General features: G+C 42.8%; 2 protein-coding genes and 1 long non-coding RNA gene across 5 annotated transcripts; all 3 read right to left on the bottom strand.

Moving 5' to 3' along the window:
- Window positions 1-5,463: 5,463 nt before the first annotated feature.
- LOC130373630 (uncharacterized) lies at window positions 5,464-10,492 on the bottom strand. Its single transcript, XR_008893535.1, has 3 exons — window positions 10,232-10,492; window positions 5,837-5,917; window positions 5,464-5,693 (listed from the first exon to the last, which is right to left on the bottom strand). It is a non-coding gene; the product is annotated as an uncharacterized LOC130373630 (long non-coding RNA).
- Window positions 10,493-20,011: 9,519 nt separating this feature from the next.
- LOC130373629 (calcitonin gene-related peptide type 1 receptor-like) lies at window positions 20,012-73,204 on the bottom strand. Its single transcript, XM_056580251.1, has 13 exons — window positions 73,116-73,204; window positions 45,287-45,386; window positions 44,585-44,738; window positions 42,786-42,902; window positions 41,754-41,866; window positions 39,136-39,227; window positions 34,841-34,967; window positions 29,575-29,728; window positions 26,132-26,192; window positions 25,798-25,864; window positions 25,337-25,555; window positions 24,902-24,943; window positions 20,012-24,616 (listed from the first exon to the last, which is right to left on the bottom strand). Exons 2-13 carry the CDS (start codon window positions 45,356-45,358, stop codon window positions 24,506-24,508), a joined length of 1,329 nt encoding a protein of 442 aa, XP_056436226.1. The 5' UTR covers window positions 45,359-45,386; window positions 73,116-73,204; the 3' UTR covers window positions 20,012-24,505.
- A 266-nt stretch (window positions 73,205-73,470) lies between these two features.
- tfpia (tissue factor pathway inhibitor a) lies at window positions 73,471-121,809 on the bottom strand. Of its 3 annotated transcripts, none has more exons than XM_056579617.1 (7): window positions 121,647-121,809; window positions 101,326-101,529; window positions 84,182-84,358; window positions 79,867-79,956; window positions 79,467-79,520; window positions 76,107-76,292; window positions 73,471-75,268 (listed from the first exon to the last, which is right to left on the bottom strand). In XM_056579617.1, the coding sequence occupies exons 1-7, from the start codon at window positions 121,732-121,734 to the stop codon at window positions 75,204-75,206; spliced, it is 864 nt and encodes a 287-aa protein (XP_056435592.1). In that variant the 5' UTR covers window positions 121,735-121,809; the 3' UTR covers window positions 73,471-75,203. The 3 variants fall into 3 exon arrangements, with proteins under 3 accessions (XP_056435592.1, XP_056435591.1, XP_056435593.1); XM_056579616.1 differs by having other exon boundaries at window positions 73,472-75,268; window positions 76,107-76,295; window positions 121,647-121,807; XM_056579618.1 differs by having other exon boundaries at window positions 73,476-75,268; window positions 76,107-76,295; window positions 79,867-79,950; window positions 121,647-121,805.
- Between the last annotated feature and the right edge of the window lie 14,702 nt (window positions 121,810-136,511).

Below are 136,511 nucleotides of genomic sequence, written 5' to 3'. Positions count from 1 at the left end.
TCAATCATTCTGACTCATGCTGTAAAGTTGACTGTAATATTCGGCTCAAAGTCATACACGGACAATGCGATCTCTGAGCTCGAAATAAAACATGACATAACGGTCAATAACCGTTGAACTATACATACAAGCTTTTGACGCTCTCTAGTGGCCAACCGAAATCGCCAAATAAACAAACAGCAGCGATGGCTCAAGCGAAGGACACGCACAAATGTAAGTATTTTCAGCATTTTAATTACAGCTGACTGGTGCAATCATACTATTTGAGCGGTTTTTAATTGTGAAGTTAGTTTTGAATCACTAGTCAAGTTTGTTTTTATTCACTAGTCAAGTTAGTTTGGAATCACTAGTAGCCGATGCTAATGTGTTCCGCTATCGCTATTTGTTGAGATAGATATCCGATTACCCTTGACATGACATGTTAAGGTTTAAATTGAAATTTGTGTGCAGTGGATAGCATGCGGGCGTCTGCTCGCCAAGACAGGCTCTCGATATCATTGGCTAGGGTCAATTGGCTAGGGCTAGTGTCTCCCCTGGCTTCCGAATCCTATTACAGAGTTCTGAGTGGAGAAGACCCGGCTCAACACACTGTCCAAAATGCCTCCTCAGGGCCCCCACTAGGGCTGCATAGTCACGTTTGTCCTTTGGGCCAGGCAGCAGCAAACATGACAACGCCTTATCCAACAAACGCATTGAGTTGCAGCGCTTTTACCCCAACTGACAATCCGCCAGCAAAAGGTATTTAGGTCAAAAGTTGAAATTGAACGTGGACACTTTTCCATTCAGCCTTACATATCTTCGCATCTTGATGGAGACTGGGCTCTTTGCAAGACGGGCGCCCCCATGTCGGTCCCTGTCTAGTTACGGCTATGGGCAGTGCAAGCTACAGACTAAGCTGGAAACATCTACATTGTTTCCATCGGCAGCCTATTCCAGGTGGGCCCTTCCCCTCACTAGAGCCTCCTTTGCTACTCAACCTATCTCAATATACACTCGACAGGCCGCAGGGAACTTTATTGGTGTTGAGAAAAAAGTTACAAAAATAAAAACAACAAAAGGGAAGCCAGCAGTGATACCAACTTCAGCAAACTCGCCAAGCAGGAACATGAAAGTTTCACTTCTGACACAATGTAGCGATGCCGCCAGAGACAGGAATGTCCAGTCAGGAGTATGCAACACAAAGTTTAAATTGGTGAACACAAAAGTTAAAGTGTAATTCTTGCGCAAATTTTTGGCATGAAAACCAATCAAATAAGCCCTCGAGATACCTTTTTCATTGAAAATCGAGCATTAGAGTTTGCCCGGCGCAATGTTTGGCGTCCATGTTATTGGCTTGGGGCATTGAGTTTTGCTTCCAAATCGGCATTTTTGAACCACTAATTGCTAAAAAAAAAATAGCACCAAACCTCTGCAGTAGCATGACTAGGGTCCCTACACATAAAACGAAGCACAACTTAGTTTGCAAACCCGGAGTTTATTTAAAAATACAGTTTAACAAGCATTACCGGTAGGTCCGTGTTTACAGGAAGTCCACACAAGTCGATTGCCGAATGCGCCGGAGTTCAGTTCAAGGAGGAAAGTTTTGGAATTTATAATTGATATAATTTATATTTGTAAATAATATATTGCAAGTGTTTACACGTAAATTAAAGGACTTGCATATGTAAGTTACAGTTACAAAATATCTGTTCGCTATAATCAAGCATTGCATGTGTTGACAGAGGACGCACTGCACACCTGATTATCCATAGAGTGAAGGACAGCTGAAGCACCGGAGAAGACGACCCATCTACAGCTTGAAGTCAAGAGAGAGAGATGGTTGGTGTTTGTGTTTTCCCCGGCTTCGGAGAACAAATGAAAAGTTACACCCCAGAAACTTTCCATTGACTGCCATCGCGATACAATGACCGATCTCTGGTAGACTAGTGGCTGGAAAAACTCAGCTCTAGCAAGGGAGCGATTGCTTTGGTCGTCAAGGATAGCATACATCTTGACTGAGCGTTCCTTTTGTCCCTGTGGGAAAACTTGCACCAAGCATATCTTTGATCGTGCTGGGAGGCCTTCTCCACATACCTCAGTGCACCTTGAAGTTACCTCTGGAGGTTGGTTGTTTTGCGGCTCTATGTCTGGCTCAGTCGCAGTGACACTGCTGGTAAGAGGCTAGCGTCTGGATGCATGGCCGTGCAGTGTCAGTCACTCTCACACTCATTACATTTCAGCTCTACAGGACATTCTCTGGCCATGTGAGTAGCAGAGCAGCACCTAAAACATTGTCTGTGATCTTTCAGCAAATTTTTGCGGTCGGTCAGCGGCTTCATTTTAAAGGCTCTGCATTTTTCCAGAGGATGAGCTTTATTGGGAAGTGGACAGTATTTAGCTGGATCACCACTACTTTTCTTCTCCATCTCTGCTCTATACGTCGAGCTTGAGCCTGCTGTTACTGACACGTCTGTCTTATGGACAGATATAGCTGCCTTCACACCATCATGCTTTGCTGTGGGCCTTTCATTATGGTAATGTGTGCGGCTGCTGTTCATCAAGACAAAGCTGGGATCATTTCTGGCCTTTGCCTCACTGCTGACAAAGTCGGCAAAGAAAGAGAACGGGGGATAACAAACTCTGTGAGGTTCTTTATACCTTGACCCAGTAGACAGACATTTTTCTTGTAAGTTTGGTGGCAACTTTTCAACGATGGGGTTAATGCCCCGAGGTGTGCCAAGGTAACTGAGTCCAGGTAGGTACCCGTCTTCTTTAGCTGAGAGCAGCTCCATGAGCAGGTCACTAAGTTCTCTTAGTTTAATGTTCTCCTTTGAAGTGAGACGAGGAAAATTATTCAGCCGCTTAAATAGAGCACTCTCTATCACTTCAGGGGTTGCATAACACTCTCTGAGTCTTGTCCAAGACAGCCGAAGCGCGGCTTGAGGGTTGGTGATGTGTACTGCTCGAATTCTTTTAACATGTTCAGATGATTCCCTTCCCAGCCATTTTACCAGTAGATCTAACTCTTCACTAGCTGATAGGTCCAAGTCCTGAGTGGCGTTAAAGAAGGAGGACTGCCACGCTCTGAAGCTCTCAGGCTGATCATCAAATTTAGTAAGACCTGTTGTTATTAACTACCTGCGAGCCTGATATTTAGCAAAGTCTATCATGTTAGAAGATGGAGTAATAGCAGAGCGCTGTGCGCTGTGCGCTGTGCGTACCTAGGAGAATGGTCTGAATAATTTGCATGCCTGAATGGAGAGGAGGGCTGCTCCTGATAGGGCTTATAGGAGGAATGAGGGTGTGAGCTTGGGTACTCAGGCGGGTGTGTCTGGTGCACGGGTGTTGATACGTACTGTCTTGACGTTGTGGGCGAGCCATCATGGTGGGATGCGGGACTTGATTCAGGGACCTCCTGCCTTGTCAGTGGCTGTGTCTCTGTGATATGGGGAGGGGGCGGTGTGTCTGAGGCAGGTGTGTTAGGATTGAAGCTGACCTGAGCCCAAATATGCTGTTGAATTGACTGTGGTGAGACGTCACTCCTGACCACGCTGTGCATCTCCTCACATTCGTTTCTTGCTGCAGCCTCTAATACTTCAGCCTCTGCGTTGGCGGCAGCAGCTTCTTTTTCCAGTTCTAGTGCTTCTAGGTTTGCTTCTAGTGTAGCCTTTTCCAAATCTAACTTGGCTTTCTGTTTCTTCAATTCCAACTCTTTTTGTGCGAATGTGACTCTGGTCCGTGCGGCTTCAGCTGCAGCTCTGGCCTTAGCAGCGGCACTAGCCACTGAGCACTTGGAAGAAGATGTGCCCTTGGAGCTGGGCTCTGATGATGCTTTTTCATCCCTTTGTGTTGTCTGGGCTTCCATAACTGTGGCAGATGAATCCTTCTGACAGTATGACTTTTCACTGTACTGTTCTCTCTATGTGTTTTACTTCTAAAGTGTTGACATAGATAAACAGCCAGCCAAACTCCTTTTCAAGAGCAAGGAAGTGAGCATACATGCTCCTTTATTGACTTCTTAAACAGCAGGTAAGTCAGGATGACAGCATTGAATCGGAGTGAAACTAGAAAAGAAAGATACAAAAAATGCTTTGATGGACTGGTATGAAATAACAGGTAAGTATGATGGTACAGTTGTCTTACAGGCTCAAATACATTACGCTGCTACTTTTTTACAAACTTAGAAAAAATATCAGTAAACTCGTCAATATAAATCAATATAAATTGTTCAACATGTAAAGCATGTGTAACACTTACAGTCATTGCTTTCTGAGGGATACACACAAAGGATTACTCAAGGATTAACAGCCATGAGATGATGTTTACACTGTTACTTCCTGCTTCCTGTTACTAGGTTACTTTCAAAATAAAGGCTCCACAATACCTTTGCAATAATAAAACGTTTCAACAGTAACTTCAGTGTCTTTTAACATAAACAATATTCAGGGCAGAACAGTGACAATTCATCAACTTCACAGATCAAGATGGGTGCTTGTAATGAAGCCGCCGGCTACGATCGAAAACTTTCCAGTGGATGCAAGTCTGTTAGGACTATTTTATACTTTCTGTTGTAAGCGCCTCTCGGCATAGTACTCAGCCAATAATGCTCTTTGTATGATAGGAGGTCGATGAAAATCTTGGTCCAGACGTGGATGGGTCATCTGAAAGGACTGAGATGTGCTCAGCATCTCCAACATTATAGATAAAACTACAATTTGCAAAAACGGAGGGCTACGCAAATAGTCTGGAGTGAACTAAGGCCAGGTCCTCGATTGGTAGTGTTGGCTATGTAAGGCTGGAGAAGGCTATTTAAATATACTAAAGATTTGCGCGAGAATCGATATCTCTCCAGCAAAAAGATGCATATCATATCATCCGATATGACAAGATGCAAGCATAATTTGCGCTCCGATATCAACAGGCCACGCATCAAAAGGGCATGCCATTGTGAACACATGAAATCTGCGGTGAACGTGGGTTTAAATACTCAAAACCGGGTTATGTTCCAAACTTAACCTGCGCAAAACCTGCTCCGACCAGGTTTGATTCAGAGCATATGTTTCTATAGTAACTAACATACCATGTTCATTTTGGAACGGAAAACATAGGTTTAACGCAAACCCTGGGTTAATTTACCCGGTTATGTGATAAAACCGGATTTGTGGAATACCCCACTGATGTAGGCCTACTGAGGCTGAGCGTGAACTTGGGGAGCTATGGTCCCAGAGGGATTCATTTACCATCAGCTGAATTAAAGATCAATCATGGTAACTAACTGTTATGGAACAGAACGTGGGGACCCAAGTGCTGAACACAGGAAGGCAGAGACGGAGTAAAGGGAACAGGATTTATTGGTAGGCAGGCGGGCAGTCAGACAGGCAGGGTCCAGTAACAGGCAGGCAGTCAGGCAGGCAAGGACTCGACGACAGGTGGGTAGTCAGGCAGGCAGGGGTTCGGTGGCAGGGGGAGAACTAGAGAGGAGGAGAGATGGTTACCAAGGGGTCAGGCTCAAGTTATTCAAGAATTCTGGTAGGACCGATACTAACTGGGTAGACGTAACGACAAACTGGCACCGGCTGATGGGAGATCCCCGGCTGAAGTAGGGAATGGTGATTGGTGATTGTAGACTGGTGTGTCAGGAGAAGGACCACTGACGTCAAGTAGCCAGTAGATGGAGGTAGTGGACCGCGTAGCAGGACACGACGTGACAGTAACTGAATAAGTACCGGAGGGGTTGCAGCATCCATCATCATGTATTCATCAAAAACATTACACCACAAAGTCAGGGTTGTGCTTGGCAAAAAGACGGTTTTAATGAAGGAAAATAACAGTGTGCCAGTAAATCATACTAGCGTACCAGAGGTAGCACGCAATGCAGCTTGGTCTCTGCAGCGATTGCCCTTGCACACTCTCTTGCTCAAACTGGCCTTCCTTCCTACTGCAAGACAAAAGCAGGCACATAAATGCCCCATCTGCAGGCCAAACCCCACACTATTTTTTATAAATATCTGTTAATACACGTATTCTCTAAATAAATAATAATAATAATACATTTAATTTAGAGGCGCCTTTCAAGGCACCCAAGGTCACCTTAGAGAGCATAAAGTTATCATTATTGCAGTATTCTTCGAAGAAAATAGTCCAATCCCGGGTTGCTTTTAACTCACTTTATTTGTTATAAAGTAGGCATGTTTCGGTATGGTAAACTATGAAGCTTAAAGGCACCCAGTGCAACTTTCGAGGCTTAAAAATAAACATTCAATTTCTAGTCTTTTTTACACGTAGTAAGTTTCAATAACTCCATACCATTACATACCGACATTTAAGCAGCAAAGATGAGACGTCGTTGTGTGGTGAGAACTGATACAAAATCGATAACAACAATGCCGCCATTTTCTTTATTTTTTGTAACCTACAATAAATAAAGAAGGCTTCCAGTCAATGGAAAAATGGCTTCTCCCCACCGGCGATTGTTGTTGTTTACGATTTTCTATCAGTTCTCACCACACAACGGTATGGAGTTATTGGTGTAAAAAAGACTAGAAATTGAATGTTTATTTTTCATTGAATGTTTACATAAAGTTGCACTGGGTGCCTTTAAGGGAGGGAATTGTATCTAACGCGTGGAGAGGAAAATACCGTGATGGCTCTCTGCCGTCTACCTAATGATCCCTGGGCTCTTCACTTTGAATCATCTGAGAGAGGATGTCAAGTGGGCGTGGCCTATCCAGTGGGCGTGGCCGGGGTGACGTAATGGCTTCGGCTTCTTCACCTATCTAAAGGTGCTGCCTTCTGTGGACGGAGCAGCCTTCAATAAGGTCTTGCTCCCCTTGTGGCTATGTGAGGGTAATGCAGCTTCTTAAAATACTTAACAATCCCTCCTTGGTCATCTCAGATGACCACACAATAATATTTTAAATCATAAACACCATTTACCACACCGAAAACATAGTCAAAGTAGGATAAATCCTCAACACCACCAACCGAGTGGGAACAACTCCATATTAGAGTAAAAACCACCACACAATACCACCATACAAGTCATATTAACAATACAACAATGAACATATATCCTGGTTATCATACAATCATATGGTCAAACAGCACACAAACAAAAGTATCCATAGAAATCCTAAGCTAATACTTTATGGTTATGTGCAACAAGGTCATAACATTTTCAACATGTGCAAAAGTAAAGTACAAAATTAGTTGCATAATAAAAATGTAAAAAATTTCTTCGCGGAGGCAACCGTCCTCTGCTTCGCGTCGGACGGTTCACGCCTCCACGTCGTCCATTAATTCCTGATAATGGACACCTCGTCGGGCATTATCCCTTACATATTGGATGACCTAATCTTCATTTATTCTACCTATTGCTCGCATTTGATGTTGTCCACACTTTGATTCACTCCTATGTACATCGCATACCACATCAAACGTGCATACGCCTTATTCTCTGCACAACATCCTATTGCGCCACCTTTTGTATACCACATCAAACGTGCATATGTCTTAGCAAAGTGAAGTAAAGTAAAACCCAGTTTTATCTTTACTTATTTGTCCCGGACACGTCCATTACTATTTCCAAAACAGTTTTTTTAGCTACGCAGGTCCCAGACCTAACTATACCATTACATGAACAGTATTTATTATTATAATTATCTAGTTTTTTGTTGGTCAACATCAAATCGATACATTAATTCAACCTTCTGACTTACTGACTTACTTGATTTCTCCCTGTGTGAACCCGTGATTGACAACTCTCCCTGAGCCTCCCCATGAGCCCCACCGTCACCACTCCCCGTGTGAGCCCGTGATTGTCAACTCTCCCGGAGCCTCCCATTGAGCTCCACCGTCACCACTCCAGAACCCGCAGGAACGATTAGTCGGTTGACGCGTGGCTCGGAGGCTCCCAAGGAGTGCCACAATCCTACGTCTTGACACCTGGTGCAGTTGAAGTGTGGCTCGGGGGCTCCCAAGGAGTGCCACAATCCTATGTCTGACACCTGGTGAATTTTGAGCTAGGTCAATCAAAACCGTCTAAACTAGGTAAGAGTCATCCAAACTCACAACAATTATGCACATCTGGGTATTGAATATATGGTGATATTTTATAAACAAAACAAAAACTGAACCTGAAAGAAAAATTCAGAAGTTATCGGTTGCAACAAATGTTATTGTAATTGAACTACAGCAGTTGAGCTAACTCCCGCCTGTGCGCCGGTTAAAACCATGTGTATGATTTATTAATTAAACATATTATTTTAGCAGTCTATTTGAACCATCCTGGTTCTCTAATATCCATGTGCATGGCACAACCACTGTCTATTGCACTCCTGTTTTGATACACAAAACGCATGAAAACAGACAGAAGGGCCCAGCAACCTTGAAAAACATTAATGTCTGTGAGTGTTAGGCATTCGTTACTGCATATACTTTTTTCCTGAAGAGAGAGAGAGAGAATATTAAGATCAATGCACAGAGGTAAAATGATCAGCGTTGGGTGGTAATGTAAACAATTAAAATGATGAATGCCGGGCATCCATCACTGCTTGGGTTGAAAAGGCCTGAAGAGAAAGAACAAATTTAGTATAAATGTAAACATTTACAGATCGTTTAAACTATTAATGTTGGTGAATCAAAAAACATTGATTACAACCTACACAAATATTTGCGTGTTTTGCCGATATCAACGAGGGACTGGCTCCCTGTATTTCAGCACCCAGACACACAGACCCCCAAATATACACATGACTAGGTGTTAGGGGTGGGAGGGGGCAAGGGGGAGAAAGAACAATAAGATAATACTTCAATTTAACTGACAATAGGAAGGGGTTTAGCCTCCTTCTTTCAGCAATATGAACAAGGAAGTGAGGGGAAGAGAGTGTTTGAAGGTAGATCCACGAAGGGGGTGCGGAGGGGGGTGTTGAACGGGACCTTAAGAGGGAGATGAAAAGGTTTTAAGGGGAGGGAGGCGTTAGAGGGGTGGGGTGGGGGGGTACTTGTGTGTAGGCGGCCTGGAGGGGGGGCGGTGGGGACTTTACGAGCGTAGGGGGTCAGGGGGTCTTTTACCTTAATAATTCATCGTCTTTAATAACAAAATACCAACAGACTTGAATGTAAAATGTAAGCATGGGTGGTATTAGTTTAGCGGATCGGCAGATAAGATGGTATTCACTCCGAACGTCCGCTATGGAGCTACTGCTTAGGAACACAGATCGTGCCGGTGTTTCAGTTCAAGTCGTGACCGTGTTAACTGGTGACCCTCAGCCGAATGCTTCGCTTGTTGTCGTGGCTACGCCAGATGTTCGAAATCGGGACCAGACACGTAGCTGTCCTTGCAAATGCCTCTTTGATTTGTTATTCAATAAAAAGTCAAAAAGATTCTAATCTCATTCGTTTTTGTAGTGTAATTGGAAGAAACTTGTCACGTAGAACCGTTCTAAGCCGAAATAAATGGAAAATTAATGTTTAAAATATGATACATTACGGGATTCGAATTCATACCATACCAAAACGAGTAAACAACGTTTATTCAGATCAACAAAGCATACCAGATCGTCCAGGGGATGATAGGGCTATCTGCAGGTATGCTTCGGTGATCTGAATAAACGTTGTTTACTCGTTTTGGTATGGTATGAATTCGAATCCCGTAATGTATCATATTTTAAACATTAATTTTCCATTTATTTCGGCTTAGAACGGTTCTACGTGACAAGTTTCTTCCAAATACACTACAAAAACGAATGAGATTAAAATCTTTTTGACATTTTATTGAATAACAAATCAAAGAGGCATTTGCAAGGACAGCTACGTGTCTGGTCCCGATTTCGAACATCTGGCGTAGCCACGACAACAAGCGAAGCATTCGGCTGAGTGTCACCAGTTAACACGGTCACGACTTGAACTGAAACACCGGCCTCAGGAAAGGTCAGAAGAATCGGAGGAGTGAAAGATAACTCTCGTTAATATACTATTTTGGCCCGATCTATACAGAGACCGATAGTGGAGGACTTCACCTCTCAACCAGTACCAAAAACGATTTAACGACGAGTACTCAAAACAACTCAAGTGTAAAGAATGGGGGAGGGAGGGCCTTCAGAGTTCCTTGCAACCGTTGATCTACACGTGTTGTTATGCTAGGCCTCTGGAGCAGCACGATCGGACGGTGGCTAAAACAAACTTACAATTAATTGTTCTTATAACCAATCCTATTTCAGATTTAATCTTTAAGACAATGAGTTCTACTTACCTCAGACGTGTGTGGCCTGTTGAAGTTGTTTTAGCGTCGCGCCCGCCGGGATTCTTGGGACTTTCTTCCAAACGTCGTGGGTCACCAAATTATTGCAGTATTCTTGAAGAAAGTTGTCCAATCCCGGGTTGCTTTTAACTCACTTTATTTGTTATAAAGTAGGCATGTTTCTGTATGGTAACTATGAAGCTTAAGGGAGGGAATTGTATCTAACGCGTGGAGAGGAAAATACCGTGATCTACTTCAAGCCCCCAGGCTTAGGCCCGGTGGCTCTCCGCCGTCTACCTACCTATTGATCTCTGGGCTCTTCACTTCGAATCATCTGAGAGAGGACGTCAAGTGGGCGTGGCCTATGCAGTGGGCGTGGCCTATGCAGTGGGCGTGGCCGGGGTGACGTAATGGCTTCGTCTTCTTCACCTATCTAAAGGTGCTGCCTTCTGTGGACGGAGCAGCCTTCAATAAGGTATTGCTCCCCTTGTGGCTATGTAAGGGTAATGCAGCTTCTTAAAATACTGAACATCATAAATCGTTTTTTGTGGAATTGTGGAAAAAAATTATAATAAATAAATAAAACAAAAACAAGACAAAACAAACAAACAATCAAGACAGTGATCAGTTAGACGTTGTGTGCGAGTTTGAACAGGTGAGTTTTGAGTTGTGACTTTAAGGTTGTAATGGTGTCTGACTGTTTTATGTGTGGGGGGAGGGAGATCCAGGGTGCCTGGGTGCTGAAAAGCTGAATGACCGGGCACCCATTGTAATGAGTCGTGATGTGGGGATACATAGTAGTCCAGCAGAGGTTGAGCGGAGGGAGCGGGAGGGAGTGTATTCTTGGAGGAGGTCGCAGAGGTAACTGGGGGCTAGGTTGTGGAGAGCTTTGTAGGTGAGGAGTAGGGTTTTGTATTGGATGCGGTAGTGTACGGGGAGCCAGTGAAGTTGGATGAGGACAGGGGTGATGTGGTCAGATGATTTGGTGCGGGTGATGATCCGGGCGGCTGAGTTCTGAATGACTCAGTCTGTTGATGAGTTTGGTGGGGAGTCCGGTGAGGAGGGCATTGCAGTAGTCTATGCGTGATGTGTAGGGGTGTTACGATACATTCGGTTCACGAGAACGAGATGAGACGAGATTTTAAGAAAACTACAATGACAAATTATATGACTGGACTAACAGACTTTTATTTAACCGAGTTGCACATGCATTTTAAAATGGTTTATTATAACTCTTAACATTCATGAAATACTAATGTTCATGAAAAACTAACATTTATAAAAGTTGAAGTAAAATAAATGTAATTAAATAACTCTCTTTTTTGTTCAAGTGCAAACAATATTATGTGCAAAACCAAATCAAAGTTCTGCTCCATCAATACAGAGTGCAAATAGTGCAAACAGAGTCCGACCAAGTATTGTCCGTGTCTTATCAGTCACTCTACTGCCATTCATCCTTTCCGCCGGGTACCCAAAATGCTGCCAAACAAATCATTTAAAAGTGGAGCGGGCATCTTCCACGGTTATACGGGTATTTTCCGACGTCATTCTGGCTGCCTATGGCTGCTTCCCCTGCTTCCCCTCCTTCTCCTCCTCCTCTTCTTTTCCTTCTCCTTCGTTAGGTTCTGGCAGGCTTGACGTAGCAAAGGCGCATTACTGCCCCTACAGGCCACAAATAGAAGTTTGGATAGCTCACAAATCTCACGAGACCGTTTTTTAACGCGACGGGTAATATCGTCGAGTTTAATCTCGCGATATATCGTGGCACGAGATCTCGTCACACCCCTAATGATGTGACAAATGAGTGAACTAGCATTTCAGTGCTGGATTGGGTCAGTGATGGGCGGAGTCTGGCGATGTTGCGGAGGTGGAAGAATGCAGTCCGGGTGATGTTGTGAATATGGGATGCGAATGAGTGTGGGTGTTGTCCAGGATGACGCCGAGGCTCTTGACTTTGGAGGAGAAGGGTACTGGGAATCCATCGATGATTATGAGTGGAGCTTGGGTGTGTTGTGATTTGGTGAGGGTGGATTTGGAGCCGATGAGCAGGGCCTCGGTCTTTTTTCCATTGAGTTTCAGGAAGTTCCTGCTCAACCAGCTCCGGATCTCTTCCAGGCACGTGATGAGGGAGGTGGGGGGGATGGCAGCGGTGGGTTTGGCGGAGATGTAGACCTGTGTGTCGTCAGCGTAGCAGTGAAAGTGGACCCCATGGTGACGGAGGAGTGTGCCCAGCGGGAGGAGGTAAGCGGTGAACAGGAATGGACCCAAGACTGACCCCTGGGGGACACCCAGTGAGACACCTGAACACCCAGACTTGTGGTTGCTTAGTTGAACAAAGGATGAGGATGATGATGATGAGGATGAGTAATCCACAGTCGGCTACACGGAGGAGGTCGTTGGTGATGTCAGTGCTGTGTTTTGGACGGAAGCCAGATTGGAACGGTTAGTGTAGAGATTGTTTGTGTCAAGGTGGGACTGTAGTTGTGCGGCAACCACCCTTTCAAGTGTTTTGGAGATGAAAGGCAGATTGGAGATGGGCCGGTAATGGTTAAGGTCAGTTGGGTCAGCACCAGGTTTTTTCAGGATGGGAGTGATGGCAGCCAGCTTGAGAGTGGGGGGTACGGTACCAGTAGGGAGGGAGGAGTTAATTATGTTGGTGATCATGGGGGAGATGGACGGTAGACATGCTTTGACAAGGGAGGTGGGAAGAGGATCGAGCTGACAGGTTGAGGTTTTGGCTTTGCGGATGAGTTCTGAAACGGTCTGTTCTGCTACTGGGGTGAAGTCAGAGAGGGAGCTGATGAGAGGTTGGCCAGAGGTGATCATCCAGGGTGGGTCAACAGAGGGGGTGCGAGATGAGGCAAGTTGTTGGTGAATGGTGTTGATTTTAGAGCTGAAGAAGTCCAGGAACGCAGTGCATTGGGTGGTGGAAATGTCTGGAGGGAGGGTTTTAGGAGGCGTAAGGAGTAAGTGGCTAACTGTTGAGAAGAGGACTCTGCTGTTGCCTGTACCAGTGTTGATGAGGTTGGAGTAGTATGAGGTTTTGGCAGTGGTTAGGGCATTCTTGTAGTGATGGAGGTGGTCCGAATACATTTGGCGGTGCACAGTGAGTTGAGTCTTATTGTAGAGTCTCTCCAGTCGACGACCAGTGGCTTTGAGCTGGCGCAGATGAGGAGTGAACCAGGGAGCAGTGTGGGTGAATGAGACTGAGCGGGTTTTCAGGGGGGCCAGGGTGGTGCGGGGAAGAGGAGAGGCAGTTATTGTAGTGAGTCACCAGGTCAGTCAGGGAGGAAGCTGGGGAAGGGTTGGGGTAGGAGCTGATCAGGGTGGAGAGGTCTGTGGTGTTGATATGTTTGATGTTTCTGAAGGAGATGGTCCGTTGTTCTTTGGTTTTGTGTAGTTGGGTATGAATGTCAAAAAGTACAGCTTTGTGGTCGGAGATGGGGAAATCAATGACATCAAGGTTAGTGGGAGTGATGTCAGTGCAGCAGATTAAATCCAGAATGTGACCTTTGTTATGGGTTGGGAGGGTGACATGTTGTGTGATGCCAAGACAGTCCAGAAGGAATGTGAAGTCATTAGCAAAAGCACAGGATGGGTTGTCAATGTGGATGTTGAAATCACCAAGGAGGATAACAGTGGGGGACATTGCACATACAGATGTAAGTAGTGATGAGAATTCATTGAGGAAAACAGCAGAGGGTTTTGGTGGTCTGTAAATGGTGACAATGATAGTGGGTTTGGGGCCTGTGAGTTTTACAGCTAGACATTCAAAGGAGGAGTGATGGGGGACTGTGACAGTGGTGACTTTGATGTTATCACGGTGGAGGAGAGCGAGGCCACCCCCCCTCCCATTAACCCGGGGTTTACTAATAAAAGAAAAACCTGGTGGGACAGCCTCATTTAGATGGGAGAAGTAATTTGGTTGTTGCCAGGTCTCAGTGAGGCAGAGAATGTCTAGGCTCTGGTCAACAATAAAGTCATTTATCAAAAGGGCCTTATTACTGAGGGATCTGGTGTTCAGCAGACAGAGTTTCAGACAGGTGAGTGGAGTGTAGCAGGTTGCTTTGAGCAGAGGGGACAGTACACTGTGATTGACAGGACTGACCGTACGGGCTGTGCGAGGAGGGGGGCGGGGCCCAGTGGACCAGAAGGAGCGGATGTTTTTGTTGCTGTTGTGAGTGTACTGAAAATTCCATCCAGAGCCTCGGTGGATGTATTTTGGTCGTTTGAGAATGTCATGGTGGGATGCAAGCTGAGGTGGGGGGGTCCTTGAGAAGATCCGGAGACGTAACATCTCCGTTACCGAGTAAATACTTTTAACACACGCTCTGAAGAATATGGGTTGGTGTTTGGGAGGGGGTAGGCAGTAGGGGATGGGTTTGGGCTCCACGGAAATGTATGTTTAACAATTGATTCTGCTTACATGGGATGAATGGTTGAAGCCACTTAGTCCCAATCAGACTTGACCCCTGTCCTGTGTCGTGTTGACAGCAGGACTCTGCCAGAGCTTCACCTCCTATCCCCTTTGGCTCTACACATTTAAAAACAACGATTTGACTGTGTATATAAGTTAAGTTAAGTTATCCTTTATTGTCCCTTTGTGGGGGGAAATTCTTTCCTCTGCTTTTGACCCATCCGGGAGCCGTTGAACACATGCACACCGGCATGCATTATATACAGCAGTAGGCCTATATCATTTTGGACTTTGAGATCTTTCAAACGTATTGCAAATATTCTGCCTAGATTTTTCTGTACCTTGAAAGTTTTGGAAAACCTTGAAAAATTCTTTACAAACACCCAAATGTGTGGACCTTCCTCCAAAACCAAATTCAAATTGTACATTTCAGATTACTGTTGCAGGTGCCTAAACAGATTTTTTTAGAAAGAAGTCATTGGGCAAAAATTGCCTTCAAGACTATGAAGAGTTGGTCTACCCATAGAAAACAAAGCACACGTAAAGAAGGTCTCAATAAAGTTAAGTACCACTTTGACCACAGAGGACGTTTTAACTTACATTGACATACTCTAAAAGGTTCAGTTTATTAAGCAATTTCTAATCATAAGAGATGTTATTTATCCCTCATACTGAGTGAACTTGAATGAAATGTAATATCTGAAAATATCAGTTTGGTTTTGAGGTTGCATGCGCCATATCAGCCTTTTTTATTTATTAATTTTATTTTAGATTGCTTTGGAGTGATTCCTGGCTTATCAGGGCATCTCTAATAATTTGTTTGGGGACTCTTCTTCTTGTAAGTCACAGGTAAGTGAACTTCAAAATCTTTCCCTCCTCATCAAAAATGAAAGGTTAATATCTGCCATTGTGTCTCGGGATCTCACCAAGTTTTTTATCAACACGCTCTTATAAAATAATGTGTGAAAATGCTTAAGCAAGATCTTCTTTTAACTGCAAAGGAGAATAAAACCACAGATAGTGCTTAATGTCGAAGACCGAGTGCTGCGGGATCATCCACATTCAGAACCATCTGTATTCCCTCACTATGAAGTCAGGCGGACGTTGCTCCGAAAATAATTAGTAAAAATACAACATTTTATTTGTCATCCTCGCTTTGCTCTGAAGGATTACATGGTACTAAATGAGGATATCAATCTTTGGAGAACAACTCCCTTTGGAGAAATAGCTTGGGTCTTTTCTGCTGGAGGTATTTATTCTACAGTACAGTCACACCTGTACTATGTTCTTTCCCTTGAGAAATGGAAATACCAGGAAATATTGGCTATAAATCACAAGAGAGACCACAACACACTGGTTGTTATACAGTACTATTGAGAAACCATGATCAAAAACTGGTGATAATACAGTATTATATAAAGACCGGCACATACTTAGCACTCACTGGTTATAATACATCATATTGGAAATAACCATATAGCGAACAGCTATATCTTAACAGCGAACTGCACTTGCCCGGCAGGACAAAGTAGCCTAACCTACATTGTTATATAAGTGTTTTCTAAAGTATTAACTTAACAATATAATTGTTATATGGGATTGTCTCTGGTCATACTACATAAATTACTCACTGTATTGGCTAATTCGCAAAGCAAGTAACAATATTGGACATGTATGCAGCATATTGTGGAGATGGTACAGAACAAGTATAGAATTCTTATCCTGTACTCCTGCTGCGACATCCACATGTCCAGTTTGGTATTAAGGACATCTATTTGAGGGCACTGCTGCCGTTTCGAACCTCGGGGATGGGACCTTTCGGTGTCCAGTTAGTATGTTCTTCCCGTGTTCACATTGATTTCCTCTAGGTGCTCCGGCTTAACACTCTGCCCTGCCCATCGCCAGGGCAAGGGCTCTACATCTGGAGTTGGGTCCCAGGCCCTGTGGCATCCCACTGCTGCTTGCTCTTGGTTAGGATGGGTTAAAAAATGACCCAATCAGTGTTTTCACACGATTACAGAGACTATGATGGGGGACTCGCAATCCTCCAGGGGGGTTCGGGTGACTGTTGATGACACATTGTAAAGGGTCATACTAAATGAGGTTGAGGAGTTTTCCGAAAGCATCTAAGAAAGGATAAAAACAAAAATGAGTGAAACACAGTGCTGAGCCTTTAAACTATAATCATGTTGCTAACCTATAAATCCCTACATGGTTTAGGCCCAAAATATTTAACTGAGAGACTGTTGATCAGATCTTAAATACATTGCACTTTCAATTTTACTTACTAAAAAGCCTTTTTAACATTCAATTAAATTTTCTCTTAAATACATTGCACTTTCTTAAATACATTGCACTTTCAATTTTACTTACTAAAAAGCCTTTTTAACTTTAGAAAGATACATGATCTGATACCAGAGAGAAAGGATAAGGGTTACTAGAATCCGGGTTGGAGTCCCAGAGAAAGTACCAAGTTCCTTTAGGTCGGGTTGGAGTCCCGATGCGGATACCAGAGAGACTGTTGATCTGTTTGCACTTTCTATTTTACTCATTTCTTTGCATATGTTTTCTTTTACTTATCTATTATTTTATTTTATTGTATAACAATGTTTATATGTGAAGCACTTTGAGTCTGCCTTGTGTATGAAAAGTGCTATATAAATAAAGTTGCCTTGCCTTGATATGCTTCCACTACATAAGCCTTCTAGAACACTAAGATCTTCTGAATTATCCCCAGAGTAAACACGAAACATGGGAAAACAGGATTTAGCTACTATGCAACAAATAGCTGGAATAAACTCCCTGAGGATTTAAGACTTGCCCCAACTCTGAGAACCTTTAAAACAAGATTGAAGACTTTTATGTTTGCTTTAGCTTTCTGCTAAATCTTAAATACTTTGCCTTTATTTTACTAAAATGCCTTTTCAACTTACCCTTTATTTTCTATTTTTTAACTCTTTTGAGAAGAGGTGTATAAGGGTTAGAGTCCTGAGTTTGTATTTGTATAAGGGTTAGAGTCCTGAGTTTGTATTTGTATAAGGGTTAGAGTCCTGAGTTTGTATATGTATAAGGGTTAGAGTCCTGAGTTTGTATTTGTATAAGGGTTAGAGTCCTGAGTTTGTGTGTGGGTGGAATTCCAGAATAAGGCCTTTGGTCTGGGTTAGAGTCCTAGAATCTGGGTTAAAGTCCTTGAATAGGAATTGCATGTCATCCAGAGAGACTGTTGATCTGATCTTAAATACATTGCACTTTCAATTTTACTTACTAAAAAGCCTTTTTAACTTTAAATTTAATTTTCTATTTTTACCAGAAAGATACATGATCTGATACCAGAGAGAAAGGATAAGGGTTACTAGAATCCGGGTTGGAGTCCCAGAGAAAGTACCAAGTTCCTTTAGGTCGGGTTGGAGTCCCGACGCGGATACCAGAGAGACTGTTGATCTGTTTGCACTTTCTATTTTACTCATTTCTTTGCATATGTTTTCTTTTACTTATCTATTATTTTCTTTTATTGTATAACAATGTTTATATGTGAAGCACTTTGAGTCTGCTTTGTGTATGAAAAGTGCTATATAAATAAAGTTGCCTTGCCTTGCCTTGCCTTGATATGCTTCCACTACATAAGCCTTCTAGAACACTAAGATCTTCTGAATTATCCCCAGAGTAAACACGAAACATGGGAAAGCAGGATTTAGCTACTATGCAACAAATAGCTGGAATAAACTCCCTGAGGATTTAAGACTTTTTTTGCTTGTTTTAACCCAAACAAAGTAACACAGATATGTTGAGTTTGTCTTTTTATTTTTTGGGGGGATATTGAAACTGTCTTTCGTGTCCTTCTCAAGCTGCAGCCAAGCTTGCTTCCAGGGAAGTGCAAGGGAGTATAAAACAACAGATAGAGCTTTATGTCCAGGGACTAAAACCACAATGCGTCATCCACATTAAGAACCATCTGTATTCCATCACGATTTGGTCTAGCGGCTATTGCTCCCAAAATAATAAGAACAAATATAACCTTTTTTTCTTCATCCTTGCAATAAAACAATACTATAGAGAAACAGTGATCAAAAACTGCTGATAATACAGTACTATAGAAATACGAGCACACACTGGTTATATTACAGTAGATAGTCCAGCACACAGAAGAATGTACGTCTTTCTGTGTCTCTCTCAAGCCGAAGCCCAGCTTGACTCCAGGGAAAGCATCACTGGAGGAGCTCTCAGCGCAAGATGGAAGGAGCTTTTTTATTGAGTTGAAACCCTTCCTTCACCCTCATTTCCTCTGCTGTTACTGAGAGCTCGCAGGGTGGGGTTGATTAGATAGCAAGCTAAAAGCTAACTAATTGTTGGCGCCTTCTTGTCCTGTGGATGCTTTCAGACTGCTTGAACATCGGGGGTTTGTATGCCAAGCAATTAGCCGTGCATGATTTCATGCAATTAAAGTTTTACTCAAAGCAACTTATTCATTTACTATCTTAATTTATTTAAAAGACAGGGTCAGAGGCAGACAGTTTTCCTGTTGTTTTTGGTCAACCTTTTGCCCAACTTACACTAAGGCCTGAAGGGTAGTTGTGAAAAACAAAAAAGTGCTTTTTTGTTGTTTTTTTCCTCACTGTTGAGGTTGGCGATTAGAAGGTTAAAACTTTGCTCCATGACCGTGAATACTACAAACAAAATTATTATTATTATTTGTATTGTTTATGTTTTGTATTGAAGAGCAACACAAAACCATGGGTCACACCTGACTTAAAAAGGTGGCAAAAATTAAAAAAGAAATCGGAATAATGCCATTGTGGTGTGGACCACTGTGACTGATAAAGAGCAGCTAAAGTGATTAAGATTGAACAATGTTGGATGTTTGAACAAAGTGTAGCAACAAAATATAGGTGTAATGAAGAGGTATAACAACTATTGAATAGCTGAAATAAATGTGAGAAGGTTAAAAGCTTTAATGAAGTTTAAGTGTCCAGCCTGTTCCATTTAACCATAATGCTGTCTTTGGTTTAATTGTTGAGATCATGACTCGACGCCTGACCAACCCTATTCACCCCTAACCATCACTAGAAGGAGCGATCCCTCTTTCTGTCTTCATTCACAACGTTTTCCCCTGATTATTAAGGGAGTATTTCCTAGCTCTTTTGGGGGAATAGGGGGTTGTCATAAAATGTGGCAATGAAGCCTTTTGAGACTGTTACTGTGTGATGAAGGGCTAAACATATAACATTGACTTGACATTGACTTGAGTTTATAGGTGCTATAAAAAAATACCCAAAACAACTGTGACTGCTACAATAACTACCACTACGCAACTACTACACAACTACTTGTGTTTTAATTAAAGTGTTGGTTGGTCTGTTGAAACAATGGTTTCATTTGATTAGCAATTGTCTTCACAAGGTATTAATTTATAGAGTTTATAGAATTTAATAGCTTCAAAATATAGAGTAACTAAACAAAAGTGGTGCACTCTAAACCAATTTCCAATGGGGGTTAATAAGGAGAGCAATTGCAATGTAATATATTGATGTGAAATAATGGCCAATGCATAAAAGTGATTTGGCTAAATAATTGATTGTAGTGCTACTTGATTTAGCTTGTAAGGGGGAATCACAGCAAAGACTTGTAGTTTCTCAAAGGATATAAAAATGTAGTAGCAGAGCATATTGCTAAAGTGATGATACAGTCATAAACGATTTTTTGGTTTATTTTGAATCCAATTAACTTGCTTTCCACCAGCTACAATGGATCAATTACTCCACTCCAGTTACTGCATGAATTATACATTTCTACTACATTTCTACGAAACAATGATTTATTAATAGTTCAATCAGTCTGAAATGAGTTGCAATGCCTTCCACACACAAGGCATTGCACACACTTCCAAACACATTAAATTAATTGTCTGTATGCATGCATGCATGCATTTGTGGGCATGTGTGGTGTTTTTTGCATGAATGTGTGTTGTTTGTGCATGTATTCATTTGAGGGTGTGTTGTTTGTGCATGCATTGGCTAAACATGCATGGCTAAACATGAGGGGAAGCCTGAGCTGTTACCCTTGAGGTCCTCGGCCTTCTGAACAGAACACGTTATCATCTTCCTCTCCTCAACATATCCTGGAGGGAACACTAGTCAACCGCTCCATAGGCCTCAGCCCCAATATCTGAATACCCGGATATTCAATCATTAGGAAGGTATTTCAATTTCAATTCAGTATTCTGATATTTGTTTGGTTTTCATTCATGAAAATGTTTAATGTTCAAACAAGACAATAAGAGTTCAAAAAGCTATACACACTTATAATAACGTGTTGGTTATTTAGTAAACATGAAAATAACAGGCAGCGATGTTATTTATCTTGATCTGTCCCATACAATAGAGCCAGTTATATTCAGCACCGGATGAATAGCACTAGGCCTGAAATATATTAAGAACTTGCCTAAATGTTCAAACCACCTATTTGATTTGTGATCATTCAAAGTAGGCCAGTTGGTCCAGGTTTTATTTCTGGTCGTCTAACAAACTCGGAATCAACTAAGACCGAACTGATAATCGCTGAAGGTTTTGCACAAGTGTAAACCAACTAGCTATAGTGTGTTTGTCGTAGTATGTTATGTATACATTTACAGGAGTTTAGTATTGAGACAACAATAAAATGCATGACAGAAAAGGCACAACTTTGGTCAGGCTTTGCTATGCTGTATTAGTTTAATCAGGTAAACATGCTGTTTTTTTCGTATATAATATAATAACGTATATAATACAACACCATCATGTACATTCAGAGAGTCAACCTTTCCAAAGCCATCTAAAATAAGTAAAGCCAACTAAAAAGTTGAAAAAATACTACATTTGGTAATTTGTTCATATTAACAAACATGTTCTTAGAAAATGGTTATGATGTACATTAAACACGTCTAATAATGTTTCATGAAAACTTTCTAACAATTCATAAAATAATTAATGATGGAAAGGTAAGAAACGTTTGTAAAATAAGTAAAATAATCAAAAACACATTAAGAAGAACAAAAAGCTGCATTGAACATGTCTGACTTCATCAGCTTTGCATTTATATGCTGTAATTCTGAAAGTCATCTATGTGGCTAAAGAGGGAGAAATGCAACCTTTTAATATTAGCCGCATAGCTAACTCATTCCGTGGCAAAACTAAAATGAAATCCATATGGTCTCTGTTGAGGAAAAAAATAGAAAATAAAACATGCAAAACCAAAAGTACGCATCCTATCAGACAAAATTGGGTTGAGCCAAACGTAGCCTCGCCACTAAACGTAACTGAAAAGATGTCAGGATATTGTTAGCCAGTAGACCTTTACTAGGGAAATACTTCTGTGGGAAAAGGTTGGATTACTCGTTAAAATAACCTTCAGGGTTCGTCATAAGTCGTGAAAGAAACCCCCCGCCCCATCCTCAAAGCTGCTGTAAATAATTGAATACTAAGAGTAAGTGCCTCAGAAACCATTTAGTATGATACTGCTGTGATAGTGCATTTCAGTTTAAAACACCGCTTTACAGAGTCCCTCTCTCCCGAGTAATTGTATGCCAGTCAAATAGAACAAATAAACAGAGGGAGGACGATTGACACAGGACGTTAGCAAACTACAATTGAATCAAGGTTCCATTAACGGTCCGCCCCCTTTCATTTGAAACAAACCCCCCAACCCCTCTCTAAAATACAAGCCAACTCTAACCCACCTTATCTTTGCAACAAACACGTAAAAAATTATTAAAAAAAATGGTTGGTTCAGGATCTAAATTAGGCTGATCCATTAGATATTGTGAGAAATGACCCATTACCCTATTTACACATTTATACATAATACATCTGCATGAACACATTGTTGTTGTCCTAGAACATTTGGAGCCATATATAATATCAATTGGAATTTCCCACATGGTTTCACAGATTTTTTTAAATAAATTCTACATCTTTAACCATTAAACGCATACTTAACACAATGCAGCCATGTACGTGACAAATGCTAGACATAAAATCTTGAATGGTCTTACCATCCATAAAACCATGCATAAAAACACCATTGTTTCTGATACCAATGTCTCCAACTATTCAACACGACGGTCATCCATTATCCGAAAATCCTGCATGACACAAGTTGAGTCTGTAGGTGTTGAGTTATGGTTGTGGAAGTAGTGGGGGGGGGGGGGATTACAATGGACCTAGGAACCATTTGATGGCCCTAGGAACCTCAAAGGGGTCCTATTGTTATTTTTTCGACTTTTATGACCTATAAATGTTGTTATAATGATTGATAGTCATGTTTAACCATACTAAAGTGTTAAATAATGACGTACATGCATTTCGACGTATTCCCTGCTGACAGTCTGGGGTGGCTGTGCAGAGCACTAAGCACTCGGGACAACGTTTGCGATTCACTTGTTCACATTTCCGGGAAATCCTCTACGTAGAGGCACTCCTGCCGCGCCCCCATATGCCTGGTCAAATCTGCCCGCGCGCAAGCTTCAAGGAAGGTAACCAATCACAACGGAGTTGGGTTGGCAGGAGGGGGGCGAGGGGGCGGAGAAGCGTTGAAAGAGAAGGCTGAAAGCGCCCAGATGAGAGGAAGAGTTTCCCGAAAATCTACATCGTTTTTTTGTGTATGGTTAAACATGACTATCAATCATTATAACAACGTTTATAGGTCATAAAAGTCGAAAAGCATAATAGGTCCCCTCCCATCAAATGGCCCTAGAAATCTGCAGTGGCTGTGAACTGTGCAGCGGCTCTAGAACCATGCAGCGGCCCTAGAACCCCTCATTGGCCGTAGAACTGTGCAACGGCCTTACAACCACTCATAACCCTAGAACCATGGAGTGGCCCTAGGACTGTGCAGTGGCCCTAGGACTGTGCAGTGGCCCTAGGACTGTGCAGTGGCCCTAGGACTGTGCAATGGCCCTAGGACTTTGCAGGGCCCCTAGAACCATTCAGTGGCCATCTGGCGCGTTTCCACCGGCGGGTGCAGGTCGGTACGGTATGCAAAGGTGCGGCAATGTTCGCATTTCCACCGCCAAAAGTGGGCGGGGTCCGGACTGAGCCATGATGAGCCGTACTCATCTCTCAGTACTCCTCTGTTGGGGAACTGAGATGTCTGAAAGGGTGCCAACAAGTTTGATCTACACACGCCGTCCGTTGATTGGTCAATAGAATCGTCACTTCCGTGCAACACAGTACCCACAAGGTATTGCTGGACAACAACGAAAGCTTCGCTTATTGAAGAAAATGTCGCGCAAAAGTTTGATGTCCTTCTTGGACGTCCTACATTGTTGTTCTTTGTTTATTGTGTGTGTGTGTGTTCTTCTTTTTGGATTTATTAACAGGCTACACTGTGTCAGGCTGCTATGAGGTCACGATGCTTACATAGCTGCCGCGGCTATTGCCTCAGGCTTACACCCCGCCCTACTATAAGAGTACTGACGGCGGTGGAAACGTGAGCAGTAACTGAGCTGGGCTAAACCACACCTTCACTACTAGGCCAAGGCGTGCTGGGCCGAAGTGCAACCGCCGGTGGAAATGCAGCAATAGAACCATGCAGTGGCCCTAGGAATGTGCAGGACCTCTAGAACCATGCAGTGGCCCTAGGACTGTGCAGGGGGCCTAGACGAAATCAGTGACAGCAGGAACCTCCAAAGGCAGCAACCTGCCCAGGAGTTATCAATGGAGGGGTGGAGTGGACGGGCATTGAAGGCTCCTGTGCTTTGGGGCCTTTGAGAAGAGAGATCCCCCATTGGTTCAGGAGTAAATTGTTATCGGCTTTCAAGATTGAAGTCTCAAGGTCGTGGAATCCTTTGCCCTGATGTGTTCTGAGTTGCCGTTGATGCTTTTGTGGCCCTGCACCTATGTTGTGGTTGTGCAGGTGGCCGACTGCATGCCGAAGGACTGGGAGCCCAGCCCGCCGTCAGACTGAATGCGATAGCGCTGCCAGCGTCGCCGTATAACCCCTTGCACCTGCCAAGACAGATACGAAAACAGGTTTTTGTGAAACCAAATGTTACTTCAGGTGAAAACAACTAGTGGTCATAGAAGAATAAATATTTATTCATGATATATATTGTACAAAGACCTACTGAAAAGTAAAAAAAATATTTAAGACAAGTGGGATTTATCTTGAATTAAACAGCGAGACAAACAAAAAAGAGCAAGACAACTTTTGTCTTGCTTTTCACAGCTTAGAGCTTAGTTGCTTCCTTTAGCTCTGTTGTTTATATGAATTGAATGAACACACACACTTACCTGTTTATTAAAAAAGCAGTAGATTGTGGAAACCAGAAGGCCCTGAACAAACAACATTCATGTAAGGTAGGGTCAGTTACTGGGCTGAACTCAATTATTTTGGAGCATCAAATATTTATTTCTGTATAAATATAAATATTTATTTTATATATACATGAAATATACTATAGGGAGACAAGGGAAAGATCGGAAGTGAACGAGAGAAAATCAGAGTGGTGATAAGAGGCACACTTTCTGAGCTGATACAGCTTGTTGCTCAAGTTGCTCAATGTTCTGCGTGATCCACCAGTTATGGACGTTTAGACAGATCTTTCAGCTGATATTTGGCAGGATCATGCTTGGAATGTCTTAATGTATTCCCCTCTGCCCAGAGTTCACCACTAGAAATCACCAGATTTTGGTGTCCGGGTCCACCACTTTATACCAGACGTTTACCTGGTAGTGCATGAAGATTTGCGTGATGTAGTCGTAGATCTCGGAGGCTACGCGTCCCGCGGGCTTGTAGGACAGCAGTAAAAACTGGAGGCCGAGGAGCGGGATGAGGATCAGGGTGGCCCTCACAGCCTTCATGTACAGACTGGACTCTGCCTGGTGGCTCACCTTCAGCTTGGTGATGAGCACCCGCACGATGTGGAGCAGGAAGAAGAGGTTCACCTAGAGATTAACACACTGTTAGCGTAATATTCTTTGTACACTAAAACCACATTTAAAGTGGTGTGTTCTGCTCGCACAAACAAAATGGCAGTTTGGCACCCAAATCCCAGCACCATAAAAAAACCAGATTGGAACATCAGAACATTTGGGGTAATCACATTACTCCACATCAGAAAACAAAAGGGACGAAAAGCCAGTTCAACCTATTTCTTATTAATAAGAATCGAAGAAAACGTTTTCACCAGGAGCGCAGCACAGATGGGTCCATGGATGATGTGGAGAAGAGAGGTGTCAGCGCTGATCCAACAGCTTCAGGAAAGGAGGAAGAGGAATTAAAGGAAGTGAATAAATTACATCACATATCCTCGACACGCCTGCGCACTTAGAGATCGGGTCCCACAACGTATTTTGTGTGGTATCAACTTGGAAAGACTGGCGACGCCTTATTGATTGCTCGCTTAGTGTGTACCAGTGGGTGTTTAATGGAGAAAAGAGAGAGAGAGAGGAAAGAGGATGGGGAAAACAAAGCATCATAATAGCCAGTTATGATACGTACAGTGATGATGCTTCACTTACTTGTCATTGTAGTAGTAGTTTCGAGCAATGGCGTAGATAAAAGCTGGAATGAGCGGGAAGCCTGAAAACCAAGAATGTCAGCCCATATGTTATCAAAACTAGTTATTCTCCAGTCAATCAGCATTTAGCCTGTTATACGTGTAGGAAATAAGCTAATTACTGTACCAACAAATTCATATATGATGATTAAATGACTATTTTACAATAAGCCAAAACCTTTCTAACATTAAAGGGCCTCAATTTTACACATTTTCACCCAGTTGCATGATGGATAGATAGATCTGCTTACCAGCCTACATCGTTACCGTTAATAAAAACAGGGAGGCCGGCTGGCAATAAAATCGCATATCTTTTGAATGCATGAGTAGTTTTAAGCGCAACATATTTAAATTGAATATTGACCAAAGTTTGTAATCAGGGAGATAGTCTCGAGGTAAAGTGTCGGACTTGCCCCTATTCGTCCGAGGTTCAATCCCCACACATTTAGTAATTTAGGAAGGATTACTGGAGAAATCAAACAACTTTTCATGCCTTTTATTTTCTATTGGATAGAATACATATATTTGTCTAAAAATGTGTTGAGAAAATATCCTGGATAGCAATAAATAGCAATTCATTTAATTATTCATCATCTAATCTTAATCTTCGACCCTTAGTGAAAATATAGGCTGTTTGTACTTCCTATATGTACATTTATGACAAAATCTTGAGGACTAGGCTTGGCGGAACCTTCTGAAGGTACACTTGTTTCTGACAGATGGACTTCTCTGAAACACCGATCAAGTAAGCCTGAGGGCCCTATTTTAACGGTCTGAAACGCAAGTGGGAAGCGCAAAGCGCAAGTAGCTTTGTGGGCGGTTCTACGGCGCTATCGCTATTTTACAGGCGGATAAATGACACTTGCGTCGCGGCGCAAGTGTCAAAAGGGTTGGTCTGAAGCAGCCTAGTTACCCGTAGGTGTGGTTTGGGCGTAACGTCCAACAAACCAATGAGAGTGCCAGCGCCCATCCCCTTTAACGCCCCGTGCCCACTACCTCCGTCCGTTGACTGATCCCCATTGACTTTGAATGGGGACGGACACGCAATGCATTGTGGATCCGTCCGTGCCGTTGGAGCCTTCGGCTCCGTCAGAAAGTTGAAAAATGTTCAACTTTTTCGGCAGCGACGGATCCGTCATCCAATCAGATCGCGTATTCAAATTTAAGCCCTGTGACGCGACTCGGGCTCTGACGATACTAGAAAGCGGGAAAGCGGGTCATCTTGCCTCGCAACAAGCAGGAAGAAGCGGGAAGAACCCGGCAAACCGATTTGATTGGCTGACGGATGCATCTGCAAAGAATACTCGCCCATCAGTCAGCAACGCCTTCCCACGTCCGTTGACTGACGGAGGTAGTGGGCATGTAGGGTTAGAGCCATGAGCGCATTTGAATCGGACGAGTTGATATTTTGACAGCGCGTCTGCAGTCTCCGATGAGACAGATGCACATGAATTTCAAACTGCAAATGGCTCAGTTTATTGCCAAATAATATGGCCTAATACACACATGGAATAAGGGGTTTTCTTCCACAACTTCAGAAATACTGAGTCCTCAAATAAATTTCGGCAAAAAAAACCCTATATGATATAACATATGATATGCGGTAACTGTGGTTATATTTAATGATATACGCAGTACATTATAAACATTGTTTCTTATCAGTATTGTATGCTATCCTAATATGCATGTGTCCCCGCGGTAATAGACATTGCCATTGATTGTACTTTGCGTTACGTGTTTAGTTTGCGTGTGTTTAAACAGAGCACACACGCGCGCCCGCATTCATTCATTATTTTTAACACTCACTCGCGGTAAAACAATGTTTTTCACGATCAAATACTCATCAATCCTAAAAGTTATGGGCATATAGGCCTACACGATGTCTCTGTCAAGAAAATATGTGTTTGCTGTACGGTGTTTGCAGATGCATTGATTTAAAAGTACAACTTATTACCGCTGCATCAGCTGTTCCCAAATAATTTACCAAGAATGTGCGGCTAGGTAGATGGGAGAAGCAAAGTGTATGCGCGAGGTGCACAAGCAATCCGTATGCATCGCATGCGCATGTATGCATGCGCCCTTAAAATAGCATCTGAACAACGCGCCACTGACTTTAAACCAGGTATTTCCTGGTCAGTAGCGCAATGGTATTCAGAAACGGCAAAATACCGTTTGCGCCAGAACACGCCTCCTCCTTCCGCCGAACCGCCCCTTGGGGCGCATGATCAATCCCTAATTTACCGGCGAGTGGCGGTGGTGGGAAAAGAACGCTCTGCGCCAGTTGTAAACTAGCAACGACACATGCGCCAGTGACTAAGTCACTTGCGCCGGATGCAAGATAGGGCCCTGACAGTTAGCAGTTAGGTTAGTTTGGTCGGATAAGTTTTCATGGTTACTTAGCGGAGATTCCCTTAAGTCACGTTAATGGAACGCAACTCTAGCTGAAAGTAGTGAGGCTAACGCAGCTTGCCTCCTACATCCGTCCGTCAATGGACGACAGAAGGCGTGTCTGACGGATGGGAGAGTGGTATTTGCTGTGGGAGCCACGATCTGATTGGCTGACGGATCCGTCGCAGCCTGAAAAGTTAAAATTTTCTCAACTTCTGAACACAAGAGACAGAGCCGACGGAACGGACGGACCCACAATGCATTTCGGGATCGCCCCATGCAAAGTCAATGAGATCCGTCAACGGACGGATGCAGTGGGCAAGGGGTGTAAGCAAAATAAGCCTGGTTTTGCCTTTAGCTTGGTTGATGGAATAACCCTCGGGTTGGTGGATCTATTAATCAATCAATCAATAAACTTTAATGTCATTGCACATGTTACAGAGCAACGAAAAAGACCAGTTACATTCCGTCCAAGAAACATAAAAGACAGTTTGGGGAGACAGGACGGAGAGACTGTCAGGCGCTTGTTTGACAAGAAACATGCTGCCCGCGTTAGAAAATAAAATAAAAAGCTAAACAGGAGGGTAATGAGGGAAAAAAAAGTGAATACCTAAACTATGCTCCTCTAAGGGGGAGCACAGTGTAGGGATTAGCAAAAAACACCTCAGCACATAAGCAACATATCAAAAACATCACAAACACATGTGGGAGGGGGGAAGGGTTTCGGGGAGGGGAGGTGTCACAGCTCAGACCCCGGGAGGTGGACGCAGCCAACAGGCGCATCGCATCACTCAAGGCATACTGTACTGTAACGAGGGACGGAGAGGGGGGGGGAGTCCAGTAGGCGGAGTATCCATCATAGATCTGGGTGGATATATGCCACGTGTAATGTCAATAATGGTTAAATTTAGTAAATGTCTTGCAATCGCAGAACAACATCAAACCTGATGGTAAAATGGGGGTGCCTCAAGAAGACATGCCTGATTATTTGAATGGAAGTTGATGGTGATGACCTACCCCATCCTAAGAGATAGTACCACATCAGGTGCTGCTTCCTGGCAAACACGGCCACCACGATCAACGTGTGCAGGTAGATTCCCTCACACAGCATCCAGAAGTAGTTACACCCAAACAGGTACAGGTGTATTAAATGGGCCACCTTGCAACTTGTCTGGGGACAGCAAGAGGAATGGCTATAGGTACATTGACAGGAAGTCATTAAGAAGACAGTTTTATCCAATGTGACTTGCAAGTGAGGCATGGAAAAATCTGAAAGCAAGTTGATTTGCAACTTCACTACAGACAGAGGATTGAAGAGCAGCTTGCATACGGGCATGCATACACTGGAAAAAGCCTTCTGTTGAACCAATTAAAAAAAACAAGGGTAATGGTTCACATCTATATTACATAACTTCAGCCAATGACAAATATATAGCTTGCCTCAAACAATATTTCCTATGTTCATAAAAACAAAATAATACAACTTGGCACCAAGTATAATTATATTCTTTGAATGAAGTTAATACATTTAAATCGTATGTTAAATCCTAAACAAAAAAATATTGATTCACTCCAACAATTGTTCAGGGACTGGACTTTGTATTTCTCATTTAAGAAATATCTATCAGAAATAATTTGTTTTATCCAATCAAAAAGATTACAATTTAATCAAACAATTGTTTCTCATTTAAACATGAACATTTTTAAACATAAGATATTTTAGTATACATCATCATCATCTATTTTTCCCGCTCGGCTCTCGCCGCTTCATGGCATTGGGGCTCTTCTGTCTGGATTCGACATCACATCGCGACATCAGTCAGGGTTAGGTGCTTTGTCAAAGACACCTCGAAACTCTGCTTGGTGAAGCCGGGGATCGAACCAACAACCTTCAGGTTACCAGCCAACCCGCTCTACCACCTGAAATACTGCCGCCACACACTATACAATATATATTAACAATCTAAATGGCAGTGTTAGACCTACTCCAGACCTCCCTCCAGACACAGACAGACTGTCCTAGCTCACAGAACCAGTGAGTCATCGTCACTCTGGTCAAGGCTAGTGCTTTCACCTCAAAAAGTCGCCAAAAGTCACCAATAGCAGCTGAAAAAGAAGCTAGATTTGTCGCTTGTCGCTGTTTTGAAAAAAAGTCGCCAAAGGGGTCTGAAAAGTAGCTAAATATAGCGACAAAATCGCTAAGTTGGGAACACTGCGGTTTGGTCCAGTAGTCGTAAGCGTCTTTGTATTTAATGCGCATGCGCAGGCTTGTACGTAACCTTGAAATTGTACATTTGTCTGAACAAATATTTCTAAATTGAGCTCCTAATCAAATATAACAGTGTTTTAGGAAGAAAACAAAAAAAAATGATTTGGATTGAATGACAAAATTATTAATCAGTTGAATACACAACCTTAAAATTTAAAACAAAACAACCTACATTTGTCAAAATGGATATTTCTTAATTGAGCTCCTAATTAAAAATATCTATATTTCACAGTATTTTGAAATAAAAAAAAGTTATTTTAAAAATAAAACAAAAAATGTTTATTTGAATTGAATTACAAAATAATAATCAGATGAAGTACGGCTTAAAACCCTTTTTCCAGTGTAGGAGATAAATCAAAAGTGGTGTTTTTCCATTATTAGGAAGTATTTATTTTTATTTACGTGGATTTAGTTGTTTTACGTGCTTGAAATTGGTACAAACTTGTTCATCAAATGTTGTGATCAAACAGTTATCACTGTCGGAGTTGTTAAATGTAGTACACTGGAAAAAGCCTTCTGTTGAACCAATTAAAAAAAACAAGGGTAATGGTTCACATCTATATTACATAACTTGAGCCAATGACAAATATATAGCTTGCCTCAAACAATATTTCCTATGTTCATAAAAACACAATAATACAACTTGGCACCAAGTATAATTCTATTCTTTGAATGAAGTTAATACATTTAAATCGTATGTTAAATCCTAAACAAAAAAATATTGATTCACTCCAACAATTGTTTCTCATTTAAGAAATATCTATCAGAAATAATTAGTTTTATCCAATCAAAAAGGTTACAATTTAATCAAACAATTGTTTCTCATTTAAACATGAACATTTTTAAACATAACATATTTTGGTATACATCTTCATCATCATGTTTTCCCGCTCGGCTCTCGCCGCTTCATGGCCTTGGGGCTCTTCTGTCTGGATTCGACATCACATCGCATTCGACATCAGTCAGGGTTAGGTGCTTTGTCAACGACACCTCGATACTCTGCTTGGTGAAGCCGGGGATCGATCCAACAACCTTCAGGTTACCAGCCAAACCGCTCTACCACCTGAGCTACTGCCTCCACACAATATATATACAATACAATACAATATATATTAACAATCTAAATGGCAGAGTTAGACCTACTCCAGACCTCCCTCCAGACACAGACAGACTGTCCCAGCTCAAAGAACCAGTGAGTCATCGTCACTCTGGTCAAGGCTAGTGCTTTCACCCCAAAAAGTCGCCAAAAATCACCAATAGCAGCTAGATTTGTCCCTTGTCGCTGTTTTGAAAAAAAGTCGCCAAAGGGGTCTGAAAAGTAGCTAAATATAGCGACAAAATCGCTAAGTTGGCAACACTGCGGTTTGGTCCACACTGGAAAAAGGGTTTTATGCCGCACTTCATCTGATTATTATTTTGTAATTCAATTCAAATAAACATTTTTTGTTTTATTTTTAAAATAACTTTTTTTTATTTCAAAATACTGTGAAATATAGATATTTTTAGTTAGGAGTTCAATTGAGAAATATCTATTTTGACAAATGTAAAATGTCAAGGTTACGTACAAGCCTGCGCATGCGCATTAAATACAAAGACGCTTACGACTACTGGACCAAACCGCAGTGTTGCCAACTTAGCGATTTTGTCGCTATATTTAGCTACTTTTCAGACCCCTTTGGCGACTTTTTTTCAAAACAGCGACAAGCGACAAATCTAGCTTCTTTTTCAGCTGCTATTGGTGACTTTTGGCGACTTTTTGAGGTGAAAGCACTACCCTTGACCAGAGTGACGATGACTCACTGGCGGCAGTAGCTCAGGTGGTAGAGCGGGTTGGCTGTTAATCTGAAGGTTGTTGGTTCAATCCCCGGCTTCACCAAGCAGTGTATCGAGGTGTCTTTGGCAAAGCACCTAACCCTGACTGATGTCGCGATGTGATGTCGAATCCAGACAGAAGGGCCTCAAGGCCATGAAGCGTCGAGAGCCGAGCGGGAAAAAATGATGATGATGTATACAATAATGAGAAACAATTGTTTGATTAAATTGTAATCTTTTTGATTGGATAAACCAAATTATTTCTGATAGATATTTCTTAAATGAGAACCAATTGTTGGAGTGAATCAATATTTTTTTGTTTAGGATTTAACATACGATTTAAATGTATTAACTTCATTCAAAGAATAGAATTATACTTGGTGCCAAGTTGTATTATTTTGTTTTTATGAACATAGGAAATATTGTTTGAGGCAAGCTATATATTTGTCATTGGCTCAAGTTATGTAATATAGATGTGAACCATTACCCATGTTTTTTTTACTTGGTTCAACAGAAGGCTTTTTCCAGTGCAGTAGTCGTAAGCGTCTTTGTATTTAATGCGCATGCGCAGGCTTGTACGTAACCTTGAAATTGTACATTTGTCTGAACAAATATTTCTAAATTGAGCTCCTAATCAAATATAACAGTGTTTTAGGAAGAAAACAAAAAAAAATGATTTGGATTGAATGACAAAATTATTAATCAGTTGAATACACAACCTTAAAATTTTACATTTGTCAAAATGGATATTTCTTAATTGAGCTCCTAATTAAAATATCTATATTTCACAGTATTTTGAAATAAAAAAAAGTTATTTTAAAAATAAAACAAAAAATGTTTATTTGAATTGAATTACAAAATAATAATCAGATGAAGTACGGCTTAAAACCCTTTTTCCAGTGTACACTGGAAAAAGGGTTTTAAGCCGTACTTTCCAGTGTACACTGGAAAAAGGGTTTTAAGCCGTACTTCATCTGATTATTATTTTGTAATTCAATTCAAATAAACATTTTTTGTTTTATTTTTAAAATAACTTTTTTTTATTTCAAAATACTGTGAAATATAGATATTTTTAATTGGGAGCTCAATTAAGAAATATCAATTTTGACAAATGTAAAATTTTAAGGTTGTGTATTCAACTGATTAATAATTTTGTCATTCAATCCAAATATTTTTGTTTTGTTTTCTTACTAAAACACTGTTATATTTGATTAGGAGCTCAATTTAGAAATATTTATTCAGACAAATGTACAATTTCAAGGTTACGTACAAGCCTGCGCATGCGCATTAAATACAAAGACGCTTACGACTACTGGACCAAACCGCAGTGTTGCCAACTTAGCGATTTTGTCGCTATATTTAGCTACTTTTCAGACCCCTTTGGCGACTTTTTTTCAAAACAGCGACAAGCGACAAATCTAGCTTCTTTTTCAGCTGCTATTGGTGACTTTTGGCGACTTTTTGAGGTGAAAGCACTGGCCTTGACCAGAGTGACGATGACTCACTGGTTCTGTGAGCTAGGACAGTCTGTCTGTGTCTGGAGGGAGGTCTGGAGTAGGTCTAACTCTGCCATTTAGATTGTTAATATAAATTGTATATTGTGTGGTGGCAGTAGCTCAGGTGGTAGAGCGGGTTGGCTGGTAACCTGAAGGTTGTTGGTTTGATCCCCGGCTTCACCAAGCAGAGTATCGAGGTGTCTTTGACAAAGCACCTAACCCTGACTGATATCGCGATGTGATGTTGAATCCAGACAGAAGCGCCCCAAGGCCATGAAGCGGCGAGTTGAAGATGATGTATACAAAAATATGTTATGTTTAAAAATGTTCATGTTTAAATAAGAAACAATTGTTTGATTAAATTGTAATCTTTTTGATTGGATAAAACAAATTATTTCTGATAGATATTTCTTAAATGAGAAACAATTGTTGGAGTGAATCAATATTTTTTTGTTTAGGATTTAACATACGATTTAAATGTATTAACTTCATTCAAAGAATAGAATTATACTTGGTGCCAAGTTGTCTTATTTTGTTTTTATGAACATAGGAAATATTGTTTGAGGCAAGCTATATATTTGTCATTGGCTCAAGTTATGTAATATAGATGTGAACCATTACCCTTGTTTTTTTTAATTGGTTCAACAGAAGGCTTTTTCCAGTGTAGCTTGTATTTTTTGGGGGTATATTCTGCTCAAGTACTCACTGGGTTCCTCAGCACCAACTCCTGGTTGAATGCTATTTTCTTCAACCAGATGATGGTTATAACAGAATTCAGAACAAAGGAAAAGAACATGTTTTTGTGGAGGGTGATCCGTTGGCAACTCAAGCTCCTGCAATGATGGAAAAAAACAATTTAAGTATGCCGCTCTGAAATGTATTCTAAAGTATAAGGACATTGTCTTTCAAATGAATGAATTAACTATCTTACTAAACACTATTTTCTTCAGGTATAACTGCATATATACACACAGTATCTCACAAAAGTGAGTACACCCCTCACATTTTTGTAATTATTTTATTAAATCTATTCATTGGACAAAACTGAAGAAATACAACTTTGATACAATGTAAAGTAGTCAGTGTACAGCTTATATAACATTGTAAATGTAATGTCCCCTCAAAATAACTCAACACACAGCCATTAATGTCTAAACTGCTGGCACCAAAAGTGACTACACCCCTAAATTAAAATGTCCAAATATGGCCAAAAGTGTTAATATTTTGTGTGGCCACCACTATTTTCCAGCACTTAACCCTCTTGGGCAAGGAGTACACCAGAGCTTCACAGGTTGCCACTGGAATCCTCATCCACTCGTCCTTGAGGACATCACGGAGCTGATGGATGTCAGAGACCTTGCACTCCTCCACCTTCCGTTTTAGGATGCTCAATAAGGTTTAGGTCTGGAGACATGCTCAGCCAGTCCATCACAATTACCGTCAGCTTCTTTAGCAAGGCGGTCATCTTGGAGGTGTGTTTGGGGTCGTTATCATGCTGGAAAACTGCCCTGCAGCCCAGTTTCCAAAGAGAGGGGATCATGCTCTGCTTCAGTATTTCACAGTACATGTTGGCCTTTATGATTCCCTCAATAAACTGTAGTTTCCCAGTGCCAGCAGCAGTCATGCAGCCCCAGACCACCATGCTTGACTGTAGGCAAGACAAACTTGTCTTCGTACTCCTCACCTGGTTGCCGCCACACATGATTGACACCAGGGCTGTAGTGGAGGGTAAACGCACATAAACGCAGTTTACGCACCTCTGGAATTTAGGAAATAGCGTTTACGCACCTCTAAATAGCGTTTACGCACCTCTAAGTGGCGTTTACGAACTTCAAAGTTCCCTGTGCCTTGTATTCTTCCATTGGAATAATCGGAAATAAATTTAGTATAATTTTAAAACACCTAAAACAAAGTTTCAAATTGTTGAACAAATAAACGCTGTAATCTGAATCATTTTCATCTGCGCTGTAGGCCTATGCTATTATGGTCTGTGACCCTCCAATCAGTGCCTTGCGGCTGCGGCGGCGACACCAATCAGGATCCAGGAAAATATGTAAACAGGAAGTATGTAAACACATGGCCCTACGCGTTGTGGATTATCATGCCTGCCTACCTGTCATTAATAAGCCATGGATATCAGGCGATTTTTTGAAGAGACCTTCGAGTGCTCCCACTCCAACAGAAGCCCGAAAAAGGCCTCAAGTACAAAGTAAGACTGAAGATGATCAATTCACATGAGTTGTTTTTGTGATTTATAAATCAATTTTACTTGACGAACTATTAAATGACTACGAGCATTCAGATTGGCCAATGCGTAGTCATGCTATCCGTGTACTGCCCCTGTCAAGGTGAGCGAAAGTCAGTCAGAGTTTTACTATCCATATCAAACTTCGGTTTTGGCGTATCAACTTCGCTATAGCTCGGTCGCCATGTTAAAGCCTCAATTTGGAGATGCGAGGTTGGCGGTTGCAGCCGTGGACTCCGCGGCTGAACCGTGGATCGGGCGGATGACGCGACAAAAAAATATATTTTAATTAAATTCGGGCGGTTGGCGGTTAAATCGATAAAAATATTTATCAATATTTTTATTTTATTATTTATTTTCTTTTAAGTTATTTTCCCAGCAAACTGGCCTGTTCCCCTAGACTAGAGGAACCGTATGGGGAATCCAAGTTGAAACAACTTGCCCAAAAGTTCAGACTTGATGACAGAAAAATTCTTGAAGGCTATAGGGATTTTAAGGATAACTCAAGCATCATTCCAGAAAACCTTGCACCACTCCTGAATATCGACCATCTCATTCCAGTTAGCACTGCTGAGTGTGAGAGGGGGTTCAGCTAAATGAACATCATAGTGTGCCCCCTGAGATGCAGTCTGCACTTCATGGTCACAGCGTCGTCCTTGATGTTTATTCAACTGAATGGCCCACCACTCAGCCACCACAAAGTTCAATCCAACACGTATGTGAAGTCCTGGCTGGTGAAGCACAGGGGAGCCATGAACCCCAGAACACACCCCTGCAAGGCAGGACCTGACGTGGGGGACATGAGGCCCTCTGGGCACTACTGTGAAAAGCATGCTAATACACACACATGCCATAGATATAGTTCTTAATCTACACATACCTTTCTTTACTGTTGAAATTTGAATAACTTGAATAAACTACAAACACATTCATTGACTGTCATTGATTGATTTAATATGACTTTAATTGATAACATAATGGAATATAGCCAGGCTAGCCTTACAGAGTCGCAACACTTTGCGTTGCGTTGCGTTGTGTCGAGGTCGGTCTGATCACAAAATTCATAGTTTACCCACCTCTAATTTGACCACTACAGCCCTGATTGACACCATCTGAACCAAATAGGTTGACCTTGGTCTCATCAAACAACGGGACATGGTTCCAGTAATACATGTCTTAGTCTGTGTCCAGTTTTCACTAAGCTACCTACTATAGCTCAATAAACTCCCCACTGGAAGGGTTTCAGGATAAGTACGGCGGATACAACTCGAGTAACTTTATGGACTTTTATTGCACTCACACAAACAATAAGCACCCACGCGCTAGGTAGCCTGACTACCAAGTGCGCTAGCCCCTCAAGTTGGCAATAACTGTTAGTTAGACAGATAAATAGATAGGTTGTAAACCTGCAATGAAAACACAAACACAAAACCCAGAATTAACCAATGAAATTATACAAACATTCCCGTGACATTAATTCTTGATTTCAGTTACTAGCATGCTAGTTTATAATCACTCACCGGCAAGGCGTACTAGTCTGACCATCAATTGTATAAAATGCGACCTAAAGGCGTGGCCACCTGTGCACTGGGACTAATCGCGCATACACAGACACACAGTATGGAGATCAGGAAGGACAATAAACAAACCTGTAACCTGGTATAATTATAACATATATAAAATACAACATAAAATATGCCTGCATTTGGAATAAGGTGGTAAATGTTGGTACTTATTTCCTCAAATACCCTAGAACGTAATTATAACATCTATCACTTCCAATATATAATAAAGTAACAGTAACACTTACTGGGAAGTTCTACAGTCTGCTTATCTTCAGCAAAATCTTTGCAGGATTCCTTGTGCATAATTTTTAGAAGAGGCTTCTTTCTGGGACGACAGCCATGCAGACCAATTTGATGCAGTGTGCGGTGTATGGTCTGCCCACTGACAGGCTGACCCCCCACCCCTTTAACCTCTGCACCAACTGGCAGCACTCCTACGTCTATTTTCCAAACCAAATAAACCTCTGGATATGACGCTCAGCATGATCAGAGGCTGAGCATGATCCCCTCTCTTCGTAAACTCTCTTCCAGCATAATACCGACCCCACACACACCTCCAAGACGACCACTGCCTTGCTAAAGAAGCTGGCGGTAAACATGATGGACTGGCTGAGCATGTCTCCAGACCTACACCCTATTGAGTATCCTAAAACAGAAGGTGGAGGAGCGCAAGGTCTCTAACATCCATAAGCTCTGTGATGTCCTCAAGGACGAGTGGATGAGGATTCCAGTGGCAACCTGTGAAGCTCTGGTGAACTCCATGCCCAAGAGGGTTAAGGCAGTGATGGAAATAATGTTGGCAACACAAAATATTAACACTTTGGGCCCAATTTAGACATTTTAACTTAGGGGTGTACTCACTTTTGGTGCCAGCGGTTTAGACATTAATGGCTGAGTGTTGAGTTATTTTTAGGGGACAGTACATTTACACTGTTATACAAGCTGTACACTGACTACTTTACATTGTATCAAAGTGTAAATTCTTCAGTGTTGTGCCATGAATAGATTTAATAAAATATTTATAAAAATGTGAGGGGTGTACTCACTTTTGTGAGATACTGTATCTATATATATATATTTCTGTGTCTGTAAAAGTTATACATATATACAGTATATAGAAAACTAGTATGAGGAGTTAGAAAAGCTTTTTAGAGTGTCAAGTGTATGAAACTTATTTTTCTACGCACATACTTGAAATAGAAGAATATTCCAAGCGAGATTATCAGGGAGATAATCGACAGCCCATGTCCAAAGTACGCCAAGTACATGAAATTCATTGCAGTCTGGAGGCAAAAGTAGAAAATAGTATTGTGCGTTTTTGTTAAAAACATTGAGCGAGAGAAGATTACTGAGAAGCCATTAGTGTAAATTGTTAGGGACATTAACTATTTACTGATGTGTCATTAAATCAAAAAGTATGTGCTCCCTGTTGGATGCCTTTGTAGGAGGACTTTAACGTATTCAGCAACATCCGAGACCAAGACTTGTTAATGGTTTTAATTTAGCCATAATGCTGCGTTCACACCAAAAGACACATTTGTCGCCCGTTTGCCTTGTCGCCCAAGTTTTGTGACGCGACAAATCATAATCCGTCGCTGTGCAAGTTTTATCAGGCGAATATGTCACGCCACATCTTTTGCCCGCCAACGGTGCTTCATGCCAATTCATTCTCAACCTTGGCCGAGATAACCACCATTGCATGTCTTTACCTGTTGTGGAAGAGGGTGAGACAATATCTGTAATAATATCCCGTCCAAAAGCTGTGTGTGCATCCGGATGGCCGTTGCTGGGGGAGCTCTCGTGGGGATTGGGCTTTGCGGGGTTTGTTGTAGTTACCGGCGTTGCTGTGGTTTCCGGTCATGTTTGTTCAAACGGTTTATTAACGGTGGTATCTAATGAATCACTGTCCAATCAATACTTCATTCACTGCCTCTTCCGTGGTCATTACAATATTTATAATTATAATATTGTTCTCCGACGTTTCTCCCTCTTCCAGAACAGGTAAAGACATGCAATGTTGGTCATCTCGGCCATGGTAGAGAATGAATTGGCATGAAGCACCGTTGGCGAGCAAAAGATGTGGTGCGACAAATTCGCCAGATAGAACTTGCACAGTGACGGATTATGATTTGTGGTCCGACAAAACTTGGGCGACAACGAGCCCAAGCATTTAAAGTTCATTCAGATATACATGTAATTAAGGAGCAAGTAGGAATTAGGGCCATCTTTCTAGAGCAAAGGTCGTCAACAGGGGGTCTGCGGAGGTAATGCAGGGGGGTCGCGAAAGTTTTGGTTGATTAAACAAGTATTTTATATTCCCCCCGCAATTTTTCCACAAATTGATGTCTTTAAATATACATTAACATGAATCCAACACACCAGCCGCGTTTACATGGACACTTCTGATCCGATTTCTAATCGGAATAGATCTATTCCTATCATGCGATCCGAATGGCATTTACAAAAGTGGTAAGCGTACGTTCGTATGTCTCTAACGCACACCTGACACATCATGTTGTGGTCACAGCAGTCTGCTGTGTTTTCCTCCTCCTGGGTCTGCCACTCCTCCTGTCTGTCTCACTTCACACCTGGCCCTCATCTGCAATCATGCTCACCTGGTCTTCATCTCCAATCAACTCCACTTCATAAACCCTTGGATTCCCTGCTGTCGGTGCCAGATCGTACTACGCACTACAGTGGTAATGATACATGCCTGGCTCCAGTAATTCTTGTTACCTCGCCCTCGCCCTCGCTCTCTCGTCTCTTGTTGTTTTTTGAACACAACCCAACTCTGTTTTCCTCTGCCTGCAGTTATCCGGATCCCTCACTCCAGCTCGCCTGCCTCGCTCTCCCCCCAGCTACCTCATCCACTACCTGCTCCCCCGCCTCATTCAATAAACCCTTTTTTCATCAATTCAACATCGTCTCCGTCTGCTCTTGGGTTCAGCATCGTTTATCATATAACATCAGGACTGGCTGCGACATTTTTATGCATTTGATTTTAATGAAAGCCCAGCAGGAGAGAGCTTTTCTCTGCCTGCTCCTTCAATTAAGACGAAGGACAGCACAGCGACTCATCCGGTCTTTATATCTAACCCCTCCTCCACCGCAAACTATACGTATTTGGATGAGAATGCGCAGCCAAGACTGTTGGCAGAGAGAGAGTGCTGTTATGTAAGGGATAATGTACAGAACGCCGGCAATCATTGGGAAAATAAGCGATCAGCAGAGAAATAGTCCATCAAAGTCGTTGACGTCGCTAGCCACCGGATGTTATGTAAATTAAGCACATAAGCTGCATTACCCCCACATAGCCACAAGGGAGCAGGATCAAACATATAAGCTGTAATTACTACACACAGCCAGAAGGGAGCAGGATCAAACATAAAAGCTGTAATAACTACTCCAGCCACAGAAGGCAGCATCTTTAACACATATGAGGAAGCCGGAGCTAATATGTCACATAGCCTACTCGATACAAGCACAGAGCTGGAGCCAGATGAGGTCAGAAACATATGGCAGCTAGTGGTGGATTTAATGATTCGTTTACGTGAACCAGTTCGCGTCAGTCAGTTCGCCAAGAGGAGTCGTTCGTTAGTTCAGTCCGTCCAGTTTCCGTTACCGGTAGCGGTGAATCGCATTATGAAATACACCCATTGCATGGTTCTCAGCTGAGTCAGTCAGACTTGGTGCTACCGGAAACTCGACTGAACTGGTTCAGTCGAGTCCAGGCATAGTGCAGTGTGTGAATGCACCCAGTAAATTTCGGCAGGGAATCGGACACCAAATCCACTGCCCAATAGACCTACTTTCTTTCCATGTTCGGCATGTGCATTGCAGCGGGTGTAGTTTGACCACGTCCCGCCGCTTTTGGGATTGATGAACCAACTGCCATTGTCAGAGCAGATCTTCACGGCCATTTCTGTATGTCAAAGGGAAAATTTGCATTTATGATGCTCATTTTGTGCTTACTGGAACCACTTGGTCAGCAAAAGCTTATTTGGCTTTGACTTATTAGTGTTGTTGCAAAGCAAACCACACTAATGTTATCATGTTTCTTATCATTAGCAAAGTAAATCATGTCACAGGGTCAATTTCAAATAACCATTGCAGCTTCTCAGAGAGCTATTTTTTGTAATGGAAGAAAATGGGGAAAAAACGCTGACTTCAACCATTCTGAAGGTGAACAACTCAAAGCTGTCAAGGTTGGCACACGTATAGAAACCACACGGAACCAACCAAGTACCTCTTTGGCGGCAGGAGGCACTATAAAGCCCCTTTTCCACCGACAGTACCAGCTCAACTCGCCTTTATCCGGCCCGCCTTTTTTTGCATTTCGAATACCAAAATTAGGTACCTGGTACATGTTGAAGAGGTACGTTTTAGATGGAAACACGACGTGCCTGGAACCAAACCAAGTCATGCCACGCTAAGTCGTGGCGGGTTCAGCTCGTACTGTCAGTGGAAAAGGGGCATAACTTGCAATCAAATAAAAACGATCAGACCCATTATTAGATCAATCACAAGTCCGCTTCAAAGCGGCACCAGGGATCTGAAACTTAGCGTGCTGACCCATTAGCCACGCTAGCATTAGCATAGCAGTTTACTCACAGAATATTGCAGGCTCTTTTTCTTCAGAAAATGCTCAGAGTCGACATGCTAGCTATTTTTCTGATTATTCCGTGTCATTTTGATTGATTACCTGCAACCTTACAGTGTTGCAGTTATTAAAACCAAACCAATTGCAAAGATTTCACATATATCACAGTGACTTTCTCATTCAGCTAGTGTAGCATGCCAACAATGTGCTCATGGTTAATCCAATAGCCACAAGATCTCACCTGAAGTATCAAAGTCCTCGTGAGAGTTGGGGCAGTTCTGCTCTGAGATAATGCCTGCTTTTGTTTCCTCCCAACAGAGCCACCCGTCCCAAGTGCGGTTACACATGGACTTGGAACCTGGGGGGCAGCAATACCAGAGAAGTGACGAAACAACCAAAATGGTAAATGTAATCATTTCCTCAGACTCATTCATCTCTCAAGGAGATGGATGGCAAAAAAGCATAATACATGTTTGTGAAGGAGATTGCATGAACTTTCGAAAGATGTATTCAGAGTTTTGCCGACCGGATATTGTCAAAGTTTCGTCGTTGGTCTCCATTCTCTCAATCCACCATTCGCAACACTTCCCCATAGAAATTTCCGTCGCTCTGACTACGTCACCTTCTACGTTGCTCTGATTAGCGCTATCCTATTGCGTGCAGAGGGAACTTGAAAGACAACCGTTTATCCCGCCCACACTGCCACCGTACGAGACCAGACCCAATATCTTTCCGATATGGGTCTGGCTTGCCAGGCTAATGTGCATATGAATTAAGGTATGTAACCCAGTTGAAATTCGGGTTGTGGTTATTCAAAAGAATAAACACTATTATATAAGAGTTTATTATTTTTCACACTGTTTTGTCGATGTTTGTCTAATGTTGAACACTTTGTAAATGTTGTTGTATCCTTTGCTTAATTCAAATGTAATATGGCCATCCAGCCAGGAAGGGGCGCGATGAGTTTTTTTGCAGGAGAGACGTGCTGGAAAAAGAAGGGGAAAAAAAAGCGATCGTTGGGGAGGGGGGTGAAGTTTTAATGAGGGGGTGAAAGATTGTTGGATGACATGTCCGCAACACAAGATTGAAGACAAAGTTCAACACGAACTTGAAAACTTGAAAGCTCCGCCGGAACCGGTTCACATACGACCCAGTCAGTTAATTGACAGAAGTCGCTGAACAGTGGCCTGCTAACTAACGCAGCTAGCAACGCTACTGCCACGGGGTTTCCGAGGGACCGCCGCACGAGATAGTGGGTGTGACCACGCGGGTTGGCTGACCTGGCTCAGGCGAAGGGAATCAAGTGACAAGCAGTGAGGAGCGCCTGTGTCCTTTCCACGGACTTCCACAGACTTCCTCAGTACTCTCACAGACTTCCACAGACTTTCCCAGTACTCTCACGGACTTCCACGGACCTTCAAGGACGCCCATCGCGTTTCACCTGGACGTGTGAGTAGCCGACCGAGCTCTCTTTGGCTCGGAGGAGCGAAGAGGACTATTCATCTACAGGCCTGCAATGGGGTTTTCTTTTGTAAAGGATTGTTTTATTTTGTTTATTTTATGTGCCGGCTTAGTTAGTAATGTTAATTACTTGTAGCCTGTATAGGACGTGCGATATGGGATCTGTGACATGCACTTATATTGTTCTCAAATAAGTAAACGTTTTAACTACTTACCTTTTTGTTGGTTGGCTTACTAAATACGTGTAGTGTGGATATTGTGCGTGTTTAGTGGTTAATATTTAATAAGGGTGCTGGTGTTATATGGTTAGCATAATATGGGAAATCAAAACTAATAATTTAAGATTGATTGAAGAACCTAGGGCCCAGCCCTCTTTATTATAGGGGTAAAAGGGCTACATGTATAACTTATGTTTCTCACAAAAGCAAGCACACTTCCACCAAAAAAAGTAATTTTGCGGAAGCATTATGTTATGCTATTATATATCATGCTATCATGTTATGCTATGTCATGTGCTATTATATGTTGTACTTTGCCATGTTATTCTATATCTCATGCCATGCTATGCTAACTTTTTACCTTTGACTTTGGTGTTGTTGTCCTTCATAATTGTTTGATAGCACTCAAACTGTGCAGTGGTTATCATGTTGTTGCCGCTCCCCATTTTAGGCTTCCCTTGGGTGGTTTGTTGCTGCTGGGTCTCATTCACCTCCAGACTCCCCTTCACAAAAACCTGCAGCCATGGCAGACCAATGACGTCAACCTGGGATTAACATTTACCCACTTACTTTTCCCATTAAGCAGACCTTGAATAGGGCAGTTCTGCTAACCCTGACTCCTTATGTTCTCCTAGAGTTAGTCAGTAATATTAATTAAAATAATGGTGAATCTTGATTATACTTCAATAAGAAAAGTCTCATAATCAATAACCATTCCACTGCACAACACGCCCTTAATATCCGTTCCATTATGTAAGATTGGCTGGAATCTAAGATTTATCTGAATTCTTTGACTATATATTATCTTGGAAAAAACTTTTTTTACCATCTTCTATTTCCCCTGTAATTCCACAAAAAAAACAGGATGGAAAGAGTATCCTAATTTAGCCCACTGGGAGGGGCCTTCACACACTGATTTACATACAATCTAGATACAAATATGACCCTTGCTCAATGAGAGAGAAAACAACACTGGCTAGATGTGTCCACTCCAGGTTGGTTATTAATATCACTGCATGTTTTAATTAACACTATACAGTTTCGCATTGCAAATGTAGCTCACCTCACTCGGCATGCAGAGGACAAGGGCCAGGATCCAACACCATCCAAAAACATTCATCTTCCAATTGGTCATGACCGAGTTGGCCAATCGGTTTAGCAATCTATAAAGAAATAGAAAAAGGAATGACCGTCAATAACATAATATTCAAATAATCATTTTAAGGACTAAGGGACCCTTTTCAATATAATGTTATTCCAGTATCCAAATTATGATGATGATGATGATGATGATGATGATGATGATGACGATGATGATGGCTTCTTCAGGGAATCAAAGAGACAAATCCTAAAGTACTTGCTAGTGTTTTGTACTGATAAAAGCACAGCAGCCTAGGAGGGCAATTATTTGAGGGGCACAAAGGCCACACGCCAGGGCATAAAAAAAAACGTGATTTAGATTTTCACTCAAACAGACATTTCTAAAGGCATTTTAATAAACACTTCTAAACACTTCTAAACATTTCTAAACAAATCACACACACACACACACACACACACACACACACACACACACACACACTTACAGTTTTTTTTAATTGCTTGAACACTATAGACACATGCTTAGACCAAAGCAACACAACTTGAAGTTTTTGTTTCTGTACCTTAAACACATGTAACCATTCCTTAAACAAAAGCGCTGCTTTGCACTTTGGTTGCAATTGTGCAACACACTTGCTCCTTTCTGCAACACACGTGCTCCTGCACACTACACACTATTTCATACATAAGACACTTAATTCAAAAATGACGTCGCATTGTACCATTGCTAAAACACATTCAAAATCCTAAACACATTGGTTAATTGAGAATACTTACTTACACACCTGAAAACACTTTCTTCCAAAACTGAACACCAATCAGCCACATACAAAAAGGCCTCAGTTAAGCCAGTTTGAGAACTTTGCAAGCATGGATGCAGCAAGAGCAAGAGGCAGAGGTAGAGGAGGAAGAGGAGGACAGAGCATAGAGGAGGACGTGGTGGAAGAGGCCGTGCACGGTAACTTATTTCCGATGATATAAGAGCAACTTTGGTGAACCATGTCATAAACATGGCCTGACTAGGAGGAAGCTGGCAGAGAGTCCACCCTCATCTAAGCCGTTTCACAGTTTCATCCCTAATGCGGGACATTCCGACTGGAAAACAGGTATGTCTTCAACTCTCTATTTTCTTCTCTACTCAGACTGTATCTAGAGTATTTGCAGTACTGTACCATATGTATCACATGTACTGTATTGCAGGGTGGCTAATGCTCCTTTTTGAACGAAAGTGGTAGTTTTGTGATAACCTAAATTGAGATGTTTCAGTACTTTCTATGGTATATACAGTAAAGTACAGTATATATAGTACTGTAAAAAAGAAGCAAACCAATACAGTAACATTTCGTGGTTGCTTTTTTTCTATAGAATGACTAGAAGACCTTCTGGGGGCGGACGCCAACGCCTGTTCACCCTACAGCAGGAACTTGCCATGGTGGACCTGGTCAGAGCAAACAATGCAATCCGTCTCAGCCAGCTAAAGGAACAAATCCTTGCAGATAGAGAAGTCTTCAATAACATAGAGCGAGTGAGCATTGCCACTATCAGACGCATCTTGGTAAAGCACCAAATTACTATGAAGCAATTGTACAGGGTCCCATTTGAGAGAAAGAGTGTCAGGGTCAAAGGACTTCGACGTGAATATGTACAGGTAAGTGTTACAGTCCTTTACATTTACAATACAGTATTGGTGTCATCCATTACAGCTGAATATGTGCCATTGTATCAGTACCACATAGATACATTCAGAGAGGTACCAGGTACCTGTTCGATGGGGTGGGGTTCTGTATGGGTAGTACTGTAGTTGAGTGTTTTGGGTAATGCCATCTAAAATATGTATTGCATGTATTTGTTTGGTTACAGCGCATCTTGGAGATGGATGGAGCTGCACAGCCTTCAAGGGCTACTGCACCATCAAACCAAACTAGGTCCCTTCAATACTGAACACATAATAACATTTCTGGATGCACTTCACGATGCAGCTGTACAGGACAGACCAGAGCAGCCCAGGTTTGTTGTTGTCTCTCTCCCTCTCTCTCTCTCTCTCTCTCTCCTCAAGTTTACACACAAATGACAAATTGTGAGATTTTTTTTCCATCATTCAAATACCTTAGTACTGTATTGAAATGGTCCCCCAGAGTTCTCCTATTAATTGTTTACAGGCTACCCACATACTCTGCAAATTTTTTCGATGACGTCAATTTTAATACTGTTGATTTGAATGACAAGTGTGCAAAAAAACGTTTTACCATTTTGGACACATTTGAACTGTCCCAACATGTGAAAGAGGCTACTCATTGCAAGGGGCACACTCAAGACCTGGTTATCACAAAGGGCCTCAATGTTTCTGATCTCTCTGTGACTGATCCTTCCTTGTCTGACCACTTTTGTGTTTTCTTTAACATATATTTTATTCCCGACATACAGACAAAATCAAATACTGTCAAAAAACGGTATATCAATGAAGATTCTAATGTACTTTTTAAAAAGGCCATCTCCTTTCTACCACCTCTCACCCCATGTTCTGCTGATGATCTTGTAGAAAACTCAAGTCATAGATGTCATTGCACCTTATAAGGTTAAATAGATTTCTGGAAAGCAAAAGGCACCCTGGAGAAAAGCTGCATCTGTAACAGCACAGAAAAAAGAATGCAGGAAGGTTGAACGCATCTGGCATGAAACAAAACTTCATATTCACCATGATATCTATAAAGAGCCTCCTTGCCTACAATTTAGACTTAAAAAGTGCTAGAGAAACATTTTTCTCCAATATAATTAAAACCAATACCAATAATGCAAAAACCTATTTGCACTGTTGACAGTCTGACCAACCCCCCAACACAAATTCCACCTGATCTCCATTCCACCCAGAAATGCAATGAGTTTGCAGATTTTTATACTGATAAAATTGAAGGCATCAGACACGCCATGGTGATGGCGCTCCCCTGAGTGCGACGTCGCGGAGCTCCCCATAGTCAAGTTGCGTCTTTTATGTTTTTCTCGCTTTTTAGTGCCGACTATGGCAATCAAACAGTTCCTAAACATCACATACGACCGGGCGAACTTACTGATACTGAGAGAGCGCAGTAGTTCTGGCCTGTTCGACACGAGTAGGTTGAGCGATTACCCGGAGCTACTCATCGCATCGCCATGCCAACCACCGGTAGGCAGCTCTCCTACCCACAACGGCCCAAAGCGGAGACACGGTAGACGGGGAGGAGTGCAGCTAAGGCTCGGGCGTTTGGCCAGCCGAGGGAGGCTAACTCTCCCGATCATACTGTTTGCGAGCGTGCAGTCTTTGGAAAACAAAATGGATGAGCTTCATGTAAGGATATCTACGCAGAAGGACATCCAGGATTGCACCTTGTTGTGTTTCTGCAAGACATGGCTGGGGGAAAAGTCACCTGACGAGGCCATAACACTCGACGGATATAGGGTCTTCAGGGGGGACCGGAGCGCTAGGGATAGCAGTAAAATCCGGGGAGGTGGAACGGCCATCTATGTCGAACAATCCTGGTGCACGGACTGCAGGATTATTTCCAAATCCTGTTCGGAAAACGTAGAACATCTGACGGTATGGCCGTTTTATTTACCCAGAGAACTGCAATGCATAATTGTGTGCGCTGTGTACATCCCCCCCTCTGCCAAGGAGGAGGCTGCACTTAAAGAACTGCACGGCTCGATCAGTGAGCATGACAACTCTTACCCTGATGCTGCTTTCATCATTCTGGGAGACTTCAACCACTGTAACCTCTATAACTGTAACTGTACAAATCTGTGACTTTCCCCACCAGAGGAAACAAAAGACTGGATCAATGCTATAGCAGCATTGAAAATGCTTTTTTCGCTGCACCTTTACCACATTTCGGCAAACCTGACCACCTAGCAATAATACTAAGGCCTGCATACATCAAAAGGCTCAAGGCGAGACCAGTCACAATTAAAACTGTTAACACCTGGACTGACTGGAGTGCACAGGCGAGCCTGCAGGGCTGCCTGGCGGCCACAGACTGGAACATCTTCAGAGATGCCACAGACAACATCCACGACTACACAGAGACTGTGAGCGACTACATCAGCTGGATCACGTCTATATGTGCCCCCCCAAGATCTGTGCGTGTGTTCCCTAACCAAAAACCTTGGTTTAATGGGGGCATAAAACAAAACATCTGAATTACACGGGAGGCCTTCAAGTCAGGAGATCAAGAGGAATATAAGAGAGCCCGGTATGAGCTTGAGAGGTCCATCACAGCTGCAAAAAGGGCCCACTCCCAAAAGCTTGAAAGCCTCTACCTGAACAACAACACGCGCAGCATGTAGAGGGGAATCCAGGCAGCTACAAATTACAGGACATGACGACCCTAGACACCCGAGATGCCACCCTCCCAGACAGCCCTAACAACTTTTATGCCAGGTTCGACAGTCTGAACACAGACACTCCCTCAAAAGCCCCCTGTGGCTCCATAGACACTGCCTTCCAGGTTACACACACACAGGTTCTGAGGGCTCTGAAGCAGGTGAACCCCCATAAGGCTATGGGACCAGACGGCGTTCATCCAAGAGCCTTGAAGGCCTGTGGGGAAAAACTAGTGGGTGTGTATGCTGACATTTTCAATCTGTCCCTATCCCAGGCAGTAGTCCCCCGAGTATTTAAATCATCCATAATCATACCGGTTCCAAAAAAGCCAAATTCATCCAAGCTGAATGACTTCAGGCCGGTGGCGCTAATTTGAGCCCCCATGAAGTGCCTAGAGAAGCTGGTTCTCTTACCCACATAAACGACACAGTATCGGACACTGTCGACCCATCCCAGTTTGCCCCAACTGATCAGTGGATGATGCGGTGGCCATAGCCCTACATCACACTTTACAACACCTGGACAACAGCAGAACATATGTCAGAATGCTTTTCCTGGACTATAGCTCTGCCTTCAATACGATCAGCCCGGGTAAGCTGATTGGTAAACTGACCTCGGTGTCCTGACTCCCATCTGTATCTGGATCCTAGATTTCCTGATTAAAAGATCACAGGTGGTGAGAGTGGGGAGGCGGGTGTCTGCTGAGCTCATAGTCAGCACAGGTTCACCACAGGGCTGCTGCCTCAGTCCCAAACTCTTCACCTTGTACACACATGATTGTGCCTCCACACAAGATAACACCATTGTCATCAAATACGCTGATGACACCACCATCCTGGGCCTCATCAAGGGGGATGACGAGTCAGGCTACAGGAGTGTGATAGAGGAGATTCTCGTCTATGGAGAGGAGAATGACCTCATCCTCAATGTAGCCAAAATTAGAGAGGTAATAGCAGACTTCAGGAGGAGTCCTGCCCCCCTACAGCCTCTTACCATCCAAGGGACTGAGGTGGAGAGGGCGGACAGCCACCGATTCCTGGGACTGCAGGTGATGTCTGACCTGAGCTGGTCTCTAAACACTGCTGCCACAGTTAAAAAAGCCCAGCAGCAGCTGTATTTCATCAGACTGCTTAGGAAATCGGGACTAAACCAGCGTCCTCTCACCCTGGCCTACAGTGGACTTGTAGAGAGCATTCTCACTTCAGGTATCACTGTCTGGTACAGGAATACCACACAGGCAGAGAGGAGGTCACTCCAAAGGGTCATAAAGACTGCAGAAAGGATTACTGGGACCACACTTCCCTCCATGGACTTTATTTACAGTCAGCACTGTCAGAAAAGGGCAGTGAGAATCATTAGAGACTCCCTATTGACACAGTGGAACGGACAGTGTCATCACACACACAACAAGATTCTTCAACAGCTTCTTCCTTGCCACAGTGCGACTGATGGCATTAACAGAGAACATCTGAAGAAAATGTGCAATATCACTGACCACCCTACCCCCGCTGCCTACGTGCAATAACGCTGCTACATGTCGTTATACAGTATGGTTGCACTGCTGAATTCAATTTAATTTAATACACTGGAAAAAGTCTTTCATTTAACCAATTAAAAAAATGTAGGGTAATGGTTCACATCTATATTACATAACTTGAGCCAATGACAAATATATAGCTTGCCTCAAACAATATTTCCTATGTTCATAAAAACAAAATAATACAACTTGGCACCAAGTATAATTCTATTCTTTGAATGAAGTTAATACATTTAAATCGTATGTTAAATCCTAAACAAAAAAATATTGATTCACTCCAACAATTGTTTCTCATTTAAGAAATATCTATCAGAAATAATTTGTTTTATCCAATCAAAAAGATTAAAATTTAATCAAACAATTGTTTCTCATTTAAGTCATAATATGCATCCGATATAATTTGTTTTATCCAATTTAAAAGATAAAAATCGAATCAAACAATTGTTTCTCATTTAAGAAATATCTATCAGAAATAATTGGTTTTATCCAATCAAAAAGATTAAAATTTAATCAAACAATTGTTTCTCATTTAAACATGAACATTTTTAAACATAACATATTTTTGTATACACACTGGAAAAAGGGATTTATGCCGCACTTCATCTGATTATTATTTTGTAATTCAATTCAAATAAACATTTTTTGTTTTATTTTTAAAATACTTTTTTTACTTCAAAATACTGTGAAATATAGATATTTTTAGTTAGGAGTTCAATTAAGAAATATCTATTTTGACAAATGTAAAATGTCAAGGTTACGTACAAGCCTGCGCATGCGCATTAAATACAAAGACGCTTACGACTACTGGACCAAACCGCAGTGTTGCCAACTTAGCGATTTTGTCGCTATATTTAGCTACTTTTCAGACCCCTTTGGCGACTTTTTTTTGAAACAGCGACAAGCGACAAATCTAGCTTCTTTTTCAGCTGCTATTGGTGACTTTTGGCGACTTTTTGAGGTGAAAGCACTACGCTTGACCAGAGTTACGATGACCCACTGGCGGCAGTAGCTCAGGTGGTATAGCGGGTTGGCTGGTAATCTGAAGGTTGTTGGTTCAATCCCCGGCTTCACCAAGCAGTGTATCGAGGTGTCTTTGGCAAAGCACCTAACCCTGACTGATGTCGCGATGTGATGTCGAATCCAGACAGAAGCGCCTCAAGGCCATGAAGCGGCGAGAGCCGAGCGGGAAAAAATGATGATGATGATGTATACAATAATGAGAAACAATTGTTTGATTAAATTGTAATCTTTTTGATTGGATAAACCAAATTATTTCTGATAGATATTTCTTAAATGAGAACCAATTGTTGGAGTGAATCAATATTTTTTTGTTTAGGATTTAACATACGATTTAAATGTATTAACTTCATTCAAAGAATAGAATTATACTTGGTGCCAAGTTGTATTATTTTGTTTTTATGAACATAGGAAATATTGTTTGAGGCAAGCTATATATTTGTCATTGGCTCAAGTTATGTAATATAGATGTGAACCATTACCCATATTTTTTTTACTTGGTTCAACAGAAGACTTTTTCCAGTGCAATATATATTAACCATCTAAATGGCAGAGTTAGGCCTACTCCCGACCTCCCTCCAGACACAGACAGGCTGTGCTAGCTCACAGAACCAGTGAGTCATCGTCACTCTGGTCCAGGCTCTCAACTGCAGGTTCAGCTGTACACTGGAAAAAGCCTTCTGTTGAACCAATTAAAAAAAACAAGGGTAATGGTTCACATCTATATTACATAACTTGAGCCAATGACAAATATATAGCTTGCCTCAAACAATATTTCCTATGTTCATAAAAACAAAATAATACACCTTGGCTCCAAGTATAATTCTATTCTTTGAATGAAGTTAATACATTTAAATCGTATGTTAAATCCTAAACAAAAAAATATTGATTCACTCCAACAATTGTTTCTCATTTAAGAAATATCTATCAGAAATAATTTGTTTTATCCAATCAAAAAGATTACAATTTAATCAAACAATTGTTTCTCATTTAAACATGAAAATTTTTTTGTATACATCATCATCATCATATTTTCCCGCTCGGCGCTCGCCGCTTCATGGCGCTTCTTCTGGAGAGTTGGAAATCTCTGTTCCAGCATCAGCAGTGTCAAAGACACCTCGATACTCTGCTTAGTGAAGCCGAGGATCGAACCAACAACCTTCAGGTTACCAGCAAACCCGCTCTACCACCTGAGCTACTGCCGCCACACAATATACAATATATATTAACAATCTAAATGGCAGAGTTAGACCTACTCCAGACCTCCCTCCAGACACAGACAGACTGTCCTAGCTCACAGAACCAGTGAGTCATCGTCACTCTGGTCAAGGCTAGTGCTTTCACCTCAAAAAGTCGCCAAAAGTCACCAATAGCAGCTGAAAAAGGAGCTAGATTTGTCGCTTGTCGCTGTTTTGAAAAAAAGTCGCCAAAGGGGTCTGAAAAGTAGCTAAATATAGCGACAAAATCGCTAAGTTGGCAACACTGCGGTTTGGTCCAGTAGTCGTAAGCGTCTTTGTATTTAATGCGCATGCGCAGGCTTGTACGTAACCTTGAAATTGTACATTTGTCTAAACAAATATTTCTAAATTGAGCTCCTAATCAAATATAACAGTGTTTTAGGAAGAAAACAAAAAATGTTTATTTGGATTGAATGACAAAATTATTAATCAGTTGAATACACAACCTTCAAATTTTACATTTGTCAAAATGGATATTTCTTAATTGAGCTCCTAATTAAAAATATCTATATTTCACAGTATTTTTAAATAAAAAGAAGTTATTTTAAAAATAAAACAAAAAATGTTTATTGACATTGAATTACAAAATAATAATCAGATGAAGTACGGCTTAAAAACCTTTTTCCGGTGTATGTATATATATTTTTAATCACTATCTACTGTGGAGCTCTCTGAAATGCAATGCACAACATGCAATTTGTCCTTTTTTATTATTACTATGTATTGTGCTGCTCTCTCTCTATGTTGGCATTTCATTTCTTGCTCATCTAAAATAATTTTCGATGGTCTGTGTCCCGGAATAATAAATATGAATGCATACGAAGTTCAAATGACAATGAATGACACGTTTATTTAGCATTACTTTGCGAATTAAACTTTGGAGAGAGTTGAGTATCAGTGATATCTATTACTCAATGCCAAGTTGATCCATCCACTGGCTTGGCATAAGTTACCAGAGCATTGTGCATGTGTTTTTCGGGTCTCTGCACCAATAAGCTCTACTTCCCTGGTAGCTCATCCACTGCTCTCTCTCTCTCTCTCTCTCTCTCTCTCTCTCTCTCTCTCTCTCTCTCTCTCTCTCTCTCTCTCTCTCTCTCTCTCTCGATATTGTACATGACCTCGGAAGCCCTGCACAAGAATTCCTATGTGTTTGGACTGTCTGGTTTATGCACAAATGACGAATAAAAGACTACCACCCTGTTCAGGCAAAAGTAACGTGGCGAGGATGGCAAGCTTTAATGTTATAGACTCTAAAACTCTTGTGGAAACTGTGACACAACTAAAGCCATCCACCTGTTGCCTTGATACTTTACCTACCAACCTCTTTAAGAATGTTTTCGACTGCATAGCAATAGACATATTGCTGATAGTTAACAACTCTCTCTAGTCAGGCAATTTCCCAAAAGCTTTGAAAACTGCAGTTATTAAACTCCTTTTAAAAAAGCTGAGCCTAGATGCCTCTATTATTAACAATTACAGAACAATATCAAATCTACCCTTCATAAGTAAAATCATTGAGAAAGTTTTCCTCCAGCAACTAAATCACTTCCTGGCATCAACTGGTTGCTATGACACCTTCCAATCAGGATTTCGACCCCTGCACAGTGCTAAGACCGCCCTTATTAAAGTTGTAAACGACATCCGCCTTAAACCAGACTCTGGCAAAACCTCAATACTAATGCCACTAGACCTCAGTGCTGCATTCAACACTGTAGACCACACAATACTTTTGGACAGGTTAGAAAACTGGGTGGGGCTTTCAGGCACAGTCTTAAATTGGTTCAGGTCCTACCTACAAAATAGGAACTACTTTGTTTCCATTGGCGACTTTGTATCAGAATCAACCAAATTACTATCGGCCCATAGATCTGCTGTGATTTAGCCTGTATCTGGGGGACGAGACAGACGAACAGCAAAACAACCATGAAAACCAACGTTTGGTAGCGAGTACGCTAACACCCCAGCAAGCAAGCAACCCTAACCCTAACCCTAACCCTAACCCCAAATATAAGACAGGCCGGAGCTGGCCACCACAGTAATAATGTCCTGGCTACGCCCCTGGTCTCGGATGATGTCTAGACGCTGTCCTGGCAGGGCTTAAAGGGGAACTATGCAACTTTGGCCACTTCTTCGCTGTTTTCCTGGTTTGCGCTCGCATTGAGCTTCCCCTACTGCTTCGGAGGAAATATTTTACAACACTGTCGTAACAACTCGTTGACGACCCTTCCCCATCCACTAGCCAGGTGCATTTGTTTTCAAAAAAGCGTTGAATGCGTGGAGCAATGTCTGGGGTAGATGATCATAAAGAGTAGACAAGATTATACATTTTGAAAGAGTGTATATGTTACAATAAATACATCCTTTTTCATAGTTGACGGGGAGATTTTATATCCTAGATTAGAATTGTTTTATCTTTGGTTGTTGAACAGAACGATCAGTGTAAGAGTGTTGGCCAACATAATACATAACGATAGCATGAACAATTTGCGCAGTGATAATACATTTATGTAGTTGCTCAAATACCTCACTTGTGTACGGAATTACAGGGAAATGGATTCAGAGATTGAAAAAATATGCTGTCGCTAGTCCCCGCAGGAGAGTTTTCATAGGCATATGCTGTGTTTGGAAGATTAGGGACACATTTATGTTTATGTGTAAATGCTTGCGAATAAACATTGTAAATAAATAATATTGTATATGGTTTCAAAATGTTTCCATTCTTTTAAATAACAGATGCTTGCACCACCTATCATTTGTTCAATAATACACACTTTGGTTCGAAAAATATTTATTTTTTGGATATTGAAAGAAATGCAAGTGACAGTTCTTCATGGTTTGTTTTTTGCCTTACGGCTAACGTGTAACATCTTCTTGAGGGTTCTCTGGATTTCCTCGTGACACTTGTACCCGCACAAGTTCGGATGTGGGTGGTGGCTGTACCGGGGCAGGCAGGCCAAGCCGTCTCGGGTCATCAAGCCTCAAGCCTCATAACAACGCTTGTTACTAAGAAAAAATACAAAGCAATCTTTTTACAAACATGTTTACAAGCGGGGAACCACACCAAATGTATAATGTGGCTATAGCTATAATGGAGGTTCACGTATCATAACAGTTCTTTTACCGACAAATATGTGCTAACTAGCAGCTCTCGTGCAGGGTACTGCATTATATGGCCAGCCGGACATATCCAAGATATGGTGCTACACACACGAAAATTGGAGGCTTAGAATAGCGGTCTAGTGATCTAAATAAACAAGAACCTGGATTCGAGGATTTAGCCTGTATCTGGGGGACGAGACAGACGAACAGCAAAACAACCATGAAAACCAACGTGTTTGGTAGCGAGTGCGCTAACACGCCAGCAAGCAAGCAAGCAAGCTAGAAACATACAGGGCTCACAACTAAACGGTCGAGCAAACAAGGGGTCAGCCACAATACAAAGAGGACAAAGTTCACGCAAGGGTACTTACAATTTCAAGAGCAATACGGCCAAGTAGGCATCCGTTCTGCAGTCTTCTTTTTCTCTCTGTTCACGCTATTCCTGAGAAGCTCGCCCAATGGTGTGGACTCTCTGTCGGTCCCTTTTCCCTTCTTCTGTTACTCAGTCATTGGGTTTCTCTGTCTCTTTTTAATCGGCTGCTCCATGATGAATGTAACAATCCCTTCACTACTTGTGTTTATATCGAGGCGGTTCCGTGTTTGTAGGTCTGTACTTTGCGAGACCCGAGACTCCTGCAAGAATGGGCGGCGGGAAACATGCATATTCCCTTTCTCCGCCTAGATGTGCTAGGGGAAGTCGAAACAGCGAACAATCGACCAATAAAGTCTTATAGAAACATCACAACAATGACTCTTGACCTGTTATAAGCCTAAAAAGTTGCTTAGTTCCCCTTAAGGGCGAGTGTCGCTGCGGTGTGTGCGCGTGCGTGTGTGTTCTTACCTGCGCGTGTGTTGATGGTGGAGCCTTTATGTTCAAAAAACGCTTACCTGGTCGAGTGTTGCTGCGTTGTGTGCGTGTGTGTTTGTGTTCTAAACTGCGCGTGTGTCGATGGCGGAGTCGTTATGTTTAAAAACATGACGTCTTACCTCTGCGAGTGTCGCTGCCTTTGTCTTGACGTGCAGTGTGTGCGCGTGTGTGTGTGCGTTTCCATGTATATTTGTGCGTGTATGTGCGTTGTGTGTATGCGGTGTGTATGCGCGTGCTTGCGGCATATGTATGCGTTTGCGCGTGCTGTGTGTGTGAGCTGCGGGCTGCTTGGCACATGGGCACATGACCAACTTGGGTAACTGGAGCGACAGGCCTGCTATTATAGTAGTAAGATAGCACTTTTCATACACGAGGCAGACTGAAAGTGCCTAACATAGAAACATTGTCATACAATAAACTAAAATAACAGATAGGTCGGAAAGGAAAGGAAATTCCCTATGCAAAAAAAGAGAATCCTTAGAGGCCCCCGGATTAACCTGTGCACACTGATTACTCAATGTTCAACAGGTGTGCAGCCTCATCCAGCCCCCGAGTCCAATCAGGCCCCGTTTACACAAATGGAATTCCCTTCGTATAAACGGGAAAGAAATTTCCTCGCGGTTTGGCCTCTCATTTACACGAAAACACAGTTTTTGTCACAGAAAACGATCATTTCTAAGAACTCCGGCCAAAGTGGAGATTTCTGAAAACGCCGGTTATGTGTTGTCGTGTCAACGGGGAGAAACAGGTTTTTAGGTTCTGAAGCGTCACATTAGGCGCCAGGAAATGCTTAACGTCATATGAGCGCCCTATGTTTACAGTTTGTTTGTTACAGGAAGACGCTCGTGTTATTCGTTGTTGTAGATTATGAGGATTCTGATTGGCTTGCATGGCTTTATCCTTCTCCCTACTAGAGTTTAGATTCTCTGCCCGAGCCCGAGCCCGACCCGACCCGACCCGGCCAATATTTCCCACCACTATCCTCGGGCCGGGCCTTTGATCGACGATTTTTTTATTTATTTTTATCATTGGTTTATTGGCCTAATCTGAGGAGAAATCTATGCCATAAACAGAAATATTATAGGCCTTTATTACACGGGTCTTCTCAGTGCCGTGGAACGCTCCGTTCACTTGCATGGGTAGTAGTCCGGTGACTTGTTAAGCCCAGCGTCTTCCATTGCTAAGCGACGTCACCGTCTTTGTGGACAAATTATTTCTCTGCTGATCAACACTAAGAATGCTGGTAACGAATAAATTGTGAAAAAGACACACAATGTGAAGTTATTTTCTTGTTTTGGCAAGTAGCCGTGTAATAAGCCGGATAATGTAAAGAACGTCGCCGGTCATTGTCGAAAATAAGCCCCTTCAGGGCGAAGCAAGACACCTTCGCTGCGCGTCGGTCGGTGTACTGTTCACCCTGTCGGGGCTTATTTTCCCGATAATGACCGGCGTTCTATACATTATCCCATACATATATATTTAGCAGAGTAGGCCTAGTAACAAATGTGTACAAAGTTACATATGTATTAAAAAAAAAAATCGGGTTGAAATCGGGCTCGGGCTCATAATTACAGTTAATGTGTCGGGTCGGGCCGGGCTTGGACAGAACGTGCACGGGCTCGGGCCGGGTCGGGCTTGATTTTCTGGGCCCGATCTAAGCTCTACTACACTGCCTCCCATAGGTTTGCCATAGTTATAATGGCGCTCGACGGCGTATTCATGCGTTTTGATGTAAACAACAACTTTTTTGAAAACGATGCTGTGTGCACAATGTTATTTTTGAAAACGGAGGGGGGGGAATATTTGTTTCTATAAATACCCATACCCTGCTACGTATAACGGCGTATTCATAATTACAGTTAATGTGTCGGGTCGGGCCGGGCTTGGACAGAACGTGCACGGGCTCGGGCCGGGTCGGGCTTGATTTTCTGGGCCCGATCTAAGCTCTACTACACTGCCTCCCATAGGTTTGGCATAGTTATAATGGCGCTCGACGGCGTATTCATGCATTTTGATGTAAACAACAACTTTTTTGAAAACGATGCTGTGTGCACAATGTTATTTTTGAAAACGGAGGGGGGGGAATATTTGTTTCTATAAATACCCTTACCCTGCTACGTATAAACGTGGCCTCAGTCTCGGCCAGGTGAGGAAGCTTGAACCAGCAATCATTTACCCTCACGTCACCAGTCCCAAACCAATTGAAGTAGTTCCCTTCTGGCATCTGTAGCTGTGTAACGCCGGGATTCCACCGCACGCGTTACGGCTGCGTTATGGCTGCGGCATGGAACGGCTGTGTCTCTGCCCTGCTTATGGCAAGCCATCCCCGCCAGAAAACGCCATCATTTAGTCGCGTATAACCTTCATTACGCCGTAAAAAACGCTGTAAAATGTAGAAAAACAGGGTATTTTACGCCTTCATAAGCAAAAAAGCGCCGCTTTTTACGCCGCAATTAAGCCTTTCAAGAGCGCGCGTAAAAAGCGCCGTTTTGAACATCAAACCACGCGTAAAATACGCTGCGTTTGTGCACATCACAACGACGTAAAATACGGCGTCTCTCTAGTATGCTAATAATCTCCGCCCTTCTTTTCTCTCAGCCAATGCATTTGAAGTGTTTGCGCCCATTCGCTGAACAAGACAAGCAGACCAAATCAGTTCAGCCCAGATCTGCTTTGAGGAGTTCTCCTCTCATTTGTTGTTAGTTGTAGCGTCATATAGATATATATTAGTAAATCCAGTCACAATATTGTGGTCACCGTGGCACAATCGATAAAGACGTTTGCTCTGTAGGCAAGAGGTTGTTGGATCTAATCTATTTATTGTCAGATGGTCACGCTTTTATGATCGCAATGCTTTTTAGTCCGCAAGCCAGACCTCCTGTGTTATAAGTTCCAAATTCAGTGCCTTTTTTGTCAACCAGCCAGATCATCTCGGTGTCTTGTAACACGCTTTATAAGTTAATTATATTGAAATTATTATAGCCATTGAGCCTTTATTTTCGTGCAGTTATCGTTACATCCTCTCTTGTTCAATCGATATAAATACACAGTGGAAAGGAGTGAGAGGGAGCCATAGAGAGAGACACTGATGAACTGGGGAGCCAAGTAGCCTAAAAAATTTCAGTTTTTCCCAAAACTCCTCTTAACATGAACGCGCGTGCACTGCTCTAACAACGTTAGAGAGGCTTGTAACAGTCTACTGACACGGTGCTTAAATGGGATCTGTAGGAGGGGGAGACACAGGAATGTTGTTGGATTCAACTATTTGTGCATGGCAGCAAAAAAATATCTCCCCATCAAGGCCAACAGCAGAGTAGCCTACAAAAAGAATAGACTAATATGAATGCTTCAAATATTAAAACACGATTGATTAGGCCTAGGCCGACATATGCTATATCAGTCCTAATCCTGAACGCACCGTGCGTACATTTTTCACGGCATTTTCCCCCAGACAGACAGACAGACACTTTATTTACCCCAAACTAACTTTCATAATCCAGCAGGTTACACAATACAAATAACTCTTACACAAATACAGCCAGCCTATACAGTAGGCTAATACAGCGACCACCTGAGCAAAAGGTACAATGTAAAAAGAAGATATAAGCTAAATTTAAAATACAGATGCTGTAGCCTACATAAAAATACAGATACCACATGAAATTTGAAAATAGGATACAATGTATAAATATGCAAAACTAGGATATAACTAGGCTATAATGAGAATACTTGGTTACAGCTGTGCAATGACTATCCTAAATTAAATTAGTTATATGGAAATTTTTGTTTATGGAATGATCCTGTCACTTTACTGCCACACATTGTGTGTGGCAGTAAAGTGATAGAATATAGGAGGTAGGAGAATCCGTGTATGGTTCGTTCTTTGAATATTCTGATTTAAAACAAAATCAGAAAAAACAATTAACCGGATTGTTTTTTGGTTTTTCTGATTTGGTTTTGAAACAAAAAAAAGGGCGAATGGAATAAACAAATGAACGGCATTTGATTTGTTTGTTTTGTGTGTTGGTTTTTTAAACCCGAAACAGAAAAACAAAAACAAAAATAGATACATGTATATTATAGGCTACATCAGCCAACCACCTAAACCAGCAATAGACTGTCTAATTATATTAAGCCTTAGTTATGGCCGCACTTGAACCTTATGGTGATTTTATTCGTGAACTATTTGACACTGGAAAGACACACGACGCGATCAGAGCCGCTCTAAAGCAATCTGGGCCCCGTTTCCTGATATCGATGGATCTTCGCTCGTAAGATGGTTCGAAAGAGGGAGCTTTCGAACCATCGATAATTTCTTTGGAGCGTTTCCCGAAACTCCTCTTAACGTGAACGCGCATTCGCTGCACTCAAGACGATCTTAGGATTGTACCTGTCCACTGACATGGTGCTGAAACGGGGTATGACGCAGGGGGAGACGCAGGAATGTCGGAGGAAAATGGGGTTCAAAAGGGTTAAAATATCTCCCCATCAAGGCCAACCGCAGAGTAGCCTACGAAAAGAATAGATTGCAATAATATGAATGCTAAAGATATTAAAACACAATTGATTAAGCCTAGGCCGACATATATAATAATAATAATAATAATAAATGAAATTTATATAGCGCTTAATATGGTACTCTAAGACGCTTTACATATTGGCCTATCAAAACTATGTAAAACAGACTAGGAGTAAAATAAAAACAGAGGTTAAACATGAAGAATAAGGTGGGAGTTAGGTGGGGAAGGCTAGTGTGAAAAGGTATGTTTTGAGGGCAGATTTGAAAGAAGAGAGGGTTGGAGAGACTTTGATGTGGGAGGGGAGTGAATTCCAAAGGGTGGGGGCAGCAACTGAGAAGGCCCGATCACCCCAAGTCCGTTGCTCAGTCCGTGGAACTTGTAGCAGGTTGGCAGAATTGGACCTGAGGAATCGGGATGGGGCGTGGTGATGGAGGAGGTCGGCAAGGTAGGGGGGGGCTAGGCTGTTGAGGGCCTTTTTAGGTGATGAGTAAGATTTTGTAGTTGATTCTGTGTTTAATTGGAAGCCAATGGAGTTCACGGAGGACAGGTGTGATGTGTTCTCTGGAGCGGGTTAGGGTTAGGGTTAGTTAGGGTCAGTGAGGAGGCGTGCAGCTGAGTTCTGGACATATATAAGTTTTTTGAGGACTTTGTTGGTGGTGCCGTAGAGAAGACCATTGCAGTAGTCAAGCCTGGATGAAATGAAAGCGTGGATGAGTGTCGCAGCAGCGGTAGTTGACAGGTTGGGGCGGAGGCGGGCGATGTTTCGGAGGTGGAAAAAGGCAGTTTTGGTAATATGGTTAACATGGGGGAGGAAGGAGAGAGTGGGGTCCAGGATAACTCCAAGGTTACGGATTTTGGTGGAGGGGGTGATGGTGGAGCCGTCAATGTTAAGGGTGAAGTTCAGAGTGGAGTGAGTGAGGGTGTCAGGACCAATGATGAGGATTTCGGATTTGTTGGAGTTGAGTTTGAGAATGCTGTTTTGCATCCAGGTCTTGATGTCAGTCAAACAGTTGGAGAGGGTTGAGAGGGTGGAAGGACTGATGGTTTTGGAGGGGAGGTAAAGCTGTGTGTCATCGGCGTAACAATGGAACCGGAGTCCATGGTGACGAAGGATCTGACCAAGAGGAAGCATGTACAGAATGAAGAGGAGTGGACCAAGCACAGAACCCTGGGGGACACCGTGGATGAGAGGAGTAGTGGCTGATTGACAGTTGTTGATGGCGATGAATTGATATCTGTCGGAGAGATAGGATCCAAGCCAGGAGAGGGCGGTGCCAGTGATGCCAAGGGTGGATTGGAGACGGGAGAGGAGAATGGAGTGATTGATCGTGTCAAAGGCAGCACTGAGGTCAAGGAGGATGAGGATATTTAGGGAGCCAGTGTCAGAGGATAGCAGAAGGTCATTGGTCACTTTGAGGAGGGCAGTCCTAATCCTGAGCGCACGATCGGGAGGTGGAAGTTGCGCTTTAGATGCCTTCACAAGTCCAGCGGAGGGCTCCAGTTTTCGCCGGCCAAGTCATGCGCTGGGATATGTGTGACAGCTATGTTGCACAACATTGCAGCTAAGGCTGGAGTAGCTTTCGTTGAACCGGAGGACATTGAGGACGATGACGACGAGGAAGATCGGGAGGACGGCCTCCCTCATAACTACGCGGCTGGTTTTCATGCACGTCGAAGAGTGATTGAGACTTTTTTTTAATCCTCCCACATGTCACTAAACATACCCGTCAACGTGACCAAACCCCACCATATCCCAGCCTTTTGCCTGCTCCTTTGCTTGTTTTTTATAAAACAATATAATATATTTTTTTATTATTATTTTTTTTTATTTATTTTTTTACATTATTTTATGCTACGTTTTATGAGTAGCCTATGTCAGTCTGCACAAATCCCCCCCACTTTCTCTCACACATTTTAAGTGCCCTGCCTGCTCAAACATTTCCTGGACTGTCTCTCCCAAACTAAGAACATAATGGCCCACATTAGGCTCAGACGCACGTGATACACCATTACCAATGTGTTATAATAAAACGCATCCAATACTAGGAATGTCCGCTGGCTACGCCACTGAGGCTATAGTAGGCTAATGAGGCTCTTAACGTCCTACGAGTACCCTGGAGCACTCGTTAGCTACTCGTGAGCGTTTTTAAGGCGTTCGTTGCCAAAGATGCTTTCGGGAAACGGTGTGAAAACTGTACGATGCTCTTACGACCCACTCTGCGATCCACTTAGGCTAAAGATGCTTTCGGGAAACGGGGCCCAGGATCCCCGAAGTGCTCCGTTATGACGGTGAGGAGGTTCTGTGTGGAGCACAACCTTCAAAGAAGAAATCTAGTTTCCGATTTAGTTTCAGATCGTCCACTCGCAGACTAAGTCGCCGGCTCCCATGGGAAACAATAAAGCTGGCCATTGTAGAATAAAAGAGACTTGATGGAACGTTTGAAACGTCTTTATATGTGTTTTTATTTTTTTCCTACAGAGAAAGCGTCTCTATCGATTGAGCCACGGCCACGGTGACCACTCTGTTGTAACTGGATTTACTAATATATATCTATATGACGCTACAACTAACAACAAATGAGAGGAGATCTCCTCAAAGCAGATCTGTGCTGGCTGAACTGATTTGGTCTGCTTGTCTTGTTCAACGATTGGGCGCAAACACTTCAAATGCATTGGCTGAGAGAAAAGAAGGGCGGAGATTATTAGCATAATAGAGAAACGCCGTATTTTACGCCGTTGTGATGTGCACAAACGCAGCGTATTTTACGCACGGTTTGATGTTCAAAGCGGCGCTTTTTACGCGCGTTCTTGAAAGGCTTAATTGCGACGTTTTTTTGCACATGACGGCGTAAAATACGCAGTTTTTCCACATTTTACGGCGTTTTTTACGGCGTAATGAAGGTGATACGCGACTAAATGATGGCTGTGGGGGGAGTATCGGCAGGTTGGGAGCGCACCGGATTGGCTGGACTGAGCGTTCGAAATAAAATGACTTTTCTGTTGGAAAAAGCAAACCTGGTGTCCAAGCGCTCTGTGAACCTGCTACAATGGCGTTTTCTGGCGGGGTTGGCTTGCCATACCTGCTTGCATTTCCACCGGGCGCGTTACGGCAGCACAACGCTGCCTTGCGAGCCAGCCGTATTCACGCGAGATCATGAGATCACGCGATAATCCTAAACCTAAAGTACTCAACTTCCACTCCAAAAACTACTGCAATTAAATGCCACGCTTTGTCCTTCAGGCCATTGCCCTTATAAAAAGGATGATTTGGTACATAAATTACTTCATGTTGCTGAACTTCGACAATGAGTGTCTCGTCGTCCATGTTGCCGACCCTCTGAGACCCTTTGATTGATTGACTTCTGACCTGGTGCCACCGGTCATGACGTAATAATGTTGATGTGAAGTTGTGATAGGCTACATAAGCTGAGTATTGTGTTTTATTTTGAAAATTGACCGGATGCTCTATGGCTTTTACTTTTTCACTTCCTGCCCTGCTCGATCTGCTCTGTTGAAATTGACCCGGTTCAGCAACGGCTTGCGGCAAAAATAGAAATGCTACGGAATGATAGCGCTGCGGCACGGCAAGCCGCTTCTGGGACGCTGCTGAGACGTTCCGCAGCCGCGTCCGGTGGAAATGGTCTCATTGATTAGAGTGGAACCTATCTACTGAATGAACAAACAAGAATTCGGAAACTATGCTTCCGAACACATTCCAAATTGAGCCTAACATTTCTAAACGTCCTTTGTGTCAGTAAATGCACCGGGTATTTGTGTGGCGCAGACAAATGCGCCCAAATCATGTAAATAAAACCTGGCACTCACAAGGAAAGCTGGAGGTTGTATTGAGGTTGAATGTTACATTTCCTTGACCAAGGTTTTTTTTATTAATTTTGAATGTTACATTTTCTATGTTTAATCCCAAATAAATAGTTGACATTTCTAAACGAATGCCGGAGACTCCATCATTAAATGTAGGCCTATTCGTTTTAACGGTTATTCAGCTTCTTCTTCTCCTCCGGAAAAACACGACCACATTGCATTGTGGCATACGGGAGTAACATGTAGGGAACATTGTATGTTCACTAAGATTTGGGGTATTTTAAGTCCACTATATAGTGCATGGAATTAAACACTGAGAATTCGAACACCACTACAAAATGGCGAGCACCCTATATAGTGCACTATATCCGTGATAGGGAACGATTTTCAAACACAGCTTATGTCTCCAAAATACCCTGGGTCGGGGAGTGAGTTAAATTCAATAATGCAATGCTGTTTTAAAACAAGATGACAAAGAATATCTGTGTGTGTGGGTGTGTGTGTGGGTGGGGGGGGGGGGGGGGTGTTCGTGAGCTGTGGGTATTTCTCATGGTTTGTTTCTTGGTTTTTCTCAAAATAAGTAAGACACGTCATGTTTGCCAGGCAATCAAAAACAAATCTTTTTGTTTTTGGTGGGTCGACTGCAGCACAAGGTGTGCATACTAAAGTATCAGCACTGATTTAAATAAATAACACACTTCTCAGTCTTATTCAGCAGGTGCTTGACTCCATAAGGGTAGGACATTGCTAAAGGATATCACAGGTAGACTGAAAACATGTGGGTCGAGAGACCTGTGTGTGTGTGTGTGTGTGTGTGTGTGTATGTGTGTGTGTGTGTGTGTGTGTGTGTGTGTGTGTGTGTGTGTGTGTGTGTGTGTGTGTGTGTGTGTGTGTGTGTGTGTGTGCGTGTGTGTATGTGTGAGAACACTTCATCGATGCGGGGGTGAGTTAGGGTCAGGGGTCATGACCATGATACACAAGCACTCATATACATAAACAGTCAAGGAAATCTCAAATGCATACACCAAATAGTCAAAAATAATGTCTGAAATAGCATGGTTATTTTTTCAATAACGACCGCCCGCCCGGAATATACCGACATCCAAATGCGGCATCAAATCCGTCCCTCCCTATATGCGAACTAAACGGCCCCCAAGAGCGATGTTATTTTTTTATATAGATATATAAGTATAAGCAATATATAAGCATATAAGCAATTTACTTAACAAGAAAGGAAACATTATAAACATACAGCTCATATTAGCAAAAGAAAAAAATGGTGGAATTAAGAATTTTGACTGTGTCTGTCTGTCCCATAGACGTCTATAGAGGTCTGATCATGATAACCTAAAATTACCTGATTCTGACTGACCTACACATGCTGTTAATGTAATGCTCGGTGTTGCTTAGAGGGCATTAAGAAAGGAACATGATATTTGATTCAGTGCAGGTGCTGGTTTGACTGATCCCAAACTGGCAACCGCAATGATGACAATGCAGTACATGATGAAGCTAAACGAAGCTCGCTACCTTTGGATTGAAAGGGGATCTGGGTGAAATGAAAGCTGTAGATTTTTTAGGCTGTTAGATTATGTTTTTTTGTTTTCTTTTTAATCTATTTTTTATTTACATTATTTGCTTACATATTATTAATTTATTCATTATTCATAGCATTTTCTTGGTTGTAAATTGTTTTGTTGATTTTTTGGGCTTTTGAATGTGTAATACAGGCTTTTTGCACTTTTGGCTCATTGAACTTATAATAGTGTTGTAGTGTTTGTGTTGTGGAATTTATTATTATCTTGATGTCTTCTAAAAAATCTATCAAAATACAAACACAAATACAAAATACTAATACTAAACTTTCACCTCTTTTAAATGTGAAAGGAAAAAGCAGTTCAAAGGGTCAAGACTCCAGCAACTTTATTGAAGATGTTTTAAAGGTCCCATGGCATGCTACTTTATGGATGTTTTAATATAGATATTAGTAGGCCCCAAACACAGTATTTGAAGATGTTCCCGAAATTCAGCCATGGTGCAGAATTATAGCCACTACAAGCCAGTCGCATATTGAGCTTTCCCCAAATGCGCTGTTTCGGTGTCTGTAGCTGTAATGCAAATGAGGAGGAGAGAGGCGGGTCAAGGAGGAGGGTGGGGGTGTGGCGCTGAGCAGCCTGCAGCCACGGCACCATGCGCTCTGTTTACCGTGGATGCATCGCAATGGCGAGGCGCACACAGCCTTTAGCCGTGCTCTGTAAATATTCTAGAACACATGGGAGCCCTGGAGTTCTTAATCTAAATAATATCATATTATACATAGATATCTATATCATATTATCACGGACAAAAGCTGAGTGAGCCTCCAGAAGATATTATGAATCTCAAACGACGACATCGGGTTCTCCGACGTCTCTGGTTCTACCACGTCCACATCAGTCTGACGTAGAATGAACCACAACATGGAGGAGAAAGGGATTGTTGCCCGCGATTGTTGACTGCGATTGTCTCCCGCCGGAGCCTCGCTGCCGAGGGACCACCGCCTTGTCAGCGATCAGCGCTTAGGCACCACCACCTCCTGCAGCGCCGAGGCGGTGGTCCCTCGGCAGCGGGAAGCGAGGCTCAAGCGGGAGACATTCGCGGCCAACAATCCCTTCCTGTCCATGTCTTGGTTCATGTACTTCAGGGAGTCAAAGCCAAAGTTCCTTTCCCCCAATTCAAAGTCTCGTTGTGGAAATACCAGAGACGAGAGTCCGACGTGTTATGCACCATAACATCAACAGCAGTTTGGTTATCCAAATAACAAGGAAGTGTACAACACTTGCGTTACAGTCCTGGAGCTCTATATCTAAATAATATCATATAATATAAATATGCATATATATCTATAACATATCATACATATTATCATGGCCAAAAGCTGTGTGCGCCTCCAAACGATATTATGAAACGACTGCGTCGGGTTCTCCGACGTCTCTGGTTCTTCCACTTCCACATTAATCTGAAGTAGACAGAACGGCGCGCTGCCTGCTGCCCGCTGCCCGCTGCCGGGCGGTGGTGCTTCGTGGCGGTGGTGCCTCGCATCAACCGGCGGCAGGCAGCATGTCACAGTTCATGTACTTCAGGGTAGGGCTGTGCGATATATCGAATATATTAGATATATCTCTGAAATAGCTGTGTGAGATACATAAAATTATTATATCGTAAGTATCGAGTATTTTAAGTTTTTTTAAGTGGCAGCCGACACTTGCCTTGGTTTCGTATTTAAAACATTCTCCAGTGGCTTTCTCACTCTCCCTAACGCAGTTACGTGAGTGAGGGGTAAAAAAACACTTGCGTCACACACTCACCAACCAATCCCACGCGACATCTATGTGCGGAAGGGAGGGAACTAATTTTCTAAGTTTTTGAATTTTTTTAAGGTTTCCAGCGCCGGCCGGCTCAGTGTAGCATACAGTGTATCCTAAGCCAATTCAATCGACAAATGAAACGGACGAACTGCCGGCTCCTGAAATAACTATAAGGGATCAGTGATCTGGCAGTTTTTTGGATATAGAGAGGAGGACGTGGAGCAAAACACGCCAATGCTTGTACGTCTTGTCTTATCTGATGTCGTCATGGTTACCAGCTGTACGCTCCGTAACAGTTACATACACAATCGGAATGCAAGGTGCTCCCTCGTCTTATGCTACTTCTCTAGCTATAAGTTAGCCTCGGAAAACATCGTTGTTTTACCCTACTTCAAGCAACCATAAAGAGTTAACACTTGCGTTACAGTGTGTGTGATCACACACACACACACACATGTGGCGCTCACATGGTCATGTCTCATTGGCGGGCCAAATTCTCTAGGAGGGCAAGGCAGAGAAAGGGGAGGAGCTTAGATCCTTTATGATGACATATGGGACCACATTCCAAATTGAGCCTCCCTTTTTTTCAAAGGCGAGCAGAACACCTAGTGCTCGTTTTACACCAAACGCAAGTTTTAGCCACTGGGGCACCATTAGCAGGCTAGGGGAACTCATAATTATGTTAGAAAACCTCATAAAGTGAGATTTTCAGGCTATGGGACCTTTAATACTAAGGGTCCTATTTTAACGGTCTGAAACGTAAGTGAGAAGCGCCAAGCGCAAGTAGCTTTGTGGGCGGTTCTGAGTCGATGTCGTTAGTTTACTGGCGCAAAAAATGACTCTTGTGCCTGGCGCAAATCTAAAAAGGGTTGGTCTGAAGTAGCCTAATTACCCGTAGGTGTGGTTTGGGCGTAACGTGCAATAAACCAATGAGAGTGCTAGCTCCCATCCCCTTTAAGAGCCATGAGCGCATTTGAATCTGACGAGCTGATATTTTGACAGCGCGTCTGCAGTCTCCGATGAGACAGACGCACATGAATTTCAAACTTCAAATGGCTCAGTTTATGGCCACATAATATGGCCTAATTCACACATAGAATAAGGTTTTCTTCCACAACTTCAAATACTGAGTCCTATTTAATGTGGTTCTATTTAATGATATTTAATGATATACGCAACGCAATACATTATAAACATCGTTTCTTTTCAGTATTGTATGCATTATCGTTATCGGCTTGTGTTCCTAATATGCATGGGTCCCCCCGTCAATATACATTGCCATGGACTGTATTATGCGTTATGTGTTTAGTTTGCGTGTGTTTAAACAGATGGACGCACACACGTGCACCCGCACGCGCGTGTGTTATACACATACACACACGCGCACCCGCATTCAACACTCACTTGCGGTAAAACAATGTTTTCTCACGATCAAATACTCATCAATCCTAAAAGTTATGGGCATGTACACGATGTCTGTGTAAAGAAAATTTGTGTTTGCTGTACGGTGTTTGCAGATTAGGGCTGAACGATATATCGTTTTCTGATCGAAATCACGATTTCAGACAACGTGATCTCGGGATCGCCAAAGACACGTTTTTTTCGGTTTTACTGTGCGTTCACGCGTCAAGTAGAGACGCGAATCGGGCAAATTAATATAATATAATTGAATATCATGGCCAAAAGCTGTGTGAGCCTCCGGATGGCCGTAGGGCTGGGAGCTCTCTTCGAGGGGTTTGTTTACCAGCGTTTGTTTACCAGCGTTTGTTTACCAGCGTTTGTTTACCGGCGTTGCTATGGTTAACAGCGTTAACATGCGTTCAACAGCGTGGCCACTGAGTCACATGTGTAACGTAACAGCCAATCAGCGTTCAACCGTCAAACTCAGCGCAGTTCAGTCCGGGGTGAACTGCAGCATGGAGGAGAAAGTGAATGTTGCCGTTTGCGACATCCGGAGCTCTATATATTATATAATAGTATGTAATATAATATTTGTATGCATAATATCACAGACAAAAACTCTGTGCGCCTCTGGATGGCCGTAGCGCGGGGAGCTCTCATAGGGATTGGGCTTCTCGGGGTTTGTTTACCGGCGTTGCTATGTTTCCGGTCAGGTGTGTTCCAACGGTTTATTAGGTAGGCCTATCTAATAAATCTCTGTCTATTCAATACTTCATTCACTGCCTCTTCCGTGGTCATTACAATATTATGAATAGACTGCGTTGGGTTCTCCGACGTCTCTCCCTTTGTTGTTATACTCTAATGCACGAATTAACTAAAAGAGCCATCTTTGACTGTCTTAAAAAAACAACTAAAAAGTAGTAGTACTTTTTTAAGTTAAGACAGTCAAAGATGGCTCTTTTAGTTCATTTGTAACAACTACAGTTGGTGAAGGACTTTAGTTTACATGCATGTTTCTTAATAAATACATTTAAAATTAATTTTTAACTTTAGTTTTCATTCTTACATTAGAGTAATGGCATGTAATGTTTTAATGGTATGATGTCATGTTTGTAAATATGACTGTACATTGTGAATATTGCACTGAAGCTTGATTTGAAGAAAATCGTGAAGAAAATCGAAATCGCAATATCTGCCAGAAAAATATTTTCCTGAAATCGTTCAGCCCTATTGCAGATGCATCGATTTAAAAGTACAACTTATTACCGCTGTATCAGCTGTTCTTTCCCAAATAATTTACCAAGAATGTGTGGCTAGGTAGATGATAGAAGCAAAGTGTATGCGCGAGGTGCGCAAGCAACATTATGCATGCGCCCTTAAAATAGCATCTGAACAACGCGCCACTGACTTTTAACCAGGGATTTCCTGGTTTGTGGCGCAAGTGGTTTCTAGTATCGCAAAAAAGCACCAGGGAACGTTTGCGCCAGAACACACCTTCTCCTTTCACCGAGCCGCCCCTTGGGGCGCAAGATCATTCCCTTATTTACCAACGCGTGGCGCAGGAGGGAAAAGAACGCTCTGCGCCAGTTGCCAACTAGCAACGACACATGCGCCAGTGATTAAGTCAATGAGCCATTGACTTATACTGAGCCAGTGAGTATACTTAATTATTAGTAAAATAATTGCGGCTAATCATATTCAAAGAGTTACGGATAAAAACCATAAGGGTTATGAATGCATACAGTTGCAAAACTACTCCATCAACCGCAGAGCAGGGCCCCAAAATTATCCTGCTTAGGTCCCCCAGGTGTATAGGGCCGGCCCTGAGCAGCATTACAATAACACATGACATATCAAGGTGGAAAGTGTATCATTTTTTAAGTTAGAATATATTAGTATACATATTGGACAGATATTGACGCTACAAATAACAGCGATCTGACATGGGGAACTAAAGGTGTGATAACCTGTAGGACTCCCACCAGTCTAGCGATGTAGCCTACATCTGCCAAGGAGACGGTCGGGCAGCAGCAGCACTACTCCCTAGAGAGCCCTCGTTTGGCGAATATTTCAATAAAACAGCCGAATTGCAAAGCACCCTGCCCTAAATAATAGCCTAATAAAAACGTAATTAACCCGGATATGTTTCACTTTACAAATTGTTGCCAATGGAATAAAATCGCTGTTTAGTAGTAGTCTCACCCTATTGTGTGTGTCAGTATTGATTGCAACATCCGCCCCTCGTCTGTGGCTAATGTAATTTCAGAATGATTACTCTCTGAAGTCAAGCAGCAGAAGTTAAGTGACAATGTACAAATACTACTGGCCCATTTTTAGGTGAACTAAATATGCACGAGTTTAGTCTTAAATATCACTGTTATTGACACAGGGCTTTTATCCTATAGACCTACCTACTTCTCCAGGCACCACACCTGAATACGATCCACAAGTTATTCGCGGGGGAATTATTTGAACCCAATTTCCTAATTTCCCAATTTCCTTTTTATTTCACATCTGGCACCATTAACACGCACGTACGTTCCCATCATAATGTCATATACTAAACGTATACATGCAGTGCCCCTTACCTGAGCGATATGGCCAGCCAATCTTATCGTGTGGTCGGGAAAGGTTGGAAGGGAATCAAACAAGCGTCGGCTCTCTGCGCGCACAGAGGAGCTGGGGTGAGAGAGAAGGAGGACCAACCCCCCTCACCCGCCCCCCCCCCCCCCCCCCCATCCCAAGAAATAATATTGACCATCAGTTGAAAAGATAATACATTATGTTCATAATATAGAATCCTCGCTGAAGTGGATCGGTATAATATATATTGTAATTATTGCAATTACTAATAATATTAATCATTCATATGTAGGCTAATGATTTAACATGATCATTGCTGATTCATAATCATCAATCATAATAATACCTGTTTTTGTTTTTATTTTATATGAAAACGCTGCATTTAACAGGCCCCCTAAGCAAACATCAACGCACGCGCGCACACACGCACACACACGCACAAACACGCACACAAACGTCATCAACTAACGTGCACAAACTATTACTTGTTTGCAACACTGCCCTCCGCTGTTTATGTTTGAATATTACATTCCGGCTCTGAAACAAATATTTACTTTTAAAGTATGTTGATATGATTTGATGGATTTTATTAAGAAATTACATTTTTAATAATGGACACAGAGTGTACTGAGCTTTTATCTCTGATTAAAGAAACAAAGAAACAAACATGTTGACAGGTTATGTTTATAAAGATACATTGTGTATGGACTACACAATTTCAAAAATGTTAAGTTTGGATTTTTGGTAAACTAATCAACAAATTTAATTTATAAAAGGTTCAATGTATAGTTGTGTACCAGCTTTTAAAAGCAACTATAAAAACAATAATGTATGGACTTAATTAACACATCATAAAAAATAAAGAAAAATTTCACACAAAATTAAAATTGAACATAATGTTTTTGCTCGAGTCTAATGTGAACACATTAGAGCATAAAAGGTAGATTGCCGAACACAGAGATTGTGACATCCGTCAGCAACACGCAAGCTCTGTGTTCGCCAATCTACCTATTGAGTCTTAAAAACAAAATGGCGGTGATCTACCGATGGTATGGTGTGTATAAAATGTCCTTTTTAATAAACAATCTGTACACTTACAAAGTTCTCATTGCCTCGTTTTATATGAAAGACCCTTATTATACTACCAAAAGAAGTGTCGGGCTACTTTTTGCCTTTTAAGTGGTTTAAAATAGCGATTTAGTTTTTACCATAACCAGTGCCCCCATCGTTCCAAGTTTATAGCGTTTGATAGAATCGGCTAAAAACAGCCAACTGAAGAAAGCGTCTATATGCTGTTTTTGTGCTCCAAAACTAACGTTTCAACTCATTATCATATAAACATATCCCAAATCCATTTTACACCGGAATTACCCTTTAATATACATCACTATCATCCTAATCCCTGGTTGATCCCAAATTGCTGAAAGACATTGACAAAAGCCCATTGAGAGACCGTAACTGTGGAACAGACATTAGCAAAAACATATTTGTTTTATTGTCAAAATCAGTAAAAAGTATTATTATCGAATGGAAGTAAACAGTAAAATATCATAGTTGTTCACTAAAAGCAAACACAAAGAGTGGACAATAGGATCTACAAACACTAAATAACAATAATATATCACATCAGGATGTATCCACTACACATCAAAATCTCTTGTCAAGAAAATGTCAAAAAGTACATAAATATATATGTCAACGTCAGTAATTGGTAATATCCGGGGACACGTGAGTGTACAGGAGTAAATAGAGTCGGACAATTAAAATGGCTTGAAGGAATAGAAGGTAACCGAGGGGTGTGAAGACGTGAAGTGGTAATTTTGGAGATTTTCAAGCTGGTTAATGTCTGTTATGTCTCTTTCTATTGTAGAATGAGGTAACACAATGATGATCGATTCTGTGGCCTACTGATGAAATCCCCTTGCATTTGCAGTATCATGAATGTTAGGTGTGGGTGACACATTGGAGTTTGTATTGGACTTTGTTGTATTGTATTGTTGTATTGGACTAATTAATTTTACGTTTTTATGCAGGTCAGGCTGCAAAACAATGAGTCTAAGACCAATATAAAAAAGGCATCAATAAAAGTGGATTTAACCAAGAGCAGGCTGGATCACAATGTTTTTCCTCTTTATTCTGATCATCCCCGACCTATGATCTGCAAAATAAACATAACACAACCCGTGAAAACGTTATCAATTAATTGTCTTCAGTATAAAGTAAATGAAAACTTTATATCAAGCAGATCGTACGTTCTCACAACTGCTAACAGTGCCATCTAAGGGCAGCACATAATAACGCTTTAGTATATTTCAATGTAGATTAATCTGGAGAGAAGATGTAGTAACATGTGGGCCGAGACAGATAACTATAGCCAAAGTGTGCCATAGGTAAATTACCGGTAGGCCTGTCTAATTAGTGTTTGATTAAAAAAGAAGATCGAATATAAATATATCATGCATACATCGCTTTTACTTGCCAAATATGAAAAGGCGGTCATCTGAATAAATGTGAACTTATTCTACTCTACCTTGCATAGAGCCTCTGACTGATTCATATTATATTTGAACTCTGGATTTGCCAGGAAAATGGAAGTGACGTCTAAGCACGGATAATAGCAACAATTTATGTTCTTTCATAGCTCTTTAATTTGTAAATTGTGTGTGCATTATATCAACTGAAGACTCTCATAATGTCTATTTTAACTTTTTTTCATTTTGTCATTCACGATTATAACGATTATAACTATTAGTTTAATTAGGATTGTAAGAGCAACTCCAGTGCTCTCCATGCGTGAGCTTAAGCAGGCTGTAGTTCTCTTACCATCCAAAGTGGTCAGTAACGAGAAGATATGTCTGATTCTTCCACATCTTCCACCATAAAAATATATTGGATCATTTATGGTTAATGTATATTAAAGATTTGCAAACAAATAAAAATATATATAATCCAATAAACCTTGTCCACTACTAAGAGCAGCGCTGTGTAACACTTACGATGGACGTTCATGCAGATCTTCATGCACTGCCTCTTGTACACAAAGTTGTTCTTGTTTCCCTCACAGCCTCCATAGGGGAAGATGCTGCACTTCTGGGTCAGGGGGTTGTAGGCAAAGCGCCGTTTGGTAGCATGGCAGGGCCCCTCTTCTATGGACAGCAGGCAGAAGCTTGGGGTGCTGAAAACTTCTAGAGAAAGAGAAAAACAAACAATGTACAATGTACGTTTTACTTACGTAACTATTAATGGTATTCAAAACCACTTTAGGCTGACAAAAATCGTAGCATAGAATCATTATTGGAGTTGCATGTTTTTTATAAACAAATCGATGGGATGCAGATAAGCTATAATATAGGAATCAGAAGGGCTATCAAATTATACATGTAATAATTTGATTAAACCTAGCCAGGTGATTATAATCTGTGCGTTATGATACATGTCATCATTTTGACCTATTATATGTCCTGTTTTTCTGTATGGCTGCCCATCTATTGCACACTATTGCACTTCTGTCAACTAGCAACTACACATTATCTCATTGTCTGTTCCCTAGGTTAGGGGGGTTTATTACTCTATGTTATAGTATTTTTGCTATGTCTATGTGCCAAATATTCATAGGACATTAAACATAGATTTAACCTCTTGTTTGAGAGAGGTTTGATTTATTCCAACCAGCCTAGTATAGCAACATGCATGAATATTCATATTCCGGTAAGGCCTGTAGCCATACCCAGGGACATAAATGACTCTATTTCAATCCAACTTATTTATTAAATCTGTCCCTTTGGCCACACGGTCCTTGAAATGAATTGAATATGGGAATTAAGAGTCGGTTCACCAGCCAATTTTTAAAGCTTCAAGTGGCAATATATTAACGATGTGCTCATGATACCAAACAAATTTGCCGAATCATAAGGCATTCCCCTTATTCATGGCACAGTAATGATTAATCTGCAGTTTCCCCCCCCCAAGACTAAACTAATGACTTTGTTTGAGTTTTATTTGGATTATTTAACTCTCTTAAGAGAACTGTTAGGCTAGTTTTCATGTGCAACGTCAGCTTGCATTGACGTATGGACGTATGCAGTGAGTGAGAAAGACCACAAGATGTCAGTGTCGAGATAATAATATTGTATATAGTTATCTACAGCATACAAACAGGAAGGGGAAAAAAAGGTATGCAGGTTGATGAATTGCATGTCATTTATTTTCTGCAGTAGTTTATTCTTGCTGGACTTATTTAATCAGTTCTAGGGAGGAAGGATTTAACCCAATATTGAGTGCCCAATATTGATAAGAATTATATTCAGAAAGTATACACAACTGCACTCAAAAATTCCCAAGCAATCACATCGACACGAAACATGTGAGGATTGTATCTTATTCTCTTTTTACAGACATCCATCATTTCATCATTATATATGTAATTTAAAATGCATGACAGTACTTCAATACAAAAACAAAGATGATAAAATGCCACATGAGACCTCTTGGCCACCTCTCCCTGTCAATGTTCGGAAAATACAGTAATTGAAATGAGAGAGAGAAGGATGGCCCACAGAGATAAACCTCAATGCTATTTCACACACTCACACACGAGAGAGAGAGAGAGAGAGAGAGAGAGAGAGAGAGAGAGAGAGAGAGAGAGAGAGAGAGAGAGAGGAGAGAGAGAGAGAGAGAGAGAGAGAGAGAGAGAGAGAGAGAGAGAGAGAGAGAGAGAGAGAGAGAGAGAGAGAGAGAGAAGTGGATGAGCTACCAGGGAAGTAGAGCTTATTGGTGCAGAGACCCGAAAAACACATGCAACTGCCCTTTGACCTCTTCCCATCTCCCACGCAGGAAATGCTCTGGTAACTTATGCCAAGCCAGTGGAGGACAGAGAATTCACACATAAAAACCAACTGTCTCTATGCTGTCTGCCTTCTGTCTGTATGTCCTTCTTTGGTCAGATCCAGAAACAGATCATTAAGGAGCAGTTAGGGGTTAGGGCATCTTGGGAAATGCCTAAAGCTTTCGACTGTGAGTCAAACACTCCTAGCCAGGGGCACCAAATCATTTCAGAATTGCAGCCTCTCAACTTGGCATTGAGTAATAGATATCACTGATACTCAATTCTCTCCAAAGTTTAATTCACAAAGTAATGCTAAATAAACGTGTCATTCATTGTCATTTGAACTTCGTATGCATTCATATTTATTATTCCGGAACACAGACCATCAAAAAATATTTTAGATGAGCAAGAAATGAAATGCCAACATTTCGGATTTTTGGTAAAAAAGTAAGCTAGACCGTTTGTGTTAGTAAATGACTGCATTTAGAATAGACCACTTCCTGCAATTCTCTTCATACACAAGTAGTCCATCTTTTAAAGTGACCATGGCAAAGGCATTCTAAGGCTGAGGCTATATGTTTCGCCGTCATCAATTGATTCTAATTGTTCCCTCCATTGACCATGGGCTCGCCATATTTCTCAACAAGTAATCTAAATTCTGTAAGCATTGATATTCATGAGGCCATTGATCAAGGTTAGGATTCGAGACAGAGAATAAGAGAGTATATACAAAAGAAAGCAGATAATAAAAAATAAAAAATAACATTTAATTTGGTTAAAGAGTAGGCTACATAAACAGTAGCATGTAACTCTAGACAGTAAGACTATAGTTGTTCAAATACCTGTACCTTAACCATAAGGCCCAACCTCTGGGTCAGCATCTGCTGTGCATATATTGTGTTAATGGCTAAGCCTACATGCGAGGAGAGTTGCACTCTAATATGACTTCTCGTCGTCTACCGTTTTGCTGTTGCCTCGGTCAGCTTATACTCACAAGTCTGCCTCAAAAAGCATCGCATAACTAGAGATGAGGACAATCTCCAAGGTTCACAACACATCAGAATCTGAATCAAATAATGTAACGTTGCTAGGGACATCCAAAAGGTCTCTCCATGTCGCAAAGTGATTTGCTATATATTCCCTTACTTTCACTATGGTAGATAGTTTAGTAGCGCCTTGTTCCCATTCAGGATTCATTTCCGAGGAAATCTCTAGACATGTGGTAGGCGGCGAGATAAGGTATGAGAGTACTAAAAGCATGTTTAGAGTAGAGACCACTCAACATTGAAGTGACGATTACTTGAGGGGGTGCTGTGGACATGATATTTAGAGTCTCAGAGTGGACGAGAATGATTGATGCCATTTTCCCCTGGCCTGCCAAGTTCTGGGGCCCCTGCCCTCGCCACTCCCCTTTCATGCAACCATACTTCTATCCATTTTGTATTACAAATGACAATTTAAGAAGTTGAACCTATTTAGAAGTTGGACTAAGTACAGAAACAAAGAATTGACGCCGAGTTCATTGTCTTACCAGGCTGCCTCACAGAGATGTCCGGGATGGATGCCAGTTGGATAACTACTTCTTCTGAAATCCACCCAAAAAATAAAAATAAAGAGGTTTTATCAATTGAAATACAAGTTGATTGTTCTTTATAAACACAGTATATCTAAATCATGCCCACTTTGATTTTTTTTCCCAGTACTACTACAAAAAACAAGCCTCCATTTTGTAAATACACTAAAGCCATTTCACTTAGAAGCTGTTCATTACTATTAATTTAAGTTTGATCAACTGAATTTCTTAAACACAGTATCTCTGAGCATGATACAGTTACCATAGCAGTAAGACCATCTTTCTGAGTCAAAAAGTCAACAGGAGCATGTCCCTTGGTGGATTGGATTATATTGATCATTTAATTCCAAAAGCCTACCCTTGATAATCAGAGGCTGTATTTCCGATGAGTTGGTAGGTTCTAGATCACGAACGGCTGCTACTGGTTCTTTGGTCGCTTTTGCTGTTAATAATAAAACAAGACAGTATGTTAATTTTAATATATAGCATATATAGCTAATTGGTTCAATGGTTATGCCATTAGCAACCATAGGGACTAGAGAAAAAAACTGTACATAATATTTTTTCTATGCACATTTTCTATTCTTATATTTTCTTGACACAGTTTGTGTGCAAGTTAAGTTGGTGGAATCAAATCCAGTAACGGAAAATTATATCCGTTTTACCTTAAATATTCTTTGTACATTATATTAACTCTGTTATTTCTTACCACCAAGTTACGAGAGTGGAAACTGTGTACATCCTTGAACAAATCTACAAATTAAACAGGACAGATTCATTTATCTTAAATTATTGCCTTTACACTCCTTACATCTAATGTCTACATTGATCAAAATCGTAAGTGTGTCATACATTCACATACACTGGAAAAAGCCTTCTGTTGAACCAATTAAAAAAAACATGGGTAATGGTTCACATCTATATTACATAACTTGAGCCAATGACAAATATATAGCTTGCCTCAAACAATATTTCCTATGTTCATAAAAACAAAATAATACAACTTGGCACCAAGTATAATTATATTCTTTGAATGAAGTTAATACATTTAAATTGTATGTTAAATCCTAAACAAAAAAATATTGATTCACTCCAACAATTGGTTCTCATTTAAGAAATATCTATCAGAAATAATTTGGTTTATCCAATCAAAAAGATTACAATTTAATCAAACAATTGTTTCTCATTATTATATTATTATATATTACATCATCATCATCATTTTTTCCTGCTCGGCTCTCGCCGCTTCATGGCCTTGAGGCGCTTCTGTCTGGATTCGACATCACATCTCGACATCAGTCAGGGTTAGGTGCTTTGCCAAAGACACCTCGATACACTGCTTGGTGAAGCCTGGGATCGAACCAACAACCTTCAGATTACCAGCCAACCCGCTCTACCACCTGAGCTACTGCCGCCACACAATATACAATATATATTAACAATGTAAATCGCAGAGTTAGACCAACTCCAGACCTCCCTCCAGACACAGACAGACTGTCCTAGCTCACAGAACCAGTGAGTCATCGTCACTCTGGTCAAGGCTAGTGCATTTCACTTCAAAAAGTCGCCAAAAGTCACCAATAGCAGCTGAAAAAGAAGCTAGATTTGTCGCTTGTCGCTGTTTTGAAAAAAAGTCGCCAAAGGGGTCTGAAAAGTAGCTAAATATAGCGACAAAATCGCTAAGTTGGCAACACTGCGGTTTGGTCCAGTAGTCGTAAGCGTCTTTGTATTTAATGCGCATGCGCAGGCTTGTACGTAACCTTGAAATTGTACATTTGTCTGAACAAATATTTCTAAATTGAGCTCCTAATCAAGTACACTGGAAAAAGTCTTCTGTTGAACCAAGTAAAAAAAATATGGGTAATGGTTCACATCTATATTACATAACTTGAGCCAATGACAAATATATAGCTTGCCTCAAACAATATTTCCTATGTTCATAAAAACAAAATAATACAACTTGGCACCAAGTATAATTCTATTCTTTGAATGAAGTTAATACATTTAAATCGTATGTTAAATCCTAAACAAAAAAATATTGATTCACTCCAACAATTGGTTCTCATTTAAGAAATATCTATCAGAAATAATTTGGTTTATCCAATCAAAAAGATTACAATTTAATCAAACAATTGTTTCTCATTATTGTATACATCATCATCATCATATTTTCCCGCTCGGCTCTCGCCGCTTCATGGCCTTGAGGCGCTTCTGTCTGGATTCGACATCACATCGCGACATCAGTCAGGGTTAGGTGCTTTGCCAAAGACACCTCGATACACTGCTTGGTGAAGCCGGGGATTGAACCAACAACCTTCAGATTACCAGCCAACCCGCTCTACCACCTGAGCTACTGCCGCCAGTGGGTCATCGTCACTCTGGTCAAGGGTAGTGCTTTCACCTCAAAAAGTCGCCAAAAGTCACCAATAGCAGCTGAAAAAGAAGCTAGATTTGTCGCTTGTCGCTGTTTTGAAAAAAAGTCGCCAAAGGGGTCTGAAAAGTAGCTAAATATAGCGACAAAATCGCTAAGTTGGCAACACTGCGGTTTGGTCCAGTAGTCGTAAGCGTCTTTGTATTTAATGCGCATGCGCAGGCTTGTACGTAACCTTGACATTTTACATTTGTCAAAATAGATATTTCTTAATTGAACTCCTAACTAAAAATATCTATATTTCACAGTATTTTGAAGTAAAAAAAAAGTTATTTTAAAAATAAAACAAAAAATGTTTATTTGAATTGAATTACAAAATAATAATCAGATGAAGTGCGGCATAAATCCCTTTTTCCAGTGTATAACAGTGTTTTAGGAAGAAAACAAAAAAAATTATTTGGATTGAATGACAAAATTATTAATCAGTTGAATACACAACCTTAAAATTTTACATTCTTCAAAATTGATATTTCTTAATTGAGCTCCTAATTAAAAATATCTATATTTCACAGTATTTTGAAATAAAAAAAAGTTATTTTAAAAATAAAACAAAAAATGTTTATTTGAATTGAATTACAAAATAATAATCAGATGAAGTGTACACTGAAAAAAGGGTTTTAAGCCGTACTTCATCTGATTATTATTTTGTAATTCAATTTTATCACCAGTCCTGGTGGTAAAAAGCAAACTCAGGAACCGGATGTCCTTGCAGACCTTAAACTCCATCCTATACATCCGATATGGATTAAAGCAGAGTGGATTAAAGCTGTCAGGTGATGCTTGCTTTGAGCACCAGCTGCCTGATCATGTTTTGAAGCTTTTTGGAACATAAGCTGCTTATTCATTCAAGGTAGCACCTACAGCTGAACCTGCAGTAGAGAGCCTTGACCAGAGTGACGATGACTCACTGGTTCTGTGAGCTAGGACAGTCTGTCTGTGTCTGGAGGGAGGTCTGGAGTAGGCCTAACTATGCGATTTACATTGTTAATATATATACTGTGTGGCGGCAGTAGCTCAGGTGGTAGAGCAGGTTGGCTGGTAACCTGACGGTTGTTGGTTCGATCCCCGGCTTCACCAAGCAGAGTATCGAGGTGTCTTTGACACTGCTGATGCTGGAACAGAGTCTTCCAGCAGAAGCGACCCAAGGCCATGAAGCGGCGAGCGGGAAATGATGATGATGTATACAATAATATGTTATGTTTAAATGAGAAACAATTGTTTGATTAAATTGTTTTTTTTAATTGGTTCAACAGAAGGCTTTTTCCAGTGTAGTATAGGATGTAGGCAAGATTTGGTCACATTTGAATGGCTTTTTTTTTTTCGTCGACAACTTCAATATGTTAATGACTTCAGAAAGTCATGTCAAAGTCTGGCATGATGAAATGTGTTTTTTTGGGCGCCTGAAAACTATTTAAATGCTGAATCAGGCCAGAACGTGATTTCATGGTTGGCATGAAAAAAATCCATCAAAAGTTAATTCATGAGGTAACACTGCTTTGAATTTTTCACATTTCGTAGTTCTCGAATTTCCCATTTTAATCCAGAGCAGGTTACCGCGGGTCATCTATTTATAGGAGCTCCACAACGCTTTATTAATTCAGCATTACGTGTTCGCTAGACCAAAAATAATGACTCCTTCTCGTTTCGAAGCCGGTTTAATTACTTCCTCGGTCATTAACGGCTCACATTGCGCACCAATAACCATTTTCAGCATCAGAGCTCAAAACGATGTCAACAATGTCTTCAACTAACACTCAATGAAAGTGAGTGATTATTATTATTGTTGAGAATGTGATAGAATAACTGACTTTATTGCTAGTTTTTGAACTGCCATCACCAGTTTTTGTTGGCACGTGTTTGAGTTAGTGCATGCAGTCAGGCAGTGCATATTATTTAACGCTAGCACATCAATGTGCAATAATGTATTCTATGAACTATGTCTGTATAATAGATTTTATACTATGCACATGTTTACAAAATGTAGACACATTTAGAAGCTTAGGAAGCAATTTTTCAGCGAGTTCAGAAACATCATTAAGCTGCAGGTGGGGAGCTGTTTGGGAATCTTGCTCAAGGAGAACCAAAGGTTTGGCCGTGGGCATTAGGGGATCAAACCCAGTAGCTTTCGGTTGGAAGTTGGAACACACAATGATATACTAGTTTCACCCACAGAGCCCCTTGACCCCTTACTGATAATGGGCCCAGGCTGCTCTGTGGCCAGACAAAAGTGTAAAAGTCTTACCAGGGTTTTGACATTTGGCCTGGCACTCCGCAATGCTCCTGAAGTTGTTAGCATTCCCGAAGCAGCCGCCGTAATAGAATTGCTGGCACTCGCGACTCACTCTGTTAAAGAAGTAGCGCGTCACCATTCCCCGGCAGGGGCCAGGGGCCTCTTCAAGATTACACGGACTCTTGTCGGCTAGAAAGAGAAATTGGGGAAACAAGCGAAGAATGAGAGGCTTTTAGAAACCGCTGGTGGACTCTCTGACACCACATGATGCAGTAGTCACTCAGATGTCACAAAGAAGCCACACAGCAGATAAATGCAGATGATTCAATCATTAACTTCATTTCCACTCCCCCCACCCCCCCCCCCTTCATCAACAAAAACGTTTGAGAGAGGAAAACATACATTTTTGAATAATTTAGATTCAGATTTCAGATTCATAAAGAATTCTTCTTGTGTTAAAATTGCCATAAATTGCAAGATTTTCTCAATAAAGAATAATTAAAATGTATTTAGTTGTAAAATGTTTGATGCTATTAATTTGCATGATTTATTCTAGAAATGTGTAGCTACATCAGAGATTGTAAGAATGGGGACAGCCATCCGATGTTAAGGAAGTGGTACATCGCTCTGAAACATGCCATCATTTATCTAACTTACCCTAATATTTCCCATCCTAACCCTTCCAAATTATGAAACCATAATATGTTTGAAAAGCATCAGATGTAAATTGCACAAACTGCAAACAAATTGCAAATGTATCTGTACAATAGTAGGAGGGGTTTGAACCAACCACCTTTTGGATGTTATACGCATCAGTGGTCACCAATAACTCCCAGTGACATTTAATGCCTTGTATTGATCATTGCAATGTCTCCGTTCTCCAAATATGTCCATTTTGGTTCCAGACAATTAGAATAGAAAAATGCATACAAAAGAAAACAACAACAAACCAAAATTACTCATCTGATAAATTGCATTCCCAATGTGGATACCAAACCATAGATCCTTCTAGATTGATTCCATGGAATGTAGCATCCCCTGTTATCGAAAATAAAATGATTTCACAGTTGAGATTGTTCCAGCTGAAGCTTTGGCATCACGCTGATAACTGAGTGAACTACAGAGATGAACTCAAAACAACCATGCTCCAAGCCCAACATTGCTGATCCAAACTCAACCGTAAATAACATCAACATATGTTTATCACTTGTATTTTCTGTACAATATTTCTTCTTCTATTATTTTAAATACTGTTATTGTGTCTTGGTATACAGACTACATATATTATTTTATTTTTTATGCACAATTTGTGTCTTTTATATTGTACCACTCAAATTTGTCATCTGGCATCAATAAAGTAAGTTCTCTCTCAATAAACCATTTACACACGTTGTGCTATAATAAACAGATTATGTTGTGGTTTTTTGTCCCTTCCCAATCTGGACACTCCTCACTTGGGCTTCTTGTTCTCCGTTTCTTGTCCTCTCTGTAATCCACATCAGTCTTAGCTTTTCAACTCCCTCTGGAAGAAGTAGAGCTAGCAGAGCGGAACTAGCCATATAATATGATGATAATAAAGCTCTAATAATTACATTTCTTTATGAACAATCCAGACTTTTCTGCATCCAAACATAGATGTGATTCTCATATTTGTTGATACAGGCCCTACCTATCCAAGGGGACACACACACACACACACACACACACACACACACACACACACACACACACACACACACACACACACACACACACACACACACACACACACACACACACCTGCTGTACTGAGGCTGAGTGTGAACTTGGGAGAGGGATGGTCCCAGAGGGACTCATTTACCATCAGCTCCTCTAACTGTGAATGATGTGAGGACCGGAGGTGCTACAGAGTCCATTATCATCTGTTCATCAAAGCACTTTTTAGTGAGGGGTTACGCTTGATTTAAGACCTTTCTTCCTAGACATAATGGAGTAGAAAATATTTTGCAACTAAATATGTTTGTATTATTCTTTATATAGAAATCTTGAATAAGGCACTCTAAATACTTTTAGGATATGCTCGGAAGAGTGGCCGGGGTTTTGATGGGTTTGTGCTGCAACTAGGGTTGGGCATCGTTTGAATTTGAACGATTCCGGTTCCGATTCCGATTCCTCGTTTCGATTCCGGTTCCTAACGATTCTCGATTCCGATTCTCTTAAGAGGCAGGGTCAAAAAAGTTTACATGTTTTAAATGAGCTAGCTAACCAGAGGTCTTTCTGGATGAAATAGTCTGAACTTCTCCATGAATTTGAATAGTCACATCCATATTGGCAGCATTATCTACAGTGACTGCTTTCATTTTGCCAGAAATGCCAAACTCTGACAGAACATCACTTATTTCCTCTGCCACAACACAGCCAGTCTGTGCTTTGTACACAGCTTTTGTTTTTAGCACTTTTTGCTGCATTTTGCCCTCCACTATATAGTGTGCTGGGATGGTGAGGGAATGGTCCTGTGTGATGCTACTCCAACCATCACATGTGAGTGCAACAGAGCAGACGTCACTGAGCTCTGTAATGACATTTGACTTCTCGACCTCATACCAAGATGGTATTAATTTATTTGCCAAGTAGTCTCTGGTAGGTGGTGTGTACTTGGGGTTGATGGCTTTCACCATGTCCCTGCAAACATAAACAAACTAAAAACATAAACAAACAAAAAAAAAAATAATAATAATATCACTGTTACTTTAACTTTAGCTCTGTGTGGACTATTAATTAAGTTAGCTCTATCGATGCTGTTTAACTAACCTAAATGTTGGTGATTCCACATCTGAAAAGGGATGCAACCTTTTTACAATAAAGGCTGTAACCTTTCTGTGGCACTCTTGCACTTGTTGCACCGACATCTTTCCCTTGGACGCTATGCTGAACGGAGTAACTGCCTGGCTAACGGTTGCAATTTCAGGTCGTATGGCTATGAAAAAATACATGGGCTAATGTTAGCTTGGTATTTGCATTTGAGTTGACCAACCGTTTACGTATTTGTTGCTAACCCGATAGTGCGGTGCTAGGGTGAGGGTCGGAGCCGGAGGTAGAGGCAGTGGAGGAAGAGGCAGTGGAGGAAGTGGCAACGGAGGATGGCCGGTGCAGCGCGTCAAAGACGGGGCACTCAGTTATCTGTACACCATGACCCCGGAGATGTTTGATCATGTTGGTGGTACACCCGCCTTTGCACGATATAATTGTTTTGCAAATGTTGCACCGAGCCGACTTGTCATTTATTTTAGTGAAGTTAAGCCACACTTTCGAGCGCCGCCGCACAGTTTCCATGTTTACGCGCGCACACACAGTTTGGCGGGTTCTCCGGAAGCTTCTTCTTCGTTACTGTTCGGCGGCTTCTTCTTCCGGTCAGCGGACTGGGCATCGAAACTAGGAATCGAAATTTTTAAATTTGAACGATTCCGGGAGAACCGGAATGTTAGTCCCGGTTCCATTCGATGCTCGATGCTCGATGCCCAACCCTAGCTGCAACGGCCCAAACCCATCAAAAACCCTACTCTTCAGAGCGTTTTTTTTAATGATTGATTCGGCTAACATGGGATGAATGGTTGACACCACTTAATCCCACTCAGACTTGATCCCTGTACTGTGTCTTGTTGACTGTCGGACTCTGCCAGCGCATCACCTCAAATCCCCTTAGGGTAGATTGGCTCTCAACATTTGAAAATCCTCCAATTTTGTGAAAAGTGAAACATTGGGAAAAAGAAAAAAGATTTGTCCTTGTATAGAGGTCATATCATTTTGGTCTTTGAGATCCTGCAAACATATTGAAACCTCTGTTCATCACTTTTTATTTTTTGCATTAAGTCGGTTTTTGCCGACTTAATTCAAAATCGTATGGCATTTTTACGTTTTTTATCAAATATCAATTGAGGTCACATTATCAGTTTAAAAGTCGTATCCATAAGTTTGTATCAAGTTCGTACACATATAGAAGACATACGTGGGCAAGACTCCAACATGTTCAACACCACTTTGACCACAGGGGGCACTATAACTTGCGGGAAAAGTTAAACAATCAGCCTCATTATTCAATCCAAAGTGGTCCATGGACTTTAAACTTAGCGTGCTTGCTTGCTTATTAGCCTTGGTCTGTGCATTGTGCATGCATGCCATGCCAACATGTCTAGTTTAATTTACTATATTCAACTGATCAAATATGCTCCTTACCATGTTTCAAATAAACCATTAAAGGGAAACTTCACCCATTTCCATTAAACTTTGTATCGTTAGAAACCGTGCATCATTCCCTTATTTTCTGGGGAGACTGGAGAGATCCGTATCGATCTCCAACACTTCCTGTTTAAGATGACGCAATATGATATGATATGTGTAAGAGGGGAGGATTCTCGTAAGACTACAAGCACTAGTCCCACCCCTCTATAGGGGGTGGGACCCACTGACGCTACAGACCTATTAGAGCAGTGCAAGTGGGTGGGACTTCACCAGCAGAAACTAACATCCACAACGTCTGAAGCTAAGCTAACAGAGGCTGTTGATAAAACTGAAGTAAAATGGCGGAAGGTACTGGATCTGACATAGAAGATGGCACCACGCAAAAGTTCACCATTCCGAAATAAATACAAACGAGGACTAATTCACTGAGTTCGCAAACTAATACTCTTCACTAGAAATGTTGTTTGAAATGATTTTCAAGCAGTCTTGCGGTATCAGCTTGGTAGATAGAACAGCGAGGTGTCCGATAGGCGGAGATCTAGATCAGCGGGAGTGGCCAGTGAAGCTGTGCCTCGTGGTGAATGGGCACACAAACTAAGTAACATATAGCCATCTCCATTGTCAGACTGACCGCTTGCCCTATGTGTTATTGTCAAGAAGTTCACAAAGCTGAGTAGCCCTTGGACCAATTTGTGATATTTAATTAATAGTTTAGCACATTGTTAGCATAAGGTTCGCTCAAGTACTAGCCTAACAGCAGTTCTTACTTTGGTTAGGGTTAGGGTAGGGTTCGATTTAGATTTAACATATCTACACTGTACAATGTTGTAAATGATGGTGTACAAGGATCTACATCAAAGTGTTTTATGTTCTAAACAGACCTATATCTTGCAAAACTTTTCCTTATATATCATGTAAAGTTTAATACTAACTCATAAATTAGAGACTTAATTTATACAGTTAATACGGTTGCTGTTTTTCCTCTCTGGAAAAATGTTTCGTAAGCTGTATCTCCCAGAACTTTAAGATCATGGTTGATCTTAGTCACTGTGTTAGTTTACTTTGAGAATATGTTTTATTTATCAGCTGCTTTTCTGTTTGTACCCTGTTTAATGTTTTATGGACATACTTCTAAATGGCCTGCAATATGGATACAGTCAGAGGTCATGGCTATCCATGGTGGATCACAGATCAACTAAAGGCGGGTTAGGTAAGATTTAAGAACTATTATTTGAGTGTATTTGTTGAAAATGGCACAGCCATTCATCACATGTTAGTGAGATGAGTGAAATGCAATATCTGATACTATCTGTTTTGAGTAGAGTGTGCATGCCTTATGAGCCTTTTTAGATTTTAAACCAATAGCGACTAATTTTTGACCAATCAGGGCATCTCTTTTGTGATTGGTTTGATGATTCAATCACATGTCAGTGAAATTAAACACAATTCAATATATTTTTGGGCTGTTTAAATACAAAATCTTTCTTTCTTCTGCCTAACTCTTAAATGACCTTTGGCCCCTTTAATATTAATTAATATGGCTGTCAATATCTGGATATCAATAAAAGGTTAATATCGGCCATTGTATCAGCGGATGTCACCAATCTCATATGTGAAAGTGCAAAAGCAAGATCTTCTTCTATCTGTAATAATGGAGAAGAAAAACCACAAATAGTGCTTTATGTCCAGGGCCGAGAAGTGCCACGGGATCATCCACATTCAGAACCATGTGTATTCCCTCACTATGAAGTCAGGCGGACGTTGCTTTCAAAAGAAAAAATAAGAGCTTTTTTTTTTCCATCTCCTGGCTTTGCTCTGAAGGATTATCCAGTCCTTAAATCAGGATATCTAAGCCTCTTCTTATCTCTCTAAACAAGCTGACATCTCCTCCCCTTGGAGAAATAGCTTGGGTCCTATTTTCCGGAACTATACTTCTCCTGCAATCACTCCCTGTACTCTGTTTTGTTCCACTTGAGAAATGCACTTCAGCCATGTCTTCTCTATCACACGTTCATCTTGGCTTGGTTGTTCGTTTGTCTTAACCCCCCCCCCCCCCCCCCCCCTCCCCCAGTGTTCTCTCGTACTCTGTCACTCAAAAGTTACAGGGACACAGACGAGGGTTGATGGCTGATGTGATGTCTGCATCTGAAATAATAATAATAATAATAATAAATAATAATAATGCTTAATAAGTACCAAGATGACTGCTTGGAATGTGAATGACCAAGTGTTTAACCTCCTAACGAACTCAACCAATGGACAACATTAAGGATCACAGGCAGCTTGCATCAGGGTGTAAACTTTCACCGCTGCAAACGGGTTGGGACGAAGTTAAACTTCAATTGACCTCATGTTAATTGGGCAATTATGCACATCTTTTGAATCCCGTTTTTACTGGTACAACCTGTACTGGTTTCTACTGATGTTCATTGGTATTCCTTTGATAGGATCTACTTTTTTTAAATAAGATATTAAAAGGCGAAATAATCTTTAATTATAATTAATATAATTATAAAATTTAGAGGGAGAAGGTTAATTCTTACAACTTAAATAAGTGTGCTGGGTTGTTCATTCTAAAACACTAATTGATGAAACTGTGGCAGATTGGCAGAGTGATCCTGCACTCTGAACTCTATTGGTCATTTTTCCTGGCCCTGACAGAGACCTGGATCACTCCAGAGAACTCTGCTACTCCTGCTTCCCTCTCCACCGTCTACTCATTCTCGCACACCCCTAGACCATCCGGGCGAGGAGGGGGGACCGGACTCCTCATCTCGCCCATGTGGTCCTACCAGGTCCTTCCACTAGAACACTTGGCCAGATCTGCGTTTGAACTCCACGGACATACAACTTAAATAAGTGTGCTGGGTTGTTCATTCTAAAACACTAATTGATGAAACTGTGGCAGATTGGCAGAGTGATCCTGCACTCGGAACTCAATTGGTCATTTTTCCTGGCCCTGACAGAGACCTGGATCACTCCAGAGAACTCTGCTACTCCTGCTTCCCTCTCCACCGTCTACTCATTCTCGCACACCCCTAGACGATCCGGGCGAGGAGGGGGGACCGGACACCTCATCTCGCCCATGTGGTCCTACCAGGTCCTTCCACTAGAACACTTGGCCAGATCTGCGTTTGAACTCCACGGACATACAACTTAAATAAGTGTGCTGGGTTGTTCATTCTAAAACACTAATTGATGAAACTGTGGCAGATTGGCAGAGTGATCCTGCACTCGGAACTCAATTGGTCATTTTTCCTGGCCCTGACAGAGACCTGGATCACTCCAGAGAACTCTGCTACTCCTGCTTCCCTCTCCACCGTCTACTCATTCTCGCACACCCCTAGACCATCCGGGCGAGGAGGGGGGACCGGACACCTCATCTCGCCCATGTGGTCCTACCACTAGAACACTTGGCCAGATCTGCGTTTGAACTCCACGCTGTCACGGTCACCATTCCTATCAAGCTCTCCATTGTGGTGATCTACCGTCCTCCAGGTCCCCTCCGTGACTTCTACGACGAGATGGATGCCCTCCTCAGCTGCTTTCCTGAGGATGGCACCCCACTCGTTATCCTCGGCGACTTCAACATCCTGCCAGAGAAGTTGCACTCACCTGAACTAACCAACTTTTTCGCCACCTTTGACTTAACACTTACCCCGCTCCCTGTGTCTGACCATCACTTTGTTGATTTTTCTCTCCCCTTGAAATCCTCTCCCTCCCTCCTCTCAAGTTCCCACATTGTCACCACTCGCCGTAACCTCAAATCCCTCTCTCCCTCTACGTTTGCCTCTACTGTTCTGTCTTAACTTCCTTCTATCGAACGATTCTCTCAACTATTTACAGATGAATCTTCAGACACTCTGCTATCCTCCCTCTCCTCCTCCTTGGATTCCCTCTGCCCCTTCCACTCCAGACCAGCGCAATCTTCACCGCCCCCGCCTTGGCTGTCCCATCCTCTGCGGACTTGTAGAAGAAAGTTGCGAGCAGCTGAGAGGAAATGGAAGAGATCAGACTGTCCTAATGATCTATCTCACTATCTTTCCTTCTTTCTTTTACCCAATTTAGCCCTCTCACCTCTGACGAGGTAAACAGAATAATAACATCTAACCATGCCACCACCTGCCCCCTTGACGCTATCCCCTCCTCTCTCCTCCAGGATGTCTCAAGCGAGATCCCACCATTTCTCACCTCAATTATCAACTCCACCCTCACTTCAGGCATCGTTCCAGCGTCTTTCAAGACTGCCAGAATAAAGCCTCTCCTCAAAAAAACAACTCTTAATACCACCGACATCCAGAACTACGGACCGGTATCTCTTCTTTCATTCCTGTCTAAAACACTGGAAGGTGCCGTTGCTAACCAACTATCTCTCATCTAACAACCTCCTTGACCCTCACCAGTCAGGTTTCAAGAAGGCACACTCCACCGAGATGGCTCTCCTCGCGGTGACTGAGTCCCTCCGTGCTGCAAGAGCCTCGTCCCTCTCATCGGTTCTCATTCTCCTCGACCTGTCCGCAGCATTTGACACGGTGAACCACCAGATCCTTCTTGCCGAACTTGGCATCGCTGAATCTGCTCTTTCCTGGTTCACATCCTACCTGACGAACCGCACCTATCAAGTGACATGGAATGGCTCCTTGTCCAAACCTTGCACGCTTGAAACTGGTGTCCCTCAAGGCTCTGTACTGGGGCCTCTTCTGTTCTAACTCTATACCAGGTCTCTGGGCTCGGTAATTGCATCACACAGCTTTTCCTATCACTGCTATGCTGACGACACTCACGCTATTTCTCTCTTTCCCCTCATCTGATAAAACCCTGATTGCAACACGCATATCGGAATGTCTGGCGGACGTCAGCACCTGGACAACTGCCCATCACCTGAGGCTTGAGCTCAACAAAACCGAGCTCCTCCTAATCCCAGGGAAAGATTGCCCACACATGGACTTACTGGTCACCGTCGAGAACATCACTGTATCTCCCTCTCCAACTGCAAGAAACCTCTGTGTGGTATTGGACTATCAGTTATCCTGCACTGCAAACATCACTGCAGTCGCCCGATCCTGCAGATTTGCACTTTACAACATCCGCAGAATCCGGCCCTTCCTCACAAGGGAAGCAGCTCAGCTTCTAGTCCAATCACTCGTCATCTCCCGCCTCGACGACTGCAACTCACTCCTGGCTGGACTTCCTGACTCTGCGATTAAACCTTTGCAGCGCATCCAGAATGCGGCAGCGCGCCTTGTGTTCAACCTACTGAAGTTCTCCCATGTGACCCCCCTCTTCTTACTGGCTCCCTGTAGTAGCTCGCATCAAATTTAAGACGATGGTACTGGCATACAAGGCAGTTGATGGAAATGCCCCTGCCTACCTCCAAGTATTGCTAAAGCCACACACCCCAGCTCGATCCCTCCGCTCAACTACCTCAGCTGGACGTCTGGAACCGCCATCGCTAAGAGCTAGCAAAGGCCGTTCAGCAAAGCCACAACTTTTCTCGGTTTTGGGACCTCAGTGGTGGAACGAGCTCCCTGCCGCTCTCAAGACCGCAGAGTCGCTCACTATCTTCCGAAAAAGACTCAAGACTCACCTGTTCAGAGTCCACCTCGACACTGCATAGCCAACCCCCCCTTCTGGCCACCATTGTACACTGTATTGTATTGTATTGTATTGCATTGTATTGTATTATAGTACTTAACTGTGTAGCAACTGCAGTAGCTGCTATCATGGCTGTAACACAGGGAATTGATTAGCCTAGCGATTGTGGTACTTGCACTTGGTTCTATGAACATCCTTTCTGTACCGACAGCGATATATTGATGCACTTCTTATGACAAATGTACTTATTGTAAGTCGCTTTGGATAAAAGCTTCTGCTAAATGCCCTAAATGTAAAGTTAAATGTAATTTTAAAAATGTTTTTGATAAATTAATCAACATTAATAATTAACAATAATAACAGCTGTTTGTAATCAACGGCTGTTGATTACAAACAGTGTAACGTTACTATGGACACGGTGGAGTCCCTTGGCTCAAAACTTTTGGCTGATTCTGGTCAGCCAAAAGATAGATAAATCTGTTTGGTGATGAATGTGTTTGGTGATCATCTATCTGGTCTGCACTGGATGACTCACCATCGATTAATTCTCATCTACACGTTTTATCAAACACACTGAAACGGACAGAGACACATTCATGCAGACACACAAACAGAAACATGCACTCTTGCTCACGCACACTCACACAAACACAAACACACACACACACTCACAGACACAAACACACACTTGGTGAGTCATACACACACACACATACACACACATCATGAGCATTAAGCTCTAATAGCTCAATTGAAGCTTTGAAGTATATAGAAATCATGTTCCACTGCAAATGTGAGACAATGTTCAGTTCCACCACCCAGCTCGCTAGTACAAAACCAAGATGGATGCCAATTGAACAAGAAAAAATAAAGCTCAAATAGCTCAAATGAGGCTGAGAAGTACTTAGAAACTATGGGGTTACATTTTAATGGGGTTCCATAAGATAGCAGCTGGCTAAGGAGGACGAGTGGGTTGTCTGTTACTGGAAGGTTGCTGGTTTGATCTCCGGCTCACCCTAGACAAGTTTTGATGTGTCCATGAGCAAGAAACCTAACCATCCCTGCTTCATACACCGTTGATATATGAATGTGTGAATGAATAGAAAGATGAAGCAATAATTGTTAAGTATTTTGAGTGGCCACTCAAAAAGGCTCAATGTAAATGCTGTTAATGTACCATTTACCAATAATAATACATTTTAGTTATAACATGCCTGTATAGGCCTGTATACTGTTATAATTATGAATCCTCACAAATCAAGAAATACTTGATGAGATCCTGTCATAATTCACAATTATTGTATATAATTGTTCTAGTATACTACACGTGAACAATCCAAAAATAAACAAGATCACTTTTTTTGCCTGGATTTGTTGTTGTTTTATTAGCGGTTTATTTGTTTTGATTTGCGTGACGAGACGACTGTCCGAGTTTGTGATCTCAATCATGGGATATTGCCCAATAGCCCAAGATAGCAAACCAATCAAATTGCGCTATCTTAGGACGTTCACGTGTAGCGTACTAATTACTTTTATTTGTATCCCTGTATCCCAAAAATAGAAAACTACGATAAAATGTATCTATATGTAACGCATCATAGGGTTGTAATCGTTCTTTTTTAAATTAATGCTTTCCTGATCAGATGCCCTTGAAGGCAGAATGATCTTGGCAGCAGTTTTCTAGTGAGTGTGTTTAACCTTTCATCAGAAACACAAGCCGTCTGACCAGGCTTCAGATAATCAAACTGAGAAATGAGCTCAATTAAAAGCCCATCATGCTTATGTGTTATTACGTTAAACTGAAAGGGGGTGACTTTGGCTCAAAAGTTTGGGGCTAAAGCATATGGTGAGCTTTCTACACTCTGTAATTACATGCTGAATAATTCACAAATGGCCAAATTCTTCAGGACGTTATCGAGGTGCAGTACTGGGGATTGGAATTAATCAGCTAGCGTGGTTTATAACCAGCGCCTCTAAATAATGTGTCCCGCCGCCTGTCCTGGGGTCGTGTTGGCTTCTCTCCAACATAGACTTCAATATCTCAGCAAAAAAACTTTGGCGCTTAAGACTCGGGCTGTGGCTGATTTTGAGGGAAAGCATCCTTTCTGTTTGAGTCGTTATCAGTGTTTGTTTTCACCCTTGAGAGTTAGGGTTTCCTTTGAGTAGTTACGGGAAAAGAAGTTGGCAAAGTCAACTTCAACCACTATGAAGCCACAAAAATAATAAGGTCACTTTGACATTAGCCCCAATTTCCATTCTGTCTTGTGACACTTTTGTTATACAAAACGAGCGTAGAGGAAGAGCCCATCAATTTGGGCCATCCCAAAGAGGGTGGCACTTTAGCTGTGATTGGCTGGATTGGTATTGACGAGAATCAAAGGGCGGAATGGGAAGCTTGATGGACCAACGCTAGGCTGCTACCACAAACCTGAATGCAAGTGAGGGAGCTGAACTGGTGGAGTTTAAAGTCAGAAGTGGTCGGAGTGCTGCAAAGTCAGATACAAACTTCTAAAACAGATTAAATAATAATGAATAAAATAGTGTGCTGTTGAATCACCCCATCTATGAAATGTCACTTTTTCAAATTGATACCTACAGCCATCCAAATCGTAACCCAAATATTTGTCATATATCTGGAATGCTTCATGCTTTATACCTGCATTAACATCCAGGGATGGCTTTGAGTTCAAAACCAATCAACCAATCATATCTAATCTAATATGTGTTTTCGTTTTGTATTTGATAGATTTTCTTTTTCTTCTATCTGACATCCTTTATTTAATTCCACAAGCCTATTTTTTTATTTCAGTGAAAATGAGTGATCTATTTTTTGCCTCATTAGATTTCACTCACTCCATTTCTCTGCTGTCTGCAGATCTTAATTTCTGCCATGGCAGTTGGCTATTAATAGAGATGGCTTTCATTACTTTCGCCATAATCATCATGGCCGCCCCAATGCAAAGCTTGGGTTGAGCCACAGGGGGACACAGGGGGGTAAAGCGTTTGGACGTTTTATCCCGGGCACGTGTCGTGCCAGTGTGATGAGGTGGTGATTATCCAAATAAACGGCTCAGGGAGCATCTTCAAACATCTTTTCAACCTCACAGCATGAAGTGATTTTTCTATTACTTTTTTTGCCTTTTCACAGAAATGCAAAGAGCACAAAGAGAGATACCAAAAAAATCCTTGAATATATAAATGTATTTCATATTTGCCGTATTCAAAAGATTTTATTCATACAGTCGGATCTGGTTTCTGTGATGGTTGTTTTCTGGGAAAAAGTGCTCTTCTGAGCAATCTCAGATCGCCATCCAAACAGCAAATCAAAAGTTTGGTCTGTTTCTGTGTGATCCTGTTCGCCCTCCGTCAACACAAAGCAGGGGTGGCCAGGAGCTTTATAAAAACAATGAAGTAGACTAGAAGCCGAGCTTCCCTTGTGAACTGAAGAGACCAATGACTCATTGTCAGGGGTTTTAGTGGAAATTTGTTGGTGAAGGACGTTTCAGTACAATTTCTAGGAGATGAAATGCGTGTTTAAAACTACAAAAAACAAATGGTGCTTCTGACAACTGTTATTATGTTATATTTCAGTTGTTTTGCGTCGATGCGCTGTGGTGCTAAGTACATCTTTCTCACTGAGGTTATCAGCTTTCTAATTGTTGAAAGGTCCCATGGCATGAAAATCTCACTTTATGAGGTTTTCTAACATAAATATGAGTTCCCCTAGCCTGCCTATGGTCCCCCAGTGGCTAAAACTTGCATTCTGTGTAAAACGAGCAATAGGTGTTCTGCTTGCCTTTGAGAAAATGGAGGCTCAAGCGCGATTTTGAATGTGGTCCCATATGTCGTATTAAAGGATCTAAACTCCTCCCCTTTCTCTGCCTGGCCCGCCCAGAGAATTTGGCCCACCAATGAGACACGACCGTGCGAGCGCCACATGTGTGTGTGTGTGTGTGTGATTACACACAGTGTTTGCTGTTGATGTTATGGCGCATAACACGTCGGTTCTTTGACGTCTCTTGTATTTCCACAACGAGACTGTAGTTGGGGTTATCTCAGCCATGGTTGAGAAGGAATTGGGGGAAAGGAACTTTGGCTTTGACTCCCTGAAGTATGAACTGCGACATGCTGCCTACCGCTGGTTGCCGCGAGGCACCACCTCCGCGAGGCACCACCGGCGCGAAGCACCACCGCGGGCAGCGGGCAGCGGGCAGCAGGCAGCGAGCGGTTCAGTCTACTTCAAATTGATGTGAAAGAGGAAGAACCAGAGACGTTGGAGAACCCGACGAAGTCGTTTGTGATTCATAATATCGTCTGGAGGCGCACACAGCTTGGCCATGATAATATGTATTACATGACATAGATATCTTTGTATAATATGATATTATTTAGATATAGTGCTCCAGGACTCCTGTGTGTTCTAGAATATTAATAGAACATGGCTAAAGGCTGTTTGCGCCTCGCCATGCACCACTGTAAACAGAGCGCTTGGCACCGTGGCTGCAAGCTGCTCAGGGCCACACCCCCATCCTCCTCCTTGACCCGCCTCTCTCCTCCTCATTTGCATTAAAGCTACAGACACCGAAACGGCGCATTTGGGGTAAGCTCAATGTGCGACTGGCTCGTAGTGGCTGTAAATCTGCACCATGGCTGAATTTCGGGAACGTCTTCAAAAACTGTGTTTGGGGCCTACTAATATCTATATTAAAGCATCCATAAAGTAGCATGCCATGGGACCTTTAAAAAAGCTACGTTAAACAGCAAAACATACCAAGTCATCAACACCAAGAGCATGTGACTGGAATATAGTTCATTTTGGGGATCATTGCCCATCATTGACTTTATTGATTGTTCTTTAAATGTGTTTAAACTGGGATTCTTGGCTAGGTTCAGCACTATGTTTGGCCATCGGTTTGAAGGGTGCTGTATAAATTAACTTGTGAGTTAAGATCAAGGCCTGTTTGGGGTGTGTTCAAGATCACATTGACATAAAGAGTGAACGTTGCTGGCCTACTGATGTTTTATTTTTGGCTGTGGACTGTCGTTTTATTCCATCTGCTATGCAAACAAATGCTATGGAACTTGCTACAACTATATGACATATGAACTAGGATCTATAATGACATTTCTCTCATCAATACAGTCCAAACATTGGGCATAATACTATGTTCTTATTACATGTTATTATGTCACGGCTCATGCACAGCCATAATCTTTTACAATCTAAAGGACAGGAGGGGAATGAAAGTAGTTCAAATAAGTCACACACAAAGGTGTGTGTACACGCAACATGTAAAGCCCTGTCTAACACAGCTTCGACATGACTTGTAACCTTGACATCAACTCAAGAAAGAATGATCAGATCAGAAAGAATCATCAGTTGGTGCCTGATCCACGTTTGTGCCACGCACAGCGCTGTCGACAACGGCAGATTTATTAGATGTCAGCTTAGGTTGGGGGTGTGGGCGGGGGGGAGTATGTTTCAGTATTTTTTTTATTCGATTTGTGCATCTTGAGTCACGGCGGTGCTTACACCACCACACATGTATTCATCTCGTCAGGTATAAGCCGTTGGGTTGGAGTGCCAACGCACTCATCCTGCTTTTACCCTGGACTTAGACCTTGTGTGTGACAGGATACTTTGTAAAGAGAGATGCTGATTATGGATAGAAGGGGGTTAAGTTGCCCTGATACTATCCGCAACAAGAGAACGAGAGATGCTAATAATGCAGCGTATATTTACCCTGTGCATAGTTGATGTTTTTGTTTTTGTAAAGCTCAGGAAATCATTCCACATTCATCAGACACTTAATGCTATCGGGGGGGGGGGCGTTGTTATGCTGAGTTTAAGTGAAAAAGACAAACAACTTCTCTCCATTGTTCAGTAAATAGTTTATTCTAAAAATTCTCTTGGGCCTCCCCGGCGCAATGCTTTCCTCTCCTTCCTACTTTTCTCTCCTAACGATTTTCTGGTGCAAACAAAATAACTGCTGAACTGGGCGTGGCGCGGTTATATAACGGAGGCTGTGATCACCTAGTTATCAGCACATCAGTCGGACCTGGCTCTGAATTTTTATCCATTATGCAGCGAAGGTAGAGGAGTATATTCTCTCTGTTCTCATGCCTTCATTGACAACTGGGTTCATTTACTGCAGCCGGTATAGGTTCGGGCTCTTCACAACACACAGTTAAGTATTGGCGGATGGACTTATAGACATGGAGATAAAGAGATGTTTATACCTCTGACATTTTGAGAGTAATGGCATTAAAAATGTATCAATGATTGTTTTGTTTAGTCACTGGAAAACAAAACTAGGTCATTGATTTTGTTTTCTGCCAGGCAGACAGAACAATGAAATACTCACAAGGGATTTATTCTGAATACTCAATGTGTGTGTGTTTGTGTGTGTATGTATGTGAGTGTGTGCGTGTGTGTGTGTGTGTGTGTGTGTGTGTGTGTGTGTGTGTGTGTGTGTGTGTGTGTGTGTGTGTGTGTGTGTGTGTGTGTGTGTGTGTGTGTGTGTGTTTGTGAGGGGGGATGTGTGTGTGTGTGGGGGGGGGGGGGGGGGATGTATGTGTGTGTGTGTGTCCACTATGCTATAGAGCCAAAGTGCAGATACGTTTTATGTCTTCTCATGAATATTCATAGGATGGATAGATACTGTGTTAAGCAGCAGCTCACAGTGAACAACACGGAGCGGGGTACTTTGCAGCCGTCGTTAAGTTTAAGTGACTCAGGGAAAATGTGGTGCTACGCATGGTCAGCCACTGTGAACAGAATGTTAATTGTTTGCGAAATATGGAATTGTTAAATATAGCCCATGATGAGCGAGGAGGAGAGGATGCACTTGCGGTTCTAATGGTTCTGATAATGGCTTTTATCATGGCCAGCGGTCGAGCTGAGAAGGTTGGATTTAGGACAGCACAACCGTCACTCAAAGGTCGCTTTGACTCTTTATAGAGAGACAATATTTCAGGGTGTCAACGCTGTTCTTATCTGTAGTAAGAAGGACAGATGGACAGACAGACAGGCAGACAGACAAAGGGGAAGACAGATATGCAGGAGGACAAAAAGATAGACGGACAGACAGAAAGACAGACAGGCAGGCAGGTAGGCATACGGACAGAATGAGAGACATACAGACATAGACAGAAGGAAATACAGATGGGCAGAGAGAAAGGCATGGGGGCAGGTGAGCAGACAGATAGTCGGACGAGTAAGACAGGACATGACAGGAAGGACCAAACGAACAACAGGCAGACAAGACATGAGCTGACCTGACCTCACCTGACAGACAAACAAACTAAATGACAGAATAACATAACAGACAGAAGGAACCTACCAGACACCAGGCAGGTCTGCTCGCAGGCTTCTATGGTCTGGAAGTTGTTGTCGTTCCCGCCGCAGCCGCCGTACTCAAATAGGCGGCAGCGGCCCACGTCGATGTCGAAGAAGAAGTGGTCCTTCATGGCCTTGCAGGGCCCCGCGTCCTCCTTCATCACACACAGCTCGTTGAAGATGAAGGGCGCAGCCTGGGCCTCTAGTGCTGGGTGAGAGAGAGAGAGAGAGGGGGGTGTCAGTGAGCGAGAAAATCATATCAAACTTTTTTTAAACAGCGCCTTCTGTGCAAAACTGCGATACAATGTGCAAAGGACAAGATTTGACCAGACTTTGTCAATCCCCGGAATGCTTGCATGTCTTCGGTCAACATTGTGTATTACCATTCCAATAAAGATTATTAAACCAGAACATTACAATTAGGTAACTTTTGCTTCTGCACCAAAGAAAGTTGGTTTTGTATTCTAAAATACATTATGCTCCATGAAATTCCGATATTCAGTAATTTTCAGTAATGTTTGTTGAGGAATGTAAAACAAATTTACCGGTCACATCCGCTATTCTCTCCTGAATCACGGATGCAGGCCTTACACTTTAAGCAGACAATACAGAACACTTTAAGCTAAAAATAAAAAGTTAAAACGGCATTTTACCGAGAAGTGTCTGAAATAAATAGCTCGAACCAGAGATCTGATTCACATGTTTGGCAAGAGAGTTTGCAGTCAGGTGAAGACACAGATCTGATCACAGATCCAATCACAAAAGGCCCATCGGTAAGACAAGTGAAACCGATGCAAGGGATATTGCCTCTGCTTAGGTGTGGGTTTTCAGCCATCACAAAGGAATGACTTTTGGTCTAGTTTTGAGGGGATAACGCCAGAACACAACTGCAGCCCGGAGATAAGCGGATGAAGTATCCTGAGTGTTATTGTTTGAACATCCCTGAAATGTGTGTTAGTGGTTGACAGTTAAGTCAACACTCTTTCCATCCACACACACACAGGAACAAAGAGGGAGTTGACCTTGCACATACACATGTATTTGTGTATTTATATCTAGCAATGTGCATCACACTATTCCTCCTACACATGCCCACAGCACAACTGCACTCATAAACCTGCACGTATAAACATATAATCCCACACGCACACACACACACACACACACACACACACACACACACACACACACACACACACACACACACACACACACACACACACACACACACACACACACACACACGCACACCTATACGACTGTGTTCCATATTTACTTTTTCCAACCTCATATACAGTATACAATTTAATTCACAAACAAACCAAAAAACAACAGTCGCACACACACGTACACACACCTACCTCCTAACAGTGTACACTGCATATAGTATATTAGATAAGGCACCAGCAGCACTCCAAACAACACACACCCGTTCCCCCACTCCGTCTCCATTACTATTCCTAACACGCGTCTCGGGGCCAAGCCGCAGAGACTCAGGTCCCTGCGGCAGTGTTGGCCACCACCTCTGCGGGGCCCGGCGGCCCCCCCCCTGTCAACGTTCTAAATCACCGCCTCGGCACGGCGTGGCGTAATGGCTTTCCTGAACATCGGCTCCCGCGGCTGGCCGACCGCATTCAGGGGGGGATCTGCAGGGCCCTCCACTGAGGCTCTGTGTCCAGCCGATGGATGGATGGATAAGGGGGGGGGGGGGGGAGTAGCGGTCTTGGCCTCTCTCCCCTTGAGGTTAAGGGAGAGCACGGCTCCAGAGAGCAGAGACTGGACAGAGAGATAAGGTGGCCCGGGTGCTTATTTCATCCCCAAGGTGACAGGGGATGTCCTTCATTGCCCTTGTTGCAGCGCCGAGCAAGTTTGAAGTTATGTTAATCAACCTCTACAGGTATAATATAGAAAGGTTTTTGATTGAATATGGTTAGTTCAAAATAATAGTATAAAATATATATATATAGACTGGAGTATATTGGTGTATATGTGAATGTATACATATATATGTGTATATACACATATGTATGTGTATATGTAACACTATCTGGATTGGTTGAAACATGCGTGCGTTCCAACATCCGTGTGTTTTGTTTTGGAGCTTGGGTTGGCTGTAACATTGAGTAATATCTCTTAATTGACACGGTACTCCAGTTCAGTCATATCTACTGGGATCCAATACAAACAATGATTCACAAGGGGTGGATTCCATCTCATGCCTTACAAAGGTCAACGGTATGACTAAATGTAGTGTGACGTGACGCCCGTCATGCCAGTCAGCAACAAACAAAACCAGTGAGGTAATGAGCTCACACAGGTACGCCCACACAAAACCCCTGGCACGCAGACACACACACACACACACACACACACACACACACACACACACACACACACACACACACACACACACACACACACACACACACACACACACACACACACACATACATAACTCTCACCCTCCACCACCAGCACCAGCTCATCCTCTCTGCCAACCCCCTATCCCATTAGGTGAGATGACACTACATTTGATTTGGTTCAACTTCCACCCCCATGTCCCCAGTCTACCTGTAGGCGTCCTTGAGCAAGATTCCTCAAACCCTACCTGCCCCCTGATGACATGTATCTAAAATTCACGCGATTCTTTGAATAGTGAAAATAGTGAAAATCATACTTTGTTGTCATTGCAGTATTGGTTCAATAGGGCGAAATACAGCATAAAATAGTAAAAGGTAGCATAAAGTGCATGATGTTTTTTATTTTCAGATTCAGGTTATCAGGAAGGGGTAAGTGCAACTCGCTCAAGGCTAAGAGTAGGCTGTGTGGACATTGGGAATATAACCAAGAACCTTTGGGCTTGGAGTCCTAACCACACCAGAACAAGTCCACCGTCAAGCCATCTTCTCGACCAGGTAAACATACCTCTGTGCATTTCAACATTCTCAACATTTCGTAGCAGTCTTTGTTCATATTTCTTTAACTTTCCCACCAAACGGGCCAGAAAGCTGACTCTGTTGGTGGAGAACAACACCGAAAGGGGATAATAAGGTGGTGTTGGAGACACTATGATCAAAAGTGCGCAAGCATGAAGACACACATAATACAAACACACACACACACACCCACACCCACACACACACACACACACACACACACACACACACACACACACACACACACACACACACGCACACACACAAACACACACACACACACACACACACACACACACACTTACACTTACAACATAAACTGTGAATGCCTGAATTACTTATTCCAATTATAAATAGGGCCAACATGGTACAAAATATGCCTTATTCAATAAGTTACATTCCAAGTCACATTCTTTCACCATCAGCTACATCCATTTTTCTGTTCGGCTGAATGCGTGCTAAACCCAATACGGGATGAAATACTTGTTTTCCGACCATACTATTCTCATAGACATGTTGAAGGTAGGCAGTAGACATCAATGCTTTCCTAACAATGAACCAAGCATCATACGTCAGCAGCATCACTATGGGCCCTGGGGGAGGCTGATTCTGTCTAGGGAGAGGATGCTCGGGGGAATGCTGGGGGGAGGGTGTTGGGGGTGAATGATGGGGTGAGGAGGCTGGGGTGAAGATACTAGGCAGAGGATGTTCGGGGGAGGCTTCTGCGGAGAGGAGGATGGGGGCGAATGATGGGGTTAGGTTGCAGGGGGGTGGATTTTGGGGGGAGCATGCGAGAGTCTCCCGCAGCGTCTTAGCTTGTTAAGTTAAATGTCAGAAGAAGGTCACCACAACGCCGGGTTTGTTTCAGGCAGAGCCTCCGTTGTAACGAGGGCCTGGGAGCACAGGAGGAACAGCGCTGGAGGCTTGAGAGTGCAGTCGGAAACAGCGTTATTGTATCACGCGTTGATTGATCCGGGAGGAGAGGAGGAGAGGAGGAGAGGAGAGGAGGAGAGGAGAGGAGGAGAGGAAGAGCAGGGGAGAAGAGGCGAAAGGAGAAGATATAAGAGGAGGGAAGAGGAGTTATGAGATGAAATTACAAGAGAAGAGTGTAGGAGAAAAGTGAGGAGACAATAGATTGGAATTAGAAGAGAAGAGGAAAACAGTTGAATGGTGCTTTAAGTAACCACCTACTCTAATTAAGGCATAACAATGGCTCCATATCCCCCCCCCCCCCACATACACACACACACACGCGCCCGCGTGCACACACACACACACACACACACCGCCCACCTCCCTCGTGGTAATTGGTTATCACACGACTGCAGACCATAATTGGAGCAATTATGCAGGTGTGACAGCTGGAATGGTGATGGCAGAGCGACTGCTGCATTAGCTGTCACATTTTCAGATTCCGGAAAGCACAACTAACTGAATCTAATTGACATGTTTAAGCAGCACGGGTAAGTGATGCGTTTACTTAGGTGACACCACAGTAAGATCCAGTAGCAGTCCCATCCTGGGCAAAATGTAGTGCTCATCTAACACTGAGGTAATCCCATGATGCAGTGTGAGGCAATGTTTACCATCCCTCATTTCGAACCACGTTGATACCGAAAGTCGAAGCTGAATAAAAACAGCTGTTGAATTAACAGCTTGATGTCATTTTTCATATTGAGGATAGGATTTTTAAGGTGGAAGAGTTCATAATAAAAGATTGTCGCATTCCAAATTAATAAATTGAAGATTCAATGATGTGGAAACTTTGTTGCTATGAGTTTCAATCCCCAATATTTGCAGTCTAACCTGCAGGTAACCTTAAACAAGATGCCCTCAGCCATACCTACTCCTTAATGACATCCTAAAATGACTCGATATGAATAGTGAGGGCTCAGGAACATTAGTAATCTCAGGAAAACTTCAACATATAAAGGAATCCCTGGTCTGTTGGCCAGTCAGACTAGATCCAGGCGCCATAAGTGGCCGCCGGGATCCCATTTGAGTGAAACAGCACAGAAACATTGCCTTATTGGTCCCTGTGATTTTATTATCACATATATTGGCCTATCACTGACACTGTCACAATGTGAATCCATGCTGCTGAAAAAACTATCCCATATTTGTGGTCCCAAAGAACTCTGGCACCCTTTCAAGGAAGCAAGAGGATTGTATATGCTGGGTCAGGGAGTGACATTCATGTCGTAAGAGTTGAGGCTATTTTGAATTGGTAAAACGCTTACGCCAGACAAGGCCTTCCAAAATACTTTCCCTCTCTAGGGTAAGTATATTGGAAAGCCTAATTTCCCACTGTGATAGGAGTCGGACTCACATAGAGCTAAGCGACTTACCAGTTCAAAACAGACCCAACTGTCTGACATGAATGTCATCGTTGTCAGATAAGCAAAGCTCTAAACTCTGCGCCATGCAGACAAAAGACCTGCTGCTGCTGCTGCTGTTGAGTCACTGTTGTTGAGTAAATGTGGGTCTTCACGGTATCGCAGTGCGATCATCTGTCAAGCTATAGGATAGAGGCCACGGCAGAGTATCGCTGTAAATCACAAGGGGAATTTGGGTTGCATAATCCTATTGTGAGTGAGTGAGTGTTTGGTTGTGTGTGTCAGGTGCGTGTGTGTGGTTGTGTTTGTGTGTGCAGGTTTGTGTGTTTGTTTGCATGAATGTGCCTTTGTGCATAAGAGTGTGTTTGTGTGTGTGTGTGTGTGTGTGTGGGGGTGTGTGTGTGTGTGTGTGTGTGTGTGTGTGTGTGTGTGTGTGTGTGTGTGTGTGTGTGTGTGTGTGTGTGTGTGTGTGTGTGTGTGTGTGTGTGTGTGTGTGTGCGTAGTTGAATGAGTGTAAGTTTGTTTGTTTGCATGACTTTGCACTTGTGCAGAAGTATGTATTAGGCTAAGATTAGATGTACTGTATCAATCCCAGAAGGGGAATTAGGGTGTCCCAAAGAACAAAAGGTCAGGACAGTCATAAATATATATGTTATAGCTTTAAGGTGTGCACATTGATACCAACAGTATACACTTCTGCCCAAACATAGAATTTTCAAGGAGTATTTTTCAGGACCACTCAGGACTCCAACGAGGAAGAGAGTGCGGTAAAACCAGATGGATGTCCGGTGGCATATCAACTGTGAGGGGGTGAACCCGAGTCAATCAGGGAGAAATTGGACGCATCCTAGATGCTTAACATAAATAAAGGACTGCCGTTGGCAGATCCTCGGTTGCGTTCTTCTTGGTCCGATTCCGCAGCGACCACACTGACCAAGAGCGATTCCCAGTCATGCACATGTAAACATTGGCAGTCCACAGTCGAATGATCAAAGCAGAAGTCTACCACGCTTCAAAGGGTTTTGTTTTTTTTTGAGGGAGGAGGCAAATCAAAGGGAAGCCATCTGTAACATGTCCCTGTCTTTGCTGCTACTTGTAGGGCAGCGATTGCTTTTTCCTTACGACATAATAAGAGAGAGGTCTCCTGCACACTGACAATGAGTGAAAGAAATGAGGATGGGCCATTGGTTTCTCTTTCTGTTTGTGTGTGTGTGTGTGTGTGTGTGTGTGTGTGTGTGTGTGTGTGTGTGTGTGTGTGTGTGTGTGTGTGTGTGTGTGTGTGTGTGTGTGTGTGTGTTTGTGTGCGTATGTGTCTGTGTGTGTGTGTGTGTGTGGCGGGGGGGGGGCTGAGAGAGTGGGTGTATGAGAGAGTTGGAGGGGGAGTTGCAGTATCTCAGAGTGAGAGATAAGTGTGAGTGGATGTATGCTGTAAGGGCAATAGCCGGTCAGGTCATGCCCAGCCCTTTAACAAAGAGCATGGCAACATCTCTCTCCCTCCGGAATAGAAGTACACTGTTTTTCACACTGAGGTCAAAGATGGACAAATACAACTTTACACCAAACCGATGGACTTTTCATTTTCACCTCGACACACTAAATGAAATCCACCCCATCATATATTAACAATTACATCTCTCCCCCCACTGCAGCCAAACAATTTTTATGATCAAAATGCTCACAAAGAGACCCATGCAATTTTAATCAGAGCTAACATGTTAGCATGAGGGGGGTAATGGGGGTTGTAGGTTGATGGGGGGGCTGCGCTGAGCAGAGAGTTAATAGTGGCCGTTCCGCTCGCTAAGCTAACTCACTCCCCGTGTCCGCGTGGCACCAGTCTAGGCATTCATTATAGGCCTTGTCTTTGCCACCGATAAGCCCCCGAAGGCTTTTAATTTTACTTTCACTTTGGAACAGCCGGAGACTTCAACAAGCATTAAATCAATCACACCATGGCTTTTTGTGCCTTCAGCCCTCATTGCTACAGATCTGGCAATTGCAATTTCACATGGTTTGTGTTTGTCAGCGGTTGTGTTGTTTTTTTTCTTGTATCCACCGCAGATGCTGCATCTGTGGGTGAAATCTCTGGCCTGCCCTGACCTCTCCTGCCAATAAATCTGAGCTGAGGCCCTTTTTTGTTTGTATCTCACCTGGCATCGCCAGATAATAACACAACGGCACCCGAGACGGGGGGGACATTTCCTCCCTCCTGCACCAACGCTTCTGTCAATCCACGCTGACATTTAGTAAAGTGCAACGCCGTGGCGACCAGAACCCTCCCACACACACGCTAGCAATTAGAGGACCACGGCGGGAGCGTGCTGTGCAGCCGATCGATGGGGTAAAGTGGGCTTCCCCTGGTGGCATTAGGCCTATAAAAAAAAAGTTTGGTTCCTGTTGGTTGTCAGTTGAGGCCATGGGTAGGTAGGGAATTTATTTTATTTTTTTATTTTATTTTTTTCAGCGGCAGCGAATGATAGGTAGTTCGTTACAATTTAAAAACGAGAAAACGTGTTGGTTGTCAGTTGAGGCCATGGGTAGGTAGGGAATTTATTTTATTTTTTTATTTTATTTTTTTCAGCGGCAGCGAATGATAGGTAGTTCGTTACAATTTAAAAACGAGAAAACGTGCTCATCCTTGTACAGAATGAAGAGGTGCTGTACAAAAACGTTTTTTTTGTTTTTTTTAAGCTCATACAATTATTTGGGTCGCACATAAATTGACAGGGTCGGTCGGAAACCGGAACCGAACAATTTTTTTTTAGGCTGATGGGATGATCCAAAGCGCCTGGTGACGCGTGGTCATTTCCAAAAACTCTGGAGAATTCAGACGTTTGAGAATTCAACAGGCTCTGCTGGCTTTGGTTCGACGCCCATGCAAAAGGTTATACGGTGTACCTCTCAGGGGACCTAGAGTAGGACGCTCTAGCTCAGGGGTCCGGAACCTCAAGTGCTGTACTCGGCTCTTTCAGCAAAGGCCTGTGGCTAACCAGTAACCACCAAGGCTTAAAATATACTTTATTATCACAATTAAATTGAATTTTTACACTGAATATTGTAAAAGTGAAAGAAAATGAAATATGACAAAGTATTATTTAGAAATTAATGATTTGGTTTAACTATTTCCGGTTGTTTAACGTATTATACTATTTTCCGTGTATACTTAGGAAAAGGTTTTCCACTCCTCTGAGCTCATTAATGACGCGTGGCAATATATTAAAGTGTATGCTAAATGACTATGTAGTAAACACAAAATGGCCACCGCTCAGCTCCAAAGAAGCATATGGCGAACATTGGGGTGGACATCAGTTGGCCATTCGTTATACAGAGCTGTAGGGGATGTGGGGGGAGGCCGATATCGAAGCACCATCTGCCAGACACGATGTCCCATTTACAAAATGCTCCACGAGTTATTCATAGACTCACAAGCCAAGAAAACCAACATGATTCACAGAAACGTGGGGGCGCTTAAGCTCCTTGCAGAAGAAAAGTATTCATCACGGAAAATCCATGGTCTAATTACAAACCTTAGTGGAGTATCCGTCAAGAAGTTCCAAGTGACAGATACGTTTTGTGTCTACTTTAGTGGCTAAGCGGGGCGATAAAAGCAGACATCCACCAATTTCTAAGACATAAAACAATGGCTGGCCTGTTGATGCTTGTCTTTATTTCTTGTTGAACGGTCGATGAGGGCTCCGAGGTATACTGGGTTCTTATTAATTATGTGTGGTAAACTTGTTCAAACTGGCATCCTTGTCTTCTTGGTTCAGATCTCTCACGGCATCTGTGGCTTATTACCAGTTTTAATACCTCAGCACCATGCAAGTTGCTACTCCTCAATGTCCGTCATCACACCAAACTCACATCGTTATTTGCTAATGTATGATGATTGACGCGAAAAGTCATCAACTACAACAATGTCCCTGATAACATTGTAACTTCAGGAAATCGATGTAGGTAGTCAGAGGTCCAGACTGATCTGTGTAGCGGAACAGAATTTCATCAGGATTGTCTCCTGGCAAGGTATTACTCATATTTCTCATTCTCATATGATGCCACGTATTACTGTATTTATTGAAATAGCATAAATGAAATGTTCCGTACGTTGACAAGCTACTTTTGTTTTCATTTTCCATTTGTCCTGGAGCCTGAGGCAGCTGTTGCATGAACAGGTTACATTGCCGTTGTTCACATTAATACCTTTACTTGACGAGTTCGGTGTGACTGTGTGAACTGAAATGTGATTGTTTCATATACCTGTATATTGCCTGCAGTGTGTTTCAAGCTCCGGTCCTTGGTCGTTTCTCAGAAGTACTGCATCAAATCCCCAAGTCAAATCTATCTTAGATACGTTCCACTTGTCTCACTCCTCCTGACTTCCTCTCATCAAAGTGCTTGGAAAATACAAAAGGCATGAGAGGGAGAATCAATGCTAAAATATTTACTGGCATTTAGTGACAGCCTTGTTGAATCATTACATTGTCTGGCTCTACAAAAGAATCAATGAATACAAAGATAGCCATATTGCAGAATTTGCAGTTTTTTGTGTTATTGTGTTACATCCGGTTGCATTGTGGATTCGATGCAGGGTGGTTCTCCTTATTTCAACTGTCCTTCAAGTGAATTCAACTCGCACACAATCATCCTCAAACTTTCAAAAGGCTGAACTTCCACTTAAGATGGAAATCCACCAGAATGTGTCTGGTCATGTTTTCACAGACTCTATATTTCTATTGACCAAAGAGAGTTGACTATAACGTATGAATGTGAGAGAAGCCTTCCGAGACGATGGCTCTTTGACACAACGGCTCTAAGGGTTTGCATAGCCACCAACGGGGTCTTTTCCGGCAGTGGGGATCGATGGCCTGAAGAATGGGCCGAGGGCAAAAGGCTTCATCCAGCCTTTTGCAAAATGTCACGACTCCAGTGGCGGCCGCTGTAGATGATTAGAGGAGGGGGTCGATATACCAGACCGATCTTTGCCTTTCCTGTTCCTTGGACTGCCACTCAAACAATACAGATGAGACGAAGAGAGCCGTGCTAGTCACTCCACTGTGGTTCGGAGAAGCGCTCGTTCAAAAACATTTGCTCCCTCCTCCCTCCTCCTCCAACAAAGAGGAGGAGGAGGGGGAGGAGAGGAGGAGTAAGATAAGGGAATTAAACCACTCATTTTCTAATGAATGGATGTTGTTCGTTTCTGAAGGACAATGTGAGGCCCAGATGTTTTCCTCCAGATTTTTCTGTTTGCTTTGTCCTCGACAGAAAAAGCTTGTTTCTTTCCCCTTTTTAAATGAATTACGTGTGTTGCTGTATGAAAGCAGAACCGCAGGGACAGATGTCAGAGAAGAGACGGAGGATAGACGAGACAAACCGCTGGCTAGAGGGCCTCTCGCACACCCTACTGGCTTCTATCAACATCAGACGTTGCTTTGGCCGCCTCCTTTGATGCGGGGTCCTAAACATATAGCGTTGTGATAATCAAAAAAAGTCTGATACAGAGTCCATGTGTCCCACAGTGCCCATATTATTTCACATTTCAGTGTTAATCCACTGTGTTCATGTTCAGCTCCACGTATAGCGAGAGTTCTTGCTGACACTGTAATGTTCAACAACCACCTGAAACTCCCTTCCATTTTCTCCAGCCTTCTTTGGTTCTTTGGTTTGTTTGGTCTACCTTTCATTCTTTAGCTGTATACATATTTCGGTAAGAATGTTTATACATAAATATTATTAAAAATCATGTGTACCTCATAAGTAAAAGGGCACTCCTCTAATAAGTTAGTTAGCTGATAGCTTTAATAGAGAAATGGAAATGGTAAAGGTCTTTTTTCCACATGGTCTTTCTACACGCAGCCTTGTTCTAGTAAAAAATATTGCTTCTTTAAAAAAAGGTCATAGCCAGTACTAGCTGTTACATCTAGTGTGAATATTTGATACAAGAAAGGAGCATAACATTAAGTTAAATGGAAAATGTGGGTCAAGAAATACAATGCGAACCTTTAGCAGCCCCATTTTGAGTAATTACAGTGATTTTCTGTACTGTAAAAGGCTTCAATTGTAGCCCATCATATTAGAGACCACTGGATAGGACAAAGCTTTAATGCACTGGGTTTAGCCACAGGTGAAACAGTATAAAGGCTCAAACATGTTATCGGAAATACACACCTTTTAAGATGCCTTTGTGTGTCAGAAAAAAGTTTTGTCAGCCTGCTTGTGTCTAAAAGGCGGGCTGGGCTCAACATATGCAGGGCTATACAGGTGGTTGTGTGAACAACCCCCAAAACAACTTATTTTGAATCTGTGCTCCAGGCATCAGACAATAATTAGTGGAGAAGGTTAGAGTCTCGGTTGGCCACTGAACCAAGCCAAAAACCTTCAATCAAAGCTTATACAAGGCAAACAGAAAACAGCTCGGTTAACTCCCGATATAAATGTTCTGGGTTCGATCCCGCAATTTCTGCAGGCAAACTTGCAAGTTTAGTTGAGCAAGAAGCCCTGCTCTGTAATGGCATGTTTCCACATTCTCTGTCAGTAGCTGATGATAAAATTAGCTGCTAATTAACTACTTCCAAGAGTAATGGCCACCATATTTAACGGCACAAAAGTGTGTAGTTGCCCTCTCTACAACAACAGCCGTGGTCGAGATGACCTATTTCAGGGGTCATGAATGTCATCTCTGTCCTACATGCGTATCATAGAATCATTAGATACAAGGGTGTTTACAGAAAGCAGTGTATTGCGTGTGCACAGACCAGCAATCATGTCGCAGGCTTCAGAAAGCTGTCGAAACACATGCACATCGCCATGCCAACCAGACCCCTTGGGGATAGGCCGCTGTGACGCAAGAGCTCTGCACAGCCCCTCACTCTGGGACACAGATCCAGTAGAGATGATTATAATAATGTGTGTTCCTAGGCAGGTTATGGTCTGTGTCTTATCAAATGTTGTCGTTTAGCAAAAACAATGATGCAGACACAGGTCAGGAGGAGCAGGTACAGGTGTAGGTCATGCTGGAGACATCGGAAATCGAACCAGGTACCTCTGGGATGGGAGTATATATAATAAGTATATAACTGAGCGAAATAAGGTCCTGCCTGGCTCATCATTTACAGTCAGTCATGTAAAGTCAATTCCTTTGAAACTTTTTTCCAAACTGACCTTTGGAAAAAAGTTCAGACTTACGGAAATGGCTGAGAACAAGTAGACGGCATTGAGTGTCTAGAAGAAATTGCAGCAAAATAAATATGTTTATTAATTATATTATAATGTTTTTTCTGTTGCCTTGTGTATCTCTATGTTGTATTGTATCACATGGAACATTTTATTTTGAAAAGTAAGAAGTGAAATTGAGAACAATTGTTTTCGTCTAGTTCAGGAAAATCTGTCTTATCACATCAGACTGATTTGCTTCCAATTTGGTTCTCTCTAACCGAATGTGTGGGAATGCTTTATAGGGAATTAATTAATTAATTAAACTCGACCAAAATAGAGCATGTCTGTTGTGCTTGCACAACTCATTGTGGTGACGATGACTCCCATGGGTCATAAAATTGAATTCCTAGATTACAACTTACACGCAGGCAGCACTTGGACATGTCAGAGCCTTCTCTCAGTCCCTTACAAGGAGGGAAAGAGAACCCAATGAGTGCTATTCCGCCAACAAGTACAAACTCATTCCTTCTCCATACATCTGTTTTACCCCTTTTGTACTTCCACGCCCAGCAGATTAACAGATAGTCAGGTGCTCTTTGGCACACAGCTCCTCTACTCTTTAACATTTATTCGACTTCAGCAAATGCCAAGCGACTTGAATACATTGTTGTTTAGATGCATTTACGTCAAGGTCAAGGTCAGCTTTGTTGTCGATTTCCACACATGTACCACACATACAAATGAATCTAAAAGACGTTTCTTACTATTCAACGGTGAAAGAGATAAAGTGCACAGGCACAACAGATAAAGACGAGACATTTCTTCACACTAAAGTAAACTATAAAGTGCACAACGGATTAAGACTTTTAATAATCCTAAAAGGATAGTATAGCCCAAAACAACAGTCTACTGTTTGGGGCTGCAGCTCCGTAGACCCCAGAGGGTTCGAACCTACAACCTTTTATGTGGGGATCGACTTGGCTATTCTGACCAACAGCACAACATGAACATGCGATCGCCTCGTCACAGAACGCTGGATGATTGGTTGCAGGATCACAAACATTAGCTGGGCTTGTTATCTTTCAGGGTTTTTAGCAGCGCCGTGTTTGATTTGTGCAAACGTCTACCTGTGGTGTTCTTGACCCGACACCGCTGTGTCTTCCAGCTGGAACACGTTCAGTGTGCCATGAAAAACAAAACACAGAGTGAAAGAAAAATATGTACCGGCGGTTTGGTTTCGTGCAATTTCATGTCTTTTATCTTGGTGTTTCTGAAAAAGGCTTCCCAGGTTTTCCGTTGGCTTTGGTTTCATCATAGCTGTTTTCCTGGCACACAATGATTTTATGTTGCTGCTTAGTTTACACATGATGTGTGGGTGACATGCTCCAGGGGAAAACAAGATCATTCTGATGCGGGCAGGAACTAACTGTGCTTTTGCACGTTTCACACACGAAATTCTGAGAATTAAGAACTTGGGCAACATAACAGAGACTGACAAAGCCATGCGAATGAGACACATGCACAAAAACACACAGAAACGTATACAAACAAACAAAAACACACAGAAATTCAAGCACACATAAACACATAAAAATACACACCAACACAGAAATACAAAACCCAAACACACGGATGCACACGAGGAAATGCACGAAATGCACACAAGCAAAGAAACATACACACACAACCACATACACACACACACACACACACATACACATGCACATACACGTACACAAACACACACACACACACACACACACACACACACACACACACACACACACACACACACACACACACACACACACACACATACACAACCACAACTTCTTCCAGACATATTTAAAAATAAATGTCAGTTATTTTATCACGAGACAAACATACAGCAAACATATCTCTGGCTGACTTGGTGAGCAGGACCACAGAAACTGCCGTTTCCTGAAACCCTACACTAACACACAGTGTTTCCTCTTCAAGATGTGACTCATTTTAATCATGTCCCTCTGCAGATGACCCAGTGAATCACCATGACGACTGTCGCCATCCCACCCTGTGTCCATCTCTGTGTGTGTGTGTGCATGTGTGTGTGTGTGTGTGTGTGTGTGTGTGTGTGTGTGTGTGTGTGTGTGTGTGTGTGTGTGTGTGTGTGTGTGTGTGTGTGTGTGTGTGTCAATGAGTCACAAGGGCCATTGGAGCAGTTGCAAAACAGTCACTCAATGATGGGGTTAATGTTCAACAAGGAAGAATGAATCGTTGTGAAGGTTAAAAGGGATAACGAGTACATTAAGGTGTGTAATTAACAGTCAAGCCCATGACTGTCCAACCATGCAGTATGGCTGGCAATATATTAAAAGGGTTTTCGGTCATCCAAAGGCCAACACATAATGCTCACCCAGGTCCTACAAATTTAACTTTACACAGTAAGAATACGTCAACACATTTCAATTTCATACATTAGCATTTTCTTCTTCTCTCTCTGCCGCACACCCTGAAGTGAACCAACTCTCTGTCATCGCCCAGGCACAATAATTGGGTCAAAAGATCGTCTCTGTTTTTAACCAACCAAATTTTTTATAAAAATAAAATTTGGTTGGTAAAATAAACTACAAAAGTTAATGTACCCCACTCGTTTGGACTCAGTTGACCTTTATCATAATCAATCAAATTAAAATGGATATTTTTCTTTGTATGTATGTAAAGATTTAGCCTTGATATATCTACAAAACCAAAATGGCGACCTAAGATAACATTAAAATATGATATAATATATGAAATATGACATGTATTATGAAATATTATTATATAATAATACATTTGTTGAATACAATATAAATGTAAATGTTGGTTGCTGACCAATAGAACATAAGTATACCTCAGCTTCTCCGAGTGTGAAGAGCTCTAGGCAACTACAATATCAATATAGATGCTCGACGACTCTAATGGGTTATGAGTTTGCAGCAAAACACTTGGTGCTTTCGTTTGGCTGAAGGGGTGCTCGAGCCATGTCGACCGGGGGCTGTGGTCGACTACATCAGACTAAAAGAGGTTGGGACGAGAGTCACGGCTCTAGCTGGCAGTGGCGCCGGTAGCAGCTAATCGACATGCAGGCAGATAATGGCACTTCAGACCTTCTCGAGGAACGGTCAGATGCGGGGAACGGTTTCCCTGAGGAAGAGAGGGGACACGCGAGGAAGTGGCAGGAGGAGGCGTTGGAGGAGGCAGCTGTAGTGTTGCGCTGACTGTGTGATGATGATGATGACGAGGCAGAAGGTGTAACTCTTTCCCTGGAATGCGGCGCCATAAGAATGGAAGTCGTAAAGGAGCGCCTACTGTAACAGCTCACGTGATGTAGCACACACACTCAAACACACACTTGCACAACATAATTTGTTTTCATATGATATTTGTACAGTCATATCAACTTGATATGGTGTAGCTTATTATGATTAATGTATGACAAATAAATCAATCCTGTATTGCGTCATGGTATATGGTGTGAGTCAGACATAAAATGATCTAAATGCAGAACATGCGATTGCTTCTGCGATTGTATTTCTAATCACCAGTTCAGTCAATATCTTTTGTTTTTGACTGGTGTCAGAGGGGAGGAGAGAGAGAAAACTAATGACTGCTTGTCCCATAAAGACCTTATTCAACTAGCGGCCCTATTGGATAGTTTGGAGGAAAAACTTCCTCGAAACTTCAGGCAACCCCACAATTTAAAATACGTTTCCATGGTTTCAAAAGATTCTAGAAAGTTATGTGAATAAAGTCTTTTGATGAGGCGGCACATACCACACAGTATCAGAGTAGACTTGGGGTGTGTGAAAGAGAGAGAGAGAGAGAGAGAGAGAGAGAGAGAGAGAGAGAGAGAGAGAGAGAGAGAGAGAGAGAGAGAGAGATGAAGAAAATAGAGAAGAGTCATGGAGAAAGAGTGACGGAGAATGATATGGAGGAGAGAGAGAGCATGGCATCCAGGTTAATGTGTGCCACTTGAGGCAGCACCCCAAGCAGAGGTCGGACCCCATACAGTACGGAGGTACATCCCACCACTGGGACAGGGCAGAACCCATTCAACTCCATCACTAATGGCTCCACAATCTAATCCCGCCCAGAGCCACACACAGCGAACACAACTGCGGCCGAGCAGTCACCCCACCGCCAGGTATTAAGGCGTCGATCCAAGAAGCTAATCTTTCATAGTCACAACACAAAGGGAGAAGGAAGGAATACATGGAGCCGTGACATCGTTGTGACAGCGCTTTGACAACGTCGGCAGGAAGCTAATGAACAGCGAGGCAGTGCGGGAACACAGGCCCTCATTAGCCTCGGTGTCTGCTGGCTTGACACGTTTCACGCTGTTAGACACATTATCTCCATATCAATACTCCAGTCCCACGGCCCACTGCCGCAACCCGCATGGATGTATCTGTTGCTTTTCTTTCTCTAAATGTTCTTATTGAAATATTCATGACATACAAACAAACTTGCAAAATCTTACATACGAACACACACACAGCTTTCACTAGATTCGACAGGTCTCTCGGGATAGGCCTTGGCGATAGATAATTGAGTTGCCTCCAGGCATCGACGTTAGCAAGAGGAGGTCTACTACAGGAACAAATGGGAGAACACACCTTGGGTCGGTGGATTGTGAGGCAGAGAGATTGGAAGGATCAGGTGTCGTTAGTCATCGCCAGAGCAACCAGGAGGTAAGTATAAGAATGTGAAACCAAACCAATGCCGGTAAATCAGTTAAAAAGGAATGAAAGAAGTAAAAGGCTGATTAGCTTGGGAGAAAAACAACCCAAAAATATTCAGACGAAATTAGACATCTCTTATTGTCGAAGAAGAGGACTTCCCAATCAGGATGAATGAACATTGTCTGATTCAACTAAATAATGGGAGCATAATGTGATAACTCACAGCTGAATAACTAGACACAACTATATTTTTGTATTATACAGTTAGGGCTGTAAACATTAAATCTGCTGGACTGAAATAAACGCCACACCACCGACTTCGTACAGTTTCATCTCCTTAAAGGGTTCAACACACCGGAACTATTTTCAACACAGAGCGCCGCGTAACTAATTCATTTTCCCTACATTCTAATAACGTCTGCAGCGCAGACGTCAACCAGCGATTGAAGAAATAGTCTGGGACAGGAACAAATATAACCACGGCAGCCCGCTGGTTATAATGTCTAAATATGGAGAGAGAGAGAGAGAGAGAGAGAGAGAGAGAGAGAGAGAGAGAGAGAGAGAGAGAGAGAGAGAGAGAGAGAGAGAGAGAGAGAGAGAAGAGGGAGAGAGAAAGAGAAGAGGGAGAGAGGGAGAGAGGGAGAGAGGGAGATAGAGGAGTGGGGCAAGGAGGGAAAGATACAAAGAGAGAGAGGGAAATGTGTTTTTGTCCCACAAGTACACCTATGGCGTAATCCAACAGCTCTTTATGGGCCCTAGGGCAGGTTATGCGGCCACGTAATAAAGTGCCACTCCTTTTTAGCAATGAGAGCAAGGCACGTGTCCTGAAGCAAGGCACCTGAATTAAGGCATGTAATCAGTTTGTTGAGGTTTGCAGCATGACTGTTGTGTAGCAGTCAATGCCTATTATGCATCATAGGATTATATAAATAAAGACAATGCTGTGATAGATTAAACAGAATTAATCAACAATAGTTATACAATGATTAAAAATATTTCAAGTGACAACTGAAGGTAACGTAAGTGATTGAGTTATTATTATTTTTAACTTTTTTCTTCCTCCTTTATTCTTATAACTTCAATTTTGTTGATATGCAATCCATTAGTAATTATGTCTGATGTCTCACGGGCACAAAAAGCAATTAAAATGCAAATATTTGTGTGTGCGGCAAATATGTCAGAGACCTAACTCTTGTGTGTAAGCACCAAACAACACAACAACTCGATCCAAACGAAAAAAGGCTACCAACTTCTGATTAAAAAACAACATTGTAGTATATCAGCTTACCCACGACTGGACAGGGCTTGTCAACATGGAACAATTTACCACCCTGATAAGCCTGGGTAATTTATATGATAAGGAGAATTGTAATAAACAACTACACATGTATCTCATGTGAATCCCAGCGTTAATCACTCAAGATAGCACTTTATCACAACGTGCTGTGCTACTAAATGAAATATAAAATCAGATGGAAATCCTTTTATAATAGAAATGTTTCCGACTTTCCGTTTATTGGAGACCCTACATTGTGAGAAAGTAGGTCATTAATCCTGAAGGATGGCCCATAACTAACTCTGATTGCTGCTCATAACTGCTGCTACCGAGAAAACACGGCTCATGTGACGGTGCAACGCCCCCATGCTGTGACACCACACTGCCAAGGAGCGGGGCCTCGAACCCGCAACCTCAGGGTTGGAATGTGAAATCCTGTAACGACGGCAGCCAATTGGGTCGGTTCCATCGATATCATGTATCGTTCTGAGGCATCGGGGAGGTGAGTGGGCAAGCTTTTCCCCTGAAGGAGGGCCATCGCTTTGCTGCAGTGGTGGCTGGTGCTACAACATATGCCGTAGCACCCATAGGGAGGGTATAGTTTGCATCTGGTGACTTCTAACATGCAAAGGCAGTCAGGAACAGACAGCATCCGAGACTCCTGAGTAACAAGTCGTTTGAGTTACAAAAACAAAAACATTCCTGCATGCAGACACAGCCCGGCGATGTCTGACAAGACCACTGATCAGGAATATCCAGACATGGCTTGTGTGTTTGGAAATGTTGGCACAGACTGTTTAAGTCCTCTAGCGCCTATATAGCTGCACATCATGATGCACTCAAAACAAACACAATCTTGAAAAAATGCACGCACACACACACACACACACACACACATACACATACACACTCACACGCACACAGACACACACACACACACACACACACACATAACATAACATACACAAGCACATTGTTACACTGCTTCCAAGCTGCATCTAGTCTCGCAAAGCCAGACCAAACTACAGCAAGTAGAAGCTGCATCTGACCCAAACAGACAGATACTGATCGTTATCTGCCTTAATTGACATAACATGATAACAGCACAATGTGATTATCTCCATGATAACCCGTTGGTCTGTATCACTCAAGCCCTGTTAACAATGGACTGGGAGTCTGGCTAATGCACAATATATGGAACTCTATACTCTTTGTATTTTTATCACACATCGTAGGGTGAAAACCTTCAGGCGAAATGGATGATAAGAGAATTAAATGGCTCCCCCCCTCTTCAATGCGCTGTACTGGACGACTCGAGGCTTTCACAGGTTGTTGAATCCCTGACATTCATCCAAACAGCCTTATTGAAGCCCTCCACCAGCAGAGAGGACTGTAGCATGTCGGAAGCTCCGGTTCTGGTCTTAGAGAGCCCATTCGCCCAAAGTCAGATGCTGGTTATTGATGTGGACGATGGAATAAAAACGGTGCTGCGGAGGATTCACCCATGTTTTAATGTATAGGTTCTTATTGCGCTGTTTGAGGTTTCAAAGAGGGAAAGTAAACTTTTCCTTTTAGGGTCAGAAGCACAATAGGTCTCTCTCATGGACCGTGCGTTGCGTCTTGACGCACAGGGTAAAACGTGTTGGCTACCAATTCACAGGACGTCCGATGTGAGACTTTTATACAAGGTTCTGTGGAAGATGCCGGAACCATTCATCACCTGAGTCATGAGTATAAGTCACCAAATAAATGTGATCATATACAAGACACAATTACCTTATCCGATTGTCCTCGCCAAGTGACTCGTCAAGATGTTTTGTCTTTTAATTTCAAAAGAGAGACAATGCAGGACTAAAAGCGCCACGTGTTAGATTTGACATCGCCAATTAAAAAGACGTGTGTGGGGACTCCCAGTGTCTTACCTTGATGAGCTGAGTGGAAAGCTTGGGATACGGAGCCGAAGCAGAGCGAAAAGACGCAGAGAATCCACCCCGTGTTGATTGCAGCCATGCTCGGTGAGGAGAGCGCAAAGTTAAGGAGAAACTTCTTGGACGCATATATAAGGGCTTGAGGATTCCTTCGGCGCGCACATCCGGCTGATAACGCAAAGACAAACACACACACACACACACACACGCACACGCACACGCACACGCACACGCACACACACACACACACACACAAACCTGTCTTGACGCTGATAATGCGAAAACAAAAATGTCATAGGAAACAATCGCATCCTCTTTTACATAATTAAAGTCTTTTTTTTACATATTTACATTACAAGTTCACTTTCAGAAAGAAAAGTATTTTGTTAAAGAATATGACGAATAAATATCGACGCGCGAATTGCGCTAGCTTTTATACTTTATTACAAAAATGTAATATGGATACAGTATATATATATATATATATATACATTATTGCTATAATCAATAAGAAAGACTGGTGTCGATCTGAGCCACCCTTTTGAACCTCCAGTGCGTAATTGCGCTGTAATACGCAGCCAATGAGCCTCACAATACGAAGTTTTCATCCAAGGCACATTGCCAGGTCCGGCTTTGGGCAAAAGCTCCATCAAGTGTCGGCCCGGAGTTGTGCCATTGCAGGGATTTGAACTTTGCCACCTATGTGCCAGTAGCGAACAATTGAATTAGGGTTAAAGGCACCCAGTGCAACTTTCGAGGCTTAAAAATAAACATTCAATTTCTAGTCTTTTTTACACGTAGTAAGTTTCAATAACTCCATACCATTACATACCAACATTTAAGCAGCAAAGATGAGACGTCGGTTGTGTGGTGAGAACTGATACAAAATCGATAACAACAACAATGCCGCCATTTTCTTTATTTTTTGTAACCTACAATAAATAAAGCAGGCTTCCAGTCAATGGAAAAATGGCTTCTCCCCACCGGTGATTGTTGTTGTTCTCACCACACAACGACGTCTCATCTTTGCTCCTTGAATGTCGATATGTAATGGTATGGAGTTATTTAAACTTACTACGTGTAAAAAAGACTAGAAATTGAATGTTTATTTTTCATTGAATGTTTACATAAAGTTGCACTGGGTGCCTTTAAGAATTGTCTTTTGAAAGAAAAAAAGAAATGCCATGCCCTTTTGCATTGGAAGAGAATGCAATTCAAACTGTAAAAATTCCCGTTTATATATGCTACACCTCACATTAAAGCTGTGCTGTTGTTTAGGCCTACTTGTGTTTCATTTTGAAGGGCAGTATCTGAACACATGATTAGGGTGTTATCTAGTTAACAACATGCACTGGGGAAGGAACTGCTCCAGGGTTAAAGTATGACTAACAGGTGTTTCAGATCATGGCAAGTCATCAGGAATGTCACTCATGTTTAGTAAATGGCATTACATTCTTATCTTTTATTTGGAAATTAGTATTGATGAGTGGTAGTTTCAGATAAACTGGCATATCCATCCAAGTTATACAGTGAAGCAGAGTAGGCTGTTATATTATTAGAACCCTCAGCGGATTTTGGCAAAGCAATCCAGTTTTTCTGGTTGGGCCCACCATAAAGGTGGGCATATTGCCCTGGAAATATCACCACTATGACGACAGACAAACAAATAAACAAACACTGAACCAGGGACTTTAAAGCGGAACAGAACCCCAATTTTACATAGTAATGTATTACATAGTAATACATTTTGCTATTTTCTTTTTTATAAGGCTGGCATTTAAAATCGTATATGCATCGTTTGTTGGTCTCCACAAACCAGTTTGTGAACATTGTTCCCTGAATTTAACTTGTGTTCTTCTCATGACGTCATGACACCTCAAATATGCACATATTGTGAGTGGCTTTGGTTGAAAGTGTCTGCTAAGTGCCATACATGTAATTATAAATGTTGCAACAAGGCACACCAGGTGGAAAGGTGTGTGTGGCTGTTTGGAGCATATTCTGGGCAGCACTTGCTGTTGACTGGCATATCCAAGAGAGGCTTAAAACTAGGGTAACACAAATATTTATTGTTTTTTCTCTTTACATCCTTACCACAGACAATAAATCAACTGCTCTTACAAAGACCATCCAATCATTTATTTTATTTTATGCCTAAGTCTACCTACCTACCAACTTGCCCACACTCTGCCGGTGCAATTATTCTACCTGACCAGATTCTTTCCCAAGTCTAGACCGACCCCCTGCTTAAGCTAGCTATCTAGGCAAGAGATTTGGGCGAGTGGCTTTGGAGGGAGAGAGAGGGGCGCTTTTTTTGGCGGATGCTATCAAATCGAGTTTACTGTGATTGCCTCTCAAAAATCCATCTTGAAGATACTGCCTACCTTACTATAAGTTTCCAAAGGACACTAATAGTGCATTTCATATACAACATTGATAAAATTGATAAGAGAGAGAGAGAGAGACAGAGAGAGAGACAGAGACAGAGGCAGAGACAGAGACAGAGACAGAGAGACAGCGAGACAGAGAGACAGAGAGACAGAGAAACAGGGAATTCACCCAACAACATCCCAGAACTCTCTTTCTGGTAAATCTGATAGTAGCCTATTATTAATTTTTGCCGGAAAAGGGGGTTTCGTTTTCACCATTACACATTTTCGTTACTGCAATTCCTCTTAAAAGATCACACATGAGTCAACTCATATCAAATATCATCCCACCTGAAGTCCACTGTGTAATTTTACATCCGACATCTGCTCATAAAGTCCTCCCCTTGCATGAGCTAACATCCTATTGATGTGGTGTTCCTGTTGTTGTTTTGCAAATACACAAAATGATATCTGCCGTCATCGTCATGGTCAGTTTGGATGTGCTTGTAATCTCACATTAATTATTATGCAAAACAGACAGACAGGTGTGGTGAAAACAATCGCTACAGATGATCACATTCATGACACTACAACAACAATAAAAAAATCTATTGTGGTTTTAAAGACAAATGTCCCCACATCACACCTACCTGGATAAGTGAGTGTTTTTTGTTTGCATGTGTGTGTGAGTGTGTGTGTGTGTGTGTGTGTGTGTGTGTGTGTGTGTGTGTGTGTGTGTGTGTGTGTGTGTGTGTGTGTGTGTGTGTGTGTGTGTGTATTTTTGTGTGTGAATTAGAGGAATTAATTGGAAAGAACTTTAAAGTGGTAATAGTGCCCAGATAAGCACTATGGAGAGGCAGTACAATTGTATTATCTTGGCTGGTTGCCAGGGAAACCACAGACAGCACCATGCTCAAGTTATTATCCTCATGCCTCTCTCCACTCCCTTCCATCTCTCCCTCTTTATCTCGTGTGTGTGTGTGTGTGTGTGTGTGTGTGTGTGTGTGTGTGTGTGTGTGTGTGTGTGTGTGTGTGTGTGTGTGTGTGCGCGCATGTGTGTGTGTTCATGCGTTGGAGTGTGTACGAGTGTGTCAGTGTGTATATGTCTGTATGTGTGTGTCATAAGGGAAGGCTGTGAAAGTGGCACCTCAGAAGTCTGACTCAGTGTTATAAAGAGAAGCAGACCTCTCTGGGGGCCCTCCGTGGTTTGACCCCCAGAGGGGGGTGGGTCAAATGACCAGCGTCTGTTTAACAGCTCAGATGGAATTTCCTGTGTTCCAATGCTCCCACGGTACCATGACCTCATCAGTTCTGTTGGCATGGCGATGCTGCAGAGAGGTCGTCAATGGGAACGTTTTTCTGGCTGCGGAAGTGAACAGAAATTAGTCTGTACGAAGTTGTGGGAAGCAGAACATAACTTCACATGTGTGTGTGTGTGTGTGTGTGTCTGCACACTTGTACACACACACACACACACACACACACACACACACACACACACACACACACACACACACACACACACCACCCTTTCTCTGCCTAGCCAGCTCAGATAATTTGGCCCGCCAATTCACTACGACCGTACGAGCGCCACGTGTGTGTGTGTGTGTGTGTGTGTGTGTGTGTGTGTGTGTGTGTGTGTGTGTGTGTGTGTGTGTGTGTGTGTGTGTGTGTGATTACACACACTGTAACGCAAGTGTTATACACTTCTTTGTTATTTGGATAACCGTTCTGCTCTTGGTGTTATGGCGCATAACACGTTGGTTCTTTGAGCTCTCTGGTATTTCCACAATGAGGCTTTAGTTGGGGTTATCTCAGCCATCATTGAGCCCCGCTGCCCGCCGCCCACTGCCGCAAGGCACCTCTGCCACGAGGCACCACCGCCACGAGGCACCACCGCCGCAAAACACCACCGCCGCGAAGCACCACCGCCGCGAAGCACCACCCCCGCGAAGCACCACTGCCGGGCAGCCGGCAGCGCGCGGTTCAGTCTACTTCAGATGATGTGGAAGTGGAAGAACCAGAGACGTCGGAGAACCCGACGCAGTCGTTTGTGATTCATAATATCGTCTGGAGGCGCACACAGCTTTTGGCCGTGATAATATGTATTATATGATATGTATTATATTGTAGTGCGGAGAGACGGGATTCAGAGGCGGAGTATCCAGAACTGAGTTTTCATTAAACACCACTTAAACCATCACATTCGAAAGACAATGAGGACTGAACTGAGACGGTCCGCAGCCGTAACGCTGACGTAACGCTGCCGTAACGCGTCCGGTGGAATCAGGCCTTTAGCGCTGCCCGCGTCCCGCTGCCCGCTGCAACAACAATGGAAGTGTTGATGAAACAGCTAGTGGAAGTGAGCATGGCGCATCAGGCTACGACCCGGGAGCTGGTGGGAGCGCTAGCAGCCGGACATGGCGGCGTGGCTGCAGGCGCTACAGCTTCCCGTCCTGCCCCCAGCAGGTTTCTTTTAAAGCAGACTGATGATATAGAGGCATACCTCAATACCTTTGAGAGGACGGCGGTTCGGGAGAATTGGGATCCAGCACAATGAGCCAGCCTACTCGCACCGTTCCTGTCAGGCACAGCACAGAAGGCGTATCAGGACCTGACGGACGATCAGGCGTCTAACTACGAAGGGCTGAAGAAGGAACTACTACGCCGGTATGGATACACGTTGATAAGTAGGTCACAGAGGTTTCATGATTGGACTTATGATGCAACGGCGTCGCCGCGCTCACAAATGCACAATCTAATTAGGTTGGCCAAAGGCTGGCTGACGGCCACAGAGAAGGTGGTCATGGACAAATTCTTGCGATCCCTCCCATACAAGGCTAAAAAGTTAGCCAGCCAAGCTAACCCGCAGAGTGCAGATCAGTTGGTGGAGTTGGTGGAAGGTTACCAGACGGCTGTGGAAGTCCTACGCAGGGGACGTCCACTGAGGGGTGAACCCAACCCTCGCCCAAAGGAGCAGGAGCGGGAGCGGATAAGGACGGAGGACCACGGCAGGATCCCGGCCAGGGAGACGCCAAGAGCCAGCCCCCCGAGACGACGGCCCTTCCTGAACCCAGACAGCAGAAAGTGCTACGAGTGTGGCGAGCCGGGACACATCTCATGGACCTGTCCGAGTCGTGATGTCTCGATGCCGTCGGCATCAGCTGGTGAGTTAACAACCGGGCGTCCCTGCAGATTGCTGACGGTTTGCTGGGGGGAGGAAAGTGGTCCTTCCCCAGTCTCTCCGGTGAAGGCCAACGGAAGGGACACGACAGCTATGTTGGATTCCGGGAGTATGGTGACCCTGATCCGACCGGACTTCGCCCGTTCCCCGAGCTTGAGGGACACTGTGGCAGTAACATGCATACACAGGGAGACTAAGAACTACCCCACTACCCTCCTTCACCTACAGACCACAAAGGGGCAATACACAGGACCAGTGGGAGTCGTCACAAACCTGCCGGTGCTGGTTCTTATTGGGAGGGACTCCCCACTGTTCAGCCAACTGTGGGCCAGTTTGGCCGGAGAGGGGGGAGATCGGGGGAACCTAAAGGAAAGAGGACACCGGAGAAGGGCGAGGGCAGATAAGAGGGAGATCCGGATGTGTGGCCTAGACGAGGTGGACCCACAAGGGTCAACTGAACCTCTATCGGGAAGTGACGCAGGGGACACAGGACAGGAGGCAGGGGAGGCGAGTATGGACAATCTGTTCCCGATGGACCATGAGGCAACGCCAGAGCCTGCCTCATTATCGGGACAGTTCGGAACAGCCCAACTGGAGGATCCCAACCTGACGAGTGCTCTCCCGCAGGTGACCGTGGTGGACGGGAAGGCCATCGAGGGGGTAGGTCTGATCACGTACCCTCATTTTGCCATCAAAAACAAGTTGTTGCATCAGGTCGTAAAGAGGAATGATGAATGTGTAGTTGGTGCTCCGTCCCTTTGTTCAATCAGTCCTGCAGCTGGCACACTCCCACCTTCTTGGGGCTCATCTAGGGGTGGAGAAGATCAAGGGAAGATTCCACTGGCCGGGGGTAAAGAGGGCAGTGGAGGATTACTGCCGCAGTTGCCCGGAGTGCCAACAGGTGGCACCAAAACCACATTTCCGTGGCCGATTAATTCCCCTACCCATTATTTCAGTTCCTTTCAGCAGGATTGCCATGGACCTGGTGGGACCACTACCCAAGAGCAGCCGGGGCACCAGTATATCCTGGTGATACTGGATTATGCCACTAGGTACCCCGAAGCCATTCCACTGCGCACCATGGCCTCAATAGGAATTGCACGTGAGTTGGTCCTGATTTCTCCCGGTTGGGCATTCCCGAGGAGATCTTGACAGATCAGGGAACCCCGTTCATGTCGCGAATCATGAAAGACCTCTGCAAATTAATGCAAATAAAACAGTTGCACACCTCAGTATATCACCTGCAGACCGATGGACTAGTGGAAAGGTTCAACCGGACCCTGAAGCAGATGCTGAAGAAGGTGATGGAGGCGGACGGACGGAATTGGGACCAGCTGCTTCCCTATCTCATGTTCTCGATCAGAGAAGTGCCCCAATCGTCGACCGGCCACTCTCCATTTGAACTCCTCTATGGGAGACGACCCCGGGGGCTGCTGGACATAGCGAAGGAAGCCTGGGAACAGCAACCCTGCCCCATCGAACCATGGTGGAACACGTGGGAGACATGAGGGACCGGATGGCCACCTTGTGGCCCCTGGTGCGGGAACACATGCAGGAGGCCCAGGTTGCCCAAGCACGGGTCTACAACAGAGGGGCCCAACAGCGAGACTTCCAGCCCAGAGATAAAGTGCTGGTACTTGTCCCCACAACAGAGTGTACGTTTCTGGCCCGGTGGACCGGGCCATACGAAGTACTTGAAAAGGTAGGGGAGATGAATTATAGAGTCCAACAGCCGGGACGTAGGAGCCCGACTCAAATTTATCATCTGAACCTGTTAAAGAAATGGAATGTCCGGGATGTACTCTGCTCTATTCCTCCAAAGGCTACCAGTGAAACCGGGCCTGCCAAGGTGCCCCTAGGGGAACAGCTGAGCCCAACACAGAGGCAGGAGCTCATGGAGTTGGTCAACCAGAACCAGGATGTGTTTTCCAGTGATCCGGGCCACACCAATCTGGTACAGCACCACATCATCACTGAGCCCGGAAAAAAGGTGAAATTGAGACCCTATCGCAAACCGGAGGCCAGGGGAGAGGCCGAGTTAAAGACTATGATGGAAGCGGGAGTCATTGAGGAGTCAAAGAGTGAGTGGTGCAGCCCCATAGTGTTGGTGCCGAAACCCGATGGCACCATACGCTTCTGCAACGACTTTAGGAAGCTAAATGAGATATCTAAATTTGACGCCTACCCCATGCCCCGAATAGAACGGCTAGGGACCGCCCGGTATATCAGCACGCTCGACCTGACAAAGGGTTATTGGCAGGTACCCTTAGCTCCCGAGGCGCGGGAGAAAACTGCTTTTGCCACTCCTGAAGGGCTGTTCCACTACAGGAAGCTACCCTTCGGATTGCACGGGGCCCCGCCCACCTTCCAGAGGTTGATGGACCGGGTACTCCGTCCCCATCGGGGGTACGCGGCGGCCTATATTGACGATATAGTCATCCATGGGAGTGAGTGGGACACTCATGTGAAGCAGGTGAGCGCAGTGTTGCAGGCCTTACGGGAGGCGGGGCTAACGGCTAACCCAAAGAAGTGTCAGCTCGGTCTGCAGGAGGCGGAGTACCTGGGCTACACCATTGGGAGGGGATGTGTGAAACCCCAGATGAAGAAGGTGGAGGCGATACAGGACTGGCCACGGCCCCTGACCAAGAAACAGGTACGCACGTTTGTGGGGCTTACCAACTACTACCGGAGGTTTATTCCCCACTTTGCATCCATAGCCAGCCCCCTGACAGATCTGACCAGGGACCGGCTGCCCGCCCAAGTCACATGGACCGAGGAGACGGAGAAAGCCTTTCAGGACCTAAAGAGCGCACTGTGTTCAGGACCCGTGCTGGTAACCCCAGACTTCCCCAAGCCAATGGTGGTGCAGACGGATGCGTCGGAAACAGGGGTGGGGGCAGTGTTGTCACAACTACATGAAGGTGAGGAACACCCGATTATTTATATCAGCCGGAAGTTGTTGCAGAGGGAACAAAAATACTCCACGGTGGAGAAGGAATGTCTTGCCATCAAGTGGGCCCTGGAAACCCTGAAGTACTACGGGGCGCCCTGGTCACAGATCATGCACCACTGGTTTGGATGTCAAGGAATAAGGAAAGTAACGCCGGGGTCACCCGCTGGTTCCTATCATTACAACCTTTTGCCTTCTCGGTTGTTCACAGGTCAGGGGCAGCCCATGGGAATGCGGATGCCCTATCCAGGAGGGATGCTCTGGGAAGCTGGACTGCCCCTCCCTCCCGGTCGGAGCTGAGGGGGAGGGTGTGTGGCAGACGCCAGGGAGGGGTGGTGATTGAGGGGAGGTATGTGGCAGCATGCTGGCTCCACCCCCAAGCTTTACAGGGACTGCCTCTCTTAACGATGCAAGCCTGAGGTGCATTAGGCAGGAGTGCTTGGGGATAAAAGGGAGCATGCAACCACATGGAGGGGAGCCTACTACGGAGTGCCTCTGCGTGAGCCTCTGTGAACTGTGTGTGGCCAAAGAGTGCAGGAAACCTGAACATTGACAGATTATTTGTGTACCGACTGCTTTGCGTGAGAACCCTCCCGGTGACGACCCCTGGACAACGGACTACGGACTCTGGATTACCCTTTTCCCCACCCTGGTGACAATTATTTGTCTATTTTGAATAAATCACCCTATTGAACTGCTCTCTGTGTTGTGTGTATCATTTGACTTGGTGGCGTGGAAACCCCACACCCACTGGCCCACTACAGTATAATATGATATTATTTAGATATAGAGCTCAAGACTCCCGCTTGAGCACCCGGAGTGTTCTAGAATATTTACAGAACATGGCCAAAGGCTGTGTGCCCTATAGCCATTGCGAAACATCCACTGTAAACAGAGCGCATGGTACCGTGGCCGCAAGCTGCTCAGGGCCACACCCCTTTCCTCCTCCTTGACCCACCTCTCTCCTACTCATTTGCATTAAAGCTACAGACACTGAAACGGCGCGTTTGGGGAAAGCTCAATGTGCGACTGGCTCGTATTGGCTGTAATTCTGCACCAGGGCTGAATTTCGTGAACGTCTTCAAATACTGTGCTAGGGGCCCATTATTATCTATCTTGATGCATCCATAAAGTAGCATGCCATGGGACCTTTAAAAAAGTACTTCAATGGAGGAAACAAAGTCTATGAAATTGATATTTCTTTCTGGTGGAGGACCCCCAGACCGTCCGGGAGAATGGGAAAATCTCCCTATTTCTGATGGCTCAAGGTCGGCATTATTTCACTTATTCTTTCCCTCACACTCGTTCAATAGGGTTGATGGAATAACTGCTTGCTTCCAAGAGGAAAGTTTGGATGAGATCAATCCTGAAAATATTATCAACATGACAACAAACAAATGAACTAGGCACCTTTAATTCAATAGTGTACTTGCGATAATTGTAATTGTGTAATTATTTTACACATATTTGACAAACTATCTCAAACGCACACACACAAACAGACACACACACAGACACACACACACTGCACACCTGCATGTAGACACACAATTAGATGATTGAACACACATACAACTGTCACAGACACACAATGTATAACTGCACTACTTGCTCCCTATTAAAAAAACAATTCTTCAACATGGCCTTCAATGGTCGACGCAAAATGTAATGTCTCCCACCCATTTCTTTCACGCTCTCTCCCTATCCCCTCTCTCTCTCTCTCTCTCTCTCTCTCTCTCTCTCTCTCTCTCTCTCTCTCTCTCTCTCTCTCTCTCTCTCTCTCTCTCTTTCTCTTTCCCTCTCTCTCCCTTTCCCTCTCTGTGTTTCTCTTATTATTTCTGTATTGCATCTTTCTTTCCCTCGCAGTCGTTCTCTTGCTCTCACACATCTGCATCATGGGATGGGTCATGGAAACCAGCATACCGATATAAATGGTGTTCTTTCATTTATATTCACTAGGGATGATAAGATTACTGCTTTTATCCAATTGAAAGGCTTGAATGAGATCAACGGTGTTGTATCGTACGTGAAAGAGAGAAAGTCGGCCGATGAGACAGTTGATGAGGAAATGAATGATACACGTTGAATGTTAATGGATTTCAAAGTTCATTATAAATCATCGAAACCCTATTTAAAACTCCAATGATTCACAAGTATTAACCCACTTTATTTTGACTTACTGCCACACTAAGACACAAAATGGCCAATTAGTCACTATTTTAAAACCTTCCAGCAGTCTTTGATGAATTTATCGCAACCTTTATTTTGAAAGAGCATAAGGGAATTAAAGTGGGCTCCATATGTTTAACCAGGCTTGTCATGGACTTTGTTCCATTGTTATTGGACCGAGTCCCGTGGCTCTTCCTCTATCATGTGTTCACATCTTAGCAGTTTCCTGCTATGGTAATATGTGTCATCCAATCCTCAAGTGTGTCAATATTTAAAAACAACAAGAAAGGAAGCCAACTACACAGACGGTATCCCCCAGTATGGATAATTATTCCTCACTTGTACTACAGACAATGCTCGATGCTTTCTCAAAATATGTCAGCTTGTCATTCGCAAATCAGGTTCTATTGCAGAACCGGGAGCCGTATGGGATTTACTGGCAAGTAGGTTACGCAGACAAAGTAATTTCTCTCGGTGTGATGGTGCAATCAAGAAATACAAAATAAACCAAAAATACAAATACACAAAATACACTGAATACAATACACTAACATGACATATAACTAGTAAAGTGATTATGTTATGTAGCTATTTTTTAATTAATTTAAAAATATTTCTACATTCATGTGAATAACCCATCTGATTCCCTCGCAACGGCTTTTCTGTCCACTGCAGATACGCTTGGTTTCAAACAGCTCGTCCAGAACCCACATCTGCGGAAACACGCTGGACCTCGTCTTGACCCGCGGTGAGGACATTTCAGACCTGATTGTCTCTCCCTACACTTCAGCTTTATCAGACCATTTTTTGCTCACTTACCATATGGTGCTATCTTTCCCCTGCACCGACCACCAGGCTACTTACAGCATTTGTCACATCACCCCTGCAACCACTACAGCTATGGCAGATAAGTTACCCCATCCACTTGCTCCCCTCTGTAACTATAGAGGCTCTGTGGATTGTCCTCCTGGTGATTTTAACAGGGACTTGTCTGCTGCCATTGATTCTGTTGCTCCACTTGTAATTAAAAAGAGATCAAGGAAAAAAAACAGCTCCCTTGTTTAATGTAGATACTCATACTCATCCTGCAACAAGCAAACCAGATTGAATAGATTAAAGAGGAAATCGATAATTGCCGTACTTCTTGTCTTCAACAACTTGCGATGCAAGATGGCTCATAGGATGGGGAACTCTGAAGCAACTCTCCTGGAGTACAATACAATCCTCTGGTTGAACTGGAAAAGGTTATAAAGGCATCGAAACCAACAATTTGTTTGTTGGATCCTCTCCCTTCAAAGGTTCTTAAAGAACTCTTTCCAACTCTGGGGCCTGCAATCCTCTCAATTATGAATCTCTCGCTCTCTACAGGAATTGTTCCCTCTAGTTTCAAGGCTGCAGTAATAAAACCACGACTCAAAAACCGCGACTCAAAAACCGCGACTCAAAAACCGCGACTCAAAAACCCTGGCCTTGATCCTGAATTAATCAGATCCTGTCGTAGGTACAGGAAAGGATTGTAGCATGGCAAATCGTCCGTCAAGGGTTGGTCCTTGGTCCATTGCTTTTTGCAATCTACGTGCTTTCCTTTGGGGACATTATTAGCTAACTCTTCGTTCCTGTAGAATCAGAGGACTCCAGTGAGATCCAGTGTGGGTTGATTCCTGTCTGGCTGCAGTGAAGAGTTGGAAGTAACAGAACTTTCTGCAGCTTAATACTGGGAATACAGGGCTGATAATTATCGGTTCAAAGCAGGACCATAGAAATTTGAGACAGTCTCGCTGTGAGTGGATGGCTTAGTCATTCCGCAGAGTGCCTATGTCAGAAATCTCGGTGTGCTGTTCGACCCTCTGCTTTGTTTTGACCTACATGTTAGAAGTATAACTAGAATTGTATTTTTCCATCTGAGAAATATTGCAAAAATCAGACCAATGTTATTTGCAGCTGATCCAGAGACACTCATTAATGCATTCATATCATCAAGACTGGATTATTGTAATTCATTGTTCTCGAGTCTCCCTAACTCAACCACGAGAAGTCTCAAGCTTGTACAGAATGCTGCAGCTCGACTATTGACTAGAACAAGAAACTTTGATGATATTAACCCTGTTCTCGCCTCTCTGCACTGGCTACCAATAATCGCCAGAGCGGATTTTAAGGTGCTATGCTAACCTATAAACCTTGCATGGATCAGCACCATCATACCTGAAGGACCTGATCATTCCTTATAGTCTTCTCTGCCCCTCCGGTCTTCGGGAGCAGTTTACATTTCAACTATGCACTTTTCCCCTTCTAATTCATTATTCTGTCTGTTCTAGCATGTTGCGGTGACTGCAACTGGATGCTTGGATTCTCCTTATGGTTAACTGGCCAGCACCCAATCATCAACTTAATATGTTTCGCCTGTATGTATGTCTGTATGTATGTATTTAAATTATGGAATCCATTGCACTCCGGACCATCCCTGGAAGGAGGGATCCACCACTTTGCATTCCTCCTCAAGATTTCTTCCTTGTTGATTAAGGAAGTTTGTTCTTGCCCTTTTGGGGGCTTGGGTCAGGGGTCTGGCAAAAATATTTGAGCCCTTACAGTTTTTTTCAGTCGCTAACAAGCGTTTTTCGAAACAGTAGTCACATTTTCAAAACTCTAAACACGATTAGCACAACATCGGTCCTTTGTGGCCATACCATTCACACATTTCATGTTGTTTTCACACAATATGCAGTCAGTGAACACATTTATATAATGCTTACATTTTCAACAGACAAGCTATACCTCCAAACAAAATTATGGATTGTTTTTGTTTTATTTACAAATGTTAACACACAACATCCCACAATTGCAAACACAATATTCCAAACATTAGATACAGTATAAAAACCTCTGCTTCTGTAATACAGTAATATCAGTTCTAAAACAATATATCTCAGCTGATAATAAACTAACAATTGAATAATTGACACACAGCTGATGTATGTTGGGTATATTGGGTCAACCACAGCTGATTCCACTCTGGCTTAGAATCAATGGCATTACTAAAAGGAGGACTTTGAGGAGTGATGTTTTTGGAAACAGAAACCGAAAAAGATGTCTGGACGAGGAAGAGTTAGAGCAAGGGGCCCAGGGAGAAGAGCAGGCCCAGTGAGAGGAGCAGTGAGAGGTGTAGTAGTGAGAGGAGCAGGAGTAGTGAGAAGAGCAGGCCCAGTGAGAGGAGCAGTGAGAGGTGTAGTAGTGAGAGGAGCAGGAGTAGTGAGAGGAGCAGGAGTAGTGAGAGGAGCAGGAGAAGTGAGAGGAGCAGGAGTAGTGAGAGGAGCAGGAGTAGTGAGAGGAGCAGGAGTAGTGAGAGGAGCAGGAGTAGTGAGAGGAGCAGGAGTAGTGAGAGGAGCAGGAGTAGTGAGAGGTGCAGGAGTAGTGAGAGGAGCAGGAGAAGTGAGAGGAGCAGGAGTAGTGAGAGGAGCAGGAGTAGTGAGAGGAGCAGGAGTAGTGAGAGGAGCAGGAGTAGTGAGAGGTGCAGGAGTAGTGAGAGGTGCAGGAGTAGTGAGAGGAGCAGGAGTAGTGAGAGGAGCAGGAGTAGTGAGAGGTGCAGGAGAAGTGAGAGGTGCAGGAGAAGTGAGAGGAGCAGGAGTAGTGAGAGGAGCAGGCCTAAGGAGAGGGCAAGGTAGAGGTATAAGAATGCGTGGTGGTGGCATTCTAAGGGCTACAAGGGCAGTGGTGAGTGATGGAATTCGTGCCACTATCATTGACCATGTGATAAACCACGGTCTTTCACTAAGGGAGGCTGGTGAAAGAGTACAGCCCAATTTGGGGCGGTCAATGGTTGCGTCATTTATACGCATCTTTCAACAAACCAACAGGTAAGTTTGCATTTTACATGGATTGTTTCTATTCTCACTTGACATGTCAATGAGGCCATACAGTAATGCATATGTTGATTTTTTTTGTCCCTCAAAAGAATGCAACGTCTTCCTCCCTCTGGGGGAAGAGGTAAGCTCCTTAATCATCAACAAGAGCTTGCCATAGTAGATATGGTTGTTGCAAATAACGCAATTAAACTGCATGAGATTCAAAGCAGAATTTTGGAGGACCAAGAGATATTTCACAATATCAATAGCATCAGCCTCGCAACCATTACGCAGACATTGTCCAAACACAGAGTGCGGATGAAACAGCTCTACACTGTTCCCTTTGAG

The sequence above is a fragment of the Gadus chalcogrammus genome, chromosome 20 (genome assembly GCF_026213295.1).
Source record: "Gadus chalcogrammus isolate NIFS_2021 chromosome 20, NIFS_Gcha_1.0, whole genome shotgun sequence".
NCBI lineage: Eukaryota > Metazoa > Chordata > Actinopteri > Gadiformes > Gadidae > Gadus > Gadus chalcogrammus.
This window is presented reverse-complemented; position numbering and strand designations above follow the sequence as displayed.

Coding starts and splice junctions, on each gene's coding strand:
- LOC130373629 (XM_056580251.1), bottom strand. CDS start 45,358: ATGACCAATTGGAAGATGAATGTTTTTGGATGGTGTTGGATCCTGGCC. Junction 41,867..42,785: donor CGAGGACTTTGATACTTCAG/GTGAGATCTTGT, acceptor TTTGACATACAG/AAATGGCCGTGAAGATCTGC. Junction 34,968..39,135: donor GGAATATTCTTCTATTTCAA/GTATGTGCGTAG, acceptor CCATCATTGCAG/GAGCTTGAGTTGCCAACGGA.
- tfpia (XM_056579616.1), bottom strand. CDS start 121,734: ATGGCTGCAATCAACACGGGGTGGATTCTCTGCGTCTTTTCGCTCTGC. Junction 101,530..121,646: donor TTTCCACTCAGCTCATCAAG/GTAAGACACTGG, acceptor TCTCTCACCCAG/CACTAGAGGCCCAGGCTGCG. Junction 84,359..101,325: donor GCAGACCTGCCTGGTGTCTG/GTAGGTTCCTTC, acceptor TTCTCTTTCTAG/CCGACAAGAGTCCGTGTAAT.